The following is a 144,179-nucleotide window of genomic DNA, read 5'->3' as shown; positions in this document are numbered from 1 at the left end:
GCTTCCCCCATGGAAAGGGAGGTAGTGCTGGCGGCAATTCACAAGCTGTACCTCCAGCAAGTGATTGTCAGGGTCCCCCTCCTTCAACAGGGAAGGGGTTACTATTCCATAATGTTTGTGGTACCGAAACCGGACGGTTCGGTGAGACCCATTCTGAATTTAAAATCCTTGAACACTTATATAAAGAAATTCAAGTTCAAAATGGAATCGCTCAGTGCAGTTATTGCAAGCCTGGAAGAGGGGGATTTTATGGTGTCGCTGGACATCAAAGATGCTTACTTGCATGTTCCCATTTATCCACCTCACCAGGAGTACCTCAGATTTGTGGTACAGGACTGTCATTACCAATTCCAGACGTTGCCGTTTGGCCTGTCCACGGCACTGAGAATATTTACCAAGGTAATGGCCGAAATGATGATACTCCTTCGGCAGAAGGGAGTTATAATTATCCCGTACTTGGACGATCTCCTCATAAAGGCGAGGTCCAGGGAGCAGTTGTTGATCAGCGTAGCACTCTCTCAGGATGTGTTGCAACAGCACGGCTGGATTCTGAATGTTCCAAAGTCGCAGCTGATTCCTACGACGCGTCTGCTTTTCCTGGGTATGATTCTGGACACAGAACAGAAGAGGGTGTTTCTCCCGGTGGAGAAGGCCCAAGAATTAGCATCTCTGGTCAGGGACCTCCTGAAACCAAAACAGGTATCGGTGCATCACTGCACGCGAGTCCTGGGAAAGATGGTGGCTTCATACGAAGCCATTCCCTTCGGCAGGTTCCATGCGAGGATCTTTCAGTGGGATCTGTTGGACAAGTGGTCCGGATCGCATCTTCAGATGTATCGGCTGATCACCCTGTCCCCAAGGGCCAGGGTGTCTCTTCTGTGGTGGCTGCAGAGTGCTCACCTTCTCGAGGGCCGCAGGTTCGGCATACAGGACTGGGTCCTGGTGACCACGGATGCAAGCCTCCGAGGGTGGGGGGCAGTCACTCAGGGAAGAAACTTCCAAGGGCTGTGGTCAAGTCTGGAGACTTCTCTACACATAAATATACTGGAACTAAGGGCCATTTACAACGCCCTGAGTCAAGCAGAGCCCCTGCTTTGAAACCGGCCAGTGCTGATTCAGTCAGACAACATCACGGCGGTCGCCCATGTAAACCGCCAGGGCGGCACAAGAAGCAGGATGGCAATGGCGGAAGCCACAAAGATTCTTCGATGGGCGGCGAATCACGTAAAGCACTGTCAGCAGTGTTCATTCCGGGAGTGGACAACTGGGAAGCAGACTTCCTCAGCAGACATGACCTCCACCCGGGAGAGTGGGGACTTCATCAAGAAGTCTTCCAACTGATTGCAAACCGATGGGAACTGCCACAGGTGGACATGATGGCGTCCCGCCTCAACAAAAAGCTAAAAAAATATTGCGCCAGGTCAATGGACCCTCAGGCGATAGCTGTGGACGCCCTAGTGACACCGTGGGTGTACCAGTCGGTATATGTGTTTCCTCCTCTTCCTCTCATACCCAAGGTACTGAGAATAGTAAGAAAGAGAGGAATAAGAACAATACTCATTGTTCCGGATTGGCCAAGAAGGACTTGGTACCCGGAACTGCAAGAAATGCGCAGAGGACCCATGGCCTCTGCCTCTCAGACAGGACCTGCTGCAACAAGGGCCCTGTCTGTTCCAAGACTTACCGCGGCTGCGTTTGACGGCATGGTGGTTGAACGCCGGATCCTAGCGGAAAAAGGCATTCCGGATGAAGTTATTCCTACGCTGATAAAGGCTAGGAAAGACGTGACAGCAAAGCATTATCACCGTATATGGCGAAAATATGTTGCTTGGTGTGAGGCCAGGAAGGCCCCTACAGAGGAATTCCAGCTGGGTCGTTTCCTGCACTTCCTACAGTCAGGGGTGACTATGGGCCTAAAACTGGGGTCCATAAAGGTCCAGATTTCGGCCCTCTCCATTTTCTTTCAAAAAGAACTGGCTTCACTGCCTGAGGTTCAGACGTTTGTTAAGGGAGTGCTGCATATTCAGCCCCCTTTTGTGCCACCAGTGGCACCCTGGGATCTTAACGTTGTGTTGGATTTCCTGAAATCCCACTGGTTTGAGCCACTTAGGACCGTGGAACTAAAGTATCTCACGTGGAAAGTGGTCATGCTGTTGGCCTTAGCTTCGGCTAGGCATGTGTCGGAATTGGCGGCTTTGTCATGTAAAAGCCCATATCTGATCTTCCATATGGACAGGGCAGAATTGAGGACTCGTCCCCAATTTCTCCCAAAGGTGGTATCATCGTTTCATTTGAACCAACCTATCGTGGTGCCTGCGGCTACTCGGGACTTGGAGGACTCCAAGTTACTGGACGTAGTCAGGGCTTTGAAAATATGTTTCCAGAACGGTTGGAGTCAGGAAGACTGACTCGTTGTTTATCCTGCATGCACCCAACAAGCTGGGTGCTCCTGCTTCAAAGCAAACTATTGCCCGCTGGATCTGTAGCACGATTCAGCTAGCTCATTCTGCGGCTGGATTGCCACATCCAAAATCGGTGAAAGCCCATTCCACAAGGAAGGTGGGCTCTTCTTGGGCGGCTGCCCGAGGGGTCTCGGCTTTACAGCTTTGCCGAGCGGCTACTTAGTCGGGTTCAAACACATTTGCAAAGTTCTACAAGTTTGATACCCTGGCTGAGGAGGACCTTGTGTTTGCTCATTCGGTGCTGCAGAGTCATCCGCACTCTCCCGTCCGTTTGGGAGCTTTGGTATAATCCCCATGGTCCTTACGGAGTTCCCAGCATCCACTAGGACGTCAGAGAAAATAAGAATTTACTCACCGGTAATTCTATTTCTCGTAGTCCGTAGTGGATGCTGAGCGCCCGTCCCAAGTGCGGACTTTCTGCAATACGTGTATATAGTTATTGCTTAAATAAGGGTTATTGTTATGAGCCATCCGTTGAGTGAGGCTCAGTTGTTGTTCATACTGTTAACTGGGTAAGGTTATCACAAGTTGTACGGTGTGATTGGTGTGGCTGGTATGAGTCTTACCCTGGTTTCTAAAAATCCTTTCCTTGTAATGTCAGCTCTTCCGGGCACAGTTTTCCTAACTGAGGTCTGGAGGAGGGGCATAGAGGGAGGAGCCAGTGCACACCAGATAGTACCAAATCTTTTCTTTAGAGTGCCCAGTCTCCTGCGGAGCCCGTCTATTCCCCATGGTCCTTACGGAGTTCCCAGCATCCACTACGGACTACGAGAAATAGAATTACCGGTGAGTAAATTCTTATTTTCCCTACTACTGATTAAATGCTTAGGGGTCATTCCGAGTTGATCGCTAGCAGTTTTTAGCAGCTGTGCAAATGCTATGCCGCCGATCACTTGGAGTGTCTTTTAGCTTAGCAAAAGTGCGAACGAATGTATCGCAGAGCGGCTACAAAGTTGTTTGTTGCTTTTTTGTGCAGTTTCAGAGTAGCTCAAAACCCACTCGGCGCTTGCGATCACTTCAGACTGTTCAGTCCCTGTTTTGACGTCACAAACCCGCTCAGCGTTCGCCAAGCCACGCCTGCGTTTTTCCGAACACTCCCTGAAAACGGTCAGTTAACACCCAGAAACGCCCACTTCATGTCAATCACTTTGCGGCCACCAGTGCGACTGTAATGCTTCGCTAGACCCTGTGCAAAACTACATTGTTTATTGTGGCCGTACGACGCGCGTGCGCATTGCACCGCGTACGCATCTGCAGAAATGCCGTTTTTTTATCCTGATCGCTGCGCTGCGAACAAATGCAGCTAGCGATCAACTCGGAATGACCACCTTAGTTGTCTGTAGTTACTTGCTTTCACTTTTTGTGCAGCAGAACTACATGTGCTGTTTTTCAGTCCTAATTCTGTTAATGTTACTAACAGCACATCTTTTAGCTCTTTGAGTATCCCATCTGCTCCCATTAATTTGTCCACATTCAGTTTTGAGAGTTCTGTAAGGACCTTCTCCTCTGTAAATGTACTTTCATGTACCTTATTGTTATGAATGTCCCTTCTCCTTCTGTAGTGAATACTGAGCAAAATGTATTATTTAGATTATCTGCTAGTGCCTTGTCTCCCTCCCAAGCTCTCACTCTGTCTTAAGTATTATTTCTCTTACGTCCTAGTGGATACTTGGGAACTGTGCTTTAGTACCATAGGGGTACAGATCGGGTCCACTGGAACCTGGCACTTGAAAACCTTTAGTGTGTGTATGTGTGTGCTGGCTCCTCCCCTCTATGCCCTCGGTTTAGAAAAATGTGCCCAAGGAGCCGGGAGCATTTCTCTGGAGCTCCAGAGAGTTTATTTTTTATTTTAGTCCTTTATTTTCAGGTAGTTCTGGTTGGGAACCAGTCTACCTGCTTCGTGGGACATAGAGGGGGGACCGAACCAACTTCCTGAGTGTTAATGGTTTGTAATCCCAGCTCACAGGACACTGAGCCCCTGAGGTGCTGTTTCACACACCATACTGTGTGTGCCCACGCCAGCAACTAGCCGCCGCCCTCTAACAGATGCCGAAGATCGTCAGGTGCGGTGAGTGCTCACCCCGGTTAGCGGGTACCCGGTGTGGTTAGGCGGCATGCCACGAGCTGCAGTGCAGGCCGAGGACTACACTGGCTCAGCGGGCTTATGCTCCACAGTGCTCACTGTCATTAGGCTTTGTGTGTACTGTTTCTGCTAATTCAGCCAGTATAAACATTAGTGGGACCGCGCGCCACTACAGGGGCGGGTTTCAGGGAGAGCGGGACCAGAGTCGGGAAGGCGCCATTTCCTGCCGTTACGGATCATCAAGGCTGCATGCACGCTGCTCCTCCACGGACCCACGCTGTTGCAGACTCTGTACTGGTACCAGGGGGTCATGGCAGGCGGGGAGCACATCAGCGGTAGCGCCGCTGCACATCTGTGAGGTGATACACATACACACTGCGTTGCTGTATTCTGTGTGCTGGTCTATGTTTCTCTGTGTCACTCCAGGGGCTCTCTAGGGTCTGTGTGGAGGTGGTTTGCAGTGAGTTGTGCTGTCCTACAGTTGTGTACAATATGTCTGTTGACATGGTTATGTGTGCTGCTTGTAACTACCCCTTCTGCGGGGACCCTCATGTGTGAATAGTGCTCCTTATCTCCACAGGGACACTGTTCACAGGCACCTGACTGGCTAGATACTTTTAAAAGCATGATTCACAATGTGAATTCAGAATTATCTGCAGCTAAAACGGAGGATTCAAATTCCCCATATGACGACCAGTCGGTGGGTTTCAGCTCAGAGGATATAGCTGAGCTTATTGATGCCATGAAGGCGGTTCTGTCTCTGGAAGAATCAGCCAAAGCAATAACAAAGTCTAAAGCACCTGTGTTTACACGTCCAAAAGCAGTTAGGATTGAGTTTCCAGGGTCAGAAGATCTGACGGAAATTATGGAGGAACCTTGGGCTACACCCAATAAAAAGTATAGAATTCCGAAAAAGTTGGAATCTCTACTATCCTTTTCTGGCTGAGGACTGTTCTAAAAGAGAAGTTCCTCCTAAAGTAGATGCATATGTCGTGCGACTTGTGCGTAAAATCTATTTTACCATTACCCTCTACCTCATTGAATGATGTCACACAAGAGTAGATGGTTTTTTGAAAAAAAAAATTTCTTTGTCAGGGGCTGTTGTACGGCCAGCTATGTCTTCAGCCTGGATGGCAAAAGCAATTGTAGAATGGGTGGAGGAACTAGAGTGTGGCCTCTCCGCACCTACCAGGGAGCAGGAGTCTCATCTAGGCCATATAAAACAAGCTGTGCGGTATTTGGAAGAAGCAGCAGTTGATATGGGTACGATTGCTTCTAAAGCATCAGCCTTAACGGTAGCCGCTCATAGAGCAATTTGGCTACGTACTTGGAAAGTGGATGCAAAATCCATGAAAGCTCTGGAAGCGTTGCCTTTCACTAGTAATATTCTGTTCGGAAAGCAATTGACAGATATTCTGGAATCGGAAGCTGAATCCAAAAAGGTAAAGTTTCCAGCTAGTTATAACCTTAAACCGAGGGGTTCAAAATTTTGACCATTTCGATGGCAGGGTAGAGCAAAAGGAAAGGATGATTCTAACCAACCCCAGTATACTAAATCAGCTAGGGGTAGTAAGCAATGGGCCAATAGATGGCCAGTTTCCAAGCCAGAACAGAAGCCATCAGTTTGAGGGTGCGGGCCTCCGCCTGGAGGATTCCAGGGTTGGGGGCCGACTCCTTCACTTTGCACACATAGGGCAGCAGTCGACGACAGATGCTTGGGTGCAGAAGGTGGTATCTCTCGGTTATGGTTTCCCTTTCAAAAAGCACCCTCCTCAAAGGTTTTTTTGCACCAGCCCGTCTCGTATAGAGTCGAAGGCCACAGCTCTGCAAGAAGCAGTTCAGAAATTGCTTCAGTCTGGAGTAATTATCCCAGTACCCCTGACACAAAGGGGACGGGGTTTTTACTCCAACCTATTTTTGATTCAGAAGCGCGAATGGATCATTCCGACCAATTCTCAATCTCAAGAGGTTAAACGAATATGTTTGGGTTCCAAAGTTTCACATGGAGACGTTAAGCTCCATAGTTTTGGCCACGGAACCAGGAAATTACATGGTATCTCTGTATGTACAGGATGCTTACCTGCATGTGCCCATAGCACGGTCCCATCAGTGTTACCTCAGATTTGCCATCCTCCAGCAACATTTTCAATTCCAGGCTTTGCCCTTTGGGCTAGCAACAGCCCCCAGGGTATTTACCAAGATTATTGCGGTTATGGTAGCTTATCTCCGCAAGCAGGGGATAAGAATGTTTCCATACCTCGACGATCTTTTAATCCTGGCTCAATCCCAGGAGTTACTCTTGGGCCATCTCCAACAGACAATAGCTTGTCTACAGAAACACAGGGGTAAATTTACTAAGGTGGGAGATTTTTAGAACTGGTGATGTTGCCCATAGCAACCAATCAGATTGTATCTATTATCTTCTAGAAGCAGCTAGACAAATGTTAAGTAGAATCTGATTGGTTGCTATGGGCAACATCACCAGTTCTAAAAAACTCCCACCTTAGTAAATTTACCCCACAGATGGCTCATAAATTGGGGAAAAAACGGATGGTTCACTTGGGGGCCATATTGGATTCAAGTCTACAAAGGATAATCTTACCTGGGAAAAAGATATCCAAGGTGCAGGTAATGACTCAGGAATTATTGCACAGTCAGACAGTAAACTTACCCGGAAAGGCTAAAAGATCTTAACATGTATAGTATGGAGGAGAGAAGGGAAAGTGGAGACATGATAGAAACTTTCAAATATACCAAAGGTTTTAACAAAGTTCAGGAGGGAAACCTTTTTCAAAGGAAGAGAAGTATTAGAACTCGAGGACATACACTGAAACTGGAGGGAGGCAGGTTCAGGGGAAATTTAAGGAAAAATTATTTCACAGAAAGGGTAGTGGATAAGTGGAATAGCCTCCCATCAGAGGTGGTAGAGGCTAAGACTGTAGAGCAATTTAAACATGTTTGGGATAGGCATATGAATATCCTTACAAAGAATTAAGGTTCAAAAAGGGTTGAGATTACCTAAAGGATAAAAAAAAAAGGGGCAGACTAGATGGGCCAAGTGGTTCTTATCTGCCGTCAAATTCTATGTTTCTATCTGTACATGCAGCAATGCGAGTGATGGGTCTGATGGTGTCAACATTCGACATGGTGGAATATGCACAATTCCACTCCAGACCCCTACAGCACCTCATTGTAACCAGATAGAATGGAAGACATCAGACAATAAAAAGACAGATGATAAAGCTTCCAGTAAACGTAAAAAGGTCGCTAGCCTGGTGGTTACAGATGGACCATCTAGACAAGGGAGACCCTTTTGGATAGCAGATTGACAAGTACTGACAACAGATGCCAGTCTTCAAGGCTGGGGAGCAGTGTTTGAAAATTTCTGGTTCCAGGGAAAATGGACCACAAGGGAAAGTTGCCTGCCATTAAATCTGTTGGAGATAAGGGCCATATATATGGGTCTGGTCCAGGCAAAGGACATTCTGCAAGGAAGACCAGTCCAGATCCGTTCCGACAATGCAACAGCAGTAGCGTACCTCAACCATCAGGGAGGAACTTACAGCAAAAGATTGATGGAGGAAATAACTCGCATACTAAGGTGGGCGGAACTCCATCTTCCGGCATTGTCCGCAGTGTTTGTGCCAGGAGTGCTGAACTGGGAAGCGGATTTTCTCAGTCGACACACTATTCAGGAGACCGAATGGGCGTTACACCCGGAAGTATTTCAAACTCTAGTAAACAGATGGGGTCTGCCAGAGATAGATCTCATGGCGTCCCGTTGGAACAACAAAGTTCCGGCATACGGGTCAAGAACAAAGGATCCCGGGGCGATCCTTGTAGACGTCAGTGAAAATAGGATTTTAATACCTACCGATAAATCCTTTTCTCTTAGTCCGTAGAGGATGCTGGGGACACCATTAGATCCATGGGGTATAGACGGGATCCGCAGGAGACATGGGCACTTTAAGACTTTGAAAGGGTGTGAACTGGCTCCTCCCTCTATGCCCCTCCTCCAGACTCCAGTTATAGGAACTGTGCCCAAGGAGACGGACAATTTGAGGAAAGGAATTATTGTTAAACTAAGGTGAGATTCATACCAGCTCACAGCTCAAGCATGCCGCACAACGTGGCATTCAACAGAACACAAGCCAACGGCATGAACAATTGCAGCAACATGCTGATAATAAACTTAACACAACATGTGTGTAACCACAACTAATAACTGCAGATACAGTACGCACTGGGACAGGCGCCCAGCATCCTCTACGGACTAAGAGAAAAGGATTTACCGGTAGGTATTAAAATCCTATTTCTCTTACGTCCTAGAGGATGCTGGGGACTCCGTAAGGACCATGGGGTATAGACGGGCTCCTCAGGAGATAGGGCACCTAAAAAGAACTTTGACTATGGATGTGCACTGGCTCCTCCCTCTATGCCCCTCCTCCAGACCTCAGTTAGATCTTGTGCCCAGAGGAGAATGGGTGCACTGCAGAGAGCTCTCCAGAGTTTTCTGTGGAAAAATAATTTTGTTAGGTTTTTTATTACAGGGAGTCCTGTTGGCAACAGGCTCCCTGCATCGTGGGACTGAGGAGAGAGAAGCAGAGCTGGCTTGTAAAGTTGGGCACTGCTTCTAGGCTACTGGACACCATTAGCTCCAGAGGGAGTCGGAACACAAGTCTCACCTGGGGTTCTCCCGGAGCCGTGCCGCCGCCGTCCTCCTCACAGATGCCGAAGATAGAAGCCGGGTGTGTATTGAGGAAAAGACTTCAGGCGGCAGAAGACATCAGATCTTCATGAGGTAAGCGCGCAGCGGTAAGCTGCGCGCCATTGCTCCCAGTCACACACACACAAAGCAGGCACTGAAGGGTGCAGGGCGCGGGGGGGGGGGGGGGGCGGGGGGCGCCCTGGGCAGCAATAAACCTCGATTTGGCCATAAATAAGGTGGATTAGGCTGGGGGACAGTAAATCCGCGGACCCCCGCCATTTTATTAATATATGATGAAGGGACCGAAGCCCGCCGTCGGGTGGGCGGGGCTTGATCCTCAGCACTAACCAGCGCCATTTTCTCCACAGAGGCTGCATGAGAAAACGCTGGCTCCCTGTTCACTCCCCTGCTGAGCTTCACAGGTTGGAAAAAGGAGGAGGGGGGCACTTTGGCGACGCAGTGAGTGGAGATTACGATTATAAACATATAAAAGCGCTATCTGGTTGTATATTCCAGTGTTTTTAAGCGCTGGGTGTGTGCTGGCATACTCTATCTCTCTGTCTCTACTAAGGGCCTGGTTGGGGTTTTGTCCCCTTATAGGTAACTCCCTGTGTGTGTGGGGTGTCGGTACGTGTGTGTCGACATGTCTGAGGCGGAAGGCTTCTCCAAGGAGGAGGTGGAGCAAATGAGTGGTGTGTCCCCGTCGGTTGTGCCGACTCCTGATTGGATGGACATGTGGCATACGTTGCATGCAAGTGTGGCATCTTTACATAAAAGGCTTGATAAGGCTGGTTTAGGGGGGACATCAGGCGGTCAATCCTCAGATTGGACCGACTCACAGGGCCCGTCAGGGTCTCAAAAGCGTCCTTTAACACAAGACACTACTACCGACTCGAATTCTGATTCCAGTGTCGACTATGACAAAGTAAAATTGCACCCTAGGGTGACTAAAACTATTCAGTGTATGATTGTGGCAATAAGGGATGTGTTGAAAATTGTGGATGAACCCTCAGTCCCCAACACAAGGGTATACATGTTTAAGGAAAAGAAACAGATTATTAATTTTCCCACATCTCATGAATTAAATGATTTCTTTGGAAAAGCTTGGGAGACTCCGGATAAGAGACAGCAGATCCCCAAAAGAATTTTTATGGCATACCCTTTCCCTAAGCAGGACAGGGAGATTTGGGAATTACCCCCCACTGTGGACAAGCCCCTGACGCGCTTATCCAAGAAAGTGGCGCTACCTTCTCCGGACACAGCGGCCCTTAAAGACCCAGCAGATCGCAGGCTTTAAAGGGTATTTATTCTCATACGGGTGCTGTGCTAAGACCAACGGTTGCGTCGGCACGGGTGTGTAGCGCAATTGCAGCTTGGACAGATGAGCTACAGATCAATTTGATACTATGGATAAGGATGCTATATTCCTAACTCTAGCCCATATAAAAGACGCAGTCTTATTTGAGGGATGCTCAAAGGGACATTGGATTGCTAGCTTCTAGGGCCAATGTCATGTCTATCTCAGCGAGAAGATCCTTATGGACTCGCCAATGGACGGGTGATGCGGATTCCAAGAAACATATGGAAGTACTACCCTATAAGGGGGATGTATTGTTTGGGGATGGGCTGACGGACCTGGTTTCCACAGCTACAGCAGGTAAATAAAAATGTTTACCATATATTCCCCAACAGCAAAAGAAAGTAACACCCTATCAGATGCAGTCCTTTCGGTCGCACAAGTCCAAAAGAGGTCGGGGATCCTCTTTCCTCGCCAGAGGTAAGGGCAGAGGCAAGAGAGCACCTGCTGCGGCAGGTGCCCAGGAACAAAAGTCCTCCCCGGGTGCTCCAAAACCCACAGCATGACGCTGGGACTCCCCCGAGGGAGTCCAAACCGGTGGGGGGAACATCTTCGACTTTTCAGTCAGGCCTGGGTCAGTTCGGACCTGAATCCCTGGGTGTTGGAAATCGTTTCCCAGGGTTACAAACGAATTCGAGGAGGTGCCCCCGCGCCGATTTTTCAAATCGGCCCTACCAGCTTCCACATCGGAAAGGGATGTAGTGTTAGCTGCAATTCAAACGCTGTGTATTCAGCAAGTGATAATCAAGGTTCCCCTGAACGGTTCGGTCAGACCGATTTTGAATCTGAAATCCCTGAACCTGTACATAAAAAGATTCAAATTCAAAATGGAATCACTAAGAGCGATAATAGCCAACATGGAGGAGGGGGAGTTTATGGTGTCTCTGGACGTAAAGGATGCGTACCTTCATGTCCCCATATATGCCCCCCATCAGGAATACCTGAGATTCGCTGTACAGGATTGTCATTACCAATTTCAGACGTTGCCGTTTGGACTTTCCACGGCCCCGAGGATTTTCACCAAGATAATGGCAGAAATGATGGTGGTCCTTCGCAAGCATGGAGTCACAATTATCCCATACTTGGATGATCTCCTGATAAAAGCGAGATCAAGGGAGAAATTGCTGAGCAGTGTGGCGCTCTCTCTGAGAGTGCTCCAGCAACACGGTTGGATTCTAAATCTACCGAAGTCACAGTTGATTCCGACAACTCGACTACCGTTCCTAGGTATGATACTGGATACGGAACAAATGAAGGTCTTCCTCCCAATAGAGAAAGCCCAAGACATCCAGAACATGGTCAGAGACCTGCTAAAGCCGAAAAGGGTGTCAGTTCACCAATGCACTCGAGTTCTGGGGAAAATGGTGGCGGCCTACGAGGCCATTCCCTTCGGAAGGTTCCATGCAAGGACTTTTCAATGGGACCTCCTGGACAAGTGGTCCGGGTCCCATCTGCATTTACATCGGAAAATAACTCTGTCCCCAGGAACCAGAGTGTCTCTCCTGTGGTGGTTGCAAAGTGCTCACCTGCTGGAGGGTCGCCGGTTCGGGATTCAGGACTGGATCCTAGTTACCACGGACGCGAGCCTCCGAGGATGGGGAGCGGTCACACAGGGAGAGACTTTTCAGGGTCTTTGGTCAGAACAGGAGTCCTGTCTACACATCAATGTGTTGGAACTCAGGGCCATTTACAACGGCCTTCGACAAGCGGAGAGTTTTCTTCGAAACCTTCCGGTTCTGATTCAATCAGACAATGTCACAGCAGTGGCTCATGTGAACCGCCAAGGCGGGACAAGAAGCAGAGTCGCGATGGCGGAAGCCACAAGGATCCTTCGCTGGGCGGAAAATCATGTAAGCGCTCTGTCGGCTGTCTTCATTCCGGGAGTGGACAACTGGGAAGCAGACTTCCTCAGCAGACACGATCTCCATCCAGGAGAGTGGGGACTTCATCAAGAAGTCTTTGCAGATGTAACACGTCTTTGGGGAACTCCTCAAATAGACATGATGGCGTCACGCCTCAACAAAAAACTTCGGAGCTATTGCGCCAGGTCTCGGGACCCTCAGGCAGTAGCAGTAGACGCACTGGTAACACCGTGGGTGTTCGAATCGGTCTACGTGTTCCCTCCTCTTCCTCTCATCACGAAAGTGTTGAGGATCATAAGGCGAAGAAGAGTACAGACGATACTCGTTGTCCCAGACTGGCTTCGAAGGGCTTGGTACTCGGAACTACAAGAGATGCTCACAGGAGACCCCTGGCCTCTTCCTCTGAGGGAAGACCTGTTGCAGCAGGGGCCCTGTGTATTTCAAGACTTACCGCGGTTACGTTTGATGGCATGGCGGTTGAACGCTGAATCCTATCAAAAAAGGGGATTCCGGAAGAGGTCATCCCTACTTTAATAAAGGCTAGGAAGGAGGTGACGATAAAACATTATCACCGTATCTGGCGAAAGTATGTGTCTTGGTGTGAGACCAAGAATGCACCTACGGAAGATTTTCATTTGGGTCGTTTTCTCCACTTCCTACAGACAGGAGTGGATATGGGCCTGAAATTAGGCTCGGTTAAGGTACAGATTTCGTCCCTCTCGATTTTCTTTCAGAAGGAATTGGCTTCTCTTCCAGAAGTCCAGACGTTTGTAAAAGGGAGTGCTGCACATCCAGCCCCCTTTTGTGCCTCCAGTGGCACCATGGGACCTGAACGTGGTGTTGCAGTTCCTAAAATCACACTGGTTTGAACCGCTTAACAAGGTTGAGTTGAAATTTCTTACCTGGAAGGTGGTAATGTTGTTGGCCTTAGCATCAGCAAGGCGAGTGTCAGAATTGGCGGCTCTATCACACAAGAGCCCCTACTTGATTTTTCATGTGGATCGAGCTGAATTGAGGACACGTCCGCAATTTTTGCCTAAAGTGGTTTCGTCGTTCCATATGAATCAACCTATTGTGGTGCCTGTGGCTACCGGTGACCTTGAGGATTCCAGATCCCTGGACGTAGTCAGGGCCTTAAAAATTTATGTAGCCCGGACGGCTAGAATTAGGAAAACAGAGGCTCTGTTTGTCCTGTATGCGGCCAATAAGATTGGCGCTCCTGCTTCAAAGCAGATTATTGCTCGCTGGATCTGTAATACGATTCAGCAGGCTCACTCTACGGCTGGATTGCCGGTACCAAATTCGGTTAAGGCCCATTCCACTAGGAAGGTGGGCTCTTCTTGGGCGGCTGCCCGAGGCGTCTCGGCTTTACAACTTTGCCGAGCGGCGACGTGGTCGGGGTCAAACACTTTTGCTAAATTCTACAAGTTTGATACCCTGGCTGATGAGGACCTAGCATTTGCTCAGTCGGTGCTGCAGAGTCGTCCGCACTCTCCCGCCCGATTGGATGCTTTGGTATAAACCCCATGGTCCTTACGGAGTCCCCAGCATCCTCTAGGACGTAAGAGAAAATAAGATTTTAAACCTACCGGTAAATGTATTTCTCTTAGTCCGTAGAGGATGCTGGGCGCCCGTCCCAGTGCGGAAACTCTGCAAGACTTGTATATAGTTATTGCTTACATAAGGGTTATGTTACAGTTGAAATCGGTCTTGGACCGTTACTGTTGTTGTTCATACGGTTAACTTGTTATGGATGTTCCAGGTTACGTGGTGTGATTGGTGTGGGCTGGTATGAATCTTGCCCTTGGATTGCTAAATCCTGCCTTGTATTGTCCATCTCCTCTGGGCACAGTTCTCTAACTGAGGTCTGGAGGAGGGGCATAGAGGGAGGAGCCAGTGCACACCCATAGTCAAAGTTCTTTTTAGGTGCCCTATCTCCTGTGGAGCCCGTCTATACCCCATGGTCCTTACGGAGTCCCCAGCATCCTCTACGGACTAGGAGAATTAGATTTACCGGTAGGTTTAAAATCTTACTTTTCTCATACGTCCTAGAGGATGCTGGGGACACCATTAGAACCATGGGGTTATACCAAAGCTCTAGAACGGGCGGGAGAGTGCGGATGACTCTGCAGCACCGATTGACCGAACTTAAGGCCTTCATCGGCCAAGGTGTCAAACTTGTAGAACTTTGCAAATGTGTTTGACCCCGACCAAGTAGCTGCTCGGCAAAGTTGCAATGCCGAGACCCCCCGGGCAGCCGCCCAGGATGAGCCCACCTTCCTAGTAGAATGGGCCTTCACCGATTCCGGTAAGGGCAATCCAGCCATGGAATGAGCATGCTGAATCGTGTTACAGATCCAGCGTGCAATGGTCTGCTTGGAAGCAGGACACTCAACCTTGTTGGGAGCATACAGGACAAACAGAGACTCTGTTTTCCTAATCTGAGCCGTTCTGGCGACATAAATCTTCAAAGCTCTGACCACATCCAGAGATTTTGACTCAGCGAAGGAGTCAGTAGCCACAGGCACCACAATAGGTTGGTTCATGTGGAAAGAGGAAACCACCTTCGGTAGAAATTGTTGAAGTGTCCTCAATTCAGCTCTATCTTCATGGAAGATCAAATAAGGGCTCTTGTGAGACAAGGCCGCCAACTCAGACACCCGCCTTGCAGATGCCAAGGTCAACAGGATGACCACTTTCCAAGTGAGGAATTTCAACTCCACCTTCCGTAAAGGTTCAAACCAATGTGATTGAAGGAACTGCAACACCACATTAAGATCCCATGGTGCCACTGGAGGCACAAATGGAGGTTGGATGTGCAACACGCCTTTCACGAAAGTCTGAACTTCTGGAAGGGCGGCCAATTGTTTCTGTAAGAAAACCGATAAGGCTGAAATCTGTACCTTAATAGAGCCCAATTTTAGGCCCGCATTCACACCTGCTTGTAGAAAATGGAGAAAACGTCCTAGCCGAAACTCTTCCGTAGGAGCCCCCTTGGATTCACACCAAGAAACATATTTCCTCCAAATACGGTGGTAATGTTTAGACGTTACTCCTTTTCTGGCCTGAATAAGTGTGGGAATGACTTCACTGGGAATACCCTTACGGGCTAGGATTTTGCGCTCAACTGCCATGCCGTCAAACGTAGCCGCGGTAAGTCCTGATACACGCACGGCACCTGTTGTAACAGGTCCTCGCGCAGAGGAAGAGGCCAGGGATCTCCTATGAGTAATTCCTGAAGATCTGGATACCAAGCCCTCCTTGGCCAGTCTGGGACAATGAGGATCGCTTGAATCTTTGTTCTTCTTATGATCTTTAGAACTTTTGGAATGAGAGGAAGTGGAGGGAATACATACACCGACTGAAAAACCCACAGTGTCACCAGAGCATCCACTGCAATTGCTTGAGGGTCCCTTGACCTGGAACAATATCTCTGAAGCTTCTTGTTTAGACGAGATGCCATCATGTCTGCTTGAGGAACTCCCCAATTACCTGTCACCTCTTCGAAGACTTCTTGGTGGAAGCCCCACTCTCCTGGATGGAGATCGTGTCTGCTGAGGAAGTCTGCTTCCCAGTTGTCGACTCCTGGAATGAAGATCGCTGACAGAGCGCTTGTATGCTTTTCCGCCCAACGGAAAATTCTTGTGGCTTCTGCCATTGCCGCTCTGCTTTTCGTTCCGCCCTGACTGTTTATGTACGCTACTGCTGTTACATTGTCCGGCTGGATCAGTACAGGGAGATCTCGAAGAAGATGTTCCGCTTGCAGAAGGCCGTTTTAAATGGCCCTTAACTCCAGAACATTTATGTGGAGACAAGTTTCCTGACTTGACCATCTTCCTTGGAAGTTTTCTCCCATTGTGACCCCCAGCCTCTGAGGCTTGCATCCGTGGTCACTAGGATCTAGTCCTGTATCCCGAACCTGCACCCCTCTAGGAGGTGAAAGCTGTGCAGCCACCACAGGAGTGATACCCTGGTCTTGGATGACAGGATTATCCTCCGGTGCATGTGTAGGTGGGACCACTGGAACACTCTGGCATGGAACCTGCCAAAACTGAATGGCCTCGTAGGCCGCAACCATCTTCCCCAGCAACCGAATGCATTGATGGATTGACACTCTTGCTGGTTTCAGAATTTGTCTGACCAGACTCTGAAGTTCCAGAGCCTTTTCAACTGGAAGAAAGACTCTCTGCAGTTCTGTGTCCAATATCATTCCCAAAAACAACAACCGCGTCGTCGGAATCAACTGTGATTTTGGCAAGTTTAGGAGCCAACCATGTTGCTGAAGAACTGTCAGGGAAGGTGCAACGTTTTGCACCAACTGGTCCCTGGATCTCGCCTTTATCAGGAGATCATCCAAGTACGGGATAATCGTGACTCCTTGCTTGCGAAGGAGAACCATCATCTCCGCCGTCACTTTGGTGAAAATCCTCGGAGCCGTGGACAGACCAAACGGCAACGTCTGAAATTGGTAATGACAATCCTGTGTTGCAAACCTCAGGTAAGCCTGATGCGGAGGATAAATGGGAACATATAAGTAGGCATCCTTTATGTCTACCGACACCATAAAATCCCCTTCCTCCAGACTGGAGATCACTGCTCGGAGAGACTCGATCTTGAATTTGAATTTCTTTAGGAAGAAATTTAGGGACTTCAGGTTTAGGATTGGTCTGACCGAGCCGCCCGGCTTCGGGACCATAAACAGGCTCGAATAAAAACCTTCTCCCTGTTGTGACTGGGGAACCCTGACGATAACTTGATTTTGACACAACATTTGTATTGCGTCGCAAACTACCTCCCTGTCTGGAGGAGAAGCTGGTAAGGCCGATTTGAAAAAATGGCGAGGGGGGACGTCTTGAAACTCCAGCCTGTACCCTTGGGATACTATTTGTAAAACCCATGGGTCTAGGTCCGAACGAACCCAAAACTGACTGAAGAGTTTGAGACATGCCCCCACTGGTGCGGACTCCCGCAAAGGATCCCCAACGTCATGCGGTGGAATTGGCAGAAGCCTGGGAGGACTTCTGCTCCTGGGAGCCTGACAAGGTTTGTGATCGTTTACCTCTTCCTCTAGTAGCAAGGAAGAAAGAACCTCGGCCCCTTGTATTTATTGGGCCGAAAGGACTGCATCTGTTAGTGGTGCGTTTTCTTTTGTTGTGGAGGAACATAAGGCAAAAAGGATGACTTACCCGCGGTAGCTGTAGATACCAAATCATCAAGGCCGTCGCCAAATAAGGCCTTACCTTTATATGGTAGAGATTCCATACTTTTCAGCATCACCATTCCATTGGTGAATCCACAACGCTCGTCTAGCTGAGACTGCCATGGCATTGGCCTTTGATCCCAAAAGACCGATATCTCTCGCAGCTTCCTTAAGGTATGCTGCAGCGTCCTTGATATAAGCCAGCGTCAAGAGGATGCTATCCCTATCTAGGGTATCTATTTCAGAAGACAAGTTGTCTGCCCACTTTTCGATAGCACTACTTACCCACGCAGACGCAATGACAGGTCTGAGTAGCGTACCTGTGGTCGCATAAATGGACTTTTAACGTAGTTTCTTGTTTACGATCCGCAGGATCCTTAAGGGCCGCCGTGTCAGGTGACGGGAGAGCCACCTTTTTAGACAAACGTGACAGGGCCTTGTCCACAGAGGGAAAGGTGGAAGTCACCTCCCAATCTGCCAAGGGAAACGGATAAGTTACCGTAATTCTTTTGGGAATCTGAAACTTTCTGTCAGGACCTTCCCAGACTTTTTCAAATGGCGTGTTCAGTTCATGAGAGGGAGGAAACGTTATCTCAGGTTTCCTTTCCTTGTACATACAGACCCTTTTATCAGGGACAGCCGGGTCCTCAGTGATATGTAATACCTCTTTAACCGCCACAATCATCTACTGAATGCTTTTTGCTAATTTTGGATCTAATCTGGAATCGCTGTAGTTGACACTGGAATCAGAGTCCGTGTCGGTAGCAGTGTCTGCCAACTGGGCCAGCGTACGTTTTTGCGACCCTGAGGGGACCTGACTTTGCAATAACATATCTTCCACAGATTTCTTCCATGCCTGGGTCTGAGACTCAGACTTATCCAGCCTCTTACTAATAAGAGCCACATTAGCATTCAAGGCGTTCAACACATTTACCCAATCAGGCGTCAGCGGTGCCGACATGGTCACCCCCACTTCCTTTTGTGTCCCTAATACAGCCTCCTCCTGGGAAGAGCCTTCAGCCTCAGACATGTTGACACACGTGCACCAAACACCCACAGACACACCGGGCATATAGGGGACAGACCCACAGTAAAGCCTGACAGAGAGACATAGAGGGGATTTTCCAGCTCACACCCCAGCGCTCAATCAGCGGTTCTGAAGTGCCCAATAAATGCCCCAGACCTGCAGCGCTTTTATTATAAAGTTTTGCACCCTGATACTTGTAAGTGTGAAGGAAGGACCAGCGTCTCTGCAGCCTGATGGGGAGGAAATGGCGCAGAGTGAGCTGAGGACGAAGCTCCGCCCCCTTAATGGTGCGCTTCCGTCCCGCTTCTTTTACCATATGATTATACTGGCGGGGGTTAGGACAGTGCCTCGGCACTAATGTCTCCTCTTGCCAGTGTCCACTGAGGATTTCTTAGCTGCCTAGGGCGCCCCACGCCCTGCACCCTGTAGTGCTGTGTGTATGTGGGAGCTTGGTGCGCAGCGTCCGCGCGCTGTGCGGTACCTCAGAGAATGCCATCACTGAAGTCTTCTTTTCTTCAGCTACTCACCTGTCTTCTGACTTCTGGCACTGTAAGGGGGTGACGGCCGGCTGCGGGAGTGAGCATCTAGGCATACCCAGCAATCAGCACCCTCAGGAGCTAATGGTGTCCTGTAGCCAGAAGCAGAGCAGTTGAACTCACTGGAAGTGGGTCATACTACTCTCCCCTAAGTCCCACGAAGCAGGGAGACTGTCGCCAGCAGCCTCCCTGAACATAAAAAAACTAACAAAATCTTTTTCAGAGAAACTCAGTAGAGCTCCCTGTAGTGCGTCCAGTCTCACTGGGCACAATTCTAAAACTGGAGTCTGGAGGAGGGGCATAGAGGGAGGAGCCAGTTCACACCCTTTCAAAGTTTTAAAGTGCCCATGTCTCCTGTGGATCCCGTCTATACCCCATGGTTCTAATGGTGTCCACAGCATCCTCTAGGACGTATGAGAAATGGGAAATTCATCTGGCATATATGTTTCCTCCAATCTCCCTGTTACCCTGGGTGGTGAGGAAAATAAAGCAAGCAAAGGGAGTCCTAAATCTAATAGCTTCAGCCTGGCCCAGAAGGCATTGGTACATAGATCTACTAAGGATGTCCGTGGAAGCTCCAATCCTGCTTCCTCAACGTCCAGATCTACTAATGCAGGGGCCTTGTTATCACAGCCATCTGGATCGGCTGTCTTTGACGGCGTGGCTGTTGAAACCTCTATCCTAGAAGCAAGAGGATTTTCACAACAGGTAATTCAAACCATGCTTAGAGCAAGAAAGCCTTCTTCAGCTCGTATTTATCATTGAATATGGCAGGCCTATATTCATTGGTGTAGCGAAAGAGGTATGAATCCAAGATCTTTTAAAGTATCCAGGATTTTGGATTTCCTCCAAGCAGGAATGGCTAAGGGTTTAAAGGTGGCTTCCTTGAGAGTTCAAGTATCAGCATTAACTGTATTGTTTCAGAAGAAGATTGCTAACCTACAGGATGTGCGTACCTTTTTTCAGGGAATGTTGCACATTCAACCACCGTTTGTTCCTCCTGCAGTGCCCTGGGATTTAAATCTGGTTCTTAAAATCCTTCAGGGGGCTCCGTTTGAACCACTTAAGAGAGCAGATCTTAAATGGTTGACTGCTAAACTTCTCTTTCTACTGACGATGGCGTCAGCTAGAAGAGTGTCAGATTTAGGAGCGCTGTCGTGTAAGTCTCCTTTTCTGATCTTTTATCCAGATAAAGCAGTTCTCAGAACTAGATCTGGTTATCTTCCGAAGGTGGTCTCAAACTTTCACCTGAACGAAGAAATTGTAGTCCCGGCTTTTCAGGTATCAGGACTTTCTGCGGGAGAAGCGTCGCTGGACGTAGTCCGTGCATTAAGAACTTGCGTAGATCGTATTAGTGCCATCAGAAAGACAGATTCTCTCTTCATTCTCTACGGATTTCACAGGATGGCCTGCTACTAAACAGACGCTAGCAAGATGGCTTCGAATGACGATTTCAGAAGCATATTCTTGTGCTGATCTCCCTACTCCGGGTAATGTCTCTGCTCACTCTACACGTAAGGTTGGTCCTTCATGGGCAGCACAACATGGTGCTTCAGCAGAACAGATTTGTAAGGCAGCCACATGGTCTTCCATTAACACATTCATTAGACATTATGCCTTGGATACTTTTGCCTCTCATGATGCGGAATTCGGGCGAAAGGTTCTCCTGGCTAATCAGGAGCGTCCCCACCTCTAATAATGGATTTGGGAATCCTAATGTTATCCTGTGGATAACCTGTGGACCCAGCCAGAGAAATATACCATTATGCTAAGAACTTACCGTTGATAACAGAATTTCTCCTATGTCCACAGGTTTCCAAAGGGATCCCACCCTGACGCACCTGATTTGAGGATCTTTACAATCACTAAACCTCTTCCCTCTTGTATGGAAGGGTGTGCATGTGTGTTCTTATCGCCTGAATAGGATTCTACATGATGATCCTGCCTAATTGCTGTGAAAACAACTGATTTGACTGAGTCGGTGGGCGGGATTATATGGATGAGCCCGATGCATCCTGGGAGGCCAGAAAGCTTGTAACTATTTGGTGCCATTTCCGCTGTCGCTTCGGCATATCCCAATGTTATCCTGTGAAAACCTGTGGACATAGGAGAAATTCCGTTATCAACGGTAAGTTCTTACCATAACGGTATATTTTTTTCTCCAGTGTTTTTGTCATTCCAAAATCAGACTGTTCGGTGCGACCCATCTTGAACCTGAAGTCTCTAAACCTGTATTTGTGGGTGTTCAAATTCAATATGGAATCCCTGCGGGCGGTGGTGTCCGGTCTGGAGGAGGGGGAATTCCTGGTATCTCTAGATGTCAAGGATGCTTACCTACACTTTCCCATGTGGCCCCCCTCATCAGGCTTACCTCAGGTTCGCCATTTTGGATGACCAGTTTCAGGCCTTACCCTTTGGCCTATCCACAGCTGCGAGGGTCTTCACCAAAATCATGGCGGAGATGATGCCGCAACTGCGCATGATGGGAGTCAACATAGTCCCCTGCTTGGACGATTTCCTGATAAAGGCTATGTCCAGGGAGCGTCTACAGCACAGCATCGATCTGACTACTCGCCTGCTTACGGATCATGGGTGGATCCTCAATTTTCAGACATCTCACCTTGAACCGACCCAACATCTTCAGTTCCTGGGAATGATACTGGATACTGTGTCTCAAAAGGTGTTTCTTCCGATGGACAAGGTCTTGGCTATCCAGGCTATGGTATGCTGAGTTCTCCGTCCTCGCAAGGTATCCATACATCTTTGTATCCGCTTGCTGGGCAGGATGGTTGCTGCTTACGAGGCAATCCAATACGGCAGATTTCATGCCCGGCCATTTCAGCTGGATCTGCTGGACAAATGGTCGGGGTCAGGCATTGGGAGGTGACCTTATCTCCAAAAGCCCGGATTTCTCCTTTATGGTGGCTAGAAGTGCCTCATCTGGTAGAAGGCAGGAGTTTTAATATCCACTCGTGGATCTACTAAAAACGTATGCCAGTCTCCAGGGTTGGGGGCCTGTGACCCAAGGGTCCCAGTTCCAGGGGATATGGTCAATTCAGGAATCTGCTCTGCGGATAAACATCCTGGGACTCAAGGCAATTTACAATGCTCTTCTTCAAGCTTCCCATCTCCTGCAAGATCAGGCGATCCAGGTTCAATCGGACGCCACGGCGGTAGTGTACATAAACTGACAAGTGCGAACAAGAAGCAGAGCGGCGATGCGAGAAGTGTCAAAATACTCTTCTCGGTGGAGGCCAACGTGAGGGCCCTCTCAGCCATATTCATTACAGGAGTGGCCAACTGCGAAGCAGACTTCCTCTGCAGACACGACCTCCATCCCAGAGAATGGGGCCTATATCCCCAGGTGTTTCAACAGTTAATTCACCGGTGGGACTGTCCGCAGATAGATCTGATGGCTTCTTGTCTCAACCAGAAGCTATGCCATTACTGTTCCAGGATGGGGGATCCACAGGCTGTAGCAGTGGACACGCTGACGATGCCATGGATGTATCAGAGTGTGTGTACCTGTTCCCTCCTCTACCGCTAATCCCAAGGGTGCTAAAAAGACTAAGAAGGGAAAGCGTTCAAGCAATTCTATTTGCCCCAGATTGGCCTCGACGGGTGTGGTACTCAGACCTCTCACCCATGGCTCTGGAGGATCCCTGGCCTCTGCTGCTTCAAAAGGATCTTCAACAAGTTACATTCGTCTATCCAGACTTACAGCGGCTATGTTTGATGGCTGGGAAGTTGAGAGGGAGATTCTAGCAAGAAAAGGTCTTCCCGCCAGGGTTATTTCCACTACTACTAAATACAATCACGTGTAGTCACAGCTCTTCTAAACATTGTTGTAATAGTCTCGAGAGCGTCACGTGACCAGAGTTATCCGAGTCACGTGACACTTCTCCCTTCTATATGAAAACCTTTTGGCCGACCATTAAGACCCACCACGTGACCCGCCCATGTGATTGGCACTGGGTCATGTGACGAAGTCACGTGACTGACGCAGGGCCATGTGTTCCGGTCACGTGGTTTAAATAAATGCATCTGGGGGGCGTGGCCTGGCTGCTGATGGAGGCAGTCACGTACTGAGGGAGCTCCTGAGACCCAGGGCTCCTTTCTCTTTATAAACCCCTTCTCTGGGCTCCTTTGTGCCCTCAGCAGCTCCCCTGTCCCTCCTGTTCCCCCCTGCAGTGCCCCTGTTAGTGCCGCGGAATCGGGGAGTGGTTTTTACCGCTCCTGCGGATTGCGGCCTACGGGGCTCCCACAAGCCGGGGCCTCGATTTTCTTCCCCAGTCTGGCGGCAGCTCCAGCATCCTCCCGAACGGGCCGCGGACCTCTCCCGGACTTCTGTCTTTCACATTGCCGCCAACCGCGGCTGGGAGATACTCTCCGCTGCCCGGGATCTCCGGATCTCACTGTACGGGACGGGGCCGAAAGATGCCCGGCGGCCATCTTCACTGCACGCCTGCTCCCTGCTGTCTCTCCCCCGCTGGGCCCCAGAAGTGAGTACAAACCTCAGATTTGCGGTCTGTGGGGCTCCAGCGGGGGGAGGGGGGTTATTAAAGGGCTGTGTGCTGTGCTGTGATTTATATTAGAGGTAGTTGCCTCTCTGCTGCCCATATACTGTTTCCAGCCCCGGTGCATTCCCTGCCTGAATCAGCTGGCTCCCTGCTCTTACCCGAGCCATAACGGGTTTATTGCCCGCTGTTGCCGGTCATAACAAGTTTGGCCCCTCTGGGCGGGGAGGGCCACGGAGCCTGGGGAGCGGTGTTGCAGCCGCATACTTTCTGGCGCACGGCGTCCCGTATCCACACCCAGATCAGCCATATAGTTCCATAGCTATGTGTCTGCCTGCTTGATGCTGCCCTAAGACCACGTGGGGGCTTTTGCACGGCGACGATCCACATGTTCTAATATTGCCGAGGTTCTGTGAAAGTGTAATGCTGCACTACCTTATTTGAAGACCGATCTCATGGTGAGAGGCATAAAGAAAAAAAAGGCCAAGACTAAGCTGGACGCGCTCTTATCTCCTGCGGCCCGTCATTCGTCGGATCTACGTCAGTTCTTAACTACACCGACCTCAAATCTTGCTGCTTCCTCTCCTGTCCCGGCCACCCCGATTCTACACGGTCTGGTAGACGACATGTCGTCCCCCAGGAACCCGCAACCTCCACAGGCCTCTTCTTTGTCTGCAGAGATTAGCGAGATTCTATCTCATGTCAAATCACTTCCCACGAAACAAGATTTTTCGGCCTTAGAAACTCGTTTGCTTTCCACCATCAAGCAGGAAGTTACAGCAATTCGTCAAGACATGTCTCAAATTGCGGCCCGTGTAGATATATTGGAACGGCATGAGTTGTCTAGCATTGATACCCTAACTAAATTTCAGAGGGGTGATATCTCCTTTCTTAAATCACGTATTGAAGATGTGGATAATCGCGGCCGGCAAAATAATATCAGGGTCAGGGGTCTGCCCGAGAGCGTCCAACAGGCTGACCTGGCGAATGCTTTAACTACAATATTCGGAGAACTTATTGACCTGGACCCAAAGAAGGACATTATATTTGATAGGGCACACCGCGCCCTCCGTCCTCGCGGCTTGTCATCTGACAGGCCACGCGATGTGATCTGCAGGCTCCACTATTATGTCCAAAAAGAGGAAATAATGAGGTTGGCCCGTCAGCTGGATAGTATTGACTTTCAAGGAGACAAGATTCAATTATTCCCTGATCTCGCCTAGTCGACCTTGCAGCAGCGTCGAGCCTTGAAACCCCTCACTGACTCCCTTAGGAAACTTGAACTGAAATACAGATGGGGCTTCCCTTTTTCCCTTCAGGTTTCCCATAGTGGCAAAGTTGCGAGTCTCTCCAGACCTTCGGACTTAAAGACCTTCTTGACAACCTTGGGAATACCCCCAGTGCCGCTACCTGACTGGGAAGCTTTTCACCACCTGCCGGATCTGCCTGTTGTGATTCCTCCAGACGACGCGTGGCAACAAGTGCGCTCCCCGCGGACGAGGGGGAATACTCCTGCTAGTTCACGCTCCTCTGAGCCTCCATGAAGGGAGGTTTCATCCTGTGCTGGCATGTATTCTCCTGTTACTCTTGTCGTACACTTTGTTCTTTTTCTTAAACTGTTGCTACATGTTGCTCACATGTGAGATCGGTTTTTGTAAATGTTGTAATGGTTTCATAGATAAGTGATGGGGTATCGTTGATATGTTATTTTGATTTTGTTTATGCTGCGTTTTTAAATTCCCGTGACGATACTCATTTACATAATTGTTCAGCTTTTCTGAAAACTTGCTAAAAGGTTTATAGATTATATTTTTTCTATACGTTTCACACGGGTGGTCTTCTGTATGCCGAATGTCGGGATACCGGCGCCGGAATCCCGACACCCGGCATACCGACAACTATTCTCCCTCGTGGGGGTCCACGACCCCCCTGGAGGGAGAATAAAATAGTGTAGCACGCCACCGTGCCCGCAGCGTGGCGAGCGCAGCGAGCCCGCAAGGGGCTCCTTTGTGCTCGCCATGCTGTCTGTATGCCGGCGGTCGGGCTCCCGGCGCCGGTATGCTGGTCGCCGGGAGCCCGAGCGCCGGCATACCGTACGACACCTGTTTCACACTGTGCCTCTGCGCACTCCTTGGTAATACTGCATTTTGATTAGCTTCTATACTGTGGGTGGTCGATGTACTTGGGCCCCCGTAGGACCCCCAATATGCTGCATCCCTTTTTTTTGGGGGTTGGGAGTCGGCAGGATTCCGCTCCTGTCCTTTTTGCAGCTGTCTTTTTTTCTAATATTGGTGTCATTTTTGATATCGTGGTATTTTGCGGAGTGGCTATCTACTCTGCATCTACTTTTTCTTCTTTCTCTGATTTCCTTCTATTTCTATTTCTTACCCTTGCTGTTCTTCCTTGTCCCCCTCAAGTGTCTGTTGTAGGGAGGACCACTGCGAATCTCCTGGGTCTGCTGTGATGATGGGGATGAACGATTTACTTGTCACTACCCTTAATGTTAAAGGGTTGAATGTTCCTGAGAAAAGGTCTAAACTCTTCAAATGGCTCAGAGACGAGAGAGTTGATGTTGCTTTTCTTCAGGAAACGCATTTCAAGATGGGACATGTGCCGTCTTTGAAATGTCACTACTATCCTCATGTCTTCCTGTCTAATAATCCTTCCAGTAAGACATTAGGTGTGGCTGTCCTATTTGCTCGCCACCTACCTATCCTTAATGTTACTTCCCATAGACTAGCTGAAGGTAGGGGGTTGCTGGTAAAATGCGATATATACGGCCAACGCTTCTCTTTTTTGAATGTTTATGCTCCCAACGCTAAACAGCCTTCCTTTTTGTCCTCGGTTTTGGAACTTGCTGAGCCTCTCCTAGTGATGGGAGGTGACTTAAATTGGACTCTCGATCCCACTTCATGACAACTCTAAAAAGATGTCTTGTAGGCCGGAGAGGGAGTATAGGGGGGTGAGACGCACCTTGCTCGACCACCAGCTGATTGACACATGGAGACTGACACATCCTGCTGAGGCAGATTATTCCTTTTTTTTACACCCACATCAGACATACTCCAAAATTGATTACTTGTTTTTGAGCCACCGACACCTACATCTTCTTTCTGACGCCTCTATTGGACAAATTGTGTGGTCAGAGAACACCCCTGTTAATCGCACACTACGCCTCCCACCCTGTACACGTCACCAATGGTCCTGGCGTTTTAATGACACTTTTATACAGGACGCGGAGTGTCGGTCTCGAATTGACACTGCCTTAGACTCCTATATCTGTACTAACGACCTAGAGGATATTTCTAAGGTTTCGGTCTGGGAAGCACATAAATGTGTCATTAGAGGGGTTTGTGTCCAGTTAGGCTCTTTACGTAAAAGACAGAGGGAGAAACTCAGAGGGGATTTATTATCTAGGATAAAATCTCTCGAGCTTTTACATAAGAAATCCCAAACCCCACGACATTATGCTGATCTTGAGGCCGCTAGGGCCGATCTGAATAAATTACTGTCTGATAGTTACATTTTCATATCAGTATCTGCTACGGCACTTCCATCAGTGGGGTAACAAACCCGGGAAATTGCTAGCCAAAGCCCTTAGAGAACAACGTGCACTCACTTTTATTCATACAATTAAAAATGGTCGAGGTCAGTCCCAACATGAGACACCTCATATTGCCAGGGCCTTTCGAGCATATTATTCCACTTTATACAACCTTTCTGGTCCGACTGGAAGAGCTGATAAGCTGTCCCATCGAACGGCCATAGCTGACTACTTACAGGCCTTAGACTTCCCCACACTGTCCACAAAAGAGGTAGAAGATCTGGATGCCCCCTTCTCTACTGAGGAGGTTATGAAAGTCATTGACTCCTCTCCCAACGGCAAAAGTCCGGGCCCTGATGGGTATACCATTGCATATTATAAAGCTTTCAAGGAGAAATTGGTCCCCCTTCTCACGAGAGCCTTTAACACTATATCTGAAGACTCGCATTTTCCCCCGCAATCTCTCGAAGCCCATATTGCTGTTTTACCTAAGGAAGGCAAAGATCCCAGTCTTTGCTCTAGTTATCGGCCAATCTCGCTATTGAATATAGACATAAAACTTTTTGCCAAACTGATTGCAAATCGCCTTAAGCTATTATTGCCCGATTTGATTCCCGGAGATCAGGCTGGATTTGTTTTAGGCCGTGAAGCCAGAGATAACACCTCTAAAGTGCTTAATATGATTCACTATGCTGGCCAGATTACGTCCCCCTCAATCATGCTGTCGACTGATGCTGAAAAAGCGTTTGACAGGGTGGACTGGGATTTTTTGTCTGGCATCTTGAAACATCTAGTGCTCGGCAACACCTGTCTCCATAGAATCTTATCTCTTTATACTTCCCCGTCCACCAAAATTAGGATTAATGGCTCCCTTTCTGATTCCTTTTCTATTACCAACTGCACACGACAAGGTTGCCCCCTATCCCCGTTGCTTTTTGTCCTTTGCATGGAAGCATTAGCTCGAAGCATCAGGTCCAATCCAAATATTTCTGGTCTGCAGATAAGGGGGACTGAATACAAATTAGCTTTATATGCCGACGATTTGCTCGCTATAATTTCAAATCCGGTCACCTCACTACTGAACCTGATGGTAGAATTCGAGAAGTTCGGAGCCCTCTCTAATTTTAAGATACATTATTCCAAATCTATTGCTATGAACTTAACTACTTCATCTGCGGTAGTAGAGGGTTTGAAACGCTCCTTCCCTTTTACTTGGCACGACCACAAATTGAAATACTTGGGGGTACTACTATCCAACGACTTGTCCAAATTATTCTCTCTTAATTTTAGCCCCCTGTTGGCGAAACTTCGCCTAGACTTCCAGAAGTGGAGGAAATTCCGATTATCATGGTTTGTCAGGATCAATGTTGTCAAAATGAATGCCCTCCCTAGGATATTCTTTCTCCAAACCCTCCCTATACACATCCCCCTACTTTGGTTTCGAGACGTTCAGACTCTTATTCGTGCAATTGTCTGGGGATGCAACACACCTAGATTTAAGCATGACATTTTATTTAGGAGAAAACATCAAGGCGGGCAACAACTCCCACATATTTCTAGCTACTATCATGCAGTACATTTGAATAGGATTCTGGAATGGTCGCGGGCTAAAGATCGCAAACAATGGGTCCTCTTGGAGGAAGGTTGTCTCCCACATTATATCGAAATTGTAACTTGGCTTCCTATCCTTCCGAAGATTACCCACCCCACGGTCTCCCCCACGCTTAAACTGTGGGCCATACTGAGGTCTAAGAGCCATATATCCTCCAAATGGTCCCCTTTAACTTCCTTTCTCCACAATCCCGAATTTGTTCCAGGTCTCCATGGGACAGCCTTTGCTCCATGGGCGGAAGCTGGGATTTTCAGGGTTGCACAAAATGGAAAGCTGCTCAATCAGATTGTAATGTCACTCAGGTGCTAAACGGGGAGGGGTAATTCTGTGTAGGAAAAAAAAACTGTGTTCCCTAATGCACACCGAGTGAATAATATTACTGCATAATAATAGTCAGATAACACGGAGATCTTGGTTGCGCATATCTGCAGATATAGGGTTAAGCCCCCAGCCCGATCGACAAGGCTTCTCCGTCACTGGGGGTCCCTAATACTAGGTATGGGCCTGGGGTGCAGGACCCCACGATGTCGGCACAGGTCGGCCACCCCAGGTCAGCACACAGGTGAGAATTAATAGGGGTTAATAAGAAGCACAGAAGTGCTATGTAAGTGGTGTGATTAAAATAATATATACAAAGTGATAGGAAAAATAATAAGTGTTAACAAAGTGTTAGGGTGTGCCGACCTGAAGCAGCCCAGCCACACCGACACAGGGGCCACCGCACCCCACACCCACCCCATAAATAATTACAAATATATCTGGGTTAAATTCCCAGTGTAAGGCCACATGGTAATGGCACCTACAGCATCTGAGAGCCAGCTTACCTGGGGATACCCCTGGCTTCCCCTATGGCACTTCTGGAGTCAGCAATCCCTCCTAATGCTGACCCATTTATGCCTCTCTATATACAATACACAAAATGGAAAGCTGCTCAATCAGATTGTAATGTCACTCAGGTGCTAAAAGGGGAGGGGTAATTCTGTGTAGGAAAAAAAACTGTGTTCCCTAATGCACACCGAGTGAATAATATTACTACATAATAATAGTCAGATAACACGGAGATCTTGGTTGCGTATATCTGCAGATAGAGGGTTAAGCCCCCAGGCTGATCGACAAGGCTTCTCCGTGACTGGGGGTCCCTAATACTAGGTATGGGCCTGGGGTGCAGGACCCCACGATGTCGGCACAGGTCGGCCACCCCAGGTCAGCACACAGGTGAGAATTAATAGGGGTTAATAAGAAGCACAGAAGTGCTATGTAAGTGGTGTGATAAAAATAATATATACAAAGTGATAGGAAAAATAATAAGTGTTAATAAAGTGTTAGGGTGTGCCGACCTGAAGCAGCCCAGCCACACCGACACAGGGGCCACCGCACCCCACACCCACCCCATAAATAATTACAAATATATCTGGGTTAAATTCCCAGTGTAAGGCCACATGGTAATGGCACGTACAGCATCTGAGAGCCAGCTTACCTGGGGATACCCCTGGCTTCCCCTATGGCACTTCTGGAGTCAGCAATCCCTCCTAATGCTGACCCATTTATGCCTCTCTATATACAATACACAAAATGGAAAGCTGCTCAATCAGATTGTAATGTCACTCAGGTGCTAAAAGGGGAGGGGTAATTCTGTGTAGGAAAAAAAACTGTGTTCCCTAATGCACACCGAGTGAATAATATTACTACATAATAATAGTCAGATAACACGGAGATCTTGGTTGCGTATATCTGCAGATATAGGGTTAAGCCCCCAGGCCGATCGACAAGGCTTCTCCGTCACTGGGGGTCCCTAATACTAGGTATGGGCCTGGGGTGCAGGACCCCACGATGTCGCACAGGTCGGCCACCCCAGGTCAGCACACAGGTGAGAATTAATAGGGGTTAATAAGAAGCACAGAAGTGCTATGTAAGTGGTGTGATTAAAATAATATATACAAAGTGATAGGAAAAATAATAAGTGTTAATAAAGTGTTAGGGTGTGCCGACCTGAAGCAGCCCAGCCACACCGACACAGGGGCCACCGCACCCCACACCCACCCCATAAATAATTACAAATATATCTGGGTTAAATTCCCAGTGTAAGGCCACTTGGTAATGGCACCTACAGCATCTGAGAGCCAGCTTACCTGGGGATACCCCTGGCTTCCCCTATGGCACTTCTGGAGTCAGCAATCCCTCCTAATGCTGACCCATTTATGCCTCTCTATATACAATACACAAAATGGAAAGCTGCTCAATCAGATTGTAATGTCACTCAGGTGCTAAAAGGGGAGGGGTAATTCTGTGTAGGAAAAAAAAAGGGGTGGGTGTGGGGTGCGGTGGCCCCTGTGTCGGTGTGGCTGGGCTGCTTCAGGTCGGCACACCCTAACACTTTATTAACACTTATTATTTTTCCTATCACTTTGTATATATTATTTTAATCACACCACTTACATAGCACTTCTGTGCTTCTTATTAACCCCTATTAATTCTCACCTGTGTGCTGATCTGGGGTGGCCGACCTGTGCCGACATCATGGGGTCCTGCACCCCAGGCCCATACCTAGTATTAGGGACCCCCAGTGACGGAGAAGCCTTGTCGATCGGCCTGGGGGCTTAACCCTATATCTGCAGATATACGCAACCAAGATCTCCGTGTTATCTGACTATTATTATGTAGTAATATTATTCACTCGGTGTGCATTAGGGAACACGATTTTCAGGGTTGGTCAGCTGGTGAGCTCGGGTAGGGTGCCCTCCTTTTCAGATATTCAGTCTCATTGGAATATACATAGTTCTGATTTTTGGAAGTTCCTGCAGGTTCATCATTTTATAACCTCTTCTAAGAACCTTTCTGACATGACCAGGGCTCCCACCGTATTTGAAAAAATGTATGTCTCTCCTAGTTCTCCTACACACACTATCTCTCAAATGTATGCGCTCATCATGGAAGATTTGTTTCTGCAACCTCCTACCTTTATGGCTTCTTGGGAGAAGGAATTGCCAGGGCTACCTACACAGATCAATTGGGAGTCAGTATTCAGTAACGCCCAGGCGAGCTCTTTATGTTCATCAACGTTAGAGACTCTTTATAAACTCATCTATAGGTGGTATAGGACTCCTTTCGTCCTTAATAAAATGTTTCCTTCTCTCTTGAACCTTTGCTGGAGATGTAGAAACGCCCCAGGGAGCTTTGTACACATATGGTGGGACTGCCCTCTTATAACTCCATTTTGGACAGAGGTATTTAAATGTTCTGAACTGATAGTGGGGGATGTAGTCCCAAAAGACCCGGGATTTTGGCTCCTCAATCACACCTCCGCGGGCGCACATTCCTACAAATGCTCCCTATTGAGACATCTTAGCAATGCTGCAGAAGCGGTTATTCCAACTCTTTGGAGATCCGCCTCACCGCCCTCGATTAAATTATGGTTTAAAAAGATTGATTACTTTTTAGATATGGAAGACCTTATCTCCTTCCCATTAGGAAAAACCATTAATTTCACAGCCATCTGGTTTCCCTGGTATGATTTCAAGGATTCACCTGTGTATCGGTCCTATATAACTACTTAGTTCTTCTCCCATTACGTATATTGTGTTTTTCTAGTATGTTTCAGATCTCTAATTGTGAAGGTCTTCCCCCTTATCCCCCAAAGGACTCAACCTTTCTATGCAGATACTCTCACTTACCTCTACATTTCACAACTTTACTTTTTTCTTTCTTCTTCTTCTTCCCTATCTTTCTATCCTTTCCAATATTTTCCTAAGCTGTTTTATTAGAATGTTCCCCTTTTATATGTCTTGATGTTGAAAAATAAGCAGACAATTTTTTTCCATGCTTTGGGCGCTTTAAATGTTTTCTATTGATATACATGATGTGCAATGATTTTGTTCCCTTCTTTTGGAAATGTACTGTTGTGATGATTTGTCTGCTGCCTTAATAAAAACAGTTTAAATAAAATAAATAAAAGCATCTAATACTAATTTTACTGATGAATAGCGTTCATGTGACAATGAGAGTTGCGGTCACGTGACCGCTACCAGTGTATGAATGGGGAGATTCTAATAGGCTCAAAGCCATGGAGGTCATTCCGAGTTGCTCGCTCGCAAGGCGATTTTAGCAGAGTTGCTCACGCTAAGCCGCCGCCTACTGGGAGTGAATCTTAGCATCTTAAAATTGCGAACGACGTATTCGCAATATTGCGATTACACACCTCGTAGCAGTTTCTGAGTAGCTTCAGACTTACTCGGCATCTGCGATCATTTCACTGCTTGTCGTTCTTGGTTTGACGTCACAAACACACCCAGCGTTCGCCCAGACACTCCTCCGTTTCTCCAGCCACTCCTGCGTTTTTTCCGGAAACGGTAGCGTTTTTCCCCACACGCCCATAAAACGGCCTGTTTCCGCCCAGTAACACCCATTTCCTGTCAATGACATTACAATCGCCAGAACGATGAAAATGCCGTGAGTAAAATTCCTAAGTGCATAGCAAAATTACTTGGCGCAGTCGCAGTGCGGACATTGCGCATGCGCATTAAGCGGAAAATCGCTGTGATGCGAAGATTTTTACAGAGCGAACAACTCGGAATGAGGGCCCATGTTGGGGGATCTGAGCCACCAATGGGGCTGTTCTAAAAAGCATTGCTATGACGACCAGTCTCAAACAACCATCTGGATTGGTCTAAAATTGTCCCATTTATTGGTACTGGAAAAAATGTTTTTAATTGAATTGTATATGAATTTAACACATTAGGTCTGCCTCCATAGTTGTTATAATTAGATTTTAACAATAATAGAAGTGATTATATCGATCATTCATCTCAGGTGCCTGTACTCCACTCTATTAGGAAGGGTATATAAACCCCAATTGTATACATCCAGGTATCCTTTGATAAAGCTGCATATTGGGGCGCAGCAAAATGCGTCAGTCCCCCGCTGACTACCACCTCAGCTCTCACGATCGGCATTTCAAGTGTCTGAACCAACCCGGATCTACAAATAAGCATTGTGCTTTCCACACTAAAGAGGAAAACAACAGCACCCACCACATCTAATGAGGATAAGGATTCCAAGTATGGACTCTATCTAATGGAAGCAGCTCCACCCCTAAATAACGGTGACTGGTAATTATATTGACCTTGCTGAACTGTGCTGTGTGTACTTATACACTTAAACAAGGACTTGTGGATCTACCAGGGGTATTTAATTGGAACAGACACTAAATGGTCTGACTGTAATTAGTTTAATAAGAAAGTGGAAAAGGTGTATACACTTTGTGCATATCTCCATATCATAATAAGCTCTGGCACATGATGTGACCATTTATCTTATATCATGAAATTTGTTTTTAATCATGCAATAAATTGTTATTCATTTTTAAATAATATCAATCCAATCATTTCCAATCATAGCGCCACTTTTTCTTTGTATATTATTTCCACTATGGTCCAGTCCAGGAAGATTGTTACGTCTAAATGTTATCATCGTATCTGGAAAAAGTATGTTTCCTGGTGTGAAAGTAGAAAGGTTTCTACCGTGGAATTTAGAATTGGTAGTTTTCTGCTTTTCCTGCAAGCGGGAGTGGATATGGGCCTACCTTTAAGCTCCATCAAAGTGCAGATTTCGGCGCTCTCTATTTTCTTCCAAAAACAGCTTGCCATGTTGCCGGAAGTACAAACTTTCCTACAATGAGTTCTTTATATGCAACCATCCTTCATACCTCCCACGGCTCAATGGGATCTCAATGTGGATCTGTCCTTTCTTCAATCGGACTGGTTTAAACCCTTACACAAGGTGGAGTTGAACTTTCTTACCTGGAAGACTGTAATGTTATTAGCATTGGTGTCTGCCAGACGTGTCTCTGAATTGGGGGCCTTATCCTGTAAGAGCACTTATTTGACTTTTCATGAAGACAGAGCAGAACTCAGGACCGTCCTCCATTTTTGCCAAAAGTGGTATCAGCTTTTCATGTGAATCAACCCATTGTGGTTCCAGTGTTGTCTGACGCTTCCATTGGTCCAGAGTCCTTGGACGTCGTGAGGGCTCTGAAGATTTATGTCAAACGGACTGCTCGTCATCGGAAATCTGACTCGCCGTTTGTCCTTTATGATGCCAAGATTGGTCGTCCGGCTTCTAAGCAATCAATTGCTTGTTTGCTCAGGTTGACCATTCAACAGGCCTAAACTTCGGCGGCTCTGCCTTTGCCAATGTCTATTCGGGCCCACTCGACGAGGTCTGTGGGCTCTTCCTGGACGGCTGCCGAGGGGGTCTCGGCCTTGCAGTTGTGCTGAGCTTGGGTTGGGTTCAAACACTTTTGTTAAGTTAAGTTAGGATCGACACCTTGGCCAAGGATGACCTTCAGTTTGGTCAGGCGGTTTTACAGGGGTCTCGGCCCTCCCCCACCTGTTTGGGATCTTTGGGACTTCCCCATGGTACTAAAGTACAGTTCCCCAGCAGGGGCGGATCCAGAAGAAAATGAAAAGGGGGGCACCATGATAGGGGAGCGGTAAGTTATATTTACATGCACCTAAAGCACGCATGCTTCCAGATAAGGGGTGTGGTATCATAGGGGGCGTGTGCCTCACAGAATACGCCATCAGGTAATGATTGGCTGTAGGATCGCATCCTGGTTTATTGCCAATGTTTCACCCTGATGAAAAAGCTGTTTGGGCCTTGAAATGTTGGTCACCTGTTCCATTAGTTATGGGAACCTGGAAGGCACCCCAGCACAACATAATTATTATAGTTTTTAGTTGGTGGTGGCAGGTGCAGCATACCTTGTTTTGGGCACTGCACTGAGACTCAGACTGCAGGACACGAACTGCCCATCTCTGATTCGCAGAAGCAGCCAGCCGGATCTCCTTTTAAGCAGCATAAGACATCTGCAGGACAACCCTGTCACAGTCACACGGGCCGCCTTCTCACAGCTGAGCTGAGTGTGACTGCACCTAGCATGGTGGTAAAGGAAGTGGAGGAGGAAGCGCTGGGAAACTGTGCGGTGCAGTGAGCGCTAGTGAAGCCTTCTGCGCCGTCATATGTAACAGTCTTACTCGATGCTGGCATTTGAACCCCGCGCCTGGGCTGGACTCTGGCAGTGGGGGAGGTATGTTGCAGTGTGAGCAGGGGGAGGCCTGCCCATTGGTTACCACGGACTTGCTGTTATAGCCGCAGCGGGTCCTAGTGCCTGCCGGCTCTTTTATCAAATCTGACGGAAATAGCAGCAGCTGCTGCTGTTCTTTTTGAAAAAAAAGTCAGAAAATAAGAATTTACTTACCGATAATTCTATTTCTCGTAGTCCGTAGTGGATGCTGGGAACTCTGTAAGGACCATGGGGAATAGCGGCTCCGCAGGAGACTGGGCACAAAAAGAAAGCTTTAGGACTACCTGGTGTGCACTGGCTCCTCCCCCTATGACCCTCCTCCAAGCCTCAGTTAGGATACTGTGCCCGGACGAGCGTACACAATAAGGAAGGATTTTGAATCCCGGGTAAGACTCATACCAGCCACACCAATCACACCGTATAACCTGTGATCTGAACCCAGTTAACAGCATGATAACAGAGGAACCTCTGGAAAGATGGCTCACAACAATAATAACCCGATTTTTGTTTTAACAATAACTATGTACAAGTATTGCAGACAATCCGCACTTGGGATGGGCGCCCAGCATCCACTACGGACTACGAGAAATAGAATTATCGGTAAGTAAATTCTTATTTTCTCTGACGTCCTAGTGGATGCTGGGAACTCCGTAAGGACCATGGGGATTATACCAAAGCTCCCAAACGGGCGGGAGAGTGCGGATGACTCTGCAGCACCGAATGAGAGAACTCCAGGTCCTCCTCAGCCAGGGTATCAAATTTGTAGAATTTAGCAAACGTGTTTGCCCCTGACCAAGTAGCTGCTCGGCAAAGTTGTAACGCCGAGACCCCTCGGGCAGCCGCCCAAGATGAGCCCACCTTCCTTGTGGAATGGGCTTTTACAGATTTTGGCTGTGGCAGGCCTGCCACAGAATGTGCAAGCTGAATTGTACTACAAATCCAACGAGCAATAGTCTGCTTAGAAGCAGGAGCACCCAGCTTGTTGGGTGCATACAGGATAAACAGCGAGTCAGATTTCCTGACTCCAGCCGTCCTGGAAACATATATTTTCAAGGCCCTGACTACGTCCAACAACTTGGAGTCCTCCAAGTCACTAGTAGCCGCAGGTACCACAATAGGTTGGTTCAGATGAAACACTGAAACCACCTTAGGGAGAAAATGAGGACGAGTCCTCAATTCCGCCCTGTCTGAATGGAAGATCAGATAAGGGCTTTTACAGGATAAAGCCCGCCAATTCTGACACGCGCCTGGCCCAGGCCAGGGCCAACAGCATGACCACTTTCCATGTGAGATATTTTAACTCCACAGATTTAAGTGGTTCAAACCAATGTGACTTTTGGAACCCAAAACTACATTGAGATCCCAAAGTGCCACTGGAGGCACAAAAGGAGGCTGTATATGCAGTACCCCTTTTACAAACGTCTGAACTTCGGGAACTGAAGCTAGCTCTTTCTGGAAGAAAATTGACAGGGCCGAAATTTGAACCTTAATGGACCCCAATTTTAGGCCCATAGACACTCCTGTTTACAGGAAATGCAGGAATCGACCTAGTTGAAAATTCCTCCATCGGGGCCTTACTGGCCTCGCACCCCGCAACATATTTTCGCCAAATGCGGTGATAATGCTTTGCGGTTACATCCTTCCTGGCTTGATCAGGGTAGGGATGACTTCATCCGGAATGCCTTTTTCCTTCAGGATCCGGCGTTCAACCGCCCTGCCGTCAAACGCAGCCGCGGTAAGTCTTGGAATAGACAGGGTCCTTGCTGGAGCAGGTCCCTTCTTAGAGGTAGAGGCCACGGGTCCTCCGTGAGCATCTCTTGAAGTTCCGGGTACCAAGTCCTTCTTGGCCAATCCGGAGCCACGAGTATAGTTCTTACTCCCCTCCGTCTTATAATTCTCAGTACTTTTGGTATGAGAGGAAGAGGAGGGAACACATACACTGACTGGTACACCCACGGTGTTACCAGAGCGTCCACAGCTATTGCCTGAGGGTCCCTTGACCTGGCGCAATACCTGTCCAATTTTTTTGTTTAGGCGGGACGCCATCATGTCCACCTTTGGTTTTTCCCAATGGTTTACAATCATGTGGAAGACTTCTGGGTGAAGTCCCCACTCTCCCGGGTGGAGGTCGTGCCTGCTGAGGAAGTCTGCTTCCCAGTTGTCCACTCCCGGAATGAACACTGCTGACAGTGCTATCACATGATTTTTCGCCCAGCGAAAAATCCTTGCAGCTTCTGCCATTGCCCTCCTGCTTCTTGTGCCGCCCTGTCTGTTTACGTGGGCGACTGCCGTGATGTTGTCCGACTGGATCAGCACCGGCTGACCTTGAAGCAGAGGTCTTGCTTGGCTTAGGGCATTGTAAATGGCCCTTAGCTCCAAAATATTTATGTGAGGTGATGTCTCCAGGCTTGACCACAAGCCCTGGAAATTTCTTCCCTGTGTGACTGCTCTCCAGCCTCGCAGGCTGGCATCCGTGGTCACCAGGACCCAGTCCTGAATGCCGAATCTGCGGCCCTCTAGAAGATGAGCACTCTGCAACCACCACAGGAGAGACACCCTTGTCTTTGGTGACAGGGTTATCCGCTGATGCATCTGAAGATGCGATCCGGACCATTTGTCCAGCAGGTCCCACTGGAAAGTTCTTGCGTGGAATCTGCCGAATGGAATTGCTTTGTAGGAAGCCACCATTTTTCCCAGGACCCTTGTGCACTGATGCACTGACACTTGGCCTGGTTTTAGGAGGTTTCTGACTAGTTCGGATAACTCCCTGGCTTTCTCCTCCGGGAGAAAACACCTTTTTCTGGACTGTGTCCAGGATCATCCCTAGGAATAGAAGGCGTGTCGTCAGGATCAGCTGCGATTTTGGAATATTGAGAATCCAACCGTGCTACCGCAGCACTATCTGAGATAGTGCTACCCCGACTTCCAACTGTTCCCTGGATCTTGCCCTTATCAGGAGATCGTCCAAGTAAGGGATAACTAAAAACTCCCTTCTTTCGAAGGAGTATCATCATTTCGGCCATTACCTTGGTAAAGACCCGTGGTGCCGTGGACAATCCAAACGGCAGCGTCTGAAACTGATAGTGACAGTTCTGTACCACAAACCTGAGGTACCCTTGGAGAAGGGTAAATTGGGACATGTAGGTAAGCATCTTTGATGTCCAGAGAGACCATATAGTCCCCTTCTTCCAGGTTTGCAATCACTGCTCTGAGTGACTCCATCTTAAATTTGAACCTTTGTATGTAAGTGTTCAAGGATTTTAGATTTAAAATTGGTCTCACCGAGCCGTCCGGCTTCGGTACCACCAATAGTGTGGAATAGTACCCCTTTCCCTGTTGCAGGAGGGGTACCTTGATTATCACCTGCTGGGAATACAGCCTGTGAATGGCTTGCAATACGGTCTCCCTGTCTGAGGGAGACGTCGGTAAAGCAGACTTTATGAAACGGCGAGGGGAAGACGTCTCGAATTTCTTGAGACGGGCCCCCACCGTGCCTGAGACCGCTTGTAAAGCCCCAGCGTCATGCTGAGGACTTTGTGGAGGCGGGAGAGGGCTTTTGTGGGAATTGGCTGTTTGCTGCAGCCTTTTTCCTCTCCGTCTGCCACGGGGCAGAAATGAGGCGCCTTTTGCCCGCTTTATGGGGCCGAAAGAACTGTGCCTGATAATACGGCGTCTTCTTAGGTTGAGAAGCTACCTGGGGTAAAAATGTGGATTTTCCAGCCGTTGCCGTGGCCACCAGGTCTGTTAGACCTACCCCAAATAACTCTTCCCTTTTATAAGGCGATACTTCCATATGCCTTTTGGGATCAGCATCACCTGACCACTGTCTTGTCCATAACCTTCTTCTGGCAGAAATGGACAGCGCACTTACTCTTGATGCCAGTCGGCAAATATCCCTCTGTGCATCACGCATATATAGAAATGCATCTTTCAAATGCTCTATAGTTAGTAATATACTGTCCCTATCTAGGGTATCAATATTGTCAGTCAGGGAATCCGACCAAGCCACCCCAGCACTGCACATCCAGGCTGAGGCGATTGCTGGTCGCAGTATCACACCCGTGTGAGTGTATATACATTTTAGGATATTTTACTGCTTTCTGTCAGTAGGTTCCTTAAGGGCGGCCGTATCCGGGGACGGTAGTGCCACCTGTTTAGACAAGCGTGTGAGCGCTTTATTCACCCTAAAGGGTGTTTCCCAACGTGCCCTATCCTCTGGCGGGAAGGGGTATGATGCCAATAACTTTTTTATCGGGGGAAACCCACGCATCATCACACACTTCATTTAATTCCTCAGATGCAGGAAAAACTACAGGCAGTTTTTTTCTCACCCAACATAATACCCTTTTTAGTGGTACTGGTATTATCAGAAATGTGTAAAAACATTTTCCATAGCCTCAATCATGTAACGTGTGGCCCTACTGGAAGTCACATTCGTCTCTTAATCGTCGACACTGGAGTCAGTATCCGTGTCGGTGTCTGTATCTGCCATCTGCGGTAACGGGCGTTTTAGAGCCCCAGATGGCTTTTGAGACACCTGGACAGGCACAGACTGAGTCGCCGGCCGTCTCATGTCATCAATCTTTTGTAAAGAGCTGACACTGTCACATAATTCCTTCCATAAGCTCATCCACTCAGGTGTCGACTCCCTAGGGGGTGACATCTCTGTTACAGGCAATTGCTCCGCCTCCACCTTATTTTCCTCCTCATACATGTCGACACAACGTACCGACACACAGCACACACACAGGGAATGCTCTGATAGAGGACAGGACCCCACTAGCCCTTTGGGGAGACAGAGGGAGAGTATGCCAGCACACACCAGAGCGCTATATATATATATATATATACAGGGATAACCTTATATAAGTGTTTTTCCCCTTATAGTTGCTGTATTGTTATACTGCGCCTAATTAGTGCCCCCCTCTCTTTTTTAACCCCTTTCTGTAGTGTAGTAACTGCAGGGGAGAGCCAGGGAGCTTCCCTCCAACGGAGCTGTGAGAGAAAATGGCGCCAGTGTGCTGAGGAGATAGGCTCCGCCCCCTTCTCGGCGGCCTTTTCTCCCGTTTTTCTGTGGAATTTGGCAGGGGTTAAAATACACCCATATAGCCCTGGGGGTTATATGTGGTGTATTTATGCCAGCCAAGGTGTTTTACATTGCTGCTCAGGGCGCCCCCCCCCTAGCGCCCTGCACCCTCAGTGACCGGAGTGCCTGAGTAACAATGGCGCACAGCTGCAGTGCTGTGCGCTACCTTGTTGAAGACTGATGTCTTCTGCCGCCGATTTTTCCGGACCTTTTCTTGCTTCTGGCTCTGTAAGGGGGCCGGCGGCGCGGCTCCGGGACCGAGCTCCGAGGCTGGGCCTGTGTTCGGTCCCTCTGGAGCTAATGGTGTCCAGTAGCCTAAGAAGCCCAATCCACTCTGCACGCAGGTGAGTTCGCTTCTTCTCCCCTTAGTCCCTCGATGCAGTGAGCCTGTTGCCAGCAGGTCTCACTGAAAATAAAAAACCTAAAACTAAACTTTTCACTAAGAAGCTCAGGAGAGCCCCTAGTGTGCACCCTTCTCGGCCGGGCACAAAAATCTAACTGAGGCTTGGAGGAGGGTCATAGGGGGAGGAGCCCGTGCACACCAGGTAGTCCTAAAGCTTTTACTTTTGTGCCCAGTCTCCTGCGGAGCCGCTATTCCCCATGGTCCTTACGGAGGAGTTCCCAGCATCCACTAGGACGTCAGAGAAATGACAGTGAAGGGGGGGGGGGGGGGGCACGGGCCTGAGTGCCCCCCCCCCTTCCCCTCGGATCCGCCTATGCTTCCCAGTATCCACTAGGAAGTAAGAGAGAATAGGAATTTAATACCTACCAGTAATTCCTTTTCTCGTAGTCCGTAGTGGATACTGCGCCTCAGTGCTTCGATTTCCTGCTTACCTTGGAAAGTGTTTAGTTGGGCCGCCGTTGCAGTCCCCATATATTGTTGGAATAGCTTTGCTATCCTGGTTTGGTTGGTGTTGCTATCCTACAGTATGTTAGGGTTAGCGCCCTCCTTTTTGATTATGGTTGTGTGTTGGCTTAGTGCCTCACCGCTGTTGTACCTGTTTCTTCTCTCGTGGTATGTCCGTCTCCTCGGGCACAGTTTCCTAGACTGAGTCTGGTGGGAGGGGCATAGAGGGGAGGAGCCAGCACACACATACACTAAAGGTTTTATAGTGCCAGGCACCTGTGGACCCGATCTATACCCCTATGGTACTAAAGTAGAGTTCCCCAGTATCCACTACGGACTACGAGAAAAGGAATTACCGGTAGGTATTACATTTCTATTTATTCCTTTACTAGTTACCAGCAGTCAGAATGAAAGAACAACATAACAGTAATGGCAGTGCCTGAATGGAGCAACACTTGAATTGCTCTACTGGGTGCTACCTAGTGGCTGCCGCCACGCAAAACACTTGACTTCCCCCACAGAGGGTAGTAGCAGTGTTACCCTATTATAATATAGAATTTGATTTTTTTTTCCTTTCACTTATATACACTTTAAAAAAAAAGTGTTTTGCCTCCTTTATCTGACGGGGTCATTTTATCCTCTGCTTCTGCCTTTGCATGCCTGATCACCTTCATAGCCTCCTTTCGTCTGGCAAAATACACCCCTTTGATGTTATTATTTTTAGTCTGCTTCTATTTCCTAAAGGCCATCTTTTTTGCATTTAAACTAGTCGATACCTCTTTTGTGAACCACCCTGGCTTCCTTTTCCTGGTGCCTTTCCTAACCCTTTTGATATAAAGGTCTGTTGCCTTTAGTATTGCACTTTCATTTTTCCCCACCTCTCCTGCACTCCTTTGTAGTTCCTCCAATTAATCACTTAAACCATACCTCCCAACTTTGACTTTCTGTGTAGCGGGACACTCGCGCGGCGGAGCCGCGCACGCTCCCGAAAAGGAGGCGTGGCCTATGAAAAGGGGGCGTGACTTCGCGGGAGGACCCGCGATCGCGAGCCACGCCCCCCGTTTTCGTCACTGAGAGGGCATGCCCAGCGCTCTGTGAGCTGCTGGCATGCTCCCTCTCCCTCCACTGAATAGACGCTGTGCGCATGCGCACAGCGTCTATTCACCGCTGCTCTGCTAAGCAGAGCAGCGATTGACAGAGCCTCCCAACTGACCCCCCCACCGCGGGACACTGTGGCCCGCGGGTGGGACAGTCCCCCAAAAAACGGGACTGTCCCGCGAAAATCGGGACAGTTGGGAGGTATGCTTAAACATCTCCCCATTTTTGCATAGTCAGCCTTCCTAAAATCAAACACCTTTGTTTTTGTGTGATAGGAGTTGGATCCTGTCTTGATACTAAACCATACTGCTTGATGATCACTGGATTCTAGGTTTTCACCCATGTCTGATATCCTGTATTAAATCTAATGTTGATTCGTTGCGAGTGGGCTTCCTCAGCAATTGCTTGAGGGAGGGTCCCTGTAAGGAATTTAGAAATTTGTAGCTGAACTTGCAAATGACCCTTCCCAATCTACATCAGGTAGATTTTAGTCTCCCATGATTGTGACCTCTCCCTTCTAACCAGTTAACTGATGGTTTTTCCTTTCAAAACCATTCATACATTTGGTTTGTTTTTATAAATTGAAAATAGTTAAGTATTTTTTAAATATTATATTATGCACACCTGCCGAATGGATCTCCTCATCAAAAACGGTGGGGGACCCAGTGGGGTGGCGCAGTTGCATGTGCTCTGATCATGCCAGGTAAGTGGTTAAGGCCGTTTTAGTGATATTCAGACATACACTCCTGCCTTTGCGCTGTGATTCCTGCCTTTGGCCTGGTGGTCTATAGATCACCCCAGTGCAAATAGTATCCTCCTCCGCCATTTCAATGGTCACTCAAAGAGACTGTTCCCCTTCCCCTATATGTTGTATTAAAGTAGCTTTTATGTTTGTGATCTGCAGTAATACAGTACTGCTCAAAAAAGATACATAGCGTTTTAAAAACCTATATCAGCTCCCATATGACTATTAGAAATTAGCATGTAATCCTTTCATTATCCGTGACATAAATAACATGATCTACCAGCTGGTGACAATTAGGTCATTCACATGACTATTATTCAGCAGAACACAGAGAGCTGGTGATATCTTTTGTTACTAGTCATGTGATTTTTAGTCCTAGAATTGGATATTATGTAGTCTTATCCGTAGTGAATATTTACACTGTGCTGCATCTAAAAGTACTTTTATTTTTAATGTTTATTACATGGAGCCTATACAAAGATTATGCAAATGGTCGGAATTCAGCAAGGAATGGATTGTTGATCTAATCAAGTGGCTTATGTACATATGGGGTGGGGGGGGGGAGGGAGACACCAAACCATGGTCCTGTGGTCTGTTCTCACTCGGATCTCTGATCTTCTCATAGGAGTGATTGCAATCGGTAGCCCAATCATAAGGCATCCCTAGGAATCTATTTATAATATGGCTTTGGTATTCCTAATCCTATTATGATGCATTATCATGGTAATGGCAGTGAACAGCCGAATGTGGATGAACTCACATCTGTAGTTGTGTGAACATGTGACAGAAGGTACTCTGGTGACTTAATATGCAGAATCGCAAATTGCAGTGGGGTCATTTCTGATACAGTATAGTATGGCCCCAATAGGGAAAACATAAGTCCCACCCCTCAGGGGTATTCCCTTGTTCCCTATAATATTTCTAGAAATTATTTAGATGCTTATATTTGTGTTACCATAGAGAAACACCTGCAACCAAGGTATGGACGTTACTCTTTAAGTGGGTTGGGTATGCGTGACCGCCAGTCAGCATACCTCCTCTGGGATCCAGACAGCAGAATGCCGGTGGTAATGCCGGTGGTGGGGGAAAAGGGAATTTATACAGGGTGATTGCTTCCTTGTTGAAAACTAACCCCTCTTTATTTATTGGATCTGGAGGTTCAAATAATCGTTATTGGTTATTGGCCCTGAGGGCTCACTCACGAGTGCTAGACACAAGATAAGTTTACAAAGAAAACCTTTGAAATAGTGACCGACTGTATCCAGTATACTGTACTTCCCAAAGTAACCTGAATACAGTTTGCATTATTATTTATGAATATTTGGCGACTAGTCCATATTTAATGTGGGCTTTATGTTCTTTTATTGTATATACTAAACAGGACATGGCCTTCTTAGCAACCACAACATTCTGTTTGTTATGGTACTTTACTTGATATGATATTCACTAATACAAAATGTAATCTAATCCTGATTTTGCTACATATTTAGCATTATGGTGCTAATAGAGAATCGTTAGAGACTTTATGTTGGAAGCTATTTACAAACAAATTGCACTTTCAACATTTCTATGAATATATGATGTTTTGTTTTTGAGGTTGTTCACTAATTAACTGGTCAGACAAACTATAAAAACATCTCCATATTGATTACACCACATCCACTGGCTGGCAGATGCTTCATGTTTTTATTATTATTTGCTAATTCCTTTTATATCGAAGGTTAATTCATTTGTGGGACTGAAACATTGTGTTAATCCTACAGTACTACTGTGTACAACCACAGAGAAGCTCAGTAATTGGCACATCCGCTGCATCAGAATATTTAATAAGCTATTATCGAGTAGCCCATCAACAAGGCTGGATTCTCTTTTGTCTTAACTCATCAGAGGGTCTCATTATTTCCATGCAGCAGCTTGAGCATAGTATATTCATACCTCATCATGATTTAATAGATAGTAATGTAACGGTAAGCTGTATTCACCATGCTGTAAAAATAGCAGAGCGGCTTAACACAGAAAGACGTCTGTAAATAGCCTGATGGTTTTGGTACTGGAGTTTAACATTAAACACATATTCTTAAGTAATTACTCGAAAACATAAGGGTATATTTGCTAAGATGCACTTTGTCAAGGCTCCTAAAGTAAGTTTTTAGCCTGTGGATTTAAACCAGCAATAGGAATCAGGGCCGGCAACAGAAATCTCTGGGACCCCCTCAGTTAATTAGCTAATCTATAAAAGCGCAATAAAATTTGCTGCGCCATATAAGAAACTTAATACATAAATATTTATTTATACACATATATAAAATGAGATTTATGGTAAGAATTTACCATTGTTAAATCTCTTTCGGCGAGGTACACTGGGCTCCACAAGGAATAACATCAGGGTGTAGAGTAGGATCTTGACCCGAGGCACCAACAGGCTCAAAGCTTTGACTGTTCCCAAGATGCACAGCACCGCCTCCTCTATAACTCCACCTCCGTGCACAGAAGCTCAGTTTAGTTAACCAGTCCAATGCAGTAACAGACGACAATCATTTGTAGCCACACACATCACACACTCACTACAGGAGAGGGTATCAGCAGCTAATGCTATACCAACCCAAAGAAGCTAAGTGCATCAGGGTGGGCACCATGTGGAGCCCAGTGTACCTTGCAGAAAGAGATTTAACAACGGTAAGTTCTTACCATAAATCTCGTTTTCTGCAGAGGGGGTACACTGGGCTCCACAAGGAATATAATTGGGGATGTCCTAAAGCAGTTTCTTATGGGAGGGGACGCACTGTAGCAGGCACAAGAGCCCGGCGTCCAAAGGAAGCAGCCTGGGAGGCGGAAGTATCGAAAGAATAGAACCTTATGAACGTGTTCCCTGAGGACCACGTAGCCGCTTTGCTCAATTGTTCAAGGGTCACACCACAGTGGACCACCAAAGAAGGTCCAACCGACCGAGTAGAATGAGCTTTGATGGTAGCAGGAGCTGGAAGACCAGCCTGTACATAAGCATGTGCAATCAACATTCTAATCCATCTGGCCAAGGTCTTCTTGTTAGCAGGCCAGCCACGTTTGTGAAATCCAAAGAAGTACAAAGAGAGAATAAGACTTCCTAACGGAGGCAGTTCTCTTCACATAGATACAGAGAGCCCATACCACATCCAAAGAATGCTCTCCTGGTTAAGGTGGAAGGAAAACACCACCTTGGGTAAATAACCCGGCCACCTTCTAAGAACCGCCCGGTCACGGTGAAAAATCATGTAGGGGGACTAAAAGGATAAAGGTACCCAAGTCTGAGACCCTTCGAGCCTAGGCAATGGCCAGCAAAAACAAAACCTTAAGGGAAAGCCACTTAAGGTCTGCAGACGCAAGAGGTTCAAACGGATACTCTTGCAAGGCCTCCAGAACTACCAACAAATCACAAGGGGCCACAAGCGGTACATAAGGAGGCTGAATCCACAACACACCCTAAGTGAAAGTATGAACACTAGGTAGGGTAGCACTCTTTCTCTGAAACCAAACCGACAAGGCAGAAATGTGAACCTTGAGGGAGGTCAGACGAAGGCCTAAGTCCAGGCCCTGCTGTAGGAAAGCCAAAAGTTTAGCCGTACTAAATTTGAAAACAGCATGATTATGAGACGCACACTAAGCAAAATAAGAATTCCAGACCCTATAGTAAATCCGAGCAGAAGCCGGCTTACGGGCCTTCAACATAGTTTGAATGACTGCCTCAGAAAACCATTGTCCCTCAAGACGGGAAGCTTCAAGAGCCACGCCATCAAAGCCAGACGAGCCAAGTCCTGGTAAACACAAGGACCCTGAACGAGGAGGTATGGTCGTTGTGGAAGTAGAAGGGGACGAACCAGCGAGAGGCCCTGTAGATCAGAGAACCAGTGCCATCTGGGCCACGCCGGAGTGGTCAGAAGAAGGATTCCTCCTTCCTGCTTGAACTTCTGTATTACCCTGGGCAGGAGTGACACCGGAGGGAACACGTACGGCAGCCGAAAGTCCCATAGAATTGCCAGTGTGTTCACGAATGCTGCTTGAGGATCCCTTGTCCTTGCCCCGAAGACCGGAACCTTGTGATTGTGTCGAGATGCCATCAGGTCCACATCTGGAAGGCCCCACTTGTCCACGAGAAGTTGAAACACCTCTGGATGGAGGCTCCATTCTCTGGCGTGTACGTCCCGACGACTGAGAAAGTTTGCTTCCCAGTTTAGAACCCCCGGAATGAATACTGCCGATATGGCTGGCAGATGGCGTTCTGCCCACTGAAGAATTCGTGATACTTCCCTCATTGCCATGCGGCTTTGAGTGCCACCTTGATGATTTATGTGAGCCACCGTGGTGGCGTTGTCCGATCGTACTTGAACAGGTCTGTTCTGTATCAAATGCTGGGCCAAGTTCTGTGCATTGAACACCGCCCACAATTCCAGAATGTTTATCGGGAGGAGAGACTTCTCCTTGGTCCACTGACCCTGAAGGGAGTGTTGCTCCAACACCGCACCCCAACCTCTCAGACTGGCATCAGTCATCAGAAGGACCCAGTTGGAGATCCAGAAAAGACGACCCCTGCTCAAACGTTGGTCCTGAAGCCACCAGCTCAGTGACAGTCGGACCTCTGGAGACAAGGAGACCATTTGAGATCTGATCCGGTGAGGCAGGCCGTCCCATTTGGCCAGAATTAGCTTCTGTAGAGGGCGAGAATGGAATGTAGCATACTCCACCATGTCGAAAGCAGACACCATGAGACCTAGCACTTGCATCGCCGAATGAATCGACACACGTGGATGAGATAGGAAGCATCGAATCCTGTCCTGAAGTTCCAGGATTTTCTCCTGAGACAACAACAACCTCTGGGTTCGAGTGTCCAACAACGCTCCCAGGTGCAGCATGCTCCGAGCAGGGACCAGGGAAGATTTCTTCCAGTTGACTAGCCACCCGTGGGCTTGCAGAAACTGAATAGTCAGATCCAGATGTCGCAGGAGAATTTCTGGGGAATTCGCCAGGATCAGCAAATCGTCCAGGTACGGTAGGATCCTGTCCCCTTGACGGCAGAGTACAGCCGTCCTTACCGCTATAACTTTGGTGAAAACTCGCAGAGCCGTTGTCAAACCAAAAGGTAACGCCCGAAACTGGTAATGAAGGTTGCCAACTGCAAACCTTAGATACTGCTGATGTGACGTTGCAATAGGAATATGCAGGTAGGCATCCTGTATGTCCGGGGAGACCATATAGTCCCCAGGCTCCAAGGCCAGAACAATAGAGCGTAGAGTTTCCATCCGAAACTTGGAGACCCTCACATACTTGTTCAAAGACTTGAGATTGAGAATTGGCCGCGAGGACCCATTCGATTTCGGGACTAGAAACAGCGGTGAATAATACCCCTTGCCTCTCTGAGCTAGAGGCACCTGTACTACCACTCCTGTGTCCAGGAGAGACTGTACCACCGAATGAAGCGTTGTTGACTTCACCAATATCCGAAGGGACGTCTGTCAGGCCAAATCGATGAGGGGGATGATTCTTGAAGGATACGGCGTAACCTCGAATGATGACTTCCCGCACCCAGGCATCTGAAGTGGTCTTTAACCTTTCCTGGGCAAACCCTAGAAGTCGGCCCCCCACCCTGGGATCCCCCAGAGGGAGGCCCGTCCCATCATGCGGCAAGCTTGTCTATTTTGGAAGAAGGCTGACGGGCAGCCCAGGCCCTCTTAGGTCTGGGCTTGGCAGGTTTGGAAGCACGAGCTTGTTTCAGGTACACCTGTCCTTTTGCTTTTCCTGGAGGACGAAAGGGCAAAGGGAAAGTACTTTTAACCTTCGGCTCAGAAGGTGCCGTACTTGGTAGGCAAGCTGATTTAGCGGATGCCAAGTCAGCCACAATCTTATTGAGGTCTTCTCCGAAAAGAATGTCTCCCTTAAAAGCAGGGCCGGCTCCAGGCCTACTAGCACCCTGAGCGAAAACATGTAAAAGCGCCCCCCCCCCACCCCCCCAATGCGCGCGCGCTCCAGGAAAAGTGGGCGTGGCCTCATAACTTCATATTATTAGACTATAAATAAATATGTTTTCACACCCCCTCTACGCACACAATTAGCAGCCTTACACATAACAGCCACAGTAGTGTCCCTTACACACAATGTCTCCAGTATAGTGTCAGATACACATAATGTCTCTAGTATAGTGCCAGATAGACATGATATGCCCCCCAGCAGTGCCAGCTACACACAATATGCCCCCCAGCAGTGCCAGCTACACGATAGTGTTCACTTTTTAGGGCAGGGAGGGCACATTTTTAATTTAGGAGGGCAAAATGATGTACATACTGTAATGCTTGTTGCTCATCTACCTACATGGTAAAGCATGGACAGTGCGCGCCGAAGGCACGCAGCAAACATTTAGGAGCGTTGCTTCGTGGGGAAGGTGGCAATTCGCATTACACCACACAGTAGTGCAGTTAATACACACTGCACCAGGTAGAACCTCCTAGACACTTTGCGCCAGGCAGAGCACGTTAGACACTTTGCGCCAGGCAGAGCACGTTAGACACTTTGCGCCAGGCAGAGCACGTTAGACACTTTGCGCCTGGCAGAGCACGTTAGACACTTTGCGCCAGGCAGAGCACGTTAGACACTTTGCGCCAGGCAGAGCACGTTAGACACATTGCCTAGCCACAGACGCCTAGCGGGAACACTACATGATATGCTCCCCAGCCGTGCCAGCTACACATGACATGCCCCCCAGCAGTGCCAGCAACACATGACATGCCCCCCAGCAATGCCAGATACATAAATGGCCACACAGTGCCAGATATGTAGATACAGAAAAGCCCCCACAGTGCCAGATAAATGCCCCCCACAGTGCCAGATACAGAAAAGCCCCCACAGTGCCAGATACAGAAAAGCCCCCACAGTGCTAGATAAATGCCCCCACAGTGCCAGATATGACCCCACAGTGCTACATAAATGCCCCCAGTGCCAGATAAATGCCCCCACAGTGCCAGATAAATGTCCCCACAGTGCCAGATAAATGCCCCCAGTGCCAGATAAATGACCCCACAGTGCCAGATAAATGACCCCAGTGCCACTAAATGCCCCCACTGTGCCAGAAATGCCCCCAGTGTGCCAGAAATGCCCCCAGTGTGCCAAATACATAAATGCCCCCACAGAGCCAGATATGCCCCCAGAGCCAGAAATGTACCAGATAAATGCCCCAAGTGTGCCAGATAAATGCCCCCAGTGTGCCAGATAAATACCCCAGTGAGCCAGAAATGCCCCCACAGTGCCAGACATGCCCCCCAGTGCCAGATATGCCCCCACAGTGCCAGATATGCCCCCACAGTGCCAGATAAATGCCCCCACAGTGCCAGATAAATGTCCCTCACAGTGCCAGAAATGCCCCCAGTGTGCCAGAAATGCCCCCACGGTGCCAGATATGCCCCCACGGTGCCAGATATGCCCCCACGGTGCCAGATAAATGCCCCCACAGTGCCAGATAAATGTGCCCCACCCAATATCTGCGGCGCTGAGAGGGGGAGGAGTACTGCTGTCCAAGTGCGGGAGTGCGGCCGGGCGAGTGCGGGTCCGGGTGCAGGCGGCCACTTGTGTGCGCTATGCGCGCTGCGCGGCGTCTGACGTTAGACACCGGCGCCGCGCAGCGCGCATAGCGCACACGCGGCCGGGCCAATGCTGCTCAGGGTCGGCTCCAGCTTCGAATATGGCGGCGCCCATTAAGGGTGGCGCCCTGCGCGGCCGCTCTATTCGGACATGCCTAGAGCCGGCCCTGCTTAACAGGGAGCACCGCCAGGGTTTTCTTAGAATCCATGTCCACAGACTAGGATCTCAACCAAAGGATTCGCTGAGCCAAGATGGATGTAGTAACAGCCTTGGCCGCCAGCACCCACGGCATCAGAAGCCGCCTCCTTAAGGTAATGAGAAGCCGAGGCGATATATGAGACATTGTCTAGCATGATCAGAAGCATTAGAAGGTAGCTCCGCCTCCAGCTCCTGAGCCCATGCTTCAACAGCTTCAGCAGCCCATGTTGCTGCAATGGTTGGCCTATGCACAACCCTCCACACGTCTATCAGTCGGTTCCTTCAGAGAGGTGACGGTAGTCACTGGCAGAGCTGAGGAAACCACTAGCCTCGCCACCTGAGAATCCACAGGTGGAGGAGTTTCCCAATTTTTACATAGCTCCACAGAGAGAGGATAGAGAGCCAACAGTCTCTTAGGCGGTGTGAACTTTGTTCCTGGATTTTCTCAGGATTCCTGACGTATGTCAGCCAGGTGTTGAGAATGAGGTAAAACTTGTTTAAATCTGTCCGGATTTTTTTAAACAACCACAGGCTCGGGTTCATCAGAAACTTGAAGAATCAGCCTGATAGCCTCAATCAAATCAGGGACATCCACCTGTGACCGTCCTTCCCCATCTGAGTCAGTGTCCATGGGATCAGTATATGCGCCATCCTCATCAGAGGAGGTGTCAGGAACAGTGGTGGATTGTGAGGAAGTAGCGGCCCGTTTGGAAGACGTTTTAGTCTTAGCAGGGCGAGAGTGAGACTTCTTTTTAGACAGTGATTGGTTCAAGTGCTGCAACTGAGATGATATCCGATCTGCCCATGGCAGATTAACTGCAGGGACCATAAATTGCTGCACTGGCATAGGAGGTCCCATAGGGGGCGTAAGTTTAGTTACCAGCATATTTAATAATGTGGAGAAGGTAACCCATGGTGGGTCACTGTGAACTCCCACAGCCACAACTCCATTGGGGGGAGGGGGGGGGGGGGGGGGAGGTACCCCCTAAACCTGAACTCTCTGCTGCCATGTTTTCCTCAAAAGTGTGTGCAGCGTTACCTCCACCCAATGTGGGATCAGCCCCAGATCCATTGCCCCTTGTAGCTGACATAATGATAAGCTCAATATCAGGCAACCCGGTACAATATTAGCAGCACTATATCTAGCAAGAACTCCCAGTGTAGTGTATCAGCACAAACCGGGAATACAAGAGATATATGGTGACTATAAATCACATAGAAGAATACACAGTAAGTACATCTTGTGAAACACCTATATTAGTTAATAAACCTGACGCAATTAACCACCTCAGGTTACAGAATATATGTGTAGCAGGCTGAGTGAAATACACGAAATGGCAACCACGCAGCAGCTACATGCACACACACAAAGTCACAATATAAAATGCAGAAGTTATGTAACACAACAAGACTGCACTGGACTAGCAATACAAAGTAATACTCCATATCGCTACAGTGATCGCGCTGATCCCCAAAAAAATAAGAATTTACTCACCGGTAATTCTATTTCTCATAGTCCGTAGTGGATGCTGGGGACTCCGTAAGGACCATGGGGATTAGCGGCTCCGCAGGAGACTGGGCACAACTATAAAGAAAGCTTTTAGACTACTGGTGTGCACTGGCTCCTCCCACTAAGACCCTCCTCCAGACCTCAGTTAGGATACTGTGCCCGGAAGAGCTGACACAATTAGGAAGGATTTTGAATCCCGGGTAAGACTCATACCAGCCACACCAATCACACCGTATAACTCGTGATACAATACCCAGTTAACAGCATGATAACAACTGAGCCTCTCAACAGATAGCTCAATAATAACCCTTTAGTTAAGCAATAACTATATACAAGTATTGCAGACAATCCGCACTTGGGATGGGCGCCCAGCATCCACTACGGACTATGAGAAATAGAATTACCGGTGAGTAAATTCTTATTTTCTCTAACGTCCTAAGTGGATGCTGGGGACTCCGTAAGGACCATGGGGATTATACCAAAGCTCCCAAACGGGCGGGAGAGTGCGGATGACTCTGCAGCACCGAATGAGAGAACTCAAGGTCCTCCTCAGCCAGGGTATCAAATTTGTAGAATTTTGCAAACGTGTTTGCCCCTGACCAAGTTGCAGCTCGGCAAAGTTGAAGAGCCGAGACCCCTCGGGCAGCCGCCCAAGAAGAGCCCACTTTCCTCGTGGAATGGGCTTTTACTGATTTAGGATGCGGCAGTCCAGCCGCAGAATGTGCAAGCTAAATCGTACTACAGATCCAGCGAGCAATAGTCTGCTTTGAAGCAGGTGCACCCAACTTGTTGGGCGCATACAGGATAAATAGCGAGTCAGTCTTTCTGACTCCAGCTGTCCTGGAAACATAAATTTTCAGGGCCCTGACTACGTCCAACAACTTGGAAGCCTCCAAGTCTTTTGTAGCCGCAGGCACCACGATAGGTTGGTTCAGATGAAAAGCTGATACCACCTTAGGGAGAAACTGAGGACGAGTCCTCAATTCTGCCCTATCCATATGGAAAATCAGATAAGGGCTTTTACATGACAAAGCCGCCAATTCTGAAACACGCCTGGCCGAAGCCAAAGCCAATAACATGACCACTTTCCACGTGAGATATTTCAAATCCACGGTTTTCAGTGGCTCAAACCAATGTGACTTTAGGAAATCCAACACCACGTTGAGATCCCAAGGTGCCACTGGAGGCTCAAAAGGGGGCTGAATATGTAGCTCTCCCTTAACAAAAGTCTGAACTTCAGGTAGTGAAGCCAATTCTCTCTGGAAGAAAATCGATAGAGCAGAAATCAGGACCTTAATCGAAACCAATTTTAGGCCCATAGTCACCCCTGACTGTAGGAAGTGCAGGAACCGGCCCAGCTGAAACTCTTCCGTTGGGGCCTTCCTGGCCTCACACCACGCAACATATTTTCGCCATATGCGGTGATAACGGTTTGCGGTTACTTCTTTCCTAGCTTTAATCAGCGTAGGAATGACTTCCTCCGGAATGCCCTTTCCTTCAGGATCCGGTGTTCAACCGCCATGCCGTCAAACGCAGCCGCGGTAAGTCTTGGAACAGACAGGGCCCCTGCTGCAGCAGGTCTTGTCTGAGCGGTAGAGGTCATGGGTCCTCTGACATCATTTCTTGAAGTTCCGGATACCACGCTCTTCTTGGCCAATCCGGAACAATGAGTATAGTTCTTACTCCTCTTTTCCTTATTATCCTCAGTACCTTTGGTATGAGAGGAAGAGGAGGGAACACATAAACCGATTGGTACACCCACGGTGTTACCAGAGCGTCCACAGCTATCGCCTGCGGGTCTCTCGACCTGGCACAATATTTTTCTAGCTTTTTGTTTAGGCGGGACGCCATCATGTCCACCTGTGGTTTTTCCCACTGGTTTACAATCATTTGAAAGACTTCTGGATGAAGTCCCCACTCTCCCGGGTGGAGGTCGTGCCTGCTGAGGAAGTCTGCTTCCCAGTTGTCCACTCCCGGAATGAACACTGCTGACAGTGCTAACACGTGATTTTCCGCCCATCGGAAAATCCTTGTGGCTTCTGCCATCGCCGTCCTGCTTCTTGTGCCGCCCTGTTGATTTACATGGGCGACCGCCGTGATGTTGTCTGACTGGATCAGTACCGGCTGGTTTTGAAGCAGGGGTTTTGCTTGACTTAGGGCATTGTAAATGGCCCTTAGATCCAGAATATTTATGTGCAGGGAAGTCTCCTGACTTGACCATAGTCCTTGGAAGTTTCTTCCCTGTGTGACTGCTCCCCAGCCTCGAAGGCTGGCATCCGTGGTCACCAGGACCCAGTCCTGTATGCCGAATCTGCGGCCCTCTTGAAGATGAGCACTCTGCAGCCACCACAGCAGAGACACCCTTGTCCTTGGAGACAGGGTTATCAGGCGATGCATCTGAAGATGCGATTCGGACCACTTGTCCAACAGGTCCCACTGAAAGGTTCTTGCATGAAACCTGCCGAATGGAATCGCTTCGTAGGAAGCTACCATTTTTCCCAGGATCCGCGTACAATGATGCACCGACACCTGTTTTGGTTTTAGGAGGCCTCTGACTAGAGATGACAGCTCCTTGGCCTTCTCCTTCGGGAGAAACACTTTTCTCTGTTCTGTGTCCAGAACCATCCCTAGGAACAGCAGGCGTGTCGTAGGGACCAGCTGTGACTTTGGAATGTTTAGAATCCAGCCGTGCTGTTGTAGCACTTCCCGAGATAGTGCTACCCCTACCAACAACTGCTCTCTGGACCTCGCCTTTATCAGGAGATCGTCCAAGTACGGGATAATTAAAACTCCCTTCCTTCGAAGGAGTATCATCATTTCCGCCATTACCTTGGTAAAGACCCTCGGAGCCGTGGAGAGACCGAACGGCAACATCTGGAATTGGTAATGACAATCTTGTACCACAAACCTGAGGTACTCCTGGTGAGGATGGTAAATGGGGACATGTAGGTAAGCATCCTTGATGTCCAGCGATACCATGTAATCTCCCTCGTCCAGGCTTGCAATAACCGCCCTGAGCGATTCCATCTTGAACTTGAATTTTTTTATATATGTGTTCAAGGATTTCAAATTTAAAATGGGTCTCACCAAACCGTCCGGTTTCGGTACCACAAACATTGTGGAATAGTTACCCCTTCCTTGTTGAAGTAGGGGCACCTTTACGATCACTTGTTGTGAATACAGCTTTTGAATTGCCTGTAACACTGCCTCCCTGCCTGAGGGAGTGGTTGGCAAGGCAGATTTGAGGAAACGGCGGGGGGGAGACGTCTCGAATTCCTCATGTGGCTGGAGTGTGTCAGCAGTTCCTGCAAGACGAAGGCATTGTTGCTATGGGCTGGCCCGCCCGTTCCCCAGACCTGAATCCAATTGAGCACATCTGGGACATCATGTCTCGCTCCATCCACCAATGCCACGTTGCATCACAGACTGTCCAGGAGTTGGCGGATGCTTTAGTCCAGGTCTGGGAGGAGATCCCTCAGGAGACCATCCGCCACCTCATCAGGAGCATGGCCAGGCATTGTAGGGAGGTCATACAGGCACGTGGAGGCCACACACACTACTGAGCCTCATTTTGACTTGTTTTAAGGACATTACATCAAAGTTGGATCAGCCTGTAGTGTGTTTTTCCACTTTTGTTTTGAGGGTGACTCCAAATCCAGACCTCCATGGGTTAATAAATTGATTTCCATTGATAATTTTTGTGTGATTTTGTCGTCAGCACATTCAACTATGTAAAGAACAAAGTATTTAATAAGAATATTTCATTCATTCAGATCTAGGATGTGTTATTGTAGTGTTCCCTTTATTTTTTTGAGCAGTGTATAAACAGGAGATATAGCAAAACACAGTTAAACTGGATGTATATTACAGGGTAATAGTTCCACACAACCCTGACTATATCGCACGCTTTCTTAACTAACACTATCCACTGACAGGTAGAATACTTAAGTGTCCTGTAAAATGCACAGCGCTGACGTGCAGGCGGCTTTACAGAGGAGGATTTGCCCAAGCAGTCCGCTCCAGGGCGGGAACATTTGCCTAAATGGCGCCCTGGGGCTGGGGGAGGGGCTACAGGTCAGGTCTTACTCCCCTTGCTGGCTTCCCCACCAGGCTCTACGGGCTGTAAATAAATGGTTTTAGAGAGAAAACCAACCTGTGCCCAGTGTCCCGATGACTAGTGGAGCGGCTGCCCCTTACCGTGTCCACGCCAGCGCGCGCGGCCCGCCTACCACCAGCCGCCCCGGATCGCGATTACAGCGGGCCAAAGAGACCCCTTACCTCCCCCTGTATGCGGCCACGCGATCCATGAGACGGCGAGTGTGTGACTGACATAGAACACCGGAGCCTCCGCTGTAGTTAACCGGCAACCAGGGCGCGGGAGTATACAGCGCCGCTGGGGGAGTGATGGAGCTGCAGCAGGGGATGTCTGACTGACATCGAACACTGCTGCAACCTTTGAAGTCTTCTTTTCTTCTGAAAATAGCTTTCTTAGGGCTGCCTGAGCAGCCCCCTGTTGTATGCCTGCTTACTGCATGGCACCAACTTACAAACTGAGCTCCTGTGCACAGAGGCGGGGTTATAGAGGAGGCGGCGCTGTGCATCTTGGGAACTGTCAAAGCTTTGAGCCTAATAGCAAAAGTAAAATCATTGATTAATTGTTTTAGAGTGAAGGAGTCTAAAACAATCAATACACAAAAGGTCATGCAAGTATATCAGGATGGCGCTTTCTAATTCAGAACAAAATGATAACAGTTACGTACCTGTTATAAGACCGTTTTCGGCACGTATCTCCTCTCTCTGAAAGATTCTTCTCAGGCTTTTCCTTTCTCCAAACACCTCATTCACGATAACCATAAAAGATAAAATGTGTCGAATTTTTGTGTAATACGTTCATTTATTCACAAAAAAACACACAGAATAAAAGACCAACAGAGTAAAATCTCCATGCACAAAACACAGTTAAAATCCACAAGAAAAGTCCCAATTTGGAACAAATGGAGTACCCTCAGCAAAAGATGGTATCCTATAATGGTGAAAAGTTAAATAATTACCGGATGGTATGAGAACAGGTGTGTTCTCAAACAGATGTGAATCAATATCCAGGAAAGCTCCCGGGTAAGTAGTATTCTGGATGCTGGTATCGGATTCCCTTGGTCACCTATGCGGACAACACCCCAGCTTAGCCAACGCATTTCAAACCCTTCCTGGGTTCTTTCTCAAGGCAAGTGTCATGAGAAAGAACCCAGGAAGGGTCTTTTATTCTGTGTTTTTTTGTGAATAAATGAACGTATTACATGAAAATTCGACACGTTTTATCTTTTATGGTTATCGTAAATGAGGTGTTTAGAGAAAGGAAAAGCCTGAGAAGAATCTTTCAGAGAGAGGAGATACGTTCCTGTTATAAGACAATTTTTCGGCACGTAACTACCATACTGTTCTAACTTTGTTCTGAATTAGAAAGCATCTTCCTGATATACTTGCATGACCTTTTGTGTATTGAAAGCTTTGAGCCTGTTGGTGCCTCGGATCAACATCCTACTCTACACCCTGAAGTTATTCCTTGTGGAGCCCAGTGTACCCCGCAGCAGAAATATGTTTATCCCACCCCCCCCCCCCCCCCCCTCACACACAGTCTGTCTCTCCCCAATGACTCCATGCTGCATTCCTAGCTCCCTCACCCCATCCCAAAGCCCTGTATCCCCTCACCAGTCCACTCTTACCCCACGGAGAGACTCACCTGCACTGCACTCCCCAATACCCAGAACCGAACATCGCCCATCAGGAACCGTGTGGACCTCACACCCCATGGGCTGGCACAGGAATCCTGGACAGCGGAACTGCTGCCATGTCCCGTAACTGCCTGCAACAGCGCTGGACCCAGAAAAGCAGGCGCACATTCGCACCGCAGTCATTCCAAGGCTGCGCCCACAGCTTGCTGCCCTATTTGGACGAGGCATATCCTTGGGGCCCGGTACAGGTGTCCCCCTTGATCCTCCCTGTCGCCAGCCCTGATAGGAATGCTGAATTAGTATTTTCCTATTAAAAATTTTATATATATAGCGGTCAAAGCAGACAAACCACGCCTTGGTAAATATGCAACAAAAAACAAAAGCAGAGTTTCTCAAGCTAAGCCATTACAGCCCAGGTTTTAAGCACTTAAAACCAGGACTGTAATGTTAGAGTTTGGGATACCCTTAAGATGCCAATTTATCTGTAAAGCTGCCTCTTCATAGTACAGTACCAGCTTAAGTGGAACTACAAAGAGGGCCCACTATAACTCAGAGGTAGATTACCTAAGGAGTGGGTTGTGTGAGCCAAGCATCGGCGGCTCCCTAGTAATTACGACACTAAGGAGTGTATCAGGCTTTCCCAACCTCAGCCCTCAAGGCAGACTAATGGGCCCTACTCACTGGCCGACCCGCCGCCGAGCTGCCCGACGGCGGATACGGCCGACCCGGCGGCGGGGGGGCAGTGACGGGGGGAGTGAAGTTTCTTCACTCCCCCCGTCACGCGGCTCCATAGAACTGCAGGCAAATATGGACGAGATCGTCCATATTGGCCTGCATGCACAGCCGACGGGGGACCAGCGATGAACGAGCGCGGGACCGCGCATCGTTCATCGCTGGAGCCTCCACACTGAAAGATATGAACGAGTTCTCGTTCATTTATGAACGAGATCGTTCATATCTTTCAAAAAATCGGCCAGTGTGTAGGGCCTATAACAGTGCAGGTTTTAGCAATTTCCATGCTTGAGCACAGGTGACATAATTAGCACCTCAGTTACATTGATTTAACCATTTGTCCTGAAGTCCGGATATCATCAAAACCTCCACTGTTATACCCCTTTCACACAGAAAATGAAGATACCGGGTGAAGCAGTTATACCCAGTAATTTGCCGAAAAACACGGGTCCTTTTTCTGTGCGAAAGGGTCAACCCAGGTTGTAATTCTCATGACTACGACCCAGGAATTTACCAGGGTTAGAAACCTGGGAATTTTGACCCAGGGTGACACTTTCACAGACAAAATACCAGTTTTCATCTGCAAATTACCGGGTGGAAATTCTTGACCCAGTAATTTGCTTCTCTGTGTGAAAGGAGAGGGGGGGGTCAGGCAGAGACCACCAAAAGTGCCAGGCTTTCTGCCTGAAAAGGGTATTGTGTGTCTGCAGGGCTGCGGTTGGGAATGCCTGGTGTATATTATGATTAATTAGAGCTCAGTCCACAATCAGCTGTTGTAGTTCCTTCTAACAACCTGTAGGGGACATATGCTTCTTATCAATAGATGTAGGGGTAGGCATCATATGACTATCCAGTTGATGTGAAACTCCACATCTCAGAATGCCATTTTAGCATCAATAATCGGTAAAAGCTGTGATGGCATGCAGGGATGAGTGCTGCATGTTGTCTACCCAAGATAACATTACAATAAGCAAGACTCTTCTATACCAATCACGGTAGCAGTGACACCTTACATCAGTGTTTTTCAACCACTGTGCCCTGAGCAGTCTCCAGGTGTGCCTCCATAGAAGCACAGCCAGGCCCGTCAGTGTTTTGCCGCTACCGAGGCCCTGGAACGATCAATACTGGTGGGTTTAGTGATTGCAGAGCCAGTTCTAATTTTGGGCCAGGGCAGTGTTGGACTCTTCTGGCTTTCTCAGATGTGGATTAGGCATTACCTATGTAGAAGCTGCAACATGACATCCTAGGACATACAACTGCACCATGCATCACCATTATATTTGAATGAGCCTTGGCAATATTTAAATCTTGTTCAGTGTGCCGCGAGTTGTAAAAGTTGTGAAAATCTCTGCCTTACATGGTATCAGTGGAGACAAAGGCATTTCTCAAACTATGCAGTTATAATCGGTGACAAACTGCCCCAAACTACATTCAGTTGTGTATTTGCAGGATCACTTTAGGTGTGTAGATTCATGTTTTTTTTTTAGGTAAGTGCCTTATTGCCCTAAATGGTCATGTGACTAAAACTCACCAGTCAACAGTCCCTAAAAGAGGAAGCACCTTTCCATACATTTAGAAAAGTTACAAATCAGTGTACTATCATGACAAAATCACTTAAACTCTAGTTGGCAGCATAATGCAATATGTCTTCTATAGTGGTCGGTATTGGACTGGACACAGAACATACAGGTTATGCTGGGCATCTGTCTGACATTTTATCCAACAGCCTGAAACAATCAGATATCGTGCTCATACATGGAGGTATCTCAGTGTATGACCACACAATATCTTGGCTCCTCCCCTGTGAAGGAACAGGGAAAATGTTAGGTTGTCGGCCTGAGAACCGCATACGCCTGCAGATGCTGATAACCTGATCAGTCGGGTAATTTTAATCCGATAATTGCAAATCAGTTGCGCCGACACACTATGCAATAATCTGTGGATCAGGCTGATAATTGCATAATGTATGCAGGCTTCAGGAATGATGCAGCTACAGAGAAAGCTGTGGTATACACGTGGCTAGTTAGGACGCACAGCGATGCTGTATTTCACTACAAGTCTGCACAGAACCACAGATATTTGCTATAGTTGAGAGCACATTTTGCAACTACATAAAATGTCAGTAAAGGGGACCGTTCACATAACTGTTCCCATTGAGAGAGCAGTATCTCAGCCTAAATAGCTGGTATAAAAGTAAGATAGCGCAGCTCACTCTACCTAGTCACCAAATCATCTATGTTCAGGACAAGCTGCTCTGTAAGTGGGTCTGATTCCGCTATGCATTTCAGCATTGCTACTTCCTAGAAACTACACCCAGGTTACTTAATCCCACATCTGCAAAAGAAGCCTTACCCAGAACATTATGTAAATGAATGAAGCCACACTTTTTGTGTCTGTGTTTATTCATCACAGTGTGAGACACTGCCATCCCCCAGAATCTGGACCCTATCCCCATTAATGAGACTCTGCCCCATCTACAAATCTGATCGTCTTTCAATAGTTATCAACTCCACCTCGAAGACCAGAGTGGCTCCTCCTGAAACAGAGTTAGAAAGTACACATTAGCAGGTGACACAGAAAAATCACTAACGGTCTTGAAAAACAAAGTCAGTATAAAATCAGATGGAAGATGAGCGATTTCAGTATGATGCTAGAGATAGATACCATAACCAATATGTCAATGAAAATGTGAGCCTGGTGGAAAATCTGACGGGATGGCCTAGCAAACGATGGCATGCAGGGAAAGGAGTCTGAACGATATATATCGTTCAGCGTGTACGGGACATCGGCTGTCCTGTCAGCTAGATAAACACATTTACACTTTCATCCATATGCAGCTTTGGTCATATTTTCACCTACGAGTACTTACATGGAAAGGGTAGAGTAGGGGCAAGCATAGGCCTAGTACAGTAACATTGATCATGCAAATGCTACTTTGCCAAACCAGAACACAGAACCTTATTCAACTGTCAGGAATCCTATAGCTTACCAGGCTCGACTATGGTTACAAAAATCTGAATGGAGGAGAATTGGCTGAGTGCGCCTTTATCCCCCTCCCCCCCGAGTTATATAAAATTATTAGGGTGACTGCTGCAATCTAGGCACATTTAATATTTGCATTCAATTGACTGCAGGAAATAAAATCCCCATTTTATTAAGCAAGACGACAATGGATGTGTGTATATAAACTTCAATTAGGACATTTGTTAAAAATTTTGTATTTGAAAATACCATTGTAGAAGAAGTATCAGTACATGCCTACAGAAGCTAGCAATTGTCCTTCAGTTCTCACCCATCCCTGGGTGCCACAGAGGACCCAGGCTTCAAAAGGGCTGGATGCTAAACTAGGACATAAAGATCAGTAACTTTCTCATAAAGTTGTTAAGACTGTAATCGGGATATTTCTTCAGGATATTGTCCAATACTGAGCCAGAAATCATTGTTTCCATGTAGAGTTCACCTTACCTGGAATCTTTGGGTGTGCTCCCCTATCACCATACCCTGAGGTGAAGAGAGACAAAATAAGCACATTTAATATAAAAAAAAAAAGGTTATTTACAGTAGCAAACCATCCTTCATCTGGGTTCCAATGTATAGGTAGTGTCTAGTTAGACAGTCAATAATTCAAGCCCATATGGTCAAAATATTGATTGCGCTTATGGTGGACAGGTACAAAGGTCAACAAGTTTTTTTGGGGATTTTTTTTCAACCTTTGCTTCATTTACCATCCATGTGGACTACGATTGAACGTCTACGTTTGCACTAATCTTGGTCATAGACTGTGAAATAGACACATTTTGGCCCAAAAACCTGTATCAACTACTTCCATGTTGACCTTTTACCCCTGTCAACCTTACACACAGTCACCCTTTTTACCGTTGCCCATATGGGGTCGACCTATTGACTCTCTTTAATATGTGTTGATCTATTATACCACACCCACTTCAACAAAAGCCTTACCCAATTCTGAAGGAATGACCAGCTTCCTTTTTTCTCCCTCGCACATTCTGGAAGAGAAGACACAATGGTATAGAGGACACTAAGAACCATGAATACATTGCATAGAGGAATTTATTTCCACATTACTACATTTAAGGGTAAGAAAACGTCATTAAAATAACATTTATCATACATATGTCATTTTGGCATAGATTTGAGACACTTCTGAACGCTACAGGGAATATACATGTAAACATATCTCATATGCAGAAGTGGGGGACACACAAACACCACTGACACATTGGGGCAGATGTATTAACCTGGAGAAGGCATAAGGAAGTGATAAACCAGTGATATGTGCAAGGTGATAAAGGCAACAGCCAATCAACTCCTAACTGTTCCTTTACATATTGGAGCTGATTGGCTGGTGCCTTTATCACCTTGCACATATCACTGGTTTATCACTTCCTTATGCCTTCTCCAGGTTAATACATCTGCGCCATTGTACTATGCCTTGGATTGGTAGGAGTAAGCTACAACCTTATCCTATGTCTTCTGTCACCTAGACATGGAATGGGGATTAAAAAATAAATAAAATAATGAACTGACAACCAGGATTACAAAACTAGAACGCAAGTGTACATTTATCTCTTACTGAGGGACAATGCTACAAATTAGCTATTCCTAACAGCATTGTATAATCCCGAGATTAGACCATAACGGATAATACTATTCCGGAAAAACTGCACACACTCAGGATCAGGCTGGAAATTAATATTATAAAATACAAGAGGAAATGTCTTACATTTGAGGCATGCTATAGAGTAACAGCAAAAATAAGAATTTACTTACCGATAATTCTATTTCTCGGAGTCCGTAGTGGATGCTGGGGTTCCTGAAAGGACCATGGGGAATAGCGGCTCCGCAGGAGACAGGGCACAAAAAAGTAAAGCTTTTACCAGATCAGGTGGTGTGCACTGGCTCCTCCCCCTATGACCCTCCTCCAGACTCCAGTTAGGTACTGTGCCCGGACGAGCGTACACAATAAGGGAGGCAATTTGAATCCCGGGTAAGACTCATACCAGCCACACCAATCACACCGTACAACTTGTGATCTAAACCCAGTTAACAGTATGATAACAGAAAGAGCCTCTTAAAGATGGCTCCTTAACAATATAACCCGAATTTGTTAACAATAACTATGTACAGTATTGCAGATAATCCGCACTTGGGATGGGCGCCCAGCATCCACTACGGACTCCGAGAAATAGAATTATCGGTAAGTAAATTCTTATTTTCTCTATCGTCCTAAGTGGATGCTGGGGTTCCTGAAAGGACCATGGGGATTATACCAAAGCTCCCAAACGGGCGGGAGAGTGCGGATGACTCTGCAGCACCGAATGAGAGAATTCCAAGTCCTCTTTTGCCAGGGTATCAAATTTGTAGAATTTTACAAACGTGTTTTCCCCCGACCACGTAGCTGCTCGGCAGAATTGTAATGCCGAGACCCCTCGGGCAGCCGCCCAAGATGAGCCCACCTTCCTTGTGGAATGGGCCTTAACAGATTTAGGCTGTGGCAGGCCTGCCACAGAATGAGCAAGTTGAATAGTGTTACAAATCCAACGAGCAATCGTCTGCTTAGAAGCAGGAGCACCCAACTTGTTGGGTGCATATAGTAACAACAGCGAGTCAGATTTTCTGACTTCAGCCGTCCTTGAAATGTATATTTTTAAGGCTCTGACAACGTCCAACAACTTGGAGTCCTCCAAGTCGCCAGTGGCCGCAGGCACCACAATAGGTTGGTTCAGGTGAAACGCTGATACCACCTTAGGGAGAAAATGCGGACGAGTCCTCAGTTCTGCCCTATCCGAATGGAAGATTAGATAAGGGCTTTTATAAGATAAAGCCGCCAATTCAGATACTCTCCTGGCGGAAGCCAGGGCCAGTAACATAGTCACTTTCCATGTGAGATATTTAAAATCCACCTTTTTCCATGGTTCAAACCAATGGGATTTGAGGAAATCTAAAACTACATTTAGATCCCACGGTGCCACCGGAGGCACCACAGGAGGCTGTATATGCAGTACTCCTTTAACAAAAGTCTGTACCTCAGGAACTGAGGCCAATTCTTTTTGGAAGAATATTGACAGGGCCGAAATTTGAACCTTAATAGATCTCAATTTGAGACCCATAGACAATCCTGATTGTAGGAAATGTAGGAAACGACCCAGTTGAAATTCCTCCGTCGGAACACTCCGATCCTCGCACCACGCGACATATTTTCGCCAAATGCGGTGATAATGTTTCGCGGTGACTTCCTTCCTTGCCTTAATCAAGGTAGGAATGACTTCTTCTGGAATGCCTTTCCCTTTTAGAATCTGGCGTTCAACCGCCATGCCGTCAAACGCAGCCGCGGTAAGTCTTGAAAGAGACAGGGACCCTGTTGTAGCAGGTCCCTTCTCAGAAGTAGAGGGCACGGGTCGTCCGTGACCAACTCTTGAAGTTCCGGGTACCAAGTCCTTCTTGGCCAATCCGGAGCCACTAGTATTGTTCTTACTCCTCCTCACCGTATAATCTTCAATACCTTTGGTATGAGAGGCAGAGGAGGAACACATATACTGATTTGTACACTCAAGGTGTTACCAGTGCGTCCACAGCTATTGCCTGTGGATCTCTTGACCTGGCGCAATACTTGTCCAGTTTCTTGTTGAGGCGAGACGCCATCATGTCTACCATTGGTCTTTCCCAACAGTTTATTAGCATGTGGAAGACTTCTGGATGAAGACCCCCCTCTCCCGGGTGAATATCGTGTCTGCTGAGGAAGTCTGCTTCCCAGTTGTCCACGCCCGGGAAGAACACTGCTGACAGTGCTATTACGTGATTCTCCGCCCAGCGAAGAATCTTGGCAGCTTCTGCCATTGCACTCCTGCTTCTTGTGCCGCCCTGTCTGTTTACATGGGCGACCGCCGTGATGTTGTCCGACTGAATCAACACCGGTTTTCCTTGCAGGAGTGGTTCCGCCTGGCTTAGAGCATTTTAGATTGCTCTTAGTACCAGAATGTTTATGTGAAGAGACTTTTCCAGGTTCGTCCATACCCCCTGGAAGTTTCTTCCTTGTGTGACTGCTCCCCAACCTCTCAGGCTGGCGTCCGTGGTCACCAGGATCAAATCCTGTATGCCGAATCTGCGGCCCTCCAATAGATGAGCCTTTTGCAACCACCACAGAAGATATACCCTTGTCCTTGGCGACAGGGTTATTCGCAGGTGCATCTGAGGATGCGACCCTGACCATTTGTCCAACAGATCCCTTTGGAAAATTCTTGCATGGAATCTGCCGAATGGAATTGCTTCGTAAAAAGCCACCATTTTTCCCAGGACTCTTGTGCATTGATGTACAGACACCTTTCCTGGTTTTAGGAGGTTCCTGACAGGTCGGATAACTCCTTGGCTTTTTCCTCGGGAAGAAAAACCTTTTTCTGAACCGTGTCCAGAATCATCCCTAGGAACAGCAGACGTATCGTCGGAAAACAGCTGCGATTCTTGGAATATTTAGAATCCAGTCGTGCCGTCGAAGAACTACTTTAGATAGTGCTCTTCCGACCTCCAACTGTTCTCTGGAACTTGCCCTTTTTAGGTCGTGCAAGTAAGGGATAATTTAGATGCCTTTTTTCTTTGAAGAAACATCTTTTCGGCCATTACCTTGGTAAAAAGGCCCGGGGTGCCGTGGATAATTCAAACGGCATCGTCTGAAACTGATATTGACAGTTCTGTACCACGAACCAGAGGTACCCTTGATGAGAAGGACAAAATTTGGACATGGAGGTAATCCTTGATGTCCAGGGACATTCCGGTTCGCTATCACTGCTCTGAGTGACTTTATCTCGATTTGAACCTTTTATGTAAGTGTTCAAAACATTTTAGATTTAGACTATGTGTCACCAAGCCGTCTGGCTTCAGTACCACAATATAGTGTGGAAAAATAATACCCTTTTCCTTGTCGTAGGAGGGGTACTTTGATTATCACCTGCTGGATATACAGCTTGTGAATTGTTTCCAATGCTGCCTCCCTGTCGGAGGGAGCCGTTGGTAAAGCAGACTTCAGGAACCTGCGAGGAGAAGATGTCTCGACTCTCCAATCTTTACCCCTGGGATAATACTCGTACGATCTAGGGGTCAACTTGCGAGTGATCCCACTGCGCCCTGAGACTCTTGAGACTACCCCCCCACCTTGAGTCCGCTTGCACGGCCCCAGCGTCATGCTGAGGACTTGGCAGACGCGGTGGAGGGCTTCTTTTCCTGGGAAAGGGCTGCCTGCTGCAGTCTACTTCCCTTACCTCTATGTCTGGGCAGATATGACTGGCCTTTTGCCTGCATGCCCTCATGGGAAAGGAAAGATTGAGGCTGAAAAGACGGTGTCTTTTTTAGCTGAGATGTAACTTGGGGTAAAAAAGGTTGGATTTCCCAGCTGTTGCTGTGGTCCCCAGGTCCGATGGACCGACCCCCAAATAACTCCTTCCCTTTATACAGCAATACTTCCATCTGCCGTATGGGATCTGTATCACCTGACCACTGTCGTGTCCCTGACATCTTCTGGGAGATATGGACAACGCACTTATCTTGATGCCAGAGAGCAAATATCCCTCTGTGCATCTCACATACATATATATAGAATGCATCCTATTAAATGCTCTACATGAATAAAATATTTTCAGTCAGGGAATCCGACCAAGCCAACCCAGCACTGCATCTCCAGGCTGATGGCGATCGCTGGTCGCAGTATAACCACCGTATGTGTGTATATACTTTTTAGGATATTTTTCCAGCTTCCTATCAGCTGGCTCCTTGAGGGCGGCCGTATCTGGAGACGGTAACGCCACTTGATAAGCGTGTGAGCGCCTTATCACCCTAAGGGGTGTTTCCCAACGTACCCTAATTTCTGGCGGGAAAGGGTATAACGCCAATATTTGCTATCGGGGTAACCCTACGCATCATCACACACTTCATTTTATTTTATCTGATTCAGGAAAAACTACAGGTAGTTTTTTCACTCCCACATAATACCCTTTCTTGTGGTACTTGTAGTATCAGAAACACGTAACACCTCCTTCATTGCCCTTAACGTGTGGCCCTAATGAGAAATACGTTTGTTTATTCACCGTCGACACTGTATTCAGTGTCCGTGTCTGTGTCTGTGTCGACCGACTGAGGTAAATGGGCGTTTTTAAAAACCCCTGACGGTGTTTCTGAGACGCCTGGACCGGTCCTAATAGATTGTCGGCCGTCTCATGTCGTCAACCGACCTTGCAGCGTGTTGACATTCTCACGTAATTCTCTAAATAAGCCATCCATTCCGGTGTCGACTCCCTAGAGAGTGACATCACCATTACAGGCAATTTCTCCGCCTCCTCACCAACATCGTCCTCATACATGTCGACACACACGTACCGACACACAGCACACACACCGGGAATGCTCTGACAGAGGACAGGACCCACTAGCCCTTTGGGGAGACAGAGGGAGAGTCTGCCAGCACACACCAAAAACGCTATAATTATATAGGGACAACCTTATATAAGTGTTTCTCCCTTATAGCATCTTTTATATATATATACAATATCGCCAAAATCAGTGCCCCCCCTCTCTGTTTTAACCCTGTTTCTGTAGTGCAGTGCAGGGGAGAGCCTGGGAGCCTTCTCTCCAGCTTTTCTGTGAGAGAAAATGGCGCTGTGTGCTGAGGAGATAGGCCCCGCCCCTTTTTCGGCGGGCTCGTCTCCCGCTATTTTTGAAGTTAGGCAGGGGTTAAATATCTCCATATAGCCTCTGTGGGCTATATGTGAGGTATTTTTTGCCTCTAATAAGGTTTTTATTTGCCTCTCAGAGCGCCCCCCCCAGCGCTCTGCACCCTCAGTGACTGTTGTGTGAAGTGTGCTGAGAGGAAAATGGCGCACAGCTGCAGTGCTGTGCGCTACCTTTATGAAGACTCAGGAGTCTTCAGCCGCCGATTTTGGACCTCTTCTCTCTTCAGCGTCTGCAAGGGGGCCGGCGGCGCGGCTCCGGTGACCATCCAGGCTGTACCTGTGATCGTCCCTCTGGAGCTAGTGTCCAGTAGCCAAGCAGCAAATCCACTCTGCACGCAGGTGAGTTCACTACTTCTCCCCTAAGTCCCTCGTTGCAGTGATCCTGTTGCCAGCAGGACTCACTGTAAAGTAAAAAACCTAAGCTAAACTTTCTCTAAGCAGCTCTTTAGGAGAGCCACCTAGATTGCACCCTTCTCGTTCGGGCACAAAATCTAACTGGAGTCTGGAGGAGGGTCATAGGGGGAGGAGCCAGTGCACACCACCTGATCTGGTAAAAGCTTTACTTTTTTGTGCCCTGTCTCCTGCGGAGCCGCTATTCCCCATGGTCCTTTCAGGAACCCCAGCATCCACTTAGGACGATAGAGAAATCAGGGCTACACCATATTCCGAGCTCCCCCTTCCCTAAAGAGGCTTTGTGCCATCCCCTCAGCTCCGCACACAAAAGGCTACTATGAGAGCCTCATTCAGCGCAGGTGACAGAACTGTCTAGTGCCAGATAGTCCAGACTGCCCAGACAGAACACAGACCCAGCTCACAGCCATAAATTAGCCTACTTATTATTACAGAAGGCATGGAAATTGTAAGCCAGATAAATGGAGCTCAGACGGGTGGTAATTATAAAGCATTTGGGATTTTCTCCTCCCCATAGTGAGAAGGCAGGCACTTAGACAGGCAAATGAATGCTGATTACTTCTGGTCTGTCACAAATAATACATATTAATCCTCTACTAAATTTGTCTTCTAGCTTCTCCTTGACACTGAAGGCTGGTAACAAATTCCAGACAAATTACACAAAATATCAAGTAAAAGATTTTCCATTTCATTTGCATTCAAAGATGGTTGAATAAATGTCTGACTATAACAAAGCTCTATACAATATATAGACTAGAGACCCAAAAGAATGGTCCCTCCAACTGTCTTTTACTAATGGTTAAATATTCTCTCTGCTACAGTGTTTCAGCAACGTAAACATTTCATTTTTTGGGAGGCAGCCATGCTGAAAGCTGGACAAATCCTTTAATAAAAGAAAAAAAAAAAAAAAAGAAAGAAAGAAAAAGCCACACAACTGACTACACAGAGAAAATATTCAGTTTGACAATACTTCTTATTTACCTTGCCATACCTCAAATCACCATGTTGTTGCCCTTCCCTATACAATATGCTAGGTCACTCTTACTGTATGGGATGCGTTAATTTGTCGGCTGTCGGGATCCCGGTGGTCAGGATACCGACGCAGGAATCCTGACAATGCCGCCAGCCGGAATCCCGGCGCAACAGGACTATTCCCACTCGTTGGTGTCCATGACACCCAAAGAGTGGGAATAGACCCTGTGGTGAGCGCAGCGAGCCACTGTTGCCCACAAGGGGGCTCTTCGCGCTCACCCTGTTGCCGGCATTCTGGAGGGCAGGATGCCGCTGTTGGGATATTGATGGCCGGCATCCCGTCTTCCCGTAAATCACACTGAATCCTACTGTATAACCCAGGACCACATTTTGCTCCCACAGTACCTTCCCTTCTTTCAAGAAACTATAGAACATCCCACCGAAATTCTAAGCAGCAGTTTCCAGCTTAGGTAATCTTTATTGGGAATACATACAACTTACTGGCGGCGGGATGCTGGCTGTCCATATCCCAGCAGTGGCATCCCGCCCTCCAGAATGACGGCAGCGGGGCGAGCACAAAGAGTCCCCATGCAGAACCGCTGCGCTCCCCACAGGATCTATTCCCACTCTATGGGTGTCGTGGTCACCCATGAGTGGGAATAGTCCTGTTTTGCAGGAATTCCGTCTGGCGGCATTACTGGCCGTCAGGATTCCGGCGTCGGTATCCTGACCGCCGGAAAATTGAACAGATCCCCTTTATTGGAACCATAAGGGACCCCACCGAGAGATCACAAAACAGGTAATGTCTAGGGCGTAAGGCTGTCCAAATTTGGTAAGAACTGCCTAATCTGGTATTAGCTACACGTGCATGCAGCTCTAGTTCAGAGAAGAGAGAGGTTCAAGCTCCAGAGTATGTATGAGAAGGTCACACTGCACCTGCTACACACACACACTGCAGTGAAATATTTAGCACACAGCAGAACAAGAAAATGCAGGGATCATTGTAATGAGTTCCTGTCTATGCCATGTATTTCATTGCTTTTCATACGCACACAATCCGCAACAATATCTGGCAGCTGGTCCTATACTGCATCATATGTGGCAATATCCAATGCCTGGAAAACTGCTAGAAAATAGAATACGTACCAGTCAAGTTGATAAATCTGATCAGGAGATCACAAACGTGGCCTATGTCACCATCTCACAGAGCCAACTATGGGACATATCTGATAGAGTGCAGGATTTACCACACAGTGGAAAAGATCGGAGTTAAATTTTTTGCATTTTCCCCACACGGTAACCGATTCTGCATAATATGCTGGAACGTCTGAGTTTCCCTGCACGTTAAAACCCAGCAACTGCATTTACAGCGTTTTTTCCTTGCAATACCTAAGGCTGACAAGAATTAATCATTGCTACATACGTGTCTACCAGACGTAACTCAATAGATCTGAGCTGACAACTGGATATGCCCCTCATACCTTAGTTACCAAGAGTCTACATCTATTCTGACCAAATAAGACATTGGCTCAAATGTATTAAGCTTTAAAAAGTGATGAGGTGGAGATGGATAAACAGTGATAAATTATCAGCCAATCAGCTTCCTAACTGCCATGTCACAGCCTGTGTTTGAAAAAGGACAGGAGCTGATTGGCTGGTCATTTGTCTTTCTTTATTCGTCTCCACTTTAGCTCTTGTTAAGGCTTAATACATTTGGTCCTGGATCTGGTCTTTCCGCTGGTGTGGCAATGTGAAACAGTAGACTATTATTCTGCAAAGGCTGCTTAGAGTTTTATAAAATACCTAGCCTACATGTATGTGCACACAAAATAAACTTATGCTCACTGATGTGAAATTTATGCTTTGAAATAAAAAAAAAAACAAAAAAAAAAAAAACCTTTCAATATAATAAACCATGGAATTCAAAATTTATGTTCAGTTTGACAAAGGCTGCAGAAGTATGCAGGAGTCATAAAGACACAGGTAGCCACAGTCTAACCTAGCAATTGCTTTTGGCTCAGTTACTAGCACACAGACTTGCATGATATGCTTGCAAACGCAAGAAGTCTAGCAGGTAAAATGGGGGAATTGGAATTGTTAGCATCAAAGGCTGAGTATGACATTATAGGTATTACGGAAACATGGTGGGACGACTCTCACGACTGGGTTGCTAACTTGGAGGGGTATTCTCTTTTTAGGAGGGACAGGGCTAACAAAAGAGGAGGAGGTATAGATCTTTATGTTAAACCTTCACTTAAACCATACCTAAAGGAGGTTATCTATGAGGAGACTGGCGATAATGTGGAGTCACCATGGGTAGAAATCTCAAGTGGGGGAATTGATGCAAAAAAACTAGTCATAGGCACGTGCTACAAACAGCCGGATATTAGCATACATGAGGAAGAAGAACTATTGCAGCAAATCAAAATGGCTGCGGGATTGGGGACATCCTTGTCATTGGGGATTTTAATTACCCAGATATAAACTGGAGTAACGATTCATGTGCTAATGCGAGGGGCAACAGGTTCTTAAATATGATTAGGGATCACTACTTGTCTCAATTAGTCGAGGATCCAGCTAGGGGTAAAACTACCCTGGATCTAGTAATTACTAATAATGTGGACATTATATCAAACACTAAAGTTGGGGAGACTTTGGGTAACAGTGATCACTATATGATCACATTAGACATCAGTTTCAGGAAACATAGCTACAGGGATTCCACCAAAACTTTTAACTTTAGGAAGGCTAATTTCAGTATGCTTAGATGTGCACTTACCGACATAGAGTGGGAGGTTCTGTTTAATAACAAGAACACTTCGGAAATGTGGGATGTTTTAAAAGGGTTGCTGGATAGCAATATTCATAACTTTATTCCCATGGGCAGTAAACGCAGGAGTATTAAACTAAAACCGATGAGGCTTAACAAGGTTAAGGCAGAAATGGATTAAAAAAAGCGGGCTTTCAAAGCATTTAAATCTAATGGAAAGGAGGAGTCTTTCAAGTATTACAAGGAGTGTAATAAGAAATGCAAAAAAGCAATAAGAGCAGCTAAAATGGAAAATGAAAGCAAATCGCTAGAGAGAGTAAAACCAATCATAAAAAGTCTTAAATACATAAACGTTAAAAAGGTTAAAAAATAAGAATTTACTTACCGATAATTCTATTTCTCGTAGTCCGTAGTGGATGCTGGGAACTCCGTAAGGACCATGGGGAATAGCGGCTCCGCAGGAGACTGGGCACAAAAGTAAAGCTTTAGGACTACCTGGTGTGCACTGGCTCCTCCCCCAAGCCTCAGTTAGGATACTGTGCCCGGACGAGCGTACACAATAAGGAAGGATTTATGAATCCCGGGTAAGACTCATACCAGCCACACCAATCACACCGTACAACCTGTGATCTGAACCCAGTTAACAGTATGATAACAGCGGAGCCTCTGAAAGATGGCTCACAACAATAATAACCCGATTTTTGTAACTATGTACAAGTATTGCAGATAATCCGCACTTGGGATGGGCGCCCAGCATCCACTACGGACTCCGAGAAATAGAATTATCGGTAAGTAAATTCTTATTTTCTCTATCGTCCTAGTGGATGCTGGGGTTCCTGAAAGGACCATGGGGATTATACCAAAGCTCCCAAACGGGCGGGAGAGTGCGGATGACTCTGCAGCACCGAATGAGAGAACTCCAGGTCCTCCTCAGCCAGGGTATCAAATTTGTAGAATTTAGCAAACGTGTTTGCCCCTGACCAAGTAGCTGCTCGGCAAAGTTGTAACGCCGAGACCCCTCGGGCAGCCGCCCAAGATGAGCCCACCTTCCTTGTGGAATGGGCTTTCACAGATTTTGGCTGTGGCAGGCCTGCCACAGAATGTGCAAGCTGAATTGTACTACAAATCCAACGAGCAATAGTCTGCTTAGAAGCAGGAGCACCCAGCTTGCTGGGTGCATACAGGATAAACAGCGAGTCAGATTTCCTGACTCCAGCCGTCCTGGAAACATATATTTTCAGGGCCCTGACTACGTCCAGCAACTTGGAGTCCTCCAAGTCCCTAGTAGCCGCAGGTACCACAATAGGCTGGTTCAGGTGAAACGCTGAAACCACCTTAGGGAGAAATTGAGGACGAGTCCTCAATTCTGCCCTGTCCGTATGAAAAATTAGGTAAGGGCTTTTATAGGATAAAGCCGCCAATTCTGAGACACGCCTGGCTGAAGCCAGGGCCAACAGCATTACCACTTTCCATGTGAGATATTTTAAGTCCACAGTGGTGAGTGGTTCAAACCAATGTGATTTTAGGAACCCCAAAACTACATTGAGATCCCAAGGTGCCACTGGAGGCACAAAAGGAGGTTGTATATGCAGTACCCCCTTGACAAACGTCTGAACTTCAGGAACTGAAGCCAGTTCTTTCTGGAAGAAAATCGACAGGGCCGAAATTTGAACTTTAATGGACCCTAATTTTAGGCCCATAGACAGTCCTGTTTGCAGGAAATGCAGGAAAGGACCCAGTTGAAATTCCTCTGTAGGGGCCTTCCTGGCCTCGCACCACGCAACATATTTACGCCAAATACGATGATAATGTTGTGCGGTTACATCCTTCCTGGCTTTGATCAGGGTAGGGATGACTTCATCCGGAATGCCTTTTTCCTTCAGGATCCGGCGTTCAACCGCCATGCCGTCAAACGCAGCCGCGGTAAGTCTTGGAACAGACCGGGTCCCTGCTGGAGCAGATCCCTTCTTAGAGGTAGAGGCCACGGTTCCTCTGTGAGCATCTCTTGAAGTTCCGGGTACCAAGTCCTTCTTGGCCAATCCGGAGCCACGAGTATAGTCCTCACTCCTCTCCTTCTTATGATTCTCAGTACCTTGGGTATGAGAGGCAGAGGAGGGAACACATACACTGACTGGTACACCCACGGTGTTACCAGAGCGTCCACAGCTATTGCCTGAGGGTCCCTTGACCTGGCGCAATATCTGTCTAGTTTTTTGTTGAGGCGGGACGCCATCATGTCCACCTTTGGTTTTTCCCAACGGTTCACAATGATGTGGAAGACTTCTGGGTGAAGTCCCCACTCTCCCGGGTGGAGGTCGTGTCTGCTGAACACTGCTGACAGTGCTATCACATGATTTTCCGCCCAGCGAAGAATCCTTGCAGCTTCTGCCATTGCCCACCTGCTTCTTGTGCCGCCCTGTCTGTTTACGTGGGCGACTGCCGTGATGTTGTCTGACTGGATCAGCACCGGCTGACCTTGAAGCAGAGGTCTTGCTAGGCTTAGAGCATTGTAGATGGCCCTTAGCTCCAGGATATTTATGTGAAGTGATGTCTCCAGGCTTGACCACAAGCCCTGGAAATTTCTTCCCTGTGTGACTGCTCCCCAGCCTCTCAGGCTGGCATCCGTGGTCACCAGGACCCAGTCCTGAATGCCGAATCTGCGGCCCTCTAGAAGATGAGCACTCTGCAACCACCACAGGAGAGACACCCTTGTCCTTAGTGACAAGATTATCCGCTGATGCATCTGAAGATGCGACCCGGACCATTTGTCTAGCAGATCCCACTGGAAGTTTCTTGCGTGGAATCTGCCGAATGGGATTGCTTCGTAAGAAGCCACCATCTTTCCCAGGACCCTTGTGCATTGATGCACTGAGACTTGGCCTGGTTTTAGGAGATTTCTGACTAGCTCGGATAACTCCCTGGCTTTCTCCTCCGGGAGAAACACCTTTTTCTGGACTGTGTCCAGGATCATCCCTAGGAATAGAAGGCGTGTCGTCGGGATCAGCTGCGATTTTGGAATATTGAGAATCCAACCGTGCTGCCGCAGCACTATCTGAGATAGTGCTACCCCGACTTCCAAATGTTCCCTGGATCTTGCCCTTATCAGGAGATCGTCCAAGTAAGGGATAACTAAAACTCCCTTCTTTCGAAGGAGTATCATAATTTCGGCCATTACCTTGGTAAAGACCCGGGGTGCCGTGGACAATCCAAACGGCAGCGTCTGAAACTGATAGTGACAGTTCTGTACCACAAACCTGAGGTACCCTTGGTGAGAAGGGTAAATTGGGACATGTAGGTAAGCATCTTTGATGTCCAGAGAGACCATATAGTCCCCTTCTTCCAGGTTTGCAATCACTGCTCTGAGTGACTCCATCTTGAATTTGAACTTTAGTATGTAAGTGTTCAAGGATTTTAGATTTAAAATTGGTCTCACTGAGCCGTCCGGCTTCGGTACCACAAATAGTGTGGAATAGTACCCCTTTCCCTGTTGCAGGAGGGGTACCTTGATTATCACCTGCTGGGAATACAGCTTGTGAATGGCTTGCAATACTGCCTCCCTGTCCGAGGGAGACGTCGGTAAAGCAGACTTTAGGAAACGGCGAGGGGGAGACGTCTCGAATTCCAATTTGTACCCCTGAGATACCACCTGAAGGATCCAGGGGTCCACTTGCGAGTGGGCCCACTGCGCACTGAACTTCTTGAGACGGGCCCCCACCGTGCCTGAGTCCGCTTGTAAAGCCCCAGTGTCATGCTGAGGACTTTGCGGAGGCGGGAGAGGGCTTTTGTTCCTGGGAACTGGCTGTTTGCTGCAGCCTTTTTCCTCTCCCTCTGCCACGGGGCAGAAATGAGGCGCCTTTTGCCCGCTTGCCCTTATGGGGCCGAAAGGACTGCGCCTGATAATACGGCGTCTTCTTAGGTTGAGAAGCTACCTGGGGTAAAAATGTGGATTTTCCAGCAGTTGCCGTGGCTACCAGGTCTGATAGACCTACCCCAAATAACTCCTCCCCCTTATAAGGCAATACTTCCATGTGCCTTTTAGAATCCGCATCACCTGACCACTGCCGCGTCCATAAACCTCTTCTTGCAGAAATGGACAGTGCGCTAACTCTTGATGCCAGTCGGCAAATATCCCTCTGTGCATTACGCATATATAAAAATGCATCTTTCAAATGCTCTATAGTCAGTAATATACTGTCCCTATCTAGGGTATCAATATTTTCAGTCAGGGAATCCGACCACGCCACGCCCGCACTGCACATCCAGGCTGAGGCGATTGCTGGTCGCAGTATAACACCCGTGTGAGTGTATATACATTTTAGGATATTCTCCTGCTTTCTATCGGCAGGTTCCTTTAGGGCGGCCGTATCAGGAGAGGGTAGTGCTACCTGTTTAGACAAGCGTGTGAGCGCTTTATCCACCCTAGGGGGTGTTTCCCAACGTGCCCTATCCTCTGGCGGGAAAGGGTATGATGCCAATAACCTTTTAGGAATTATCAGTTTTTTATCGGGGGAAACCCACGCCTCATCACACACTTCATTTAATTCCTCGGATACAGGAAAAACTACAGGCAGTTTTTTCTCACCAAACATAATACCCTTTTTAGTGGTACTTGTATTATCAGAGATATGCAATACATTTTTCATTGCTTCAATCATGTAACGTGTGGCCCTACTGGAAGTCACGTTTGTCTCCTCATCATCGACACTGGAGTCAGTATCCGTGTCTGTGTCTGCCATTTGAGGTAACGGGCGTTTTAAAGCCCCTGATGGCGTTTGAGACCCCTGGACAGGCAAAGCTGAGTAGCCGGCTGTCTCATGTCGTCAACTGTCTTTCGTAAAGAACTGACACTGTCACGCAATTCCTTCCATAAGCTCAGCCACTCAGGTGTCGACTCCCTAGGGGGTGACAACTCTATAATAGGCAATTGCTCCGCCTCCATCTCATTTTCCTCCTCAAACATGTCGACACAATCGTACCGACACACCGCACACACACAGGGAATGCTCTGATAGAGGACAGGACCCCACTAGCCCTTTGGGGAGACAGAGGGAGAGTATGCCAGCACACACCAGAGCGCTATATATAGACAGGAATACCACTATAAAACGTGCTTTTCCCTTTATAGCTGCTGTTATTATTAGAACTGCGCCAAATTAGTGCCCCCCTCTCTTTTTTTACCCTTTTCTGTAGTGCAGGACTGCAGGGGAGAGTCAGGGAGACGTCCTTCCAGCGGAGCTGTGATGGAAAATGGCGCCCGTGTGCTGAGGAGATAGGCTCCGCCCCCTTCTCGGCGGCCTTTTCTCCCGCTTTTTGGTGAGTTCTGGCAGGGGTTAAAATACATCCATATAGCCCTGGGGGTTATATGTGGTGTATTTTCGCCAGCCAAGGTGTTTACATTGCTGCTCAGGGCGCCCCCCCCTAGCGCCCTGCACCCTCAGTGACCGAAGTGTGAAGTGTGCCTGAGTAACAATGGCGCACAGCTGCAGTGCTGTGCGCTACCTTGTTGAAGACTGATGTCTTCTGCCGCCGATTTTTCCGGACCTCTTCTTGCTTCTGGGTCTGTAAGGGGGCCGGCGGCGCGGCTCTGGGACCGGACTCCGAGGCTGGGCCTGTGTTCGGTCCCTCTGGAGCTAATGGTGTCCAGTAGCCTAAGAAGCCCAAGCTAGCTGCAAGCAGGCAGGTTCGCTTCTTCTCCCCTTAGTCCCTCGATGCAGTGAGCCTGTTGCCAGCAGGTCTCACTGAAAATAAAAAACCTAAAACTAAACTTTCACTAAGAAGCTCAGGAGAGCCCCTAGTGTGCACCCTTCTCGGCCGGGCACAAAAATCTAACTGAGGCTTGGAGGAGGGTCATAGGGGGAGGAGCCAGTGCACACCAGGTAGTCCTAAAGCTTTACTTTTGTGCCCAGTCTCCTGCGGAGCCGCTATTCCCCATGGTCCTTACGGAGTTCCCAGCATCCACTAGGACGTCAGAGAAAAGGAGAATATAGGTCCATTAAAAGATGAATTAGGAGAATTGATAAATGATGACGAAATAAAAGCGGAAATACTGAACAAATTCTTTTCATCAGTATTCACCAGTGAAGAACTGATGGTGGGAGTAGAGCATAACAATTGTGACAGTAATGATTCATGGTTAGATACTTGTTTAAGTGAAGAAGTAGTCTTGGAGAGACTAAGCAAAATTAAGATTAATAAATCACCTGGTCCTGATGTACCCTCACCTGAGGGTTCTTATGGAGCTTAGTTTACAACTAGCACGACCCCTATACTTGATTTTCAATAGTTCAATTAGATCAGGCATGGTACCGAAGGATTGGCGTATAGTTGAGGTAGTGCCATTATTTAAAAAGGGATCCAAAACTCTTCCGGGAAACTACAGACCAGTTAGTTTATCATCTATAGTGGGGAAAATATTGGAAGGAATTCTAAGGGACGTCATACAGGAGTATTTAAAGTCCGCTAGGATTATTAGCAAGAACCAGCATGGGCTTGTGAGGGACAGGTCATGTCAGACTAACTTAATTAGCTTCTACGAGGAAGTGAGCAATAATCTTGATCAAGGAAAAGCAGTGGATGTGGTCTTCCTAGATTTTGCAAAAGCCTTCGATACAGTTCCTCACAGGAGACTAATGATCAAATTAAAGGAGATTGGCCTAAGAAAAACTATTTGCACATGGATAAGCAGCTGGTTGGATAGCAGGGTACAGCGAGTAGTGGTCAACGGGAAGTCCTCAACCTGGTCCCCAGTAGTCAGCGGAATACCACAGGGGTCCATACTCAGACCACTACTGTTCAACATATTTATCAAGGATCTAGAAATAGGCCTGGAAAGCACAGTGTCAATCTTTGCAGATTATACTAAACTGTGTAAGGTAATTAGTTCAGAATTGGATGTGGAGTCCTTGCAGAATGATCTATCTAAACTTGAACTCTGGGTGTCTAAATGGAAAATGAGGTTCAATACAGACAAATGCAAGGTTATGCATTTTGGGACTAAAAACAAACTTGCATCCTACATATTAAATGGGGAACGCCTAGGGGAAACAGAGTTGGAAAAAGATTTAATTGATAATAGGCTTAATAACCGTACACAATGTCAAAACGCAGTAAAGAAGGCAAGTAAGGTGCTAGCGTGCATAAAAAGGGGAATTGAGACAAGGAACTCTGATGTAATCATGCCGCTGTATAAGGCATTGGTACGTCCGCACCTGGAATATTGTGTTCAGTTTTGGGCACCATTGTATAAAAAAAAAAAAAAAACACATCAGTGAACTCGAAAGTGTTCAATGGCGAGCTACTAAATTGATTAAAGGCCTAGAAGGACTGGACTATAAGGAAAGAAAGACTTACTAGGCTGAATATGTGTACACTAGAAAAGAGGCACCTAAGAGGAGATATTATTATCTTCAAATATGTAAAGGGACATCCCAAATATTTATCAGAGGAATTATTTATTAAAAGAACACAGTTTAGGACACGTGGGCACTCGCTGCGACTGGAGGAGAGAAAGTTCCGAACGCAACGGAGGAAAGGGTTCTTCACGGTTAGGGCAATCAGGATGTGGAATTCCCTGCCAGGGAAGGTGGTAATGGCGGACTCTGTAATTGGATTTAAAAAAGGAATGGATACATTTCTGAATGAAAAAGCTATCCAAGGTTATAATACTTAAAATATCAACGTGGTTAATCCGGGGGTAACATGAGTTATAGTAGCTAACTAGTCATAAAACATTATTTAGCAAGTATGTAGAATCATCACAACTTAAAACAGGTTGAACACGATGGGCAATTTGCCTCTATTCAACCTCAAATACTATGTTACTATATAATATAGACTATGTATGTGTAGGACTGCTATTCAAAGTTGCCAATTGTAAAATTGTACTCCGACGCAAATTCCGCAAATGACTGCTTGAATGAAGCACACATCACCTAAAATGTAGTGGAGCTGATATTATGTGATGACACGGAAGCTCGATTACTAACTTATGCTAATGAGAGTAACCATATAGCCAATGGAAGGATCAGTGTACCTTTAAGCGGGAACCCACTCTGTCCAGTGTTTTTCTATCCGTGAACGCAACCATTTTTAGTATTGGCACTTGCATCATCCCATTCTACGTGCCATAGATTTGTCTGAACTAGGCTCCATATACATGACTCAGAATAGCAAGGACATCTAGCTGCACTCCCACAAGACAGAACAGTTCTGTGCAATTGCATAGCCTCCATCCGGTTACTACCTAGATACGTGCATTTTATGTAAAGATAGATCCAGCCAAGGTCAGTCTGACTCAGAATCAGACACAGATACAAAGGTGTGTAAAATTGCTTATATGCCAAAATTCCCTATTTGTGAGATCTAGCCAACTTAGAATAAGCCCTAGTAACTGCAGTCATTTTATGGGAACAAGAATTAATGAGCCTTTCCAGCCATTTGTTCCTAGTAAGATGGCTTTGCAAACGGATTGATGTCTGGACAGGGAATAAGTGAACTTTGAGCATCTGAAGCCGGGTACACACTAGATCGATGTGTACCCAGACAGTATAGCTAACGACATGTTGTATCCGTGATAGACATCAGAACGATGTAATAAGGACGAAACGATCCCTCGCTCTGTTCTTCATTACACTACACGGCGCCGCATACGATATTGTCCAGATGTCGTCTGGACGATATCACCAACGACTGCAGGAGCAAGCAGATTGGCTGCACTCACTGAACGATCCCGCCGATATGTTGTTCCAATTTGTCAGGAAATTACCTATCGGCCCAACATTGCTACAGTGTGTACCCAGCTTTAGACAAGGAAGAACATTTGTTTGCGGATTAAAAAAAAAAAATGAAAAAGGAAGAATAAAGCTAAATAAATCAGAAATTGCTGGTCCACTACAGTGTACAATGCTGGCAAATATCCATACGAGAAGGGTTGGCTTAGTAGTGTTATTTTGCAGTAAACCCCAGCGCAAGGCTAATGTTAGCAGATCAGATATATCCCCAAATCCCACCGACTATGTAATTTAGTTGTAGTTTTCCTAATGAGTCGGAGAGAAAACAAACAAACAATACATTAAACATCCCCCCCAACCCCGACTGTGGATAATGCATATGAATCATCTGTTCTGCCCCGAGAGCTACATACATGTGTTCTGCTTTAAGCTTTACGATCTCCACAACCAAGGTTTTCATCTACCAAATACCAAATGTTTATCAGAGTCTAGTAACACAGAACTATGTGGCTTATCTGGGCAGGAATGCAGCACACGAGCCAGGAGAAGCTGGTGGGAGATAAACACAATTTCACATCTTTGGGGCATGCTAGCTTCTGGTTAATATTTCTGTCAGAATTGTTATTTTATAGAGTCTTCAGTCAAAACTAATGTTAGAGGAATACAAAATCAAAACAATATATACTAAGAAAACTACAGATGCATATTACAGATCAGCTGTTGTGCTTACAGCCATATAAGAAACATGAATAATATTGTTTAGACCTAGCTTTGCAAGCTATGGCACTATGATCGCATTAAGTCTCACCTCAACCTTTTCAAAGTTCTACCCAGCACGGTCGGGGTCATCTAGACAGTGCTGGACAGTCTTGTGTTTGCCTTTAATCATGGCTAAATAATAATGACAAAAAAACAAAACCCAATAGATCTCAATAACTTTGAAGGAGAGTGATTGTTGAAGCACGTTTGGAAGGAATGTTCACTGGCAAAAACAGCTTCATTTGAGGTTTCAAAAATGAGGGAAAAAATGTTATTAGCAAAGACACCAGTGGGTGGCAGTATATAACACACGATTGTGATATCCATGCGCTAAACTGTAGCCCAGGCAAGCAACTGCAGGTGAATTGTCAACAAATGTCAACATACAACACAAGCTGATAGTTTCATTAAAAAACAGTCGATGAGAACTCCACAGTGCAATATATCACAGTTACGTTGCAGTGCATAATCCGCTAATCACATATAGCAATGCCTGTGTAGGAATTTAGTGCAAAGAGCACAAGCAATGAACTACCAAGTAATAGAGCAAGTGAGAAGTGATGAATCATCAAGTAACTCTGGAGGAAGAATGGGTACATGGCACAGACTAATGCACTAAGGGGCTAATTCAGACTGGATCGCTGCAACGGCAGCGATCGCAGTCTAAATCCTTTTGTGGAATGCGCATGCGCAGCAGCCGCACTGTGCGTGCGCACCCTGGGAGCCCAGTGAGATGCTTAAAGCATCTCAGGGCTACGATCACCTTTACCTGATTGACAGGCAGAGGCAGGTGCGGGGTGGGAGGGGGCGTGCCAACGGCGTTAGAACACCATTGGCGGGGCACAGACAATGTAGGCGTGTCCGAACCATTGCGGGGACGAGCCACGATGGCTGCGTGACATCACACGGAGCCGCTGCGACCCGGGACGCGACGAGTAGCGGCCTGCCAGCGCGCAGGAGCTGCACTGGCAGGGAGCTACTCGCCAGGTGCTAAAGCTTTTCACCTGTGCAGGGGGGTTGAGCCTGACATGCAGGGCGGACTAGCCCTGTGCTGGGTGTCTACGATCAAATCTGAAATATCCCCTAAATTGCCCGCACACTTGGCAATTTGCCAATTTTGACGACCATTGGTCAATTCTTCATCACCGATTTTTTACATACACACTAAACGATTATTCTGGCCAGTTTGGTCAATATGACATTACATTCATATTGTCCAACTTGGCTTGCATGAATTAACGATGATCGACTGTGGGGACACACATTGTTCATCGTTGATGCATCCACACTGAACGATTTATCGTTCATTTTTTAACAATATCGTTCATGTCGTCCATCAATATCGCCAAGTGTGTAGGGACCTTAAGACCCAGGAAGGAGAAATTGGTTTCCTTCCCTACTATAGATGTGGAAGCAGCATGGGAGCAGAGCTACCTTATGGGCATTGTGGTCATGTCCTGGTAAGTTCTTTTCCTCAATTTGTAATGCTGGGCATACAGTGGCAGATAAAAATATCTGTTAGACCAATTTTGTGACAAGCAGAAAGGGTCCAATATCTTGGCCATACATTACATTGGCCACACTTACTCCCTTGTGCAAGGAGATCCACCGACCCCCAGACATTAGGGGAGAAAACATAGCTGAGGGCACAGGGGGAGAAGAGGGACAGATGCACATTGCGGCACTGTCCCTGTTGCTGCCTCCCCCCCACACTTAGCTGCTGCCATGTTGGGACCTTACTCCCCTGTGCAGGGAGACCTCCCCTCAACCCTTCCCACGGCTCAGTAAATGCTGGCTACAGCACGCACACACACACACACACACACACACACACACACACACACACACACACACACACACACACACACACACACACACACACACATTCATTAGGGGAGAGGATAAGGGAGGAACATAAGTACAGTACATTACAAGCTACAGAAGCAGTCACTGTCCCTGCTGTTGCCTCCCCATACTGTATAGCTGCTGCCGCGCCGGGGCCCTACTCATGCTGTGGCCTACTGGATACAGCACACAAGGCCACCGCAATGCTATACACATTGTGCAATAAATAGGATTTTAATTACTTACCGGTAAATCCTTTTCTCGTAGTCCGTAGAGGATGCTGGGGTCCACATTAGTACCATGGGGAATAGAAGGGTCCACTAGAAACCATTGGCACTAAGAGTTGAACAGTGTGGGCTGGCTCCTCCCTCTACGCCCCTCCTACCAGACTCAGTCTAGAAACTGTGCCCGAGGAGACGGACATCTTCGAGAGAAGGATTTTACACAGATAGTGGCGAGATTCACACCAGCTCACACATACAAGGCAAATCAAGCTAACTAGCTTGAAACACAGCAACGGCTGTAACATTACTTACCAAGTAACAATGCAGTACTCAACTAAAAACAAAGTTGTACTGAACCAGATAACCACTGCAGGAGAACGAAGCACCCAGCATCCTCTACGGACTATGAGAAAAGGATTTACCGGTAGGTAATTAAAATCCTATTTTCTCTTATGTCCTAGAGGATGCTGGGGTCCATATTGGTACCATGGGGATGTACCAAAGCTCCCAGAACGGGACGGAGAGCACGGAGGCTCCTGCAGAACCATTTGACCAAACTTAAGGTCCTCAGAGGTCAAAGTATCGAACTTGTAGAACTTTGCGAACGTGTTCGACCCCAACCAAGTAGCTGCTCGGCAGAGTTGCAAAGCCGAGACACCCCGGGCAGCTGCCCAGGAAGAACCCACCTTACGAGTAGAATGGGCCTTAACAGACGTAGGACACGGCAAGCCTGCCATAGAATACGCATGCAGGATAGTGAATCTGATCCAGCGAGAGATCGTCTGCTTAGAAGCAGGACACCCAATTTTTTTGGGATCATACAGGACAAACAGAGTCCTATTTTCTGTGACAAGCAATCCTCCTCTCAGATTTTTAGAGCCCTTACAACATCTAAGGACTTTGATGAAATTGAGGGGTCAGTAGCAACTGGCACCACAATAGGTTGGTTGATATGAAATGCCGACACAACCTTCGGAAGAAACTGCTGAAGTGTCCAAAGCTCAGCTCTATCTTCATGGAAGATCAAATATGGGCTTTTACATGACAAAGCCCACAACTCCAACACACGTCTAGCAGAAGCTAAGGCCAACAAAGTGACAGCCTTCCACGTGAGAAACTTGACCTCAACATAATGTAGAGGTTCAAACCAGTCTGACTGGAGGAACTCCAACACCAAGTTAAGATCTCAGGGCGGTACAAAGGGAGGTTGGATGTGCAGAACTCCCTTCAAAAAAAGTGTGAACCTCAGGGAGGGCAGCCAACTGTTTCTGGAAGAAAATGGATAGGGCCAAAATTTGGACCTTCATGGATCCCAACCTCAGGCCCATATCCACACCTGCTTGCAGGAAGAGGAGAAAACGTCCCAGTTGAAACTCCATCGTAGGAAACTTCTTGGACTCACACCAAGATACATATTTTTTCCAAATACGATGGTAATGTTTAGATGTTACTCCTTTCCTAGCCTGTATCAGGGTAGGAATAATCTTGTTTGGAATGCCCTTCCGAGCTAGTATCTGGCGTTCAACCTCCATGCCGTCAAACGTAGCCGTGGTAAGTCTTGATAGGCGAACAGCCACTGCTGCAGTAGGACCTCCCGAAGAGGAAGAGGCCTCAGCTCTTCTAGCAGTAGATCCGCGTACCAAGACCTTCTTGGCCAGTCTGGAGCAATGAGGATCGCTTGAACCCTTGTTCTCCTTATGAGCTTTGGCATTCTTGGAATGAGTGGGAGTGGTGGAAACACGTACACCGACTGGAAAACCCATGGAGTCACTAGGGCGTCCACCGCCACTGCTTGCGGGTCCCTCGACCTGGAACAATATCGCCAAAGCTTCTTGTTGAGACGAGAGGCAATCATGTCTATTTGAGGTACACCCCAAAGATCTGTTACCTCCTTGAATACCTCCGGATGGAGACCCCACTCCTCTGGATGGAGATCGTGTCTGCTGAGGAAGTCTGCTTCCCAGTAGTCTACTCCCGGAATGAAGATTGCTGACAGCGCCAACGCGTGTTTTTCTGCCCAGAGGAGGATTCTTGTTACCTCTGACATTGCAGCTCTGCTCTTCGTTCCGCCCTGTCGGTTAATGTAAGCAACTGTCGTTACATTGTCCGACTGCACTTGAATGGCCCGATTTCTCAGAAGATGGGCCGCTTGGAGAAGACCGTTGTAGACGGCTCTTAGTTCCACAATGTTTATCGGTAGGCCGGCTTCCAGACTTGACCACCTTCCTTGGAAGGTTTCCCCTTGAGTGACTGAGCCCCAGCCCCGAAGACTTGCATCCGTTGTTAGAAGGATCCAGTCCTGAATCCCGAACCTGCGGCCCTCCAGAAGGTGAGGTAATTGCAGCCACCAGGGGAGTGAAATCCTGGCCTTTGGCGACAGACGTATTCTCTGGTGCATATGTAGATGGGATCCCGACCACTTGTCCAGGAGATCCAGTTGGAAGGACAGAGCATGAAACCTCCTGTACTGTAGAGCCTCCTAAACGGCCACCATCTTTCCCAGAAGGCGAATGCACTGATGAACAGATATCCGGGCTGACCTCAGGACATCCCGGACCATTGTTTGTATCACCAACGCTTTTTCCTCTGGAAGAAACACCCTCTGCAATTCCATGTCGAGGATTATTCCCAGAAAGGACAATCTCCTGGTTGGTTCCAAATTTGATTTTGGAAGATTCAGGATCCAACAGTGTTCCCTGAGCAGATGAGTCGTGAGAAGAATGGACTGTAACAGCTTCTCCTTGGACGATGCCTTTATCAGCATGGACTGTAACAGCTTCTCCTTGGACGATGCCTTTATCAGCAGATCGTCTAGATATGGAATTATGTTCACCCCCTGTCTGCGGAGGAAAACCATCATTTCCGCCATCACCTTGGTGAATACCCTCGGTGCTGTGGAGAGACCAAATGGCAGAGCCTGGAACTGATAGTGACAGTCCAACAGTGCAAATCGGAGATAAGCTTGATGCTGTAGCCAAATCGGAATGTGGAGGTACGCATCCTTGATATCCAGGGATACCAGGAATTCCCCCTCCTCCAGACCTGATATCACCGCCCTTGGAGACCCCATTTTGAACTTGAACTCCCTCAGAAAGGGGTTTAGGGATTTTAAGTTCACAATGGGCCTGACCGAACCATTCGGTTTCGATACCACGAAAAGGTTCAAATAGTAACCCTTGCTTTGCATCTGTGGAGGAACTGGTACAATAACCTGTGCCTCCACCAACTTCTGGATGGCTCCCTGTAGGATAGCCTTGTCTGCCAGCAAAGCTGGTAAGCCTGATTTGAAGAACCGGTGAGGAGGGAGATCTCAAAATTCCAGCCGGTACCCCCTGGGACACAGTATCTTGTACCCAGGGATCCAAGCTGGACGACACCCAGATGTGACTGAAATGTCAGAGTCTCGCCCCCACCGGCCCTACCTCCAGGCCGCGCGGACCACCGTCATGCTGAGGACTTTGGCGTACCTGAACCGGATTTCTGTCCCTGGGAACCCACAGCAGCAGGTATCTTGGATTTTGGCCGACCTCCTCTAAAGAAGGTGATAATGCTGATATTATCTTAGACCGCAAAGCTATACCTCTAAATACACCTTTACCGTTGAGCCGCTAGGCTACGTGCACGTGCTACGCACTTTGTACGCTATTTGCATACAGAGTCCTGCACGTGGTACGCACTTGGCGTATGCACGCTGCGCTGAGTGTACGGAGTACACGCAGCGAGCGCACACACAATTGATAACCTTTAAACCTTGTTAATGATACAATGTAATGATATGCTTATACTTTAAACCTTTGGCAGCAAAGTACTGCAACGATGTTATACCTTTAAACCTTAAGTAGCACTAGCGATACAAAGTACTCACAGTGCGTACACCTTAACAATGCTTATACACCTTAAACAGGTTAAACCACTTTAAAAGCCCAGGCAGGAAAGTGAAAACACAACACTGATTTATAGTTGAAACCACAGGGTTCTAAGGCCACCGTGGATTGATTCCAAAAAGGTAAAAACAGTACACTTTATACACTACAGGCTAACAAGTAAATCTAAACAGAATAATGGCTACAGAGAATGTACGTACGTGAGAATGTTCGCAAGCGCAACCTGGATCCTGTCCTCCGCTCGTCAAGTAGATAGCGTTCAGAGTCTGAGAACCGGCCAGGCCACGACGGTCTTTTTATACACAACATGCATACACAATACAATGGTCACTGTAATCTCATTGTTCATTGGACACAGAGATGTGTCTCTTCATTACAGTAAAGGTCATAGGTGGATTTGAATAGGTAGGCGATGTCTTTCCCCAACTGCTCTTGTGGGTGGTATCCTCTTGATTCCCGCTGCATATGTAATTTACAGTAAATACAGTTAATGTTCATAATCTACTTTTGTACATAACTATACGCAGGAACAAGCGATCTTTCTCTAACCAACATCGGAATGTTACCCTCAAAATACCCTACAGCTGGATACTAGACATCACCTTCCAAACTTTATCTGACCCTTCCTATCATGCAAAGGCGAATCTCTCTGTCCAGGAACTGTTTAAACTAATAATACTTGCTGACATGGTCTAGGGGAACTATATCTAAAATATACGCTATTTGGGTTAAATATGCTATGTTCTAATAACACGCTACACGCTCACAAACTCCGCCGTAAATACCCATATCATGCGCATGATCGCCGGAGCGATCCTACGCAACTTGCGGATATGTGCACGCACGGCGGACTGAGTGCACACGCAGCGGGCATGCGCATGGGGTTAGTACAAGGCATTTGCATTATGACATTTTTCGACTTTGACAAAGGTGTTGGACGGTTTGGCCTTTCTTGCTTTAGTAACCCGAAAGGACTGTGAAGCAGCTGAAGAAAAAAAGTTTCTTCGTAGCTGGTGCAGCTGAGGGAAGAAAAGGTGACTTACCCGCTGTAGCCATGGAGATCCATGCATCCAACGCTTCCCCAAAGAGAGCCTCACCTGCGTAGGGTAGGTTCTCCACACCTCTCCTGGATTCCGAATCGGCAGACCACTGGTGCAGCCACAGTCCTCGACGAGCTGAGACAGACATGGATGAAATTCCTGCAGCCATTGAACCCAGGTCCTTCATGGATTCCACCAAATAGTAGGATGTAGAATCTCCCCCGAAGCCGTGTATACGGATTTGAGCATAGCATCAACTTTGCGATCAGCCGACTCCTTTAAGGCTGTAGATCCTGGAACCGGTAAAACCACCTTTTTCGAGAGTCTTGATACAGATGTGTCCACCATGGGTGGGTTTTCACATTTTTTTTTTATCCTCCTCAGGGAAAGGGAAAGCAACCAGAACCCTTCTAGGGATCTGGAATTTTTTCTCTGGGTTTTCCCATGCCTTTTCAAATATAGCATTTAATTCTTTGGACGCAGGGAAGGTTAGCAAGTCTTTCTTATTGTCAGTGAAGTAAGCCTCCTCAACCTGCTCAGGTGTTGTATCCGCAATATTCAACACATCCCTTATAGCCTCTATCATCAACTGCACCCCTTTAGCAAGAGATGCGGCCCCCCTAAGCACATCCCCCATCACCGTATCAGAATCGGTATCCGGGTCATCTTGCATAATCTGTTCAAGAGCACGTTTGTGGGAAGGTACAGAGGGAGGCCCTGAGGTAACAGAACCGTTCCAAACTGCCATAGAGTTCTGTAAAACCTGAGTTGCAGATTCATTTTGTGCAACCCTAGAAGAAATTTCAGACACCATAGATTTGAAAGAGGAAAACCATTCAGGCTCCCTTGCTGCAATCTGCGCTAAAACAGTGCAATCCTGATTACCTGGAATAAGATCATCCTGAGAGGATAAATCCTCTGCAGCATATGACACAGAGTCCCTAGACATGGCCAAAATGAGACCCCAAACACTACACACACAGGGGAAGTTAGACAGAGTTTCACCCTCAAGAATGGCAAGAGAGACACAGAGATTGGAGCCAACTCACACACAGTGCTGTCAAGGTATAGGGAGACCCCAACCAGCGTTGACTGTGTACCTTAATAGGTTACACAGCCTGTATACGCCCCCCACCCCCCATACACACACACCTTCTACAACCCCCTGGTACCGTAATAGATAGCTGGAGTTGATATGGAGGGACAGCGCTGCACTGACAGCGTCTCTGCAGGCAGGAAAACGGTGCTGAACGCTGCTGGGTCTGCTCTGAGAAGCTCCGCCCCCTTAATGGCACGGTCTTCCCGCTCTTCTGAAGATTATACTGGCCTGAGTAATTGTGCTCACAGCGATCCTGGGACCCTGACATGCTTGGAGGTCCTTGTAGGGTGTAGGCGCTGGCTCAGGATGCCCCTCACAGTGGCGCACTATGTACCACTGAGCTCCGGAGTGCAGTTAGTACTGCGCTACATACCCTGTTGCCGCCATCTTCACACCGGCCCCCCGCTTGCTAGGAGGGCAGGTGACTAACTCGCCACCGATCTTCTGGCTCTGTAAGGGGGTGGCGGCATGCTGCCGGGGTGAGCGCTCCCCTGTGGCAGGGAACGATCTATCCCCTCAGGAGCTCAGTGTCCTGTCAGCGGAGATAGTGGCTCAGACCCCGCAGGGCAGACACTACTCCTCCCCTTAGTCCTTCGAAGCAGGCAGGCTGGTGCCAGCAGCCTCCCTGTAAAATAAAAAAAAACTCTAAAATAAACTTTACCAGAGAAGCTCTGTAGAGCTCCCCTAGCTGTGACCGGCTCCTCCGGGCACATTTTCTAAACCGTGTCTGGTGGGAGGGGCATAGAGGGAGGAGCCAACCCACACTGTTAAACTCTTAAAGTGCCAATGGCTCCTAGTGGACCAGTCTATACCCCGTGGTACTAATGTGGTTGTATGTAATGTGTGAATTACACAGGACACCCCAGAGCTGTCACTTTCACAGCCTGAGGCGCTTCTACCCTGCCTAGTACACGTGACGCCAGGTGCCACTGTCCAGGAAGTCAGTGGCTCATAACAGCCAATCAAAGCGAGAATGGAAGTGAGTAAATGCCCACACAGCAGCGGAAATATTGGTCGCTCGGTTAAAACAGCATATACTGCCCGATGCAGCAGGCTTTAATATCGGATGGACATGCTGGCTGATCCCACGTCTGACCTATCGATATTACTGAATCGGTCACAGGCATACACTATCCAATTATCTGGCCAATCCACCAATATTGGGCAAATCGGCCAGATAACTGCATAGTGTATGCCCAGCATTAGATGTATGTCACCAAGCTGATTAGCTAGGACCATCAAAACTGAATATACCACACTGAAAAAGGTGGAATGCTTAGACATATTTGTAAAGGGTTGGGTATGGGATCCAAAAAGTCAGAAGACTGACAGCGGAATACTAATGCCTTCCAGGTAAGTATTTCACCATAAGACTAATCCACCCTCCCGCAGCCTAACCCTAACTGTACTTTCTCCCCCAGCCTAACACTAACACCCCCCACGCCTAACCATCACCCAAGTGCCTAGCCCTATCCCCAACCTACCTACTTACCTCTGGGATCTGATAGGATTCTGACCATTGGGATCCCAGCTGCCAGGATTTTGGCCACATCCCATTTGCACACTACATATACCATTTCCTTACAGCAAATAATAGAAGGCATAGATGCAATTGGTTAAAATAATAAAGCCTTGTCACAGTTTTGCTATTAGGGATTGCTAAAACTGTGGCTAAGCATGCTGAATGTGTAGTTTTAAAACATCTGGAGAGCCACAGGTTGGCCAGGCCTGCACTAGACAATACACACTATGGGCCTAATTCAGACCTGATCTCTGCTGTTTTCGCACAGCAGCCGATCAGGTCTGAACTGCGCATGCGTCGGCGCATGCCAGACAGCAGACGGCCGTCTCAGTCCTGTGATCGCCTCTGGCTGATTGACAGGCAGGAGGCGGTCGCTGGGCGGGAGGGCGGCGCTTGCCCGCCGTTTTAGGGATGCAGTCTGGGCAACGCAGGTGTGGGCGGACCGTGCGGGGTGGCGGACCGTGGCGGCTGCGTGACGTCACACGCAGCCGCTGTGACCTGGACAGCGACGAGTAGCTCCTGGGTAGGAAATTAATGGGGGTCGTTCGTAGCGTACACACTAAACGATATGCACCTTATCGTCAATGACAGACAAAATTGACCTGCATGTACAAAACGACAGAAGACCTCACTAGCAACGCGCTGGAGCACGCATTGTTCACTTCATAGGGCCTAATTCAGACCTGATCTCTGGGCAGTAATTTTTGCAGCCCTGCAATCAGATAGTTGCCGCCTACTGGGGGAGTGTATTTTAGCTTTGCAAATGTGCGAACGCATGTGTAGCAGAGCTGCACAATCTGATTTTGTGCAGTCTCTGCTCAGTCCAGGACTTACTTAGCCGCTGCGATCACTTCAGCCTGTCCGGGACTGGAATTGATGTCAGACACCCTCCCTTCCAACGCTTGGATACACCTGCGTTTTTCCAGACACTCCCTGAAAATGGTCAGTTGACACCCACAAACACCCTCTTCCTGTCAGTCACCTTGCGATCACCCGTGCGATCGCTATTTTCGCACCATCCTGTCGCTGTGCACCGATCCCTGTTGCTGCGGTCCGTTGCACCTGCATATTGCGGTGCATATGCATGCGCAGTTCAGACTTGATCGCGGCTGTGAGAAAATGCAGCCTAGCGATCGGGTCTGAATTACCCCCATAGTGCATACACACTGGGCGATATTAAAAACCATATCGCTCAGAAGGGGGAAAATAAGCAATATTGCCCACAATACCCAGCGTTACTTACAAAAAAAATTGTGAATAAAAACATGCTGGCAACATTTTAGTATACTGCCAAATACTTTATTCAATATATACCAAAAACACATTTCAAGAATAAAAATGTATTTAACCATAGATTCAAGTGCCAGAGGCCCAAATAGAAATTGCACTTACAAGTAAAAACCATAAAGGACTGAAACTGTCATAAGAACAAATGTCAGGAGCCGTAGCCGATGACAAAGGGGCACAAATTGCCACGGTCAGTGTTAAGGAGTGACAAAAAGTAGAGTGATACTGCCGGCCAGTGTGTCTACTTAGCGTTCAGTAGGGGGTTAACCAGAACAATTAGTTGGGTAATATCAAAACAAGTTGGATTCTCCCCCCCAACTACTTGGACAGAAATTTTTGGGATGTTTTCGCTGTGTGGGAACAAACGGCTGATCATCATTTGTTCCCACACATTATCAGTCTATCGTTCCAAACAGCCAACTAGTTGGCTGGTTGGAACGATAACATCCTGATATATGGCCAGCTTAAAGCAATGCTCTAAGGGGGTAATTCAGTTAGCGACAACAGCTGTAAGGTGTGTGTGTTCCAATGTGTAGATCACAAGCCTGTCCTTATCTGGGTGTACCTGAGAGGTGAGTAATGATCCCTCTACACCAGAACAATTAGTTAGGTAAGATTGGGTAACAACTTTGATTTTTTTCCCCCCCCCCAACTAGTTGGACAACCGCTTCTAGGTGTTTTTCGCTGTATGGGAGCAAACGGACGATTATCATTTGCTCTCACACACTACACAGATTATCATTTCAACCAGCCAACCAGTTGGAATGATATCATCCTAATGTATGGCCAGCATTAGGAATATATGTTAGTGTAGGGACTTGCCGAGATTAGGGTGCCTTAAAAATAGGCTGCAAGCTTAAATGCAGTATTTGGCTGGTTTAAACAAAATCTTTTTTTTTTATTTTTATTAAACCCCCACTGTTATTTTTTTATTATGCTGTGACTACTGGCATGGCTGCGTGACTTCTTAAAAAAAAGCCTAGTATACTAACAAAAAGTGTTTCTATTCAAAATGGTTAATGCCAGTGGCATGCCCAGTGCTAATGCTTAACTCCTCCTTTTGTGTGTGTGTTTCTCTGAAAAGTGCTTATGCAGTTTCCATTTTGTATTACTATTCAGGTTTATTTCATTGGAACAAGTCATAAGTAGGACTAATGCTTAACAATAACTAGTTCTTTAAAAAAAAAAAAAAAAAAAAATCATGAAAACATTAATGCAAAAACAAAAAAATAATTTCTTTAAACATTTTTTTTTTTTTTAGCCCAGCTTACATTTTTGATCAAAATATGAACAAAATCCCAAGGCTTTTATTTACTAGATACACCGATGTTTGCAGTGCTAGTAATGGCGCCGATAACTAATGTCTACATAGGACATTAATCTTGCCACACAGGCGAAACCAAGCATGGGCAAATTTCTTTTCTGCTGTTCCAATGGTTTCTGATACTGTAATAAGTGGAGATACACAGCCACACATCACTGCTAATTAAACTATCCCCTAACACTGCTGTGACTAGATGCAAAACCAGAAGTACACTTAACATACATAGGGGGATACTCAATTAGACGCGGTAAATTACCGTGGCTACTTGATCCCCATGGGGACTATGCAATTAGCCCTGAAAGCCGGTAACCATTGGGGACTTTTTTTTCACATGCCTGAGGCAAAAGGGAAAAAAAATACAGGATAAATTACCCATTTTTGTGATCACGAAAACACATGGTTCCGGTGAACTTATCCTAGATCCTATGGGGTACATTCAATTAGCGTTGGATCCATTCCGACATGCATTTGTCGGAATGGATCCGACAACCCCTATTTCAAATCTCATCTCAATTCGACTTTTTCAAGTCAAATTGAGATGAGGGACCCAGGGGAGGAGAGGGGCGGGGGAAAGCCGCCGGCAGACGGAGATCAGCGCTACAGTAGCGCTGCAGGAGGATGTCACACAGCCGCCCGACCTCACGGCAGTGTCCACCTGGCCCCAGCAAACGTGACCTCACTTGCTGAAGCCATGTTGAAGCTGCCGTGAGCGGCGCGGCTGTGTGACATCCTGCTGCAGCGCTACTGTAGCGCTGATCTCCTCTATATGCCCGTGGCTTTCCCCCCTCCTCCCGTTCTAATCGCTCATCTCAGTCTGACATTTTTTATGTCGGACTGAGATGGTCGAAAAGGGGGCCAAAACAGACCGTTTTTGACACAAGCACGTGGATCGTCAGCTATTCCGCCGATCCACGTGCTTTTCGACAAGTCGAATTCATTGACTTGTCGAAAAATTTTGGGATATATTGAATAGGTCGAATCACGGTTCGACCTTAAAAAGTCGAAAACTGACGTCTTTTCGACAGATTGCAGCTTTCGACTTTAATTGAATATACCCCTATGTGTTTTTGCTCGAAAAACGGGTCATATTTTGTACGAAAAAAAAAAAAAAAGGGTTACAATTGAATTGCCCAATAATGGCAGTACGGATGCTGTAATGGTTAGCATTACTGCCTCACAGCACTGAGGTCATGGGTTCGATTCCCACCATGGCCCTAACTGTGTGGAGTTTGTATATTCTCCCCGTACTTGCGTGGGTTTCCTCCGGGTACTCCGGTTTCCACCCACACTCCAAAAATATACTGGTAGGTCAATTGGATCCCAACAAAATTAACCCTAACATGAATGTGTGTACATGTGATAGGGAATATAGATTGTAAGCTCCACTGGGGCAGGGACTGATATGAATAGCCAAAATATTCTCTGTAAAGCGCTGCGGAATATGTGTGCGCAATATAAATAACTGGTAATAAATAAATAAAATAAATAAATGACCATCAGGCAAAAATCGAGGTAAAAGTCTGTTTCTTTAGCCCAATTTTTTTTCTAATACTATATAATGCATCATAATAGACGTACCCTAACAGACCCTGGTCCCAGCCTTTAATGACTTGTCCAGCGCCCAGTGTAAAGGTGAATGGTTGATTTCTGGGTATGCTGCTATCAAACTCTGTGCCGTCCTCAAGCTTCCCCTATGGAAAACAAATGACATTGATTAATTTGAACACTGAACATACTGTATCTGCCTTTATTATTGCTTTGGAAAAATTATATAACTGCAAATAATGCAGTCTGTTTAATGAGGAATACATTTAAACAGACTACCCACAGGAAAGAACATTAAGAACCAAATTAATGTATAATTGGCCTTATTAGCCACCATGCTTTAAACAGACATTTCTTATGCCAGGGCTAACAGAAAGTGTCCTTTTATTTATAAAACTAAACCACTGGCTCTGCTCATACATCGCTTACCAAGCAGTAACTCAAATAACAACACAGACATAACATTATGACTGCGGAGTTTGGGAACTGCAATGAGGAGAGGGTGGGATGAATCAAAGTTTATTTTTTTCCAACTGCAATCCATACAGGTTGTTAGCATAAAACACTGCTCAGAGTGGCAGATGGCAAAGTGATAGAATACCACCACATAAAGATGCCAATGAGAACCATATGTTAAAAAAAAGCAAGACTGGGCAAGCCACATGTGTTGTATATGCATGGTGCCCGATTTACAATTGGTTGCTGAAATACTGCCATGAAGAATTCATGAAAAATAAGATTTTACTCACCGGTAAATCTATTTCTCGTAGTCCGTAGTGGATGCTGGGTACTCCGTAAGGACCATGGGGAATAGACGGGCTCCGCAGGAGACTGGGCACTCTTTAAAGAAAAGATTAGGTTCTACATCTGGTGTGCACTGGCTCCTCCCTCTATGCCCCTCCTCCAGACCTCAGTTAGGGAAACTGTGCCCGGAAGAGCTGACATTACAAGGAAAGGGAAACATTCTTCAAAGGAAAAGAAGTATTAGAACTCGAGGGCATACATTGAGACTGGAGGGGGGGAGGTTCAGGGGAAATTTAAGGAAAAATTACTTCACAGAAAGGGTAGTGGATAAGTGGAATAGCCTCCCATCAGAGGTGGTAGAGGCTAAGACTGTAGGGCAATTTAAACATGCTTGGGACAGGCATATGAATATCCTTACAAAGAATCAAGATTAAAAAAGGGTTGAGATTGCCTAAAGGATAAAATAAAAAAGGGGCAGACTAGATGGGCCAAGTGGTTCTTATCTGCCGTCAAATTCTATGTTTCTATGAAAGGATTTGGAATCCAGGGTAAGACTCATACCAGCCACACCAATCACACCGTACAACTCGTGATAACTATACCCAGTTAACAGTATGAACAACTGAGCCTCATTAAACAGATGGCTCAGAACAAAAAACCCTATAGTTAAGCAATAACTATATACAAGTATTGCAGAAGTCCGCACTTGGGACGGGCTCCCAGCATCCACTACGGACTACGAGAAATAGATTTACCGGTGAGTAAAATCTTATTTTCTCCGACGTCCTAGTGGATGCTGGGTACTCCGTAAGGACCATGGGGATTATACCAAAGCTCCCAAACGGGCGGGAGAGTGCGGATGACTCTGCAGCACCGAATGAGCAAACTCAAGGTCCTCCTCAGCCAGGGTATCAAACTTGTAGAATTTTGCAAACGTGTTTGATCCCGACTAGGTAGCAGCTCGGCAAAGTTGTAAAGCCGAGACCCCTCGGGCAGCCGCCCAAGAAGAGCCCACCTTCCTCGTGGAATGGGCTTTGACTGATTTAGGATGCGGCAGTCCAGCCGCAGAATGTGCAAGTTGAATCGTGCTACAGATCCAGCTAGCAATAGTCTGCTTAGAAGCAGGAGCACCCAGCTTGTTGGGTGCATGCAGGATAAACAGCGAGTCAGTTTTTCTGACTCTAGTCGTCCTGGAAACATAGATTTTCAGGGCCCGGACTACATCCAGCAACTTGGAAGCCTCCTAGTCCCGAGTAGCCGCAGGCACCACAATAGGTTGGTTCAAATGAAACGCTGATACCACCTTAGGGAGAAATTGGGGACGAGTCCTCAATTCTGCCCTGTCCATATGGAAGATCAGATAGGGGCTTTTACATGACAAAGCCGCCAATTCTGACACACGCCTAGCCGAAGCCAAAAGCATGACCACTTTCCACGTGAGATATTTCAACTCCATGGTCTGAAGTGGCTCAAACCAATGAGATTTTAGGAAACCCAACACAACGTTGAGATCCCAAGGTGCCACTGGAGGCACAAAAGGGGGCTGAATATGCAGCACTCCCTTAACAAACGTCTGAACCTCAGGCAGTGAAGCCAGTTCTTTTTGAAAGAAAATAGACAGGGCCGAAATCTGGACTTTAATGGATCCCAATTTTAGGCCCATAGTCACTCCTGACTGTAGGAAGTGCAGAAATCGACCCAGCTGAAATTCTTCTGTTGGGGCCTTCATAGCCTCACACCAAGCAACATATTTTCGCCATATGCGGTGATAATGTTTTGCAGTCACATCCTTCCTAGCCTTTATCAGCGTAGGAATGACTTCAACCGGAATGCCCTTTTCCATCAGGATCCGGCGTTCAACCGCCATGCCGTCAAACGCAGCCGCGGTAAGTCTTGGAACAGACAGGGCCCCTGCTGTAGCAGGTCCTGTCGGAGCGGCAGAGGCCAAGGGTCCTCTGAGATCATTTCTTGTAGTTCCGGGTACCAAGTCCTTCTTGGCCAATCCGGAACGATGAGTATAGTTCTTACTCCTCTCTTTCTTATTATCCTCAGTACCTTTGGTATGAGAGGAAGAGGAGGGAACACATAAACCGACTGGTACACCCACGTTGTCACTAGAGCGTCCACAGCTATCGCCTGAGGGTCCCTTGACCTGGCGCAATATCTTTTTAGCTTTTTGTTGAGGCGGGACGCCATCATGTCCACCTGTGGCCTTTCCCAACGATTTATAATCAGCTGGAAGACTTCTGGATGAAGTCCCCACTCTCCCGGGTGGAGGTCGTGCCTGCTGAGGAAGTCTGCTTCCCAGTTGTCCACTCCCGGAATGAACACTGCTGACAGTGCTATCACGTGATTTTCCGCCCATCGGAGAATCCTTGTGGCTTCTGCCATCGCCATCCTGCTTCTTGTGCCGCCCTGTCGGTTTACATGGGCGACCGCCGTGATGTTGTCTGACTGAATCAGCACCGGCTGGTTTTGAAGCAGGGGTTTTGCCTGACTTAGGGCATTGTAAATGGCCCTTAGTTCCAGAATATTTATGTGTAGGGAAGCCTCCTGACTCGACCATTGTCCTTGGAAGTTTCTTCCGTGAGTGACTGCCCCCCAACCTCGGAGGATTGCATCCGTGGTCACCAGGACCCAGTCCTGTATGCCGAATCTGCGGCCCTCGAGAAGATGAGCACTCTGCAGCCACCACAGCAGGGACAGGGTGATCAGCCGATGCATCTGAAGATGTGATCCGGACCACTTGTCTAACAGATCCCACTGAAAGATCCTTGCATGGAACCTGCTGAATGGAATTGCCTCGTAAGAAGCTACCATCTTTCCCAGGACTCGCGTGCAGTGATGCACCGACACCTGTTTTGGTTTCAGGAGGTCTCTGACCAGAGATGACAACTCCTTGGCCTTCTCCTCCAGGAGAAACACCTTCTGTTCTGTGTCCAGAATCATACCCAGGAACAGCAGACGCGTCGTAGGAACCAGCTGCGACTTTGGGATATTCAGAATCCAGCCGTGCTGTTGTAGCACATCCTGAGATAGTGCTACTCCGACCAACAACTGCTCCATGGACCTCGCCTTTATAAGGAGATCGTCCAAGTACGGGATAATTATAACTCCCTTCTTTCGAAGGAGTATCATCATTTCGGCCATTACTTTGGTAAATACCCTCGGTGCCGTGGACAGACCAAACGGCAACGTCTGGAATTGGTAATGGCAGTCCTGTACCACAAAATGGAGGTACACCTGGTGAGGTGGGTAAATGGGGACATGTAGGTAAGCATCCTTGATGTCCAGTGATACCATGTAATCCCCCTCTTCCAGGCTTGCAATAACCGCCCTGAGCGATTCCATTTTGAACTTGAACTTCCTTATATAAGTGTTCAAGGATTTCAAATTTAGAATGGGTCTCACCGAACATTCTGGTTTCGGTACCACAAACATTGTGGAATAGTAACCCCGTCCCTGTTGAAGGAGGGGAACTTTGATTATCACCTGCTGGAGGTACAGCTTGTGAATTGCCGCCAGTACTACCTCCCTGTCCTGGGGAGTAGCTGGCAAGGCTGATTTGAGGTAACGGCGAGGGGGAGACGTCTCGAACTCCAGCTTGTATCCCTGAGATACCACTTGTAGAACCCAGAGATCCACCTGTGAGCGAACCCACTGGTCGCTGAAGTTCCGGAAACGGGCCCCCACCGCACCTGGCTCCACATGTCATGCGGTGGACTTAGTGGAAGCAGGGGAGGATTTTTGTTCTTGGGAACTGGCTGTATGGTGCAGCTTTTTTCCTCTACCCCTGCCTCTGGGCAGAAAGGACGCGCCTCTGACCCGCTTGCCTTTCTGAGGCCGAAAGGACTGTACTTGATAATACGGTGCTTTCTTAGGCTGTGAGGGAACCTGAGGTAAAAAAGTTGACTTCCCAGCTGTTGCTGTGGATACGAGGTCCGAAAGACCGTCCCCAAACAATTCCTCACCCTTATAAGACAAAATTTCCATGTGCCTTTAAGAATCAGCATCACCTGTCCACTGTCGAGTCCATAATACTCTCCGGGCAGAAATGGACATGGCATTAATTCTAGATGCCAGCCGGTAAATGTCCCTCTGTTCATCTCTCATATATAAGACTACGTCTTTAATATGCTCTATGGTTAGCAATATAGTGTCCCTGTCAAGGGAATCAATGTTATCAGACAGGGAATCAGACCACGCTGCTGCAGCACTACACATCCATGCTGAAGCAATAGCAGGTCTCAGTATAGTACCCGAGTGTGTATACACAGACTTCAGGATAGCCTCCTGCTTTCTATCTGCAGGCTCCTTTAAGGCGGCCGTATCCTGAGAAGACAGTGCCACCTTTTTTGATAAGCGTGTGAGCGCCTTGTCCACCTTAGGGGATGTCTCCCAGCGTAACCTATCCGTTGGCGGGAAAGGGTACGCCATTAGTAACAGCTTAGAAATTACTAGTTTCTTATCTGGGGAACCCCACGCTTCTTCACACAATTCATTTAACTCATCAGATGGGGGAAAAGTCACTGGCTGCTTTTACTCCCCAAACATAATACCCTTTTTTGTGGTAACCAGGTTAATGTCAGAAATATGCAACACATTTTTCATTGCCGTAATCATGCATCGGATGGCCCTAGTGGATTGTACATTTGTCTCATCCTCGTCGACACTGGAGTCAGACTCCGTGTCGACATCTGTGTCTGCCATCTGAGGTAGCGGGCGTTTTTGAGCCCCTGACGGCCTCTGAGATGCCTGGGCAGGCGCGGGCTGAGATGCCGGCTGTCCCAAAGCTGCGTCATCGAACCTTTTATGCAAGGAGTTGACACTGTCGGTTAATACCTTCCACATATCCATCCACTCAGGTGTCGGCCCCGCAGGGGGCGACATCACACTTATCGGCACCTGCTCCGCCTCCACGTAAGCGTCCTCATCAAACATGTCGACACAGCCGTACCGACACACTGCACACACACACAGGGAATGCTCTGACTGAGGACAGGACCCCACAAAGTCCTTTGGGGAGACAGAGAGAGAGTATGCCAGCACACACCAGAGCGCTATACAACAGAGGGATATACACTATACACAGTGAATTTTCCCCCTATAGCTGCTTATATCACAATTTGCGCCTAAATTTATGTGCCCCCCCCTCTTTTTTTTACCCTTTCTGTAGTGTATACTGCAGGGGAGAGCCTGGGGAGCGTCCTTCCAGCGGAGCTGTGAAGAGAAAATGGCGCTGGCTGTGCTGAGGAAGATAGCCCCGCCCCTTCATCGGCGGGCTTCTCCCGCTTTTTATAACATTAATGGCAGGGGTTTCTGCACATATACAGTGTTAAACACTGTATTATGTGCTTTTTTGTGCCAAAAGGTATATTAATTGCAGCCCAGGGTGCCCCCCCCCCCCCCCCAGCGCCCTGCACCCACCAGTGACCGGAGCGTGTGGTGTGCTGTGGGACCAATGGCGCACAGCCGCAGTGCTGTGCGCTACCTTATTGAAGACCGGAGTCTTCAGCCGCCGATTTTCTCCGGTTTCTTCCGTCTTCTGGCTCTGCAAGGGGGACGGCGGCGCGGCTCTGGGAACGGACGATCGAGGTCGGGCCCTGTGTTCGATCCCTCTGGAGCTAATGGTGTCCAGTAGCCTAGAAGCACAAGCTAGCTGCAAGCAGGTAGGTTTGCTTCTCTCCCCTAAGTCCCACGTAGCAGTGAGTCTGTTGCCAGCGATCTCACTGAAAATAAAAAACCTAACAAATACTTTTCTTTATAGTGAACTCAGGAGAGCCCACTAAGTGCATCCAGCTCAGGCCGGGCACAGATTCTAACTGAGGTCTGGAGGAGGGGCATAGAGGGAGGAGCCAGTGCACACCAGATGTAGTACCTAATCTTTTCTTTAAAGAGTGCCCAGTCTCCTGCGGAGCCCGTCTATTCCCCATGGTCCTTACGGAGTACCCAGCATCCACTAGGACGTCAGAGAAATATGTTTAAATATATAGAATTACAACTGTATATTTAGCCTATACATGCAAAGAGAGTATAAGAGTGACAGTTATCATATAAGTACTACACATCAGACCCAGGGGATGCCCGAAGATAGAGGCTTCCTAGAAGGTATAGGTCAGTTGCAACCAGAAAAGGGTCAAATCAAGGCCAAACGTTTTAGCATTATTTTAAATATGAAGCCAGGAGTTTCCTACAAAACGGCACGCAGTTTGTCTACTTGTAACTGCCAGACACTGCAGAGTTATACACAGTGCTGTATCACATTTAAAATTGCATAATACACCACACTGATGCATTCCCAACAATGTCTCTGTATACCCTGTGTGATTACCCAGTGACACAGGATGTCACCTTTCACTATGTCCACATTTGCAATTTTGACAGCAGAAAGTACTGTAGACATTGATGATGTCGACATAGTTAAAATGTTGACATATTTAAAGTCGAAACCTGCAACATGTAGACACTGGCAGAATGTTGATGCTATCAATGATAAACAGAGAGGAAGTTGCTCAAATCACTTTATAAGCCCATTCCAGGTGTAAGTAAGGAAGGGGTTAATTTAGACTAGAGAAAACAGATCAGCAAAAAATTCCCCCGGCACACTGCACAATAGGGCAGCATAAAGGGGGTTATTCAGATGTGGTTGAAGGTGAGACATCATGTGCAAAGTATCGATTATCAGTACTTTGAGCATAGCATGCACAAGACCTGCAATGTACATGCGCGAATAGTTCCTGTGTCGTAGTATGCAACCCAGCAGGAGGTGTCTACTTGCAATAGATGCCTACTGCTGCATCACCATATAGCGCTATTCACTGCTACTTCCAAGTAAGCGGCAGTGATGGCACCTCCAACCACATCTGAATCAGGCCCAAAGAGACTACATTCTACATGATAATAGCAATGATCTCAGTTGCATACAATTACAAATAGTCAAATCAATCCATTATACCTGCCACATACCTTGCACCCCAATTTCCATCACTTTGCATTTTTTTGACCACCAAAATGACATCATTATTGTTAATTAAAAATAATTAAAAACTTCTAAGTGACTAATCCAGTTTTTTTTTTTTTTTTTTGGGGGGGGGGGGGGGGGGGAATCCCAGGGTTTGAGTAAAATCCTGATATTATTAGTTTAGAATAGGCATTTTGCACTACTTATCCCCAGCTCTGAGACGGTGAAGAGAAATCAGTGATAAACCCTATGGTAAATGATCAGTGATAACTTATCGCCACTGATAGGATACCGAATTATAATTTATCGCTAAACCGCGATATTGCGGCTAATTGGATACCCCCCCCTCATAGGGTGATATCCAATTATAGGAGATTTATGTTGACCAGCTGAATATCAACATGCTGCTAATTTCAGGACCCTATTCATCGAGAGATTGGTAAGTGTATTCATTAACATGGACATTGCTCACTTCTAAAGGAACATTTCTGTTTATTGGAAGGTCGTTATAGGAACAGGTCTAGAAACTATTCACTGTTAGGGATGCAGTTGGAATCCCGATGGCCAGAATCCCCACGGTCAAAATACCGATGCCAGAATCCTGACCGCCACAGCTATTCCCACTCCTGGGTGTCCACGACACCCATGGAGTGGGACTAGAACCTGTGGCGAGCGAAGCGAGCCACCGAGCCCGCAAGGGCCTTCGTTCCGCTTGCCTCGCCCCCCCCCCCCCCCCGGCATTCTGACGGTCAGGATTACGGCGTCGGAATATTGACCCCTAGGATTCCGTACCCAACCCCACTGTTATCCTGATCGATATACTAATTGAGGACAAGGACGTGTGCTTATGAAATTATTTTTGCAATTTTTATTTATAATTTAGCATCCATTATTTACTTTGTGTGTTTTTATATTATGAATATCTATTTTAAAGACCAGGCCTAAATATTAATTCCATCTGGTGTCAGATCTATCATTCTTATTGTGCCTTCCTGTGTGGAGAGTGACTGCCCCTCATTATTAGCAGCTGCTAAGAAAAAGCAGTCCCACGTAGTGCCTGAATAGAAATACTAGTTATTTCCCATCTTCCTTAACTGGCTTAAGACCTCTGTATCTGCTGTATCCTCTGACCATCAGAGCAAATACTATTCAGTTCTCCAGCTGTTCTGGATTGAGCCCAATGTCTTCAAATTTAAGCCAGTTACCAAAGCAGGCTGGTGCAGATGATGGTGGTGATAATTTTATTTATATAGCGCTCTCTCTCCAACAGGACTCAAGGCGCTTTACAGACATCAAAAACAATGCACGTAATACAGTGGATCTAAGTAATACAGCAATAGATAAGGTTTTCTTTTATGTCTGTGTTGCTTAAGAACACAGAAAGCATAATGCATGATTTGTGTAGGAATTTTGAGTAATGACTTCCAAGGGTTGGATATTCCACCCTCACAAGGTACCAGGTGCAGCAGCCATCTTGGGCGCACAGCGTAGGATTACCCAGAGTGGAATAGTCCACCCCTAGAAGAGATGACACAAAATGGGGATGATTTCAGAGTCCTAAAGTTCAGAGTAGGGTTCCAACAAAACCACCAGGTCCATGTATTTTTCATCCCACCCACAAGTGTACCATATGGGGCAGCCAATTTGAAGGTTACACTGTGGGAGGTGAGCCATACAAGGGCCCAGTGCATATATGGGAAAACCGACACTTATGTAGTAGTAATATGTATCCTATATGCAGGGCGCAATGGCAGGGTGTGCAATCAGTGGAGGTAAACATTACAGGAAAAGCACACGGTGGGGTGAAAAAAAAAAAGGGGGGGGGGGGGAAACAAATTGCAGGTAACCAGTGGCAGAAGAAAAATTGGGTTCATTTTTGATAAGATCATAGTACGGTGGGTATGAGAATATTAAGGGACCTGTGGGAATCATCCAACATCAGCAGCAGCGTGTCCACACATACCCAGAAGTAGGCAGTTTCAGGTGCCAGTGGTAGGAGCTTGGGTGAAGTGGTTCCAGTTGACAGTGGTAGGAAGCTGAGGTGGCGAGAGGGGTGGTCTTCAGTATGCCGACTGATGGAATCCCGGCGCACAGTATACCGGCGCCGGGATCCCGACAGCCGGCATACCGACACTCATTCTCCCTCGTGGGGGTCCACAACCCCCCTGTAGGGAGAACAAAATAGCGTGGCTGGTCGCCGGGAGCCCGACCGCCGGCATATCGTAGTGAACCCGGCGAGAGGGAATCCCTAGAAGTAGTGAACTAAGTCCACGAAGACCAATCAGAATAGAGGGCATCCAGTTACAATACTATTCTAGTTACAAACTTATTCTTTGAAACAATTGTGTTGCAGGAAGTGCAAGGAACCCCACTCAGTACTTTATATGATACGAAACCAAAGGTGAAAATAAGAATTTACTCACCGGTAATTCGATTTCTCATAGTCCGTAGTGGATGCTGGGGACTCCGTAAGGACCATGGGGATTAGCGGCTCCGCAGGAGACTGGGCACAACTATAAAGAAAGCTTTTAGACTACTGGTGTGCACTGGCTCCTCCCACTAAGACCCTCCTCCAGACCTGTTAGGATACTGTGCCCGGAAGAGCTGACACAATTAGGAAGGATTTTGAATCCCGGGTAAGACTCATACCAGCCACACCGTATAACTCGTGATACAATACCCAGTTAACAGCATGATAACAACTGAGCCTCTCAACAATAACCCTTTAGTTAAGCAATAACTATATACAAGTATTGCAGACAATCCGCACTTGGGATGGGCGCCCAGCATCCACTACGGACTATGAGAAATAGAATTACCGGTGAGTAAATTCTTATTTTCTCTAACGTCCTAAGTGGATGCTGGGGACTCCGTAAGGACCATGGGGATTATACCAAAGCTCCCAAACGGGCGGGAGAGTGCGGATGACTCTGCAGCACCGAATGAGAGAACTCAAGGTCCTCCTCAGCCAGGGTATCAAATTTGTAGAATTTAGCAAACGTGTTTGCCCCTGACCAAGTAGCAGCTCGGCAAAGTTGAAGAGCCGAGACCCCTCGGGCAGCCGCCCAAGAAGAGCCCACTTTCCTCGTGGAATGGGCTTTTACTGATTTAGGATGCGGCAGTCCTGCCGCAGAATGTGCAAGCTGAATCGTACTACAGATCCAGCGAGCAATAGTCTGCTTAGAAGCAGGTGCACCCAACTTGTTGGGCGCATACAGGATAGAAAGCGAGTCAGTCTTCCTGACTCCAGCTGTCCTGGAAACATAAATTTTTAGGGCCCTGACTACATCCAACAACTTGGAAGCCTCCAAGTCATTCATAGCCGCAGGCACCACGATAGGCTGGTTCAGATGAAAAGATGATACCACTTTGGGGAGAAACTGGGGACGAGTCCTCAATTCTGCCCTATCCATATGGAAAATCAGATAAGGGCTTTTACATGACAAAGCCGCCAATTCTGAAACACGCCTGGCCGAAGCAAAGGCCAACAACATGACCACTTTCCACGTGAGATATTTTAAATCCACGGTTTTCAGTGGCTCAAACCAATGTGACTTTAGGAAATCCAACACCACGTTGAGATCCCAAGGTGCAACTGGAGGCACAAAAGGGGGCTAAATATGCAGCTCTCCCTTAACAAAAGTCTGAACTTCAGGTAGTGAAGCCAATTCTCTCTGGAAGAAAATCGATAGAGCCGAATAAATAAAGCAATAAAGAGCAGACATGTCCCACGTAATTAACATCTATATCACTACCTCAGCAATCTATTGTTTATACAGGATACCGTATGATTATTAATAAGCGAGACACTGTATTATTATTGATTTTGATCAATAATTTTTATTGTAAGGCTAATTTTTAGCCCTATTAGGGAGCCCTTCTGTCCGGTTTGAGGACCACTGACCTTGCGACTATTATACTTGACCAGTAGAGGCACCCTACTATATCTTATATACGTGCCATATAATCAGCATTCTCGAATCACCAATTAATTAGAAAAATATATACCTAACATTGTTTGATCATCTCTAGCAATTCATATCTAATCATTACAAATTAATGGCAATTTATTATTATTATTTTTCTTTGCTCGTACCTAGGACCGTAACAGTTTATCAATTAATCATCTTTTTATCAGCCTATTTGGACAATACTGTGTGACTATAATAAATGGCTTAGATACAATTACCACTAGTCCCATGAGTAAGCTTTCCCTGTCCGGGCTCCGAACTGCAAACTGTCATAAACCAATAAATCAGTTATACAATAGGGACTACCCACACTCATCAGTCTAAAAGGTTAATCACTTCAGCAAGCAAGATTATTTATTTATATGGGCTAATCATGCTACTTTTATTATCTTCGTTATTATTTTCACAATTTCTTATTAGGTTTGCAATATTAGACTAATCACCTGCATTCACCTAATTCAGCTTTGCATCATGCTGCATATGATTTATTATCCGGTCAATAAGAACTTTACTTGGGTTGTGTTTTAAAACTCTTTTCCTCTTTATTTTATTTGTTCACATGGATAACGGCTTCTCCTGTCAATCAACAAGTGATTCAGTGTTAATCTATCCGGAGTATTCAAGCCGCAAGACCTCAGCTGGCAATCAAAGGAATCATACAGCTCCTCCCTTTTGATTGGAAGATACTGATTTAACCTCTCCTTAAAAACCTGCTGGGATCAAGACCACAACAGGAAGTGATCAAGCCCGGCGGACGGGTGAAACGCGTATTCCGACACAACCACTGTCCTTTTGGCTGACCGGAACCACGGACGTTATCTGGCATCTGCCAGTGCCCTCCGTCTCCCCTGACTCTCACCTATCACCTATCGCGGTTGACTGCAGCAGCGGACGTCTGACGGCGGCTTGTGTCCGACAGGACGCCATCGGACCGGCGGCTCCTGAACTCCCCCATCATTCGAGATGTCCGGGGCGCGTAGAAGACTGGCAGCACCTCTGTGAGAGGAGACGGGTGTCAAGACCCTAGAAGGGGCGATTCTACCCCCATTTTGGCGCGGGTAATATCAACTCTCTTTTCCCACTTATCCGCAACAATTTGACTACATAGTGTATATTGGGAGTTACAGGCCCGCAGTAGTTTAATATGTTTTTTTCATTTGCTCCTGCGAGCATTTACTACTATCACTCTGCTATTATACATTTTATATACTAGACGGACTTTGTGCTAATAGGTTCTTGCCTGCCTTAGCAGTCATATAAATACCTGCAATATTCATGTATTGTATTATAATGTTGCATTTTTATTTCTCTGCGTGTGATGATATTGGCAGTGATCCAATCTAAAAACCTTGATAGATCCTCCCTAGTCTGGACATATCATTGCAACTCAGTTACAACCTCACTGCTATTTAGGTATATCCTTTTGGAGTATTGACAACCCGTAGTGGATACTTTTGTAACAGTTACACTCTAGGTGCAATTCAGCTACAACCTCATTGCTACTTTTAAGTACCAATAATTTATATTGGATACTTTCTCATAGCTGGTACTCTGTTATTAATTTTTTCTTCTTTGTCTCTGCTTTGGCATTTCAGGCACCCTGTATCTAGGCAACTTTTGCCAATTATAATGTATCTATTCCAGTTTATTTTACTATTGCCGTATCTGGGATTTAAAACCCATCAGACCTTTCACTATCTACTTATTTTCTTTCCATCCTTATTTTCGTGGACTCTCACCAGTGATTCAGGGTCACGCGCCTGTCTAACATTGGCAGCAGATCCATCTAATTTCCTCTATGTCTGGTATCTGTCCTGAATAACTTTGTAAATTCGTGAACTCTCATCAGTGATTCCAGAGCTTCGAAAATATTGGTCATTTCCTCTACTATCATACCACACTGGAAACGCCCGAAACCGTCCGATCTCGGAAGCTAATCAGTGTTGGGCTGGGTTAGTACTCAAGTGGGTGACCATTGAGGAATACTCAGTGCAGTAGAGCTCATTTGATTGAGCCCATTTAGTGTCTAACACTGACAGCAGATTCACACTGCTCTCCAACTTCCACTCTTTGCCTTTCCCCCTTCCGCCCCCTCCACCCTTATCTTCTTTGACAGGAGACAAGACAGAGACATTTATACTACTCTTAAGTACCACCAGTATCCAGACTATATTACAGGGAAATGCATAACAATGATTTGCTTATTAGCACAATGTACCATTGAATATATAACGTCTAGAATTTCCTTCCGTCAGCCAAAACTCAGTTTTTCATTTCATATCAGCACATAGTGCTATTTCGAATATTTTGTTAATTATATGACCATCATTATCTTCTTGATGAACCACTAATTGTCTTAATTGTGTAGCAATTATTTTTTTGAATTATTAAAATTTGTATTTTAATCTACTTTGACTATTTTCTATATTTATGTAAAGTAAAGAGTGCGCCCACAAAAGAGTCTTCTTCTCTTCCCATTGTCTACAAGGCCCATAGTCACCCCTGACTGTAGGAAGTGCAGGAACCGGCCCAGCTGAAATTCTTCCGTTGGGGCCTTCCTGGCCTCACACCACGCAACATATTTTCGCCAAATGCGGTGATAATGGTTCGCGGTTACTTCTTTCCTAGCTTTTATCAGCGTAGGAATGACTTCCTCCGGGATGCCCTTTTCCTTCAGGATCCGGTGTTCAACCGCCATGCCGTCAAACGCAGCCGCGGTAAGTCTTGGAACAGACAGGGCCCCTGCTGCAGCAGGTCCTGTCTGAGCGGCAGAGGCCATGGGTCCTCTGACATCATTTCTTGAAGTTCCGGATACCACGCTCTTCTTGGCCAATCCGGAACAATGAGTATAGTTCTTACTCCTCTCCTTCTTATTATCCTCAGTACCTTTGGTATGAGAGGAAGAGGAGGGAACACATAAACCGATCGGTACACCCACGGTGTTACCAGAGCGTCCATAGCTATCGCCTGCGGGTCTCTTGACCTGGCACAATATTTTTCTAGCTTTTTGTTTAGGCGGGACGCCATCATGTCCACCTGTGGTTTTACCCACTGGTTTACAATCATTTGAAAGACTTCTGGATGAAGTCCCCACTCTCCCGGGTGAAGGTCGTGCCTGCTGAGGAAGTCTGCTTCCCAGTTGTCCACTCCCGGAATGAACACTGCTGACAGTGCTAACACGTGATTTTCCGCCAATCGGAGAATCCTTGTGGCTTCTGCCATCGCCGTCCTGCTTCTCGTGCCGCCCTGTCGATTTACATGGGCGACTGCCGTGATGTTGTCTGACTGGATCAGTACCGGCTGGTTTTGAAGCAGGGGTTTTGCCTGACTTAGGGCATTGTAAATGGCCCTTAGTTCCAGAATATTTATATGCAGGGAAGTCTCCTGACTTGACCATAGTCCTTGGAAGTTTCTTCCCTGTGTGACTGCTCCCCAGCCTCGAAGGCTGGCATCCGTGGTCACCAGGACCCAGTCCTGTATGCCGAATCTGCGGCCCTCTTGAAGATGAGCACTCTGCAGCCACCACAGCAGAGACACCCTTGTCCTTGGAGACAGGGTTATCAGACGATGCATCTGAAGATGCGATCCGGACCACTTGTCCAACAGGTCCCACTGAAAGGTTCTTGCATGAAACCTGCCGAATGGAATCGCTTCGTAGGAAGCTACCATTTTTCCCAGGATCCGCGTGCAGTGATGCACCGACACCTGTTTTGGTTTTAGGAGGCCTCTGACTAGAGATGACAGCTCCTTGGCCTTCTCCTCCGGGAGAAACACTTTTCTCTGTTCTGTGTCCAGAACCATCCCTAGGAACAGCAGGCGTGTCGTAGGGACCAGCTGTGACTTTGGAATGTTTAGAATCCAGCCGTGCTGTTGTAGCACTTCCCGAGATAGTGCTACCCCTACCAACAACTGCTCTCTGGACCTCGCCTTTATCAGGAGATCGTCCAAGTACGGGATAATTAAAACTCCCTTCCTTCGAAGGAGTATCATCATTTCCGCCATTACCTTGGTAAAGACCCTCGGAGCCGTGGAGAGACCGAACGGCAACGTCTGGAATTGGTAATGACAATCTTGTACCACAAACCTGAGGTACTCCTGGTGAGGATTGTAAATGGGGACATGTAGGTAAGCATCCTTGATGTCCAGCGATACCATGTAATCTCCCTCGTCCAGGCTTGCAATAACCGCCCTGAGCGATTCCATCTTGAACTTGAATTTTTTTATATATGTGTTCAAGGATTTCAAATTTAAAATGGGTCTCACCGAACCGTCCGGTTTCGGTACCACAAACATTGTGGAATAGTAACCCCTTCCTTGTTGAAGTAGGGGCACCTTTACCATCACTTGTTGTGAATACAGCTTTTGAATTGCCTGCAACACTGCCTCCCTGCCTGAGGGAGTGGTTGGCAAGGCAGATTTGAGGAAACGGCGTGGGGGAGACGTCTCGAATTCCAGTTTGTACCCCTGAGATACTATTTGAAGGATCCACCCGTGAGCGAGCCCACTGATTGCTGAAATGCTTGAGACGGGCCCCCACCGTACCTGGCTCTGCCTGTGGAGCCCCAGCGTCATGCTGTGGACTTAGAGGAAGCGGGGGAGGACTTCTGCTCCTGGGAACTGGCTGTATGCTGCAGCTTTTTCCCTCTACCTCTGCCTCTGGGCAGAAAGGATGCGCCTTTAACCCGCTTGCCCCTATTGGGCCGAAAGGACTGTACCTGATAATACGGTGCTTTCTTTGGTTGTGAGGAAACATGGGGCAAAAATGTAGACTTCCCAGCTGTTGCTGTGGAAACGAGGTCCGAGAGACCATCCCCGAACAATTCCTCACCCTTATAAGGCAGAACTTCCATGTGTCGTTTGGAATCTGCATCACCTGTCCACTGCCGAGTCCATAACCCTCTCCTGGCAGAAATGGACATTGCACTAATTTTGGATGCCAGCCGGCAAATATCCCTCTGTGCATCCCTCATGTATAAAAGTGCGTCTTTTACATGATCTACGTTCAGCAAAATAGTGTCCCTGTCTAGGGTATCTATATTTTCTGACAGGGAATCTGACCACGCAGCAGCAGCGCTGCACATCCAGGCTGAAGCTATAGCCGGTCTCAGTATCACACCTGTGTGTGTATATATAGATTTCAGGATAGCCTACTGCTTTCTATCAGCAGATTCCTTCAGGGCGGCCGTATCCGGAGACGGTAGTGCCACCTTCTTTGACAAGCGTGTGAGCGCTTTATCCACCCTAGGGGATGTTTCCCAGCGTGACCTATCCTCTGGCGGGAAAGGGTACGCCATTAGTAACCTCTTAGAAATTACCATCTTTTTATCAGGGGAAGCCCACGCTTCTTCACACACTTCATTTAACTCTTCAGATGGAGGAAAAGCTACTGGTAGTTTTTTCTCTCCAAACTTTGGGGGTCATTCCGAGTTGTTCGCTCGGTAAAAATCTTCGCATCGCAGCGATTTTCCGCTTAATGCGCATGCGCAATGTCCGCACTGCGACTGCGCCAAGTAAATTTACTATGCAGTTAGGATTTTTATACGGCTTTTTCATCGTTCTGGCGATCGTAATGTGATTGACAGGAAATGGGTGTTACTGGGCAGAAACAGGCCGTTTTATGGGCGTGTGGGAAAAAACGCTACCGTTTCCGGAAAAAACGCAGGAGTGGCCGGAGAAACGGAGGAGTGTCTGGGCGAACGCTGGGTGTGTTTGTGACGTCAAACCAGGAACGACAAGCAGTGAAATGATCGCAGATGCCGAGTAAGTCTGGAGCTACTCAGAAACTGCTACGAGGTGTGTAATCGCAATATTGCGAATACATCGTTCGCAATTTTAAGATGCTAAGATTCACTCCCAGTAGGCGGCGGCTTAGCATGAGCAAATCTGCTAAAATCCGCTTGCGAGCGAACAACTCGGAATGACCCCCATTATACCCTTTTTTGTGGTACCGGGGGTAACATCAGAAATGTGCAACACATTTTTCATTGCCTCAATCATGTAACGTGTGCCCCTACTGGAAGTTACATTAGTCTCTTCGTCATCGACACTGGAGTCAGTATCCGTGTCGACATCTGTGTCAACCATCTGAGGTAGCGGGCGTTTTAGAGCCCCTGATGGTTCTTGAGACGCCTGGGCAGGCACAGGCTGAGAAGCTGGCTGTCCCACATTAGGTATGTCGTCAAACCTTTTATGTAAGGAGTCGACACTATCACGTAATTCCTTCCACAGCACCATCCACTCAGGTGTCGACCCCGCAGGGGGTGACATCACATTTACAGGCATCTGCTCCGCCTCCACATAAGCCTCCTCATCAAACATGTCGACACAGCCGTACCGACACACCACAAACACACAGGGAATGCTCTGACAGAGGACAGGACCCCACAAAGCCCTTTGGGGAGACAGAGAGAGAGTATGCCAGCACACACCAGAGCGCTATATAACACTGGGATCCCACTATCAATGAGCGTTTTCCCTATAGCTGCTTTTTTTTATATATATTACATTATATATATATATATATATATATATATATATATATATATATATATATATATATATATATATATATATATATATATATATATCTATACTGCGCCTAAATTTAGTGCCCCCCTCTCTTTTTTACCCTTCTGTAGTATTCTCAGACTGCAGGGGAGAGCCAGGGAGCTTCCTTCCAGCGGAACTGTGAGGGAAAAATGGCGCCAGTGTGCTGAGGGAGAAGCCCCGCCCCCTTTTCAGCAGACTTTCTCCCGCTTTTTCTGTGATACTGGCAGGGGTAATTTTACATCTATATAGCCTCTGGGACTATATATGATGTATATTTTGCCAGCCAAGGTGTTATTTATTGCCCTCAGGGCGCCGCCCCCCCCCCCCAGCGCCCTGCACCCATCAGTGACCGAAGTATGAGGTGTACATGAGGAGCAATGGCGCACAGCTGCAGTGCTGTGCGCTACCTTGAAGACTGAAGTCTTCTGCCGCCGATTTTCCGGACCTTCTTCGTGCTTCTGGCTCTGTAAGGGGGACGGCGGCGCGGCTCCGGGAACGAACACCAAGGTCGGGTCCTGCGGTCGATCCCTCTGGAGCTAATGGTGTCCAGTAGCCTAAGAAGCCCAAACTACCACCTGTTAGGTAGGTTCGCTTCTTCTCCCCTTAGTCCCTCGCTGCAGTGAGTCTGTTGCCAGCAGATCTCACTGAAAATAAAAAACCTAAATATACTTTCTTTCTAGGTGCTCAGGAGAGCCCCTAGTGTGGATCCAGCTCGGCCGGGCACAAGAATCTAACTGAGGTCTGGAGGAGGGTCTTCGTGGGAGGAGCCAGTGCACACCAGTAGTCTAAAAGCTTTCTTTATAGTTGTGCCCAGTCTCCTGCGGAGCCGCTAATCCCCATGGTCCTTACGGAGTCCCCAGCATCCACTTAGGACGTTAGAGAAATGGCTTTTACCAAGTGTGTGACCATAGGCAGTTATAGGGATCTTCTGGTGCTTCTATAAAACCATTCTAAATAAGAAGCACTGCCAGATGACAGTACAGCACTCCCATGGTACTTTTCTTATAATAAAGAACAGGCTAGGATTGTGTCTCCACCTGCATGGATGTGCACCCTGCGCAAACTGAGCTATTAAATAGCTAGATCTTACTCTTTCTATAGCACACCGTGCGCCATCTGAATAAACAGAATGGTTCTGTAGTCTATACCCCAACTACAAGTCTGTAACCACTTCTTTTTCGGATGGAATTGTCAATAGCACAGTCCGTAATGAAGTACATAGAGTTAGTTACAGAGCTTAACAGTTTGCACAAAACACAAACTATTTCCATTATAATCAGCAAGAGCTAAATAAATGCATTTCATGTCAATACATCTCCAGAGCCAACGTTTCTGAAGGAATACATTCTGGGGGAGTATATAATATCTTTATCTTAAAATATGCAATCATATGTTACATGCTCAGATCTCACTTAAATCTAGACACTTTCAGTGCACGTGAACTTGAAATGTATCACATTTTATTTATCTCTTACATGTTATTGGACGTGTCGATTGAATCAATGTTTTTGCCCCAGTTTACATTTTCCAGGTTGCCCAGCAGGTGCACAGGTGAACTCATTACTCACGGACACATTTTAAAAGATCCTCAGGAGGCGCTAATTATTTCTCGTGTGATCCTGTGAGGAGACCAGGAAAACGTGAACAGTTTGAGGTCCTGAGAACCTACCTGTGCACCAGAGTAACAGTGATTTGTGATGACAGTAGTCAACAACTGACACTTTTCAACTAGAACATTCTTCTTTGGCGAATATAGGCCATGAAAGCTTGCAGAATTGCTTCTTGTGTCCCAGCAGTGCCTGGAGAGTAATTCTCATTGTACAGAAGACTGAGCACTGAATATTTATATACAAGCCTCGACAAAGCTATACGCGAAATGCGCGCATCGGCATTTCTCTCCGCTCTGATGCTTTTACATTAACTACCACATTTGTTATGCTTACGGGGGTTGGACTGCTGCACGGCAAATGGGAATGCCCGTTAATCGGACAAATGCCGAGTCGGCAAACGGGAATGCCCGTTTATTAGACAAATGCCGATTTACTAGGTGCCGCTGCAGCATTTTCTCCCTCATAGTCTCCGGTGTCCTGTATATTTTTTTCTTTAACACACACACAGAAGGCTGACAACTTGCTATACGGCAAACACGGGAATGCCCGTTTTGATGTATACTGATTGAATATATGCCGATATAGCATACCTACCTGTGTGTCTTACAGTATTATATTAAAAAAATTTTTTCACAAACACACAAATGCCAATTGAATGTGTCCCATTTATTCTATATTTCACAAACTATCAATGCCTCTAGAATTACTTAACCATTCATATACCTATGACAGCAAATAAGATCATACCAACAAGTTATGGAATATCTGATAACTAGATCAAGATTACATCAACACATACTGGTATGTTTATTGATCTGTGTTCACGGGAGGCTGCCACATTGAGGGTATCTAATTTAACAGTAAAAACAGGATACTAAATAGAGCTGTTTAATAAGCCTTTTTATACCTACCACTCTCTCTATCAGTATCTATAATCAGCCTTAAGAACGTAGGTGCAGCAATTGACTGGAGTTTATTAGTGAATTCCAGTGGATATACTGCCGTTATATGCAGTAAATGTGATATGTGATTTCACTATACTTCCAATGTTAGGCACAAGAAATTACTCCATTTGATAGACACAAATGAAGGTGCCAATTCCTGTTTGCATATGTAATATCAATATATAGACCTAATCAACTCCATTCGGACATAATCCATTTCTGAAAAGGTGGTGGAAGTGGCAGCAATTGCTGTATACACAGTATTTCAGGAATAAAATGATACATTTGTAATAATAAGATATCTCCCACAGAATTGGTTCTTATATTCCATGACACATGTTTAAATAATTACCAATTATTGATTAACATGTTTTGGAGATTCCACGTGGCTGGTGATATATTTGTGTAGACACTGGGAGTGAATACCCAGGAGAAATTGGTATAGTAAATTCAAGACACACAAATCAGTATTATCATTATTTTGTTTATTTCAAACTTCAAAAGTTTCCCGTGACACATGTAGGCTGCTCACGGTAGACTATTGTACTCAGACAGAGAATCTATAACAACATCTATATTATAGAGGACACTGGGAGCAGAAAATTTGTGGTAGCCACGAATTGTGGTTTTACCAATTATTCAATAATTGATCTATTTACATTACAAATAACAGATCCATTTGTCAATGGACTAGTATTTCAAGTAAATTTCATTGGTAGCTTTTGCATCCATCAGAGTGGATACATTTTAAATCTTATCACTTTCTATCTTAGAGCACTTGATCTTTCTAATTTCTATCTGTCATTTTAACCATATATTTCGCCACGCTGACCGAGTTACGGCCTTTAATGTGATAATAAAAGTTATATTTTAATTTATTATTCTTCTCAGTGCACCTCATTAGTACAACCCCATTCTCTTTTCCCCATAATATGTGTAATGTGTAAGACAATAGCAGCATGGGACTCACGGTGGAAATCATCAGCGTAAGGGCGCCAGTAGGTGGCAGCTCTCCCTCTCTTCCCCCCCCCCCCCCCCCCCCATCCACGTGTGTTATAAATGGGAATAATAACTGCATTCGGCACCTTGCCCAAAGTGTGTCTCGCAAAGGCTCTGCATTTGCTGTAATTGTGGTCACATATCATGAAACATAGAAAATGAAACAAAAAACACTTTGGTCGAACTATCTTGTGTCAACCTTTTGTACCATCTAATTTTTCCATGTCGCCCTTAAGACCCTTTCAACTTAATACATGTCAACCATATGGGGTCGAGCTAATGACTGTAGATCTCCAATACCACAGCCTGTGTATTTCAGTCTGTGGCATGAGCAGACAGTTTAAATCAAAATTGGTCTGACAGATATAATGACTGAGCAAGTGACGTAATGAACGCCACAACCATTCTGCACAAATCCATATATGCATGCAGGTCCATCCATGGTGGCCAAAGCCCTTAATAAGTGACTACTACATACTGGCTTTTCCCTCCGCAACACCTTCTACCTGTAGAGCATCCCTCTTGCAAATATTGCCCTCAATGTTCCCGGATCTAAATCAGCAAACCGCAGTTAGCCACTGTGCTGCCACTGTCTCAGAGCGCTGTAGTGGATTCCAACCAGGGCCCTATGTGGAGTCTGTATGTTCTCACCATGTTTGCATGGGCTTCCTAACACTTCATACAGGTTGCCTGTCTGCCGACAAAATTAACCTTATATGAAATGGATGCTTACATTTTCTTGGTAATGGCTCTGTACACACTGCAGGTGCAATATACAGTATACATACATGTGTCTATCGTTGCTACCAACACCGTTTCATTAGGCCATTCATTAAAAGTACCGAAAACAGAGTTATTAATGCACACAAGCAGAACACATATAATGGAGCTCATCTATTTGCACAGTTACCACAGACACTGATGAAATGTAGCAAGATTTGAGACATGCATTCTTTAGTGCAGGGGTGGGGAACCTTTTATCTACCAAGGGCCATTTGGATATTTATAAAATCCTTTGGGGGCCATACAAAAATTATCAACCTAAAAATTAGCCTGTCCGCCCCCCAGTAGTTATGCCCCTTAGTGGTACTGTGTGCGCGCGCCAAAAAAATCGGTGTGGCCAATTAAAATGGGACGTAATACACACATGCCTCCAATAGTGCAGTGTCAGATACACATATGCCAGTGCAGTGCCAGAAACACAAATGCCCCACAGTGCCAGATACATATTACCCCACACATGCCCCCCCCACCCCACTGTGCTGCTCACCGCTGCTGCGTGTGTGTGTGTGTGTGTGTGTGTGTGTGTGTGTGTGTGTGTGGGAAGGAGAGCACAGCATGCACCTCCTGTCCCTTAGTGCTCAGTCCGGCGGCGGCTTGTCTCAGACGTCAGGGGCCAGGCAGGGAGGAGAGCGTAGCTACAGTATGTCGGGCGGCGGCGTGTAGGGCCTCAAACCAGCCGCCGGTTCGTGAGCCAATCAGAGCTCGCAGACTGGCATCGGAAGCTCCTGATTGGCCTACGCGGAAGCTCCTGATTGGCTCACGAACCGGCGGCTGGTTTGAGATCCTACACGCTGCTGCTGCCAGACATAGCTGCACTCTCCTCCCTGCCCTGATAGCTGAGACACGCCACCGCCGGCCTGAATGCAAAGGGGCAGGAGAGGCGCATGCTGCGCTCTCCTCCCCTGACAGACAGCAGTGGGCCCGAACAAGTGGCTTTGAAGGCCTTATACGGCCCGCGGGCCTGAGGTTCCCCACCCCTGCTTTAGTGAATCAGGGATGAATAGAACAGGGGTTCCCAACCATGGTCCTCAAGGCAAACTAACAGTCCAGGTTTTAAGGATAGCTATACTTCAGCACAGGTGACTTTTTTAGTACCTCGGGCAGTTTTAATTAACCTATCTGTGCTCAAATATAGATATCACCAAAACCTGGACAGTTAGGAGTGCTTTGAGGATGGAGGTTAGTAAATGCTGGCATAGAGCCATAGGCAGAGGTTCAGACTTTGCATTAACGGTGGCTATGCAATCCTAGCTGTTCTATAATAAGAGATAAGGCACTGTGGGGTGCCCAATCTGTTGCCTAGAAATTATTTTGCTGTGAATTCTAAGTAATTTTTGTTCTGAATGAATGCAACGTTAGGTCCCTGAAGCTGCAGAAAATCAGCTAGCAGGACTTGGATGGGAGCAATCTGAAATGGTACAATAGTTGAGAAGAACAACTCTCTTTATAGAATGCATAGGGGTATATGCAATTGCGGTCGAAATCCGGCTGGAATTCGACCGTTTTTAAATTCGACAGTCACATATCCTCCCGCCGGGACCCGAATTCGACATATTCAATAAAAAACGGATTCGACAGTCCCGCTGTCGAAAAACGGACCAATTGACGGATAGTGTGCGTCCTGGATTCGACTTTTTGGACGGCACGAAAGTGTTTAAAAAACCCAGAAAAAAATTGCGTGGGGTCCCCCCTCCTAAGCATAACCAGCCTCGGGCTCTTTGAGCCGTCCTGGTTGTAAAAATACGGGGGGGAAATTGACAGGGGATCCCCCGTATTTTTACAACCAGCACCGGGCTCTGCGTCCGGTCCTGGTGCAAAAAATATGGGGGACAAAAAAAGCGTAGGGGTCCCCGTATTTATAACACCAGCACCGGGCTCCACAATATTCTTTTATTTGACACAAGGCTATCAGCCCCCCATCCGCAGCCATTGGATGGGGGGGGGGGGGGGGGGGCAGCCTCGGGCTTCACCCCTGGCCCTTGGGTGGCTGCAGGGCGGGTGGGACCCCTTGATTTAAGGGGTCCCCACTCCTCCAGGGTACCCCGGCCAGGGGTGACTAGTTAGTTATTTAATGCCACGGCCGCAGGGACCGATATAAAAGTGTCCCCCGGCTGTGGCATTATCTCTCAGACTGTCGAAAAGCACTGTTGTCTAATCGACATTCTTCAATTAAATATACTTTTGTTAAAAGCCGCATTTTTACCACTGCAGACATGTCGAATTTGAGAACTGTCGAATATCAAAAAGTCGAATCTGAAACAGCCGTTTTTTTGTCGAAAAGTACTGTATTGCATTGTCGAATTTTTTTGTGTGTTGAAAATGCCCTGTTTTTCGACATTTGCAGCAATTCGACCGCAATTGCATATACCCAATAATCCCAAGCCATAAAATTCTTACATTACATCCCGTTTAAGGATTTGATAGCAGGATCTTATACAAAGGTGTATAGTTCTATCTTCTTTTGCTATCTGTAAGTAAGGGGAGCCAGAAGGTAGTGCTGGAAATTAAAATTAATTCATGTTTGGCTTGGGGAGTTTTGCAAAAAAAAAAAAAGTCTGAATTATTAAGATTGACTTCAAAGCCAAACCGGTATCCAACAGTAGACAATGTCAGTCTGCCAAGGCACATCGAATCCGGACAGTAGGGTCCAAGAAAACTGTATCAGATGTTGCAGACTCTGGACCCAGCACAAAATGCCTCCATTTTGAAGAAAGATATCGGTAGCCGCACCCCAAATGCCTCAGCATGTCAATCATGATGCGGCTGGGGGATGGAGGGGCGATATATTGTAAGATCTGTTCTGCACATGCACAGACCACAAGCCATCAGATTGTATGTAAACCATCGGGTTTGTGTATAAATCCGAATCAGGACGAGCGGCACAGATCATCGTTGGGTTTAAACGAACTGGGCCTAGTAAATCTAGGTCCTGGCTTATATTAGCAAACACAAACAGTTCAATTTTAAAGGCCAGGGCCCCTTCAGATGTGGATTCCTACAGAATTATTCCATCAGGATGCTCATTTACCTTTGTAAGGTCAATGGCAGTGCACACAGTTGGATGAGGACTTGCTCTCCTCTTCCAGTAAAAACAACTGTGCCTCTAACCTCACCTTGAGCCTTTAATTCCCAAAGCCAATGTAACAAACAAGCCCCTAATGAAACCTTTGTAGGCGACCCACACCTATGAGGGGTTGGCACCAGTAGTAATGTTCGAAGCAAATATGAAACATACGTATGTTCTTATTTTGGATACATTCTCTGAAAAGGTCAAAATTATGATTTCATTAACGCGACAAGAGCAGGGCCTATTCAATCGCAAGGTGGGAAAATACTGCTAACTCTATATCATGGTCTGACAAAGCACTAGCCACTATTCCAAAACAGAAACTAAAATGGTTTGTTGTGGCTGTGCTAACTGCAACAGTCTTTCTTCAGATGTGACCTGTCTAATGGACCCTACACACTGGGTGATAATATTCAAAGATATGAACGATACCGTTCATATCTTTCAGTGTGGAGGCACCAGCGATGAACGATGCGTGGCCCTGTGCTCAATCATCGCTGGTGACCCGTCGCTTGTGCATGCAGGCCAATATGGACGATCTCGCCCATATTTGTCTGCACTGCTATGGAGCCGGGGGGAGTGAAGAAACTACACTCCCCCCCCACCCCCCGCCACCGGGTCGCTTGTCAGACGTATCCGCCGTTGGGCAGCTCGGCGGCGGATCGTGCAATGTGTAGGGCCCATAAGAGAGGCCAGGATGAAGTCACCTCTCTATAACAGCATCATTAAATAAAAGGCATCTAAGAGAGCCAACACTTTTAAAAGAAGCATAAAATCCATCATGAAGAATAGGACAGGGAGCTGATCACTGTAGATGGCACATTGTAATTTTGAAGTGCAAATTTTGAAAGAAAGGTGCCACCACAGTTGTGTGGCATATTATGAATTGTGGGCATAATGTGTGGCATAGTAATAATATTAAAATATTTCCTATTCACCCCCCCCCCCTTGCTCATGCCCATTAAATGCCCCTCAGCCTTCCCAAAATACCCCTTCAATGCCTCTCAAACCATCCCACATGCCTATTCAATGCCCTTCAGTTCTCCCAACATGCTGCATCAATTCCCATCAGACAACACACATGCCCTTTGTCCTCCCCACATGCCATCGGAAAAAAGCACATGCCTCCAGTAGAAAGATAGAGAAAACACTGGCTACTTAACATGACAAGCAGCCAATAATACTATCATCTGGTCCACATACATAATGTCACTTCCTCCCCTTCAAACCCAACTTCTGCCAGGTATAATACAATGCTGTGTCACTGTAGGTGCACAAAGCTTAGGCTACCAACACAAAGATAGCTGAACCCATCACCCCTGTGGTGGGCACCAAACAAATCTAGTGGTGAAGAATGAAGCTTATTTCTATACGGAGATAGCTGGATATACTCACTGTGTAATGCATGGTAAGGGTGTCTCCTTTCCGAGACTTCATAGGGCAGTTCTCCACTCTCTTCTTCACTCCAATTTGTAATTTCTTACTTCCCTCTTTAGCAAAAGTGGAGGGAAGCAAGGAAACAACAAGGAGACACCATAAAGGGGTGAGCAACAGAGCGTTCATGACGATGGCAAGATCAGCACCCAAACAGTTAACAGTCACAAGCAATTATATGTTCTGCAAACAGAAATAAGACAAGTGGGAAGTATAAGTAAAAGGGGTCTTCATTCTAAAAATTTACATAAAAGATTTAAGGACAGGACAGACAGGCACATGAGTATTTTAATGTAAATAGATAAGAGGGCTCAATACAAAGGATAACTATACAATGGACATAGCCACAAACCCTGCACAAGAACGAATTATTAAACTGAATACAGATGTTCCGATTCATTAATAGAATATTTTATTCCAAAGTCTGATAAAGTAATAGGAAGACGTACTAAGGGTCTAAACACAAGGATCTCTTCAAATCATACAATCGGTGGAATCTACCAGAGTTTTATTAGTATTATTGCCCTCTAATAGAAAAAAACAAGCACCACCATCTAAGCGGCAGATAGATAAACAATAGGTTAGTGGGGACTTGTCTTTCACTAAATAGAGGAAAGTATGTACCACGCAGGGGAATTCGGGTTATAGATCATGGTCGGCAATGTTATATTGTTAATAACACTTACCTTGATTGCTGGCTCTGTTCAGAGAGATTAACAGGTAGAATTCATTTTTGCCACAAAACGCAGCAGCACCAATATGTTACATTTTATCAAAATTACTCCCACCCTGTCCCATTTAATGAACAGCTCTTTACTGCCCTGACATACCCGTTCCTACAGGGGGTGGGGGGGGGGGGGAATCCTATAGACTCTATAGGATTAGTTCCTCAAACACATTATATAAAATGATCAGCATGCAGTATACAGCACCTCCATGTAGCACCTGGATTTAGCACCTTAAAGAGAAATAGGAAAGCAGCACCAGTAATCAGCTAAGTGCAGTGAATCAGAGTGCAAACAAAAGTGTTTTATTCCCCCCAAAGGGTGACAAAATACCAAATAGTTACCCAAAACACCCTCCCCCTTCCCCATTAACAACAGATGCACACAACACACACACATAACAGTTTAGTGTCACCCCCATTTACAGAGGTATATCATTATTTTTTCCTACTCAAGGCTCCCCTTTATCGGACAACCCAGGTTTTGCACTACGAGGAGTCCACTTTGTGTTGTCGGTCATGAAATATGGACCTCTGTGTCTCCTAGGCTCCCTGGGAACCCATACATCCTCCTCTAATGGCCATGCAGAATCCTGCTTTCCTGCGTCTTGTTCCCTCATTAGCCATACCTCACCCCCTGAAACTCTTGACCCCCCTTCACCTCTCCTCCCCTCATCTCTCCTTGCCCATTCTCTTAATACCCACACATCTTGCTGCTTCTGTCCCTCTCCTCTTGCCTCCCCTCGACAACCCCAAACTTGTGTTCCCTTGCCCCTTCTGTGGCTAGGCCCTGCTCGACAAGAGCCTTCCCAACCTTGCCACCAATTCACCCACTCTTGCAGTTGAGGGGTGTCTCCCATTCTTCCTCCCTTCTTTGTGATGGGTTCAGGGATATCCCCTAGTTCTGCACCACCATCTTCTCCATTACCCTCAACAGTCCTTTCCCCCACACGAAGTGTGCTGCTCATGGAATAACCTCCATCTGTGGACCTCACTTGACCAACTGTATCCCTCTCAACATGTGGTGTTCCTTTAGTTTCGCCTAAATAAAGATGAAGGCACCAGCACCAACTGCCACCTTCCTCTACCTTCCCACCGCCCTCTAGACTGGACTGATGCAATAGTGCTGGCTTATGATGTGCAGGGAAAGAGCAAGTCTTTGCAGCTAAAGCAGTGTGCAGGTTATTTACAGAGCTTAAATTCTTTTCTTCCATCTCCCCATCCCAATCTCTTTCACCTCTACAACTACAAGTTTCTCTGCCAACATTCATGCCCTGCTCCATCTCATTAACTTCACCAGACCCACTGGACCCATTGCCCGGACTCCTAAATTCTTCCCTATAACTCATATAGCATTCTGAACACCCTTTGTGATTTCTCCTACTTTCGGGAACCTCAAGGGGATCATTATTCTCTGTAGAAAAAAACATTACCTCTTTTGACCCTCTAGTGCCTTCATGTATGCCTTTGCCCCCATTAGCCTCTTCCCTCTCCTCTAGCTCCTTCAATTCCTCTTTAGAATTTACTCTATTTGTTACCTCACTTCTGCAACTGCTCAGACTACACTGAGAGTTCCCTTTACTACTCCCATCTTCTCCAGTATCCTGTGATATATTCTCCTCCTCATCTAAACTATGCCCCCTGTACAGATCTTGGAAGCTATCCTCCATTCCCTGGTGCCTACCTCCCTGGCTAGTGTCTATGCAGCCACCACTAACCCAGCCTCTCTTCTTCTCTTTAGATGTTCTGCTCTTCCTTTGCCTTTTCTGAAATATCTTCAAGTCACAGTGCCCCTCCGTCCTCTCCTGACCCATCTTATCGCTGTCACGCTGCTGGTCACTAATAATCTGTTGTAGGGCTGGCCCTTCCTTACAGCAATGACTGCTCCCCTGAGGGACGCTTTTCCCACGACAGTGGCTGCCATTACTCCTATCCCCCCACTTGTAGTCACTGACCAGGTCCTGGGGCAGCTTCTCTCCATCACACTCTCTGTGTCCACTTGTCACCTCCCGGGGGCAACTCTCACAATGGCCCTTTCCCCAACATTTCTCTTCCTCTGTATGGCACCTGGCCAAGCCCTGAGCAGCCACGTCCTCTAGATGCGCCCCGGCTGGGAGAGGCTCTGTGCAGTCCCAGGTTATCTCCTGAGACCCCCGCTCACATCTCCTCCGTTCATCACTCATCACCACCTCGTCCTGCAGGGCTGAGAGCCCGTCATCAGCCCCTTCCCTGGGGCCTGCATCCCTTTCCTGCGTCTCCTCCTCCCCGCTGTCCTGAATCGCCTCCTGGGAGCTCGTCTCCACGCTGCGCCCCATGATTAGCTCCTGCGGGCCCCTGATAACATCCCAGGTCACCCTGGCTACACCCCGGTGTCTTCTCCTTTCCCTCCCCCGTGCCCCAGCACCCCACTCTTCCCCCGGTCTCCTCATCCCCCTTCCCGGGACTCCTGCCCTCACCTCTCCCCTGATCTGTCTGCACGCCTCAGCTTCACACCGACTCAACCCCTCTTCCGCATCCGCGTACGTCACCACTCAGCCCGTCCAATAGGAGAACAGAGACCTGTCACCGGTGGCAGAGAGCTGGCCAATCCCCGGCTACCTCTCTCAGTGATCAGGGGCCAGGTAGGGACATTAATGATAGGGACGGGCCACCGTGAGCCGGGCGGGGGTGTCGGGCGACTCTGTGCTCAGTCGGGTGAGAGAAACAAAGCCGGGTAGACAGATACTACATTACTAGGTGACAAATGATGATTCCGCAGCTAGATGGCGCAGGGGCCTGGCGAGGAGACGCTGCTGCGGCCGCATATTGGGAGAATAGAGTCACAGGCACCCCTGGCAGATGCTGGCACAGTGGTACAGTCCGGTGTCTAGACCGCTAAAGCCTGCAAAATAATAGCAGAGCAGAGCCCGGACGTCAGAGAGCAGGTCGGCGGCAGTCACACTGCATGGAGATAGAGACTATAAATACACTACTAGTACTCAGAGTACAAATCAATACTTCTGTGATTGGCGGATGGCCAGGCCCACGCACCAATAATAGCTGCATATGCAAATCTGCGCCGGAGATTCTGCAAAATAACTGCTTTCCATTCATTGCCCCGCATTCGCAAATGTGCGAGGTAAAGCATCTGTTAAGCATTGCGCAATTTTTTAATTTTTTTTTATTTTTTTTGTTGCGCTACGGACGCTTTAAAAGTCAGGTGTGCGACACTCCTGGTGTTGCTGCAGAGTTATATTACGCCACTCAATCATCACACACTGTGGACGTAGGATCTAATTCAGACCTGATCACAGCAGCAAATTTGTTCTCTAATGGCCAAAACCATGGTGGTCATTCCGAGTTGTTCGCTCGTTGCCGATTTTCTCTATATTGCGATTAGTCGCTTACTGCGCATGCGCAAGGTTCGCAGAGCGCATGCGCTTAGTTTTTTTACTCAAAAGTTAGGTATTTTACTCATGGCATAACGAGGATTTTTCATCGTTCTGTGATCGGAGTGTGATTGACAGGAAGTGGGTGTTTCTGGGCGGAAACTGGCAGTTTTATGGGAGTGTGCGAAAAAACGCTGGCGTTTCTGGGAAAAACGCGGGAGTGTCTGAAGAAACGGGGGAGTGTCTGGGCGAACTTTGGGTGTGTTTGTGACGTCAAACCAGGAACGAAACTGACTGAACTGCGAGCTACTCAGAAACTGCTAAGAATTTTCTATTCGCAAATCTGCTAATCTTTCGTTCGCAATTCTGCTATGCTAAGATACACTCCCAGAGGGCGGCGGCTTAGCGTGTGCAATGCTGCTAAAAGCAGCTAGCGAGCGAACAACTCGGAATGAGGGCCCATGTGCAGTGCAGGTGGAGCAGATATAACGTGCAGAGAAATTTATATTTGGGTGGGGTGTGTTCAAACTGAAACACTGGCCCTCATTCCGAGTTGTTCGCTCGTTCTTTTTCATCGCATCGCAGTGAAAATCCGCCTAGTACGCATGCGCAATGTTCGCACTGCGACTGCGCCAAGTAACTTTACTATGAAGAAAGTATTTTTACTCACGGCTTTTTCTTCGCTCCGGCGATCGTAATGTGATTGACAGGAAATGGGTGTTACTGGGCGGAAACACGGCGTTTCAGGGGCGTGTGGCTGAAAACGCTACCGTTTCCGGAAAAAACGCAGGAGTGGCCGGGGAAACGGTGGGAGTGCCTGGGCGAACGCTGGGTGTGTTTGTGACGTCAACCAGGAACGACAAGCACTGAACTGATCGCACAGGCAGAGTAAGTCTGGAGCTACTCTGAAACTGCTAAGTAGTTAGTAATCGCAATATTGCGAATACATCGGTCGCAATTTTAAGAAGCTAAGATTCACTCCCAGTAGGCGGCGGCTTAGCGTGTGTAACTCTGCTAAATTCGCCTTGCGACCGATCAACTCGGAATGAGGGCCACTGAACAATGATTAACATACTGCTGGAGTTTCGTGTGACGTCAGTGTTGTCCAAAATAGGGGTGTGTTGGACCCATTTTTAGGGTGTGCTTAAGGGTATCCAGTTGACAGATAGACAGTGTCTAGTTAGACAGTCAATATATTGACACCATATGTTAGACAGTCATTAGGTCGACAGGATCAAAAGGTCGACATGAAAAAGGTCGACATGAAAATGGTAGACACCATGTTTTTTGCATTTTTTTTGGTTTGTATGGATAGTTTTGTCATCTGGGACCCCCAATTGTAAAAAGGCATACCCTCGCTGCGCTCGCCACAAGGTTTATAACTAACCCTATGCCGACATGGCTAGAGAAGGTATGAAATAGTCCAAAAACATGTTTTATTTAAAAAACCCATTTGTCTACCATTTTCATGTCGACCTTTTGACCTGTCTACCTTTTGACCCTGTGACCTAATGTCTGTCTAACATATGGTGTCTATCTATTGACTGTCTAACTAGACACTATCTTCTATACCGGAACCGTGCTGAAGGCAGTTGCTGCATCCTTGGACATAATAAGAGGTGCTACTATGCTGAGTCATGTAGTGCCACAGAAAAAATAGAAAATACATGTGCACACTAACAGCTAAAAACACTCGTAATCAGAACAATTATAATAAACTGCAATTTAACATGGAGTAAAACTGAGGTTCTTTGCATAATTTTTGGACAAAAAATTTGGCACCCACCAACATTGGCCAGGTGACCTCTCAGGTTGGTCCTTGACATTCCTAAGGTTCAAGCACAACCCAACAACCCAATGCATCACGCTAGTGAAAAGCAGCAGTGTTAAGGGCCGTACAGACTGGGAGATGTGGAGGGAGATGTGTGCTGATCGGTCTAGCACAGATGTGTGCTGAGCGAGGGGGGTTTGGGGGGGCATGCAGGCCAATCTAGCACCGGCAATAGCGTCGCGCGGGACCGCGCATTTCTGTCGCCTGCACCCCTACATACGGAGCGATGTATTTCTAGTTTCTAATTTCTAAGCAATCTAGTCAGATTGCTTAGAAATTAGGTGAACATCGCTCTGTGTGTACCCCCCTTAAGTGTTCAAAAGTGGTACATTGATAAGAAGTAGCAACTCCGTGCTGAAACTGTTATATAGGTGAGCAGTAGTGATTAGGGTCTTAAAAAGTGTTGCATTAGTAAAAAATAGTTTAGTTGCAAAAAACTGTTAGAGTAAGTGGTACCATTAATATTCCCTGAAGCAGCCCAACCTCATCAACCCAGGGGGCCCCACGCCCTGAACCCATTCCTAATATTACGTACTATCTAAATTTATCCAGGACTTACCTTTCATAGTGCCTCTTACAATATATAGTCTGCAAATTTAAGAACCCTGTACTAATAAAAAATACCCATGGGCATGCTAGTCCAAGCTGAAGAAGTCTTCACCTTCAAGTGTAAACACATGTACACAATAGAATATATAAAGGGGGCTGGACTGCACACCCTAATTCTAAACATAATAAGGGGTGCTACCATGCTGACCATGCGATAGTTCAGCCACAGAATCCATTGATTATGACGTCACAGGTGGGCATGTATATTCGTTAGATCGGTGGATCAGCCAAATCGGCGATCCGTCGGCTAATGTGTAAGCCTTAACTTTATATTTAAATTCTGTATATCTGTGAAGTATTTTTTGTAACTATTCTGTCTGAAGACCCTTATACATTGTAACGCTCCTCAATTGTGTACGGTGCAGCAAAACTCTTGTGGTGCATTATAAAAAATATATATAATGCTATCTTTTCTGTGCATGCTCTAAAATTCTAACTAGTACAGGCAATGGTGGAACTGCCTGCCCCCATCATTAATGCCTTTATCCACCGGGAAAAGTAGCTGCTGCACCATCTCTTACTGCAGCCTAACCCTTCCCGGTGGTGCCTAAACCTAAGTCCCCCTTCCCGCAGCCCAAAGCTAACCCCCTCTCCCGCAGCCTAATCCTAAACCTCCCGGGCGGTGCCTAAATCTAACCCCACCCTTTTCCCTGTGGCTTAGCGCCCTGGCGGGCCAGCAGGTACTCAATTGGGATCCCATCTGTCGGGATGCCGATGATGGCATAGTGCTCTCATTCACAATGCCAGTGCCGGCATCGTGCCGAGCACGTCGGGATCCTGACCGGATCCCCTATACATTATACAGTATATACACATTACATATATATATATATTATCATCTATCTTTGAATCAGTTGTGTTTGTTTACATCCTGTAATGCACGCAGGCTCAGGTTGTAATTGTTTTGCTTGCTGTGCAGCACACTAGTAGACGATCGATGTGAGGTGAACTGAGGACACACTGAGAAGTCAGATGAGGACAAGAAAGAAAGAGACAGGGAATGAGCTATAGAAACAGTACTAGAGATGTACAGACTGGAACAGTCTGGAGAATTGAAGGAACAGGGAATGTAAGAGGACAGAATGTTAAGTCAGTATTGGGAGAAAGAATAGAATGTAAAGATATCACAACAATTACAAGAATAGATAAAAGTTGAATAGTAATGTGGATAACATTATTGCTAGTCCATGACGACAGCTGTTACACATAAAAAGTTATGGGCTATGTCAAATGTAAAGGTGATTTATTTAATCTAAACTTATTTATTAACATTTATATAGAGCAAACATATTATTCAGTGCTTTTGAGATAATATTTAGTCATTCATATCAGTCCATACCCCAGTGTAGCTTGCAAACTATGGTGGTCATTCCGAGTTGTTCGCTCATTGCCGATTTTCGCTATACTGCGATTAGTCGCTTACTGCGCATGCGCAAGGTTCGCAGAGCGCATGCGCTTAGTTATTTCTCTGACGTCCTAGTGGATGCTGGGAACTCCGTAAGGACCATGGGGAATAGCGGCTCCGCAGGAGACTGGGCACAAAAGTAAAAGCTTTAGGACTACCTGGTGTGCACTGGCTCCTCCCCCTATGACCCTCCTCCAAGCCTCAGTTAGATTTTTGTGCCTGAACGAGAAGGGTGCATACTAGGTGGCTCTCCTGAGCTGCTTAGAGTAAAAGTTTAAATTAGGTTTTTTATTTTCAGTGAGTCCTGCTGGCAACAGGCTCACTGCACCGAGGGACTAAGGGGAGAAGAAGCGAACTCACCTGCGTGCAGAGTGGATTGGGCTTCTTAGGCTACTGGACATTAGCTCCAGAGGGACGATCACAGGCCCAGCCATGGATGGGTCCCAGAGCCGCGCCGCCGGCCCCCTTACAGAGCCAGAAGACAGAAGAGGTCCGGAAAATCGGCGGCAGAAGACGTCCTGTCTTCAATAAGGTAGCGCACAGCACCGCAGCTGTGCGCCATTGCTCTCAGCACACTTCACACTCCGGTCACTGAGGGTGCAGGGCGCTGGGGGGGGGCGCCCTGAGACGCAATAAAAACACCTTAGATGGCTAAAAATACATCACATATAGCTCCTGGGCTATATGGATGCATTTAACCCCTGCCAGTTTTTCCTTAAAAAAGCGGGAGAAAGGCAGCCGAGAAGGGGGCGGAGCCTATCTCCTCAGCACACAAGCGCCATTTTCCCTCACAGCTCCGTTGGAGGGAAGCTCCCTGGCTCTCCCCTGCAGTCCTGCACTACAGAAACAGGGTAAAACAAGAGAGGGGGGGCACTAATTTGGCAGATTAATAAATACAGCAGCTATATAAGGGAAAAACACTTATATAAGGTTATCCCTGTATATATATAGCGCTCTGGTGTGTGCTGGCAAACTCTCCCTCTGTCTCCCCAAAGGGCTAGTGGGGTCCTGTCCTCTATCAGAGCATTCCCTGTGTGTGTGCTGTGTGTCGGTACGTTGTGTCGACATGTATGAGGAGGAAAATGGTATGGAGGCGGAGCAATTGCCTGTAATAGTGATGTCACCCCCTAGGGAGTCGACACCTGACTGGATGGTCTTATGGAAGGAATTACGTGATAGCGTCAGCACTTTACAAAAGACTGTTGACGACATGAGACAGCCGGAAAAACAGTTAATACCTGTCCAGGCGTCTCAAACACCGTCAGGGGCTCTAAAGCGCCCGTTACCTCAGATGGTCGACACAGACCCAGACACGGACACTGACTCCAGTGTCGACGGTGAGGAAACAAACGTATTTTCCAGTAGGGCCACACGTTACATGATCACGGCAATGAAGGAGGTTTTGAACATTTCTCTAACGTCCTAAGTGGATGCTGGGACTCCGTAAGGACCATGGGGAATAGCGGCTCCGCAGGAGACAGGGCACAAAATAAAAGCTTGAGATATCAGGTGGTGTGCACTGGCTCCTCCCCCTATGACCCTCCTCCAAGCCAGTTAGATTTTTGTGCCCGGCCGAGAAGGGTGCAAACTAGGTAGCTCTCCAGAGCTGCTTAGAATAAAAGTTTAGTTAGGTTTTTTTATTTTCAGTGAGTCCTGCTGGCAACAGGCTCACTGCATCGTGGGACTAAGGGGAGAAGAAGCGAACTCACCTGAGTGCAGAGTGGATTGGGCTTCTTAGGCTACTGGACGTTAGCTCCAGAGGGACGATCACAGGTTCAGCCTGGATGGGTCACCGGAGCCGCGCCGCCGTCCCCCTTACAGAGCCAGAAGAGACGAAGGTCCGGTGAAAGCGGCGGCAGAAGACATCCTGTCTTCAAGACTAAGGTAGCGCACAGCACCGCAGCTGTGCGCCATTGCTCTCAGCACACTTCACACTCCGGTCACTGAGGGTGCAGGGCGCTGGGGGGGAGCGCCCTGAGACGCAATATAACACACATATACCTTAGCTGGCAAAAGGAATACATCACATATAGCTCCAGGGCTATATGGATGTATTTTTCCCCCTGCCATTTTACACAAAAAAGCGGGAGTTAAGGACGTCGTGAAGGGGCGGGGCCTATCTCCTCAGCACACTGGCGCCATTATTCCCTCACAGCTCCGCTGGAAGGACGGCTCCCTGATTCTCCCCTGCAGTACTGCATCTGATTCAGGGTAAAAAAGAGAAGGGGGGGCATTTTGGCAGCAAATAACTAGATTAACAGCAGCTGTAAGGGATTAACACTTATATAAGGTTATCCCTGTATATATATAGCGCTGGGTGTGTGCTGGCAGACTCTCCCTCTGTCTCTCCAAAGGGCTAAGTGGGGTCCTGTCCTCTATCAGAGCATTCCCGGTGTGTGTGCTGTGTGTCGGTACGCGTGTGTCGACATGTATGAGGAGGAAAATGAGGTGGAGGCGGAGCAGTTGCCTGTGTTAGTGATGTCACCCCCTAGGGAGTCGACACCTGACTGGATGATTGTGTTTAAGCAATTAAGTGATAATGTCAGCAATTTACAAAAAACTGTTGACGACATGAGAAAGCCGGCAAATCAATTAGTGCCTGTTCAGGCGTCTCAGACACCCTCAGGGGCCCTAAAACGGCCGCTACCTCAGTGGGTCGACACAGATCCAGATACAGATACTGAATCTAGTGTCGACGGTGACGAGACAAACGTAATGTCCAGTAGGGCCACACGTTACATGATCACGGCAATGAAAGAGGCATTGAACCTTTCTGACACTACAAATACCTCAAAGGCGGGTATTATGTGGGGTGTGAAAAAACTGCCAATAGTTTTTCCTGAGTCTGAGGAAATAAATGAGGTGTGTGATAAAGCGTGGGTTTCCCCCGATAAAAAACAGCTAATTTCTAATAAGTTATTAGCACTATACCCTTTCCCGCCAGAGGTTAGGGCACGGTGGGAAACACCCCCTAGGGTAGATAAGGCGCTCACACGTTTATCTAAACAAGTAGCGTTACCGTCCCCTGATACGGCCACCCTCAAAGAACCAGCTGATAGGAGGCTGGAAAATATCCTGAAAAGTATATACACACATACTGGTGTTATACTGCGACCAGCAATCGCATCAGCCTGGATGTGCAGTGCTGGAGTCGCATGGGCGGATTCCCTGACTGAGAATATTGATACCCTGGATAGGGACAATATTCTGTTAACTATAGAACATTTAAAGGATGCATTGCTATATATGCGTGATGCGCAGAGGGATATTTGTACCCTGGCATCAAGAGTAAGCGCAATGTCCATCTCTGCCAGAAGAGCATTATGGACCAGACAGTGGTCAGGGGACGCAGATTCCAAACGGCACATGGAAGTATTGCCGTATAAGGGGGAGGAGTTATTTGGGGCTGGTCTAACAGACCTGGTGGCCACGGCAACGGCTGGAAAATCCACCTTTTTACCCCAGGTTACTTCACATCAACAGAAAAAGACACAGTCTTTTCAAACTCAGTCCTTTCGTTCCCATAAGTACAAGCGAGCAAAAGGTCACTCTTTTCTGCCCAAGGGCAGAGGAAGAGGAAAAAGGCAGCACCATGCAGCCGCTTCCCAGGAGCAGAAGCCCTCCCCTGCTTCTGCCAAGTCTTCAGCATGACGCTGGGGCTTTACAAGCAGACTCAGACACGGTGGGGGCCCGTCTCAAGTATTTCAACGCGCAGTGGGCTCACTCGCAAGTGGATCCCTGGATTCTACAGGTAGTATCACAGGGGTACAAACTGGAATTCGAGGCGTTTCCTCCTCATCGGTTCCTGAAGTCTGCTTTACCAAAGTCTCCCTCCGACAGGGAGGCAGTTCTGGAAGCCATTCACAAGCTGTACTCCCAGCAGGTGATAATCAAGGTACCCCTCTTACAACAGGGGAAGGGGTATTATTCCACACTATTTGTGGTACCGAAGCCGGACGGCTCGGTGAGACCAATATTAAATCTAAAATCTTTGAACACTTACATAAAAAGGTTCAAATTCAAGATGGAGTCACTCAGAGCGGTGATAGCGAACCTGGAAGAGGGGGACTATATGGTGTCGCTGGACATCAAGGATGCTTATCTCCACGTCCCAATATATCCTTCTCACCAAGGGTACCTCAGGTTTGTAGTACAAAACTGTCATTATCAGTTTCAGACGCTGCCGTTTGGATTGTCCACGGCGCCTCGGGTCTTTACCAAGGTAATGGCCGAAATGATGATTCTTCTACGAAGAAAAGGCATCTTAATTATCCCTTACTTGGACGATCTCCTGATAAGGGCAAGAACCAAGGAACAGTTAGAAGTCGGAGTGGCACTATCTCAGGTAGTGCTAAGTCAGCACGGATGGATTCTAAATATTCCAAAATCGCAGCTGATTCCAACGACACGTCTACTGTTCTTAGGAATGATTCTGGACACAGTCCAGAAGAAGGTGTTTCTCCCGGAGGAGAAGGCCAGGGAGTTATCCGAGCTAGTCAGGAACCTCCTAAAACCAGGACAGGTCTCAGTGCATCAGTGCACAAGGGTCCTGGGAAAAATGGTGGCTTCTTACGAAGCGATTCCATTCGGAAGATTCCATGCAAGAACTTTTCAGTGGGATCTACTGGGAAAATGGTCCGGATCGCATCTTCAGATGCATCAACGGATAACCCTGTCGCCAAGGACAAGGGTGTCTCTCCTGTGGTGGCTTCAGAGGGCTCATCTACTAGAGGGCCGCAGATTTGGCATTCAGGATTGGATCCTGGTAACCACGGATGCCAGCCTGAGAGGCTGGGGAGCAGTCACACAGGGAAGGAATTTCCAGGGCTTGTGGTCAAGCATGGAAACATCTCTTCATATAAACATTCTAGAACTAAGGGCCATTTACAATGCCTTAATTCAAGCAAAACCTCTGCTTCAGGGTCAGGCGGTGTTGATCCAGTCGGACAACATCACGTCAGTCGCCCACGTAAACAGACAGGGCGGCACGAGAAGCAGGAGGGCAATGGCAGAAACTGCAAGGATTCTTCGCTGGGCGGAAAATCATGTGATAGCACTGTCAGCAGTGTTCATTCCGGGAGTGGACAACTGGGAAGCAGACTTCCTCAGCAGACACGACCTTCACCCGGGAGAGTGGGGACTTCACCCAGAAGTCTTCCACCAAATTGTAAACCGTTGGGAAAGACCAAAGGTGGACATGATGGCGTCACGTCTAAACAAAAAACTGGACAGATATTGCGCCAGGTCAAGGGACCCTCAGGCAATAGCAGTGGACGCTCTGGTAACGCCGTGGGTGTACCAGTCAGTGTATGTATTCCCTCCTCTGCCCCTCATACCGAAAGTATTGAGAATCATAAGAAGGAGAGGAGTAAGAACTATACTCGTGGTTCCGGATTGGCCAAGAAGGTCTTGGTACCCGGAACTTCAAGAGATGCTCACGGACGAACCGTGGCCTCTACCTCTAAGACAGGACCTGCTACTGCAGGGGCCTTGTCTGTTCCAAGACTTACCGCGGCTGCGTTTGACGGCATGGCGGTGGAACGCCGGATCCTGAAGGACAAGGGCATTCCAGAAGAAGTCATCCCTACTCTGGTAAAAGCCAGAAAGGAAGTAACCGCAAAACATTATCACCGCATTTGGCGTAAATATGTTGCGTGGTGTGAGGCCAAGAAGGCCCCTACACAGGAATTTCAACTGGGTCGTTTCTTGCATTTCCTGCAAACAGGACTGTCTATGGGCCTAAAATTAGGGTCCATTAAGGTTCAAATTTCGGCCCTGTCGATATTCTTCCAGAAAGAACTGGCTTCAGTACCTGAAGTTCAGACATTTGTGAAAGGGGTGCTGCACATACAGCCTCCTTTTGTGCCTCCAGTGGCACCTTGGGATCTCAATGTTGTGTTGAGATTTCTAAAATCACACTGGTTTGAACCATTGTCTACGGTAGATTTAAAATATCTCACGTGGAAGGTGTCGATGCTGTTGGCCTTGGCTTCAGCTAGGCGTGTGTCAGAATTGGCGGCTTTATCATGTAAAAGCCCTTACCTAAATTTTCATTCTGACAGGGCGGAATTGAGGACTCGTCCTCAATTTCTACCTAAGGTGGTTTCTGCATTTCACATGAACCAACCTATTATGGTACCTGCGGCTACTAGGGACTTAGAGGACTCTAAGTTGCTGGACGTTGTCAGGGCCTTGAAAATATATGTTTCCAGGACGGCTGGAGTCAGGAAAACTGACTCGCTGTTTATCCTGTATGCACCCAACAAGCTGGGTGCTCCTGCTTCAAAGCAGACGATTGCTCGTTGGATTTGTAGTACAATTCAGCTTGCACATTCCGTGGCAGGATTGCCACAGCCAAAATCAGTAAAAGCCCATTCCACAAGGAAAGTGGGCTCATCTTGGGCGGCTGCCCGAGGGGTCTCGGCTTTACAACTTTGCCGAGCAGCTACTTGGTCAGGGGCAAACACGTTTGCTAAATTCTACAAATTTGATACCCTGGCTGAGGAGGACCTGGAGTTCTCTCATTCGGTGCTGCAGAGTCATCCACACTCTCCCGCCCGTTTGGGAGCTTTGGTATAATCCCCATGGTCCTTACGGAGTCCCAGCATCCACTTAGGACGTTAGAGAAAATAAGATTTTACTTACCGATAAATCTATTTCTCGTAGTCCGTAGTGGATGCTGGGCGCCCATCCCTAGTGCGGATTGTCTGCAATACTTGTATATAGTTATTGTTACAAAAAATTCGGGTTATTATTGTTGAGCCATCCTTTCAGAGGCTCCTTTAAATTTATCATACTGTTAACTGGGTTCAGATCACGAGTTGTACGGTGTGATTGGTGTGGCTGGTATGAGTCTTACCCGGGATTCAATATCCTTCCTTATTATGTACGCTCGTCCGGGCACAGTATCCTAACTGGCTTGGAGGAGGGTCATAGGGGGAGGAGCCAGTGCACACCACCTGATATCTCAAGCTTTTATTTTGTGCCCTGTCTCCTGCGGAGCCGCTATTCCCCATGGTCCTTACGGAGTCCCAGCATCCACTACGGACTACGAGAAATAAATTTATCGGTAAGTAAAATCTTATTTTCTGATACTACAAGTACCACAAAAAAGGGTATTATGTGGGGTGTGAAAAAACTACCCGTAGTTTTTCCTGAATCAGATGAATTAAATGAGGTGTGTGATGAAGCGTGGGTTTCCCCCGATAAAAAACTGCTAATTTCTAAAAAATTATTGGCATTATACCCTTTCCCGCCAGAGGTTAGGGCGCGTTGGGAAACACCCCCTAGGGTAGATAAGGCACTCACACGCTTATCAAAACAAGTGGTGTTACCGTCTCCTGATACGGCCGCCCTCAAAGAGCCAGCTGATAGGAAGCTGGAAAATATCCTAAAAAGTATATACACACATACTGGTGTTATACTGCGACCAGCAATCGCCTCAGCCTGGATGTGCAGTGCGGGGCTGGCTTGGTCGGATTCCCTGACTGAAAATATTGATACCCTGGACAGGGACAGTATATTATTGACTATAGAGCATTTAAAGGATGCATTTCTATATATGCGAGATGCACAGAGGGATATTTGCACTCTGGCATCAAGAGTAAGTGCGCTGTCCATTTCTGCCAGAAGAGGGTTATGGACGCGACAGTGGTCAGGTGATGCGGATTCCAAACGGCATATGGAAGTATTGCCGTATAAAGGGGAGGAGTTATTTGGGGTCGGTCTATCGGACCTGGTGGCCACGGCAACGGCTGGGAAATCCACCTTTTTACCCCAGGTCACCTCTCAGCAGAAAAAGACACCGTCTTTTCAGGCTCAGTCCTTTCGTCCCCATAAGGGCAAGCGGGCAAAAGGCCACTCATATCTGCCCCGGGGCAGAGGAAGGGGAAAAAGACTGCAGCAGGCAGCCTCTTCCCAGGAACAGAAGCCCTCCCCCGCTTCTGCCAAGTCCTCAGCATGACGCTGGGGCCTTACAAGCGGACTCAGGTACGGTGGGGGGTCGTCTCAAGAATTTCAGCGCGCAGTGGGCTCACTCGCAAGTGGACCCCTGGATCCTGCAGGTAGTATCTCAGGGGTACAAATTGGAATTCGAGACGTCTCCCCCTCGCCGGTTCCTGAAGTCTGCTTTACCAACGTCTCCCTCCAACAGGGAGGCGGTATTGGAAGCCATTCACAAGCTGTATTCCCAGCAGGTGATAATCAAGGTACCCCTCCTACAACAGGGAAAGGGGTATTATTCCACGCTGTTTGTGGTACCGAAGCCGGACGGCTCGGTGAGACCTATTTTAAATCTGAAATCATTGAACACTTACATACAAAGGTTCAAATTCAAGATGGAGTCACTCAGAGCAGTGATAGCGAACCTGGAAGAAGGGGACTATATGGTGTCTCTGGACATCAAGGATGCTTACCTCCATGTCCCAATTTGCCCTTCTCACCAAGGGTACCTCAGGTTTGTGGTACAGAACTGTCACTATCAGTTTCAGACGCTGCCGTTTGGATTGTCCACGGCACCCCGGGTCTTTACCAAGGTAATGGCCGAAATGATGATTCTTCTTCGAAGAAAAGGCGTCTTAATTATCCCTTACTTGGACGATCTCCTGATAAGGGCAAGGTCCAGGGAACAGTTAGAGGTCGGAGTAGCACTATCTCAAGTAGTACTACGACAGCACGGGTGGATTCTAAATATTCCAAAATCGCAGCTGATTCCGACGACACGTCTGCTGTTCCTAGGGATGATTCTGGACACAGTCCAGAAAAAGGTGTTTCTCCCGGAGGAGAAAGCCAGGGAGTTATCCGAGCTAGTCAGGAACCTCCTAAAACCAGGCCAAGTGTCAGTGCATCAATGCACAAGGGTCCTGGGAAAAATGGTGGCTTCTTACGAAGCGATTCCATTCGGCAGATTCCACGCAAGAACTTTTCAGTGGGATCTGCTGGACAAATGGTCCGGATCGCATCTTCAGATGCATCAGCGGATAACCCTGTCTCCAAGGACAAGGGTGTCTCTCCTGTGGTGGTTGCAGAGTGCTCATCTTCTAGAGGGCCGCAGATTCGGCATTCAGGACTGGGTCCTGGTGACCACGGATGCCAGCCTGAGAGGCTGGGGAGCAGTCACACAGGGAAGAAATTTCCAGGGCTTGTGGTCAAGCATGGAAACGTCATTTCACATAAATATCCTGGAACTAAGGGCCATTTACAATGCCCTAAGTCAAGCAAGGCCTCTGCTTCAGGGTCAGCCCGTGTTGATCCAGTCGGACAACATCACGGCAGTCGCCCACGTAAACAGACAGGGCGGCACAAGAAGCAGGAGGGCAATGGCAGAAGTTGCAAGGATTCTTCGCTGGGCGGAAAATCATGTGATAGCACTGTCAGCAGTGTTCATTCCGGGAGTGGACAACTGGGAAGCAGACTTCCTCAGCAGACACGACCTCCACCCGGGGGAGTGGGGACTTCACCCAGAAGTCTTCCACATGATTGTGAACCGTTGGGAAAAACCAAAGGTGGACATGATGGCGTCCCGCCTCAACAAAAAACTAGACAGATATTGCGCCAGGTCAAGGGACCCTCAGGCAATAGCTGTGGACGCTCTGGTAACACCGTGGGTGTACCAGTCAGTGTATGTGTTCCCTCCTCTGCCTCTCATACCCAAGGTACTGAGAATCATAAGAAGGAGAGGAGTAAGGACTATACTCGTGGCTCCGGATTGGCCAAGAAGGACTTGGTACCCGGAACTTCAAGAGATGCTCACGGAGGACCCGTGGCCTCTACCTCTAAGAAAGGACCTGCTCCAGCAGGGACCCTGTCTGTTCCAAGACTTACCGCGGCTGCGTTTGACGGCATGGCGGTTGAACGCCGGATCCTGAAGGAAAAAGGCATTCCGGATGAAGTCATCCCTACCCTGATCAAAGCCAGGAAGGATGTAACCGTGCAACATTATCACCGTATTTGGCGTAAATATGTTGCGTGGTGTGAGGCCAGGAAGGCCCCTACAGAGGAATTTCAACTGGGTCGTTTCCTGCATTTCCTGCAAACAGGACTGTCTATGGGCCTAAAATTAGGATCCATTAAGGTTCAAATTTCGGCCCTGTCAATTTTCTTCCAGAAAGAACTGGCTTTAGTTCCTGAAGTTCAGACGTTTGTCAAGGAGGTACTGCATATACAGCCTCCTTTTGTGCCTCCAGTGGCACCTTGGGATCTCAATGTAGTTTTGGGGTTCCTAAAATCACATTGGTTTGAACCACTCACCACTGTGGACTTAAAATATCTCACATGGAAAGTGGTAATGCTGTTAGCCCTGGCGTCAGCCAGGCGTGTCTCAGAATTGGCGGCTTTATCCTATAAAAGCCCTTACCTAATTTTTCATACGGACAGGGCAGAATTGAGGACTCGTCCTCAATTTCTCCCTAAGGTGGTTTCAGCGTTTCACTTGAACCAGCCTATTGTGGTACCTGCGGCTACTAGGGACTTGGAGGACTCCAAGTTGCTGGACGTAGTCAGGGCCCTGAAAATATATGTTTCCAGGACGGCTGGAGTCAGAAAATCTGACTCGCTGTTTATCCTGTATGCACCCAACAAGCTGGGTGCTCCTGCTTCTAAGCAGACTACTGCTCGTTGGATTTGTAGTACAATTCAGCTTGCACATTCTGTGGCAGGCCTGCCACAGCCGAAATCTGTAAAAGCCCATTCCACAAGGAAAGTGGGCTCATCTTGGGCGGCTGCCCGAGGGGTCTCGGCTTTACAACTTTGCCGAGCAGCTACTTGGTCAGGGGCAAACACGTTTGCTAATTTCTACAAATTTGATACCCTGGCTGAGGAGGACCTGGAGTTCTCTCATTCGGTGCTGCAGAGTCATCCGCACTCTCCCGCCCGTTTGGGAGCTTTGGTATAATCCCCATGGTCCTTACGGAGTTCCCAGCATCCACTAGGACGTCAGAGAAAATAAGAATTTACTTACCGATAATTCTATTTCTCATAGTCCGTAGTGGATGCTGGGCGCCCATCCCAAGTGCGGATTGTCTGCAATACTTGTACATAGTTATTGTTACAAAAATCGGGTTATTGTTGTTGTGAGCCATCTTTTCAGAGGCTCCTCTGTTATCATGCTGTTAACTGGGTTCAGATCACAGGTTGTACGGTGTGATTGGTGTGGCTGGTATGAGTCTTACCCGGGATTCAAAATCCTTCCTTATTGTGTACGCTCGTCCGGGCACAGTATCCTAACTGAGGCTTGGAGGAGGGTCATAGGGGGAGGAGCCAGTGCACACCAGGTAGTCCTAAAGCTTTTACTTTTGTGCCCAGTCTCCTGCGGAGCCGCCATTCCCCATGGTCCTTACGGAGTTCCCAGCATCCACTACGGACTATGAGAAATAGAATTATCGGTAAGTAAATTCTTATTTTTACACATAAGTTAGGTGTTTTACTCACGTCATAACAAAGCTTTCTCATCGTTCTGGTGATCGTAGTGTGATTGACAGGAAGTGGGTGTTTCTGGGCGGAAACTCGCCGTTTTCTGGGAGTGTGCGAAAAAACGCTGGCGTTTCTGGGAAAAACGCGGGAGTGTCTGAAGAAACGGGGGAGTGTCTGGGTGAACGCTGGGTGTGTTTGTGACGTCAAACCAGGAACGAAACTGACTGAACTGATCGCAATGTAGGAGTAAGTCTGGAGCTACTCAGAAACTGCTAAGAAATTTCTATTCGCAATTCTGCTAATCTTTCGTTCGCAATTCTGCTATGCTAAGATACGCTCCCAGAGGGCGGTGGCTTAGCATATGCAATGCTGCTAAAAGCAGCTAGCGAGCGAACAACTCGGAATGAGGGCCTATGGACCCTATTCACTAGCGGACGCATCTAAGAAGCATTTGCATTCTTCCCGGGTTCGCCGTAGTGAGCACGCACAGGACCCGCACTGCGCCGGCCGGGGAGATGTGATCGCATCTCCGTTGCGGGGGCGGTGACTCGGCTTTGGACAGGCGTGGCATTGAAAACAGGGACAGGCTCAGGGAGGTCGCGTGGAAAACGGAAAATGGCCGCCCTGCGCCTGCTTTCGCAGCCCGCCTGAGGAGCAAATTGAATTGCGATCGCATCGTTGCCGAGTATTTGCATGCTGGGCAGCCCCTAGTGTGCAATTGCAACCAGTTGCAGTTTTGCTAAAATAGAAAATCTGCAGCTGAGGCTGAATGAAGGTCTATATTCCCTACTATGGGTGTCGTTCATAGGGTCGACAGTGTCTAGGTTGACCACTATTGGTCGACAGTAACTAAGTCGACACCCAAAATATGACGACATGTTCTAGGTCGACATGACAAAAGGACGACATGAGGAGTTTTAGAAAAAAAAATTGTTTTCTTCGTGGAGTGACCGAGAACCCCAATTAGTGCACTGTGTTCGCTCGCAATGCTTAGGGCAAGGAGCCTCCCTCCACTACTGCTGCGCTTTGCACAGGTAACCATTTAGAAATTGTAGTCCACGTGGATCATAAAGTATGATAGTTAAAA

General features: G+C 47.3%; 1 protein-coding gene and 1 pseudogene across 2 annotated transcripts; one reads left to right on the top strand and one right to left on the bottom strand.

Moving 5' to 3' along the window:
• Positions 1-61,920: 61,920 nt before the first annotated feature.
• FKBP2 (FKBP prolyl isomerase 2) lies at positions 61,921-127,023 on the bottom strand. 2 transcript variants are annotated; one of them, XM_063944955.1, is made up of 6 exons: positions 126,927-127,023; positions 123,708-123,929; positions 96,718-96,830; positions 63,497-63,543; positions 63,002-63,037; positions 61,921-62,072 (listed from the first exon to the last, which is right to left on the bottom strand). In XM_063944955.1, the coding sequence occupies exons 2-6, from the start codon at positions 123,873-123,875 to the stop codon at positions 62,011-62,013; spliced, it is 426 nt and encodes a 141-aa protein (XP_063801025.1). In that variant the 5' UTR covers positions 123,876-123,929; positions 126,927-127,023; the 3' UTR covers positions 61,921-62,010. The 2 variants fall into 2 exon arrangements, with proteins under 2 accessions (XP_063801025.1, XP_063801026.1); XM_063944956.1 differs by lacking the exon at positions 126,927-127,023 and adding an exon at positions 124,433-124,517.
• LOC134970927 (5S ribosomal RNA) lies at positions 110,243-110,361 on the top strand (annotated as a pseudogene).
• Positions 127,024-144,179: the final 17,156 nt, after the last annotated feature.

Source organism: Pseudophryne corroboree, chromosome 11 (assembly GCF_028390025.1).
Source record: "Pseudophryne corroboree isolate aPseCor3 chromosome 11, aPseCor3.hap2, whole genome shotgun sequence".
Classification (NCBI taxonomy): domain Eukaryota; kingdom Metazoa; phylum Chordata; class Amphibia; order Anura; family Myobatrachidae; genus Pseudophryne; species Pseudophryne corroboree.
Note: the sequence above shows the minus strand (reverse complement) of the source record. Positions and strands in the feature narration are given on the sequence as shown.

Bases quoted from the DNA above. Each gene is read 5' to 3' on its own strand.
- FKBP2 (XM_063944955.1), bottom strand. From the start codon at position 123,875: ATGAACGCTCTGTTGCTCACCCCTTTATGGTGTCTCCTTGTTGTTTCC. The intron at 96,831-123,707 runs GTGAGTATATCC...TGTTTTCCATAG, and splicing joins CCCTTACCATGCATTACACA to GGGAAGCTTGAGGACGGCAC. The intron at 62,073-63,001 runs GTAAGGTGAACT...ACTCTGTTTCAG, and splicing joins AGCACACCCAAAGATTCCAG to GAGGAGCCACTCTGGTCTTC.